The 144,179-nt window shown below is 42.8% G+C and overlaps 3 protein-coding genes across 8 annotated transcripts; 1 reads left to right on the forward strand and 2 right to left on the reverse strand.

Annotated features, from left to right (window-relative positions):
• Window positions 1-5,988: 5,988 nt before the first annotated feature.
• Window positions 5,989-13,357, reverse strand: rsph4a (radial spoke head component 4A). The gene is made up of 7 exons (XM_079158479.1): window positions 12,889-13,357; window positions 11,359-11,581; window positions 10,005-10,280; window positions 8,493-8,942; window positions 8,269-8,410; window positions 6,730-6,847; window positions 5,989-6,622 (listed from the first exon to the last, which is right to left on the reverse strand). Exons 1-7 carry the CDS (start codon window positions 12,984-12,986, stop codon window positions 6,379-6,381), a joined length of 1,551 nt encoding a protein of 516 aa, XP_079014605.1. The 5' UTR covers window positions 12,987-13,357; the 3' UTR covers window positions 5,989-6,378.
• Window positions 13,358-13,611: 254 nt separating this feature from the next.
• Window positions 13,612-16,737, forward strand: med8 (mediator complex subunit 8). 3 transcript variants are annotated; one of them, XM_079158087.1, is made up of 7 exons: window positions 13,612-13,675; window positions 14,163-14,284; window positions 14,608-14,752; window positions 14,854-14,994; window positions 15,142-15,229; window positions 15,332-15,592; window positions 16,316-16,737. In XM_079158087.1, exons 1-7 carry the CDS (start codon window positions 13,670-13,672, stop codon window positions 16,384-16,386), a joined length of 834 nt encoding a protein of 277 aa, XP_079014213.1. In that variant the 5' UTR covers window positions 13,612-13,669; the 3' UTR covers window positions 16,387-16,737. The 3 variants fall into 3 exon arrangements, with proteins under 3 accessions (XP_079014213.1, XP_079014214.1, XP_079014215.1); XM_079158088.1 differs by having other exon boundaries at window positions 15,332-15,571; XM_079158089.1 differs by having other exon boundaries at window positions 15,332-15,529.
• An 11,273-nt stretch (window positions 16,738-28,010) lies between these two features.
• Window positions 28,011-83,912, reverse strand: LOC306694597 (pre-B-cell leukemia transcription factor 1-like; the record flags this gene model as incomplete). 4 transcript variants are annotated; one of them, XM_079157510.1, is made up of 9 exons in its annotated part: window positions 83,626-83,912; window positions 82,681-82,754; window positions 39,487-39,746; window positions 37,512-37,702; window positions 35,086-35,221; window positions 33,440-33,599; window positions 31,198-31,310; window positions 30,420-30,509; window positions 28,011-28,103 (listed from the first exon to the last, which is right to left on the reverse strand). In XM_079157510.1, the coding sequence occupies exons 1-9, from the start codon at window positions 83,811-83,813 to the stop codon at window positions 28,011-28,013; spliced, it is 1,305 nt and encodes a 434-aa protein (XP_079013636.1). In that variant the 5' UTR covers window positions 83,814-83,912. The 4 variants fall into 4 exon arrangements, with proteins under 4 accessions (XP_079013636.1, XP_079013635.1, XP_079013634.1 ...); XM_079157509.1 differs by having other exon boundaries at window positions 31,171-31,310; XM_079157508.1 differs by having other exon boundaries at window positions 35,071-35,221.
• Between the last annotated feature and the right edge of the window lie 60,267 nt (window positions 83,913-144,179).

Genomic DNA, 144,179 nt, shown 5'->3' on the forward strand with positions numbered 1-144,179 from the left:
TATGCTACTGGTTTACACGACAGGAGTTTGGTGCAAGTATCTTACCACAGCATCCTACATCAGACCCACGGGAAGCTTGAAGTGAGCTCTGAGGCAGACTGGCGCAAAGACTTCCTGCCCCCAGGTAGCACTGAAAACTGGCCGACCATCTTTACACTCTGCTGACGGCAGCCTGCGGCTTGCCCCACCCAGCGAAGTAAGCCACACAGTGACCTATCATTGGCAGGACTCAAGAGCGCGACTGAGTCTTCCCCCCAGTTCAAACACTCACCGTCAGCATTGGCTCCGAGAAGCCAGCTACTAGCTGGGGGCAGTTCTGAAAATATGCTGCGGCCTACCTCAGAGCTATCCAGCTGTCCTCTGTGGAGTTGTTTTTTTCCATACTATACAACATTTCTACAACTGTGTGATTATAAATACCGTGGCTCATTGGGTAGAGGGGGTCGTCCGGTAACCGCGAGGGCGGCGGTTTCATCCTTGGCTGCTACATGTCCTGTGCCGAAGTATACCTGAGCAAGACACTAAACCCAGCCCACTGCTCTCAATATGCTAGGGATTGGTTAAATGCAGAGCTTGAATTTCATATGTATATAATGACGACTATAATACATTTAATTTCACTATATTTTTTAAATAAAGATGTCTACATTTCCCTTTCTCTCCTGTAAGCTAAGCTCTTTTTTATTCTACTAAGTTAATAATCAATGTGAACAATTTGATATTCAAGGAGGGATTTGGTAATCCTAAAATCAGTCTGGTGGCACCAAACATCCTGAGCCAAATAACAAAAAGTGGTAGCAGTCAAAGTCTATTCTGAATCCAAAGTTACAGGTCAGATATGCTACTGGTTTACACGACAGGAGTTTGGTGCAAGTATCTTACCACAGCATCCTACATCAGACCCACGGGAAGCTTGAAGTGAGCTCTGAGGCAGACTGGCACAAAGACTTCCTGCCCCCAGGTAGCACTGAAAACTGGCCGACCATCTTTACACTCTGCTGACGGCAGCCTGCGGCTTGCCCCACCCAGCGAAGTAAGCCACACAGTGACCTATCATTGGCAGGACTCAAGAGCGCGACTGAGTCTTCCCCCCAGTTCAAACACTCACCGTCAGCATTGGCTCCGAGAAGCCAGCTACTACCTGGGGGCAGTTCTGAAAATATGCTGCGGCCTACCTCAGAGCTATCCAGCTGTCCTCTGTGGAGTTGTTTTTTTCCATACTATACAACATTTCTACAATTGTGTGATTATAAATACCGTGGCTCATTGGGTAGAGGGGGTCGTCCGGTAACCGCGAGGGCGGCGGTTTCATCCTTGGCTGCTACATGTCCTGTGCCGAAGTATACCTGAGCAAGACACTAAACCCAGCCCACTGCTCCCAATATGCTAGGGATTGGTTAAATGCAGAGCTTGAATTTCATATGTATATAATGACGACTATAATACATTTAATATCACTATATTTTTTAAATAAAGATGTCTACATTTCCCTTTCTCTCCTGTAAGCTAAGCTCTTTTTTATTCTACTAAGTTAATAATCAATGTGAACAATTTGATATTCAAGGAGGGATTTGGTAATCCTAAAATCAGTCTGGTGGCACCAAACATCCTGAGCCAAATAACAAAAAGTGGTAGCAGTCAAAGTCTATTCTGAATCCAAAGTTACAGGTCAGATATGCTACTGGTTTACACGACAGGAGTTTGGTGCAAGTATCTTACCACAGCATCCTACATCAGACCCACGGGAAGCTTGAAGTGAGCTCTGAGGCAGACTGGCACAAAGACTTCCTGCCCCCAGGTAGCACTGAAAACTGGCCGACCATCTTTACACTCTGCTGACGGCAGCCTGCGGCTTGCCCCACCCAGTGAAGTAAGCCACACAGTGACCTATCATTGGCAGGACTCAAGAGCGCGACTGAGTCTTCCCCCCAGTTCAAACACTCACCGTCAGCATTGGCTCCGAGAAGCCAGCTACTACCTGGGGGTAGTTCTGAAAATATGCTGCGGCCTACCTCAGAGCTATCCAGCTGTCCTCTGTGGAGTTGTTTTTTTTCCATACTATACAACATTTCTACAACTGCAGGTGGCAGAGCGCTACCGAGTCTTCCCCACAGTTCGAACGCTCACCGTCACCTTTGGTTCCGAGAAGCCATGGGCTACTATCCAGAATGTAGTTGTTAACATATACTGCAGGACACTCTCCAAACAGCTCAACACAGTGAGCATGAATCTGCTTACATGAAAGGGCAACACCCAACTGTAATAGGTTGAAAAGCCTCAGCCAACTAGCCGGATGATAGACCTTCACGTCAACAGGGAGCCCCCCCAGGAAGTCTGACCACAGTCAAATAAAATAAAACTGTACTATAAATTATGAGCAGTTGTTTTCCCACGGCCTACCTCAGAGCCTCAGAGCCTCAGAGCTGTCCGGCTGTCCTCTGTAAAGTTTTGGAAGATACTGAGTTTAATTTGCATATTAACCTGGCTTCATACATAAGATGACACGTCAACATTCTAATTTATTCGAGTCAGAGAACAGTGCGTGTTCCATCCAGCATTCTATTCTATTCTCAAGGGCAGATAATGTCTTCTTTTATGAATTCACTATTTGCTAGTCCAGCGTTCACTATGTTTTCCATGGCACAGTTTTCACAAAACTCCACACATTATGACCAGTTAGCAGTAATGAAATAACACTGTATATTACAAATAAAATGTGTCTATTGCTTTGCAGAGTCACAAGTCAGAACAAAAGTTTAAGCTGTTGCAAGTAACTCAACAAATTCTCCTTTTAACATTGTTAAGCTGTCTATGTTTGCAAATTCATATTCAAATGCTAATATATTGCATCCCGTGTACTTGATGGTAACTATAGCAACATCCAATCTCACCTGCTCCTGAGTTTGGGAATTAGTCAGTTGATGGATTTAAGACCTTAAAACTGTTTTGAACTGAAGTATTTGGTGGTTAATAGTTATTAAGACAAATAATAATAATACGTCTTTCTATTACCCAATTTACATTTTACTACTATGACTTTTTTTGACATAATATAGGCCTACTATGACTTTATTCAATATGCTATACTGTGACTTATTTATTACTTTATTCGACATGCTAAAGCTAAACTATGACTTTTTTAGCTTGTGAAGTAATTCATATTTTTCTAGCTACAACGTTAGCGATATATATATATATATATTAATATAAAATGCATATATAGATATAAGCTATGATGAGTTTTCACTGTTAATTTACCATCTCAATTAAATATTGATGCCTCCATGACCAAGTTAAGCAGATGAGACTGAGGACAACTATGTAGAAGAAAAGATGTTCACTTTGCCTAATATGTAGCTTGACAGAGTTCTCATGTGTGCCCTGGTGTTCTCATGTTTCCTTACCTCCTCATCCCTCACTCCCAAACCTGGTTTTTTCATGTTTCCTTACCTCCTCATCCCGCACTCCCGTAACTGTCCGTGCTGGATCTGTTCCCGTTGTTTTAAGTTATTAGCATGACTGCATCCAGCTAGCCAAACCTGTCTGGTACAGCTAGTAGAGAAGCTTCATGTACTGCTTCCTTTTCCCGCTAGTCTGCTGTCTGATTGTGAGGTCAGGCTTATCTGGGGTCAGCTCTTTGGCCTGTAGTTTCTCCTAAAACTTCTCCTCTCAAACGGGTCTTGGGGGAGTAGCGCTCGGGCTCGCCTGTGGAGACTTCTCCTGACGAGAACGCGCAGCTTGGGGCCAAATCATTTTGGCCCCACTCTGAATCTATTTGAGGACGCTGATTGGGTAAATTGTATGTCACTCATTTCTATCTTTAATCAGCAATTGGCTAAACTGCTTCATAGACCCGCCTCGGTGGGGCCAGCCCCACTAGCTGCGCGTTTTGAGCCGTGCACACAAGCGGAGATGATGAGCAGACAGGCTGCATACAAAATCCCCTTCAAAATAAAAGCACAGGATTTTCTTTTCTTCTTTTTTTTGGGGGCTCAAGGTGGGGTCAGGCCCCATGGCCCCCTATTGACCAGCCGCCACTGGAACCAATGTTCACAGGGTAGGCATTGCACGTAGAAATGTGTTCTCAATTATATGTTATCTATTTGTATTGTCATATGCAGGCTTTATAGAGTTAATTCAGATACTGTGTGATGGACAAAGAGAACAGCCAATAAGAGGTGCTGAAGGTGACATGAGTCAATAAAGTTTTACTTTGAAAAAAGAGTTCCACTGAACAGAAGTGATGCCCCACGTTGTTTTATTCCTCCGTAATTACATTCGGGTTAGCACTGGGTATACACGCCAGCATCGCTGTACAATCTACATCTGCTAACAGGTTATGGGCCCAGAGTTTTCCACAGCTACCCAGGGTCACCCAGAGAAAATTATCCAGCGAAGTACCACCGAGAGAAAAGTCGCAACGTACCGCGTGTCCAGTGAGAGTTCGCATACTATGCTAGCACCATGAGTAGGCGAAATTATGAACTGTGGGAGACGAAATTTTTGGGCCATCTTCGGTTGCAAGGGCTAAAGGATACTATTTTAAATGAGCCCACCGAGGATGAAGAACCGGCAGCCTACGAGACGAAAAATGCCAAAGCATACGCAGAGCTAATCCAGTTTCTGGATGATAAAAGTTTGTCGCTAGTAATGAGAGAAGCGGCAGACGATGGGCGGAAAGTACTGACGATTCTGAGAGACTATTATGCTGGCAAAGGGAAGCCACACGTAATTAGTGTGTATACAGAACTGACTTTGCTTCAAAAGTCGAGCAGTGAGAGTGTGACGGAGTATGTTATACGCGCAGAGACCGCCACCACAGCATTGAGAAACGCAGGTGAGACATTGAGTGACGGGCTGTTAGTAGCAATGATTTTGAAGGGACTGCCAGAATCATTTAAGAAGAGGGAGATTGGGAGCTTGTATGTCATATGTGATGAATATTTTCTTGTTGATACAACGCCAAAGTTTATGGGCTGTTAAGTCCCATTAATACAAATATATATATATATACATAATCAATCAAGTTGTTGTCTTGTAATAGCTTTGCTTAGTTACACTGACATTCCGTGACTGTTCTTCCTTTTTGTGCGGTTCACCAGAGCTTTGTGTACATTATAGCCCAAACCTGAATGCTCTGCTATACCAAATTGTGAGAAAACAGAAAATCCAGAAAAAAGTATTTCCTATATTTTAAATACAAAATACATGTATTTGTTACATTTTCTGGCACCAGTATTTTGTATTTTGTATTTTGTTGTAATACATTTATTTGGGGGTATTTTGTATTTTGTATCAAAATACATTTTGATGTATTTTTGCCCATCTCTGTGTAGGACACCTTCTATTCTCTCTACCACCCCCTCTCAGTTCTTATGGACTATATTTGTGTTACCAACGTACACGGCAAGACAATTAAAAACCTCATTTAAGGTCCACCCTCCTGGTAGACTGGGCGGACCCCCCCTCCAGCCCTTCAATTTTTTGCAAAATGAATCTTCGCAGCTGATATGGTGCCAACATCTTGAACAAATAGTCCCCAGTTGACTAATCTCCCTCTGGTTTTTAATAAAAAAGAACATTGATGTCAGCAGTAGCTGATAAAATGTGACCTTTAAAACCCGACCTTTGATGTTTGCTCTTATTTTGTTCAACGTGGGTTCAATAATCAACACAAACAGCATCCCTGAGGGAGAGCAGTCCTGTCTCCCCTCTCTCTGGACTCTGAAGGGAGCCCTATGACCTTCATTCATTTTGAGTACACTCTCAATGTGTTGGTACAGAACCTTGATCGTAGCTATGAGACCTGGGCTGAGGCCGAAACGTGCCACAGTCTAACAGACTAAAGGTGCTTTTATACCAGGAAATAAAAACGATTGCACCCGTTAGAGACTCTCTGCTTCATTATTAAGTGTGTGTTTGTAACTAGATGTGAAACGACAGAAGAAACTGAATTATTTGGTGAAGGGTTTTTATTCTTTTGCAGGGTATATTATGACCATAACATACATTAGGCTACATGTTTTTGTTTACTACTTTGCTCACATGTGCTGACTGCAGGTTAGCGGTGCGCACTGCAGCTAGTGCAGAACCAGCTGGATCAAAAATAAAAGCCTCCCCTCCCTCTCTAACATCAGAGGGAAATAACCAACATCTGTAAAACATTGTTCCATAGTGGTCAAAACTTCCACAGGAAACCTTTAACAAACATTTGGTACATTGCCACCGCAAGCATTGCCTCATCTTTACACAAGTGACCTGTTCAGATGTTGAACTTATTAACCTGAATTTACAACAGCAAGCCATGTTGCTGAATAAACTGATTTATAATAAACTGATTTATAATAAACTGATTTATTTAAATATGTAACTGTTTTCTCAATCGTCATCTTCCTCCTCGTCCTCCTCGTCCTCATCGTCTATGTCCTCCAGCTCTTCCTCGGCATCTTGCTCCTCATCCAGAGTTTGTTTCAGTGCCTGCTCCTCCTCCAGTGATGGGTCCAGGGCCTCTGTGATTTCTGGTCCGTTTGGATATTCGTTCTGTGGTGACGGGGGTACAGCTGGGCTGTAGCCTTCACCTACATACTTCAGACCCCATCCAATATATATGTTCTCAAACGTCCTAAATCAAGAGACAGCACATAGTTGGTTGTAAATTACAACGTTGTCTTTAGGATACTGTGAGAAATCAAACACAGGAAGTGAGAGTATTCTGATCTTTTCACGTACTTTCCACAACTGTATGCGTATGCCCCTGGCCAAAGGTTAGAACGTATCACAGCCAATGCATGCTGGAAGGTGAGAGTGGAGGACAACCTCAAGGTCCAGGGAGGAATGTTGAACTTTTCTGAGAGACACAAATATTAAAAAGATTTAGCTGCCTTTAAGGACAAAGGTTTGGTTTACTTATCCATTGTCAGTGTATTATCTACTGTTGATAACGGTCAACACGTCACCCAGTTTGGAGAAACTGACGGCCCCTTCCAACGGGAACTGAACGGAAAGTAAAACTTATGCTCTCTACAAAGCAACAAGACTTCATTGACAAAAAACGTATAGATTAGTTTCACTTAAATTAGTGTACGCTTAAATTAATATTACTGATATTTGACTTTGCTCCCGTGCTGGTACTGGTATTTCTTATAATGGCAGTGATATTTAGACAATTTAAACTTCCATCTTTGACAGGATTACATTTTAGCTTCCAGCTTATCCAGCAATGTCTTTCAGGTCTTAGATTCTTTAGGTGATGCACCAACCAGGTAAGAGGAGCTCACATAGGCGACTGGATTTCCAAAATGAAAGCCCTGAGATGGTAACAGTAGTTTACCAGGGGGGCCCAGATATAGCTGAGTTTCAAAAACAAAAGCCCCTAGTTGGTAACAGGAGTTTAACAAGGGGCCTTTGAGTGGCCTGTTATTTATTTTTTTCAAACTAAAAGCCTTTTCCCTTTTCTGCAGGGACCCTCTACAAGGGTGGATTGATGGAAAATAAAGGCCAAATGGTATAATAGTAGCAATATCAGCTACTTCTGCAAACTTTTAATGTACAGACTTCATGTAAGCTTTAAACAGGTCACAACGTATTTATACTTCTTCTGTTTTTTTGTTCGATTGACTACTCCTTCTTCATACTTTCAGCTAAAGAAACCAGGACATTTATGCTCGTTTAAAAAAAGAAAAATTCAAACATTTATGCCTTTTAAAGTCCAAAGCATTTCTTCTTTCAGCCTTTTTAGTTAATTTATTTCATTTTCCACCTTTTGACAGTATCCCAGTTTAGCTTCCAGCTTTTCTACCAGTGTACTCGGCTCTTAGCTTCTTCCGGTATTGCAGTCAGTAACCAATTCTTCCAGTTTCCAGTTCTTTTTCAGCAGTGCAGTGCATTTGCATTTAAATACTTTCACATGTTCTGCAATGCTTTGCAATTTATTTAAGCTCAGAATTCAAATGCATTTTCTGCAGGAAATGCATTTTCTAGTTTAATTCTAAAGCCTCGATGAGCATATCAACATCTTTATTGCCTTCTGATATCATCTGGACTTTGGCAGCTGGGCAGCACTGTAAGGACAGTGACACTGTTTGGGAGATTTTAGTGAGTAAATCTGACTGAAACTGTAAAGATGTGGGATTCATTTGGGGAGATGTAAAAGGCATTTTAAAAAGTGAAGGCAACAAGTCACCCGATCCCATGTGGAAATGAAATCGTAAGTTACCTTTTGAACACATAACTGGTTTGGCATGAAAATGTCCAAAGTGAAAGACTGACCTGCATCTTGGGAGAGGCTGGTAAGCAAAAGGGGTCCAACTTCTTGCACAGGTTCATCATCATCTTCCTTCTCTTCAGCCTCTCCTTCCTCATTGGCGTCATCTCCCGTTTTCTTTGTCAGGTCCACCGAAGTACAGCGGCCCTAAAATAGACCATATTCACACATTAAATACGCTTATCACTTGAGAAAATGGTCCATGCACCTGTTGGGATCAGACTTGTACCTGCTGCAGAATGTGCTGAACATGATGCACCCAGCTGGACAAAGACTCAGCCAACTCAGCAACAGAGACGCCCTCAAAGTCAGGATTCACTTCAACGCTGTTCAAGGCTTCCTCCTCTTCCTCATCCTCTTCATCATACGCAGGCTTGTAGAAGCCTTCGGGGCTGACCTGTGTGCCGGCAGAGATCCGAGCAATCTGTGCTCTCAGGTAGTTGGCTTCGTTCCCGGGGAAAGGCGGGTAGCTGAGAACTGGGTTGTCCAGCCTCCCAGTGAAGAATTTACGGATCTGGCGAGCAACAGTGATCTGCGCTGGACTGACTGTAGGGAGCTTTACCCAAGGAAGACCCGGCTCTTTGCACACATAATAAACACACTTGTTAGCACCTGTTCCCAGGGTCTCCTCCGGCAGTGCTGGAAGGCGTTCATAGGTGGACCGAGGAAGTGGATCCTCCTGAAAGCAAAGCCACCACCAGAATTACTCAAACAATTCATTTCTATTCTTTCCCTTGAAAAGAGTAAGGGACACGCTGGAAGAAGCATCATGCATGCTGCTCAGACTAGTTGCAGTGACCTGTCTCTCCCTAGCACAGTCCTGCTGATAAAGGCTCCTTTCGGTTACATGATGGTGCGTTCATGCTACAAACATTAAAAGTTTGTATTGGAGGAAGGTAAATTACAACGTTTTCATTATGTGTTCAAGTGTAATAAAATGTGGTTTTAGCAAGAAACTTTATTGGTTGAAGGAGATGTTAAATGTTAAAATAAATATTAGAGTTATGACCTATTTAATTTCCTAACACTAGCATTAAGCTGCTTATAATTAGTAATACCCCCCAACAAATTGTTTCCTCATTTGAATTGTGTGTTTTTATGCAAATAACCACTATAAATTACTATTAACAAAGAAAAAGGATAAGAAAAGAATTGTAAAATTCTCCAAATCTTAATCGATTGGATTCATTTATTAATAAGCCTGTATTTTAAAGTTTGACTATCAGGCAAGTAAAACATCTCAGCTCCTTTCCCGGAGGACAAATGGCTAAAAAAGCTTAATGTCAAGCTCTGTAGACAGCCAATCAGGAGAGGGGCAGGTTTTATTGCTTTTTCTGTCATTATTTCCTTTTAGCCTATGGTAGGCTTTCAATAGCCCTGCAGGAGGTCGTGGGTTTCAACGACAAAAGCCAAGCGTGATAGAAAAAACGGAAAAGTACATGTGATTGAAAATAATCAGTAAATGACAACTTGGGGATTTGTGTTTTTCAAGAGGTAAACACGTGAACATGGAGCAAACATGGAGGAAGTGTTGAGATTGCATTAACAGCCGATTAAAAAGTGCAAATCAGGAAAGGGGAGGAGTCCTACTAAAGTATGATCAACTATACTTTTAACATAAGAAAAATAGATTAAAATAAAGGCCTGGTTCTGAAGCTGAGGTAAATAAAGACCCCTGCCACAGTTTGAGAATAAATAAAGAGTATCTGGTTCATAGATTGAGTACTTTTCTCTTCCTCACCTCATCCTCCTCAATCTCTGCTTCTCTCTCCTCTTCCTCAGCTGATTCCTCAGAGCTCCTCTCTGCCTCCCCCTCTCCGTGTTCGGCTTCAGCAACAATATAGCTGCTCTCCGTTCCCAGAATTTTGCCCCACAGTCGGCAGTGAAACAGTTTCTGCGACTCAACAAGCTGCTTCAGTGCGAGGAAAACCCTATGCATCTCCTCTCTGCCCAGACCTACTCCAGCCTGCTCCCAGTAGAAGCCAATCACACTCACATTAGGGAGCGGTGTTTCCATCTGATGAAGACCAATTAACATGTTCAATTGTACAAATTCAGCTCCGTTTACTGTATGAGTAATACCCACAAAATATATTTTCAGATAAGCCTGGCAGGCAACATTATAATGGTTACTCATCCATTTACATGTGACAGTTGTGTGAATCAGTGAAACAGCAAGGACCCTGGACAAACATCAGCCTTCTGGGAACACCACAACAAAACCACTCAAAGCAACGACTGGAGGTCTGATTGTATTATGTATATTGCAGAGATGGACAGGTGTCAGAGTTTGCTATGGCACAAAGATTTAAATGGCAGGTAGATGTGCTCTTTTAATCATTAGTGACAACTAAATACTTAGTTTCATTAGGTGCATTTGTCATCCAAAGGCAGACAGGTATATTTATCTGGTAAAATATTGCTCAAAAAGAAACAAAACAACCAGAATTTGGGGGTCTGTTGCTATGAGTGGGGCCTTGTGTGTGTCTGTACAGAAGGGCTCTTTGTGTCATGAGGTTTTCTTATAAGCACACACAACGTATCCTCATACAACAGTTTGTATATGTTATGAAAAGTCACTTCTAATTTTTCGTGCGTTTTTCCTACCAAAGCCAGCAACACGTGTCAATTTACGCTCGTTACATTCATACAGTCCTTTCAAAATAAACATCTGTCTTCACAGGAAACTTAGTTAGCAACAAACCTACTTAGTTAGGTTTAGGCAACAAACCTACTTAGTTAGGTTTAGGCAACAAACCTACTTAGTTAGGTTTAGGAAAAGAACGTTGTTTGGGTTCAAATTACTAAATCCGGACCTATGACCAGATGTCAAAGAAAAAAAATTAGGATTATGAATCCAACCAGACATATTATAACAGCTGTCAGTACTTTTTCATTACAGTTCTGGACAATTGCCACATATAACAGTCAATAAAATGCTGTTAAAAGAACAGTGATTTGTAACCTGGCTTCATTACATGTCTAAAAATACTTTCACTTTACAATCCAATGTTTCACAGGTAAGCCCTATTGCTTGTATGTCATTTCCCCTTCAAATCACCAAGACAAATTCATAGTGTGTATGTTTCCGATACCACTTTATCCTCCTGGTCATCCTCTTCTGGCCCAGCAAACAGCAGGCACTGCTTCTCAGCCAGCAGCTCAGCAGCCGTAGTCTCTGGCAGGTCTCGCAGGGTGCTTTGCTTCGCTTCAAAAAAAGTCCGCTTCACATCGTGGCTTATATCCTCAATCACATCCACCACATCCTGTGGATGCTCATCCATCACCTTCATCAGCATCTGGGTGAGGTGGTCATAACTGGAACGTTAAAAGAAAGACATCAGTGAAGGCTCCCTGAGCGTTTGACCATCTGGTGATCATTTTAGAAAACACATATAAGCATACTTATACTAAATGTTCTGTGCTTGTATAGCGCTTTTCCGACCATGTACCACTGTACAGAGCATGGGTTTGTTCCGTTTTGTATTATACGTATTATGACTGCAAAGTGATATTGACAACCAGTCTTTCTGTGTTTTCCATATAAACTTGAGAACCACTGAGTGCTTTTCTTTTAACTACATAAACTTCACATGTATGTAATTGAAAATGTCCCGTTAAGTTTTCCTTTGCTGATGACTAGGCCGTTGTTCCAGTGGGGCTCTCCATTCACCGCCAGGACCGGACAATACAATCGGTGAAGAGCAAGAAGAGAGATGATCAACAACCAGTGGTGCTCAGATGAAGAGATAATTTATACTGGCTTTGTTACCAGATCTAGAGCACCTTATGATCGGATGCTGTCCATATAGGCTCTTAAGGGACTTTACAACGGTCATTCTCACAGCGGCTTACATTTCTAAAGGACAGAGACACAATATAGCTGATATACAGTATAGTTAAGTTTCCTAATGCTTGCTTGGTTGTTCTGAAGTTCACAGTTCAGTAAAAAAAAATGTTGCAGAAAGTGGAAATATCTAAGAGACACCAGGAGAGAGAAAAAAATTAGGAGATATAGGATGAACTCAGGCAGTCAGAGATTGAAGAACATCCTCAACCTCCTGGAGCCAAACATGGAGGACAGCAACACCTTTACCAAATTCAGGCAGAATAAGTATTGTGATGAGTTAGTAATGTAAAGGCTATATATGTCTGTTTAAAGTCTGTGTGAAGAATTGTAAGGATTACAACGTTATTTCTGTCATATAAAGGGATTATGATTATTAACAGTAATACTAGTAGAATTAGTTATCTTTTTTTTTAAAGTATTTTTCCTGATTTGTCACCAACAGACGAAAGTCCCTCAAGAAGAGTCCCTCAACCCCCACCTGTGAGTGCTGTGTCCTCAAAGCTGTTAATAACCTGCCAGACAAGGAGCAGGGTCCAGCATGTTAAATTACTCGGTGAATTAAGGGCTGATTGTTGGAAAATGTTGACAGTTTGATGAATTTGATTTTGTTTCTGCATACAGTAACATCTGACTCTCAATCAACCGTCGTAATTCCTACTTGTTTACATCACGTGATGCATTGTAACCAACCGACGGAGCTCACTTGTTCACAGCAGCCATGAGCTAACTGTGAGCTAACTGTGAGCTAACTGCTCATCATTCATTCATCACTCACAGGTTCATGTTGCTCTGCGTGCTGCTCGTCATCATGAGCGCCTTAAACGAGGCCGCTGACTGCAGACTCTGCTCGCTGTCGTCTCGCTCTGCGTCCATCGTGCTTCTGTTTTAATAGCGCTCACAACGATGAATTAACGGTGTAGCTCCGGTGTGGCTCCAAACTTCACCGGCTGCTATGGTTACTGCAACAACAGTGGTTGCTAGGTTCGCGAGAGCACCGCGAACCCCCCTCGAGATACACATTAAGATAACGGTTAAAAGAAACAGGAAATGGAAGTTGGTGTCTTGAGACAGCACTTTGCTGCAACATATCACGTTTCCATGAAAACGACAAAAAAATTATATTTTTGAGTATAATTGTGTGTATTTACTTTATACTTTGTACTCCCTGATTTGAACATCTCCCTGGCTCTTTCCTCACAAGATGAAGTAACTTCATATACAATAAATACACACAATTATACATCTTATTTGTTGTCGTTTTCGTGATATGTTGCAGCAAAGTGCTGTCCCAGTCCTATTAACACCATCTCAAGTCCTCAAAGTTTCTCACACTCACCCACTTACCAGGTGACGTCAGCAAGAACCCCTTGAGGGTTCAGGGTTTGAGGGTTTAGGGGGGGGACATTAGGATTTGGCCTACGTTTTTGTGTTTGGGGTATTTCCGTGTAGTGAAAATGCAGTGTTCAAAACACGGGCTTTTATTTTGACACGGTTACCCGGAAGTGTTTCTGCATTGACTGATTTAGAGCATTTCACTGTTAGCTTGTAGTTCAACAATGCAGGTAATGCTATTTTAATGCCCGTATATTGTCATTTAGGGTATGGTACTTTGTTATACTATTCACTGTATATGTGTGTATATGGTGCTTTTAGTTTACTTATTTTTTAGAGCTAGCAATAGCTAGCCTGCTAATAGGTAATAGCTAACGTAGGTTAATTCGCGTTTAAGCTAGGTTAACATCACAATGAAGTCGACCTGAATGTGAAGTTAAACTGACATTCATTTGACGAACGCAGACTGTCGTTTGGATTGTTTTGTGTGTTCAGTGTGAAGTATCAGTACCACCAGACCTCATAGCAGCTTCTTTCCTCTGGAAAGACTCCTCAACTCATCCTCCTCCCTCCGTATATAACGTATTTTATGTGTTTCTTGTGTAGCAAAATGGGACCACAATCCGCATTTCGTTGTGCAACCCTGTTGTACAATGATGATAACATAAAATAACGTTTTTGTTCACCAGTGAAGCATTTCTCCTTTCTTTCCCTCAGCAACGAGAGGAGAAGCAGTTGGAGGCGGCGGTGGAGTCTCTCGTTTCTCGTGTCGCGCACGTGAAAAACGCTCTTCACAGTTTCATTTATAAGTTGGAAAATGAATACGAGCGATTAACATGGTGAGTAAAGCATCCCCCCCCCAAAGACCTTTAGTTTGTGTCTGCGGTCAAGTTCTCAAGTTAAGACTTAATTGTGTATATGAAAGAAACAATATTTTAATTTAGTTGTATTGTGGATTGTCCATATGATATTGAAGTGTTTAAAGTTTGTTAAACTATTGTTTTATCCCTCTGTTTGATGGAGGGTACGTAAACGCAGTAATCCACACCATTTAACAGGTTTACAAACTATCCAATTTTATCCTTGAATAGATATGTTAGCTCTAACATTACCTGGTCAGTTGATGAGATTTTCTACTGTGATTTGTGTTTGTGTCATTCAGGCCTTCTGTTTTGGACAACTTCGCGCTGATATCCGGTCAGCTGAACACCATCAATAAACTGCTGAAGAACGAGAAGACGCCGTCCTTTCGCAACCAGGTTATAATACCGCTGCTTCTGTCCCCGGACCGAGATGAGGACTTAGCAGTGAGTACCAAAGCCGTTTCTACTTCTCTGATGTGTGTTTTTTTTAGCAATCTCTCTGACCTTTTTATTCACGGCACCACGCTTGTCCCCCTTCCCAACAGAAACTCACAGAGCAGCGCGTCCCGGTGTTCAGCCATGAGATTGTACCGGACTACTTGCGGACCAAGCCTGATCCAGAGGTGGAGGAGCAGGAGAAACAGCTGAGTGTAGAGGCGGCGCGAATTGGCCCAGAGGTGGCACAGGTCAGTTGGTTACCGGTACGAGTGGATCGATGCCGACTTACTCATAAGCTGCTAAAGTTTTAGAACAGTCATTTGCCTTGCGTTGCTTACAGCTGTAGAGTATTTTTGCATGGTTCAAACGCCCCCTGGTTATTTTCTCATCAACAGAAACAGATCCAGACGTTGAATAAACTTTGTTCCAATCTGCTGGAGAAGCTGAACAATCCTCGTGATGACAGAGAGGCAGAGAGTGCAGGTATGTTGCACTTTCACTGTCGAGGAAACTCATCTAAAATGTATTGATACATTTCAATATATATATATATATATATATATATATTTTTTTTTCCCCCCACAGCAATACGACAGAACAAACCATCGTTCAACCCTGCTGACACTAGCGCGTTGGTGGGAGCAGTTGCATTTGGAAAGGGGCTTTCCAAATGTAGGCCTCCTGGTCCAGTGGTCCCTGGACATCCGGGACAAGGGCCCATGATGGGTGGAGGTCCAACCTTACAGCAGGTCACCATTGGTGGTGTTTCAAGCCAGCAAGCAGGTATGGGAGGACCTGTGGCTCCACAGCAGCAAGGGCAGCCAGGTAGGAGACCTGGAGAGCTGGGTTAGTATTGCACAACGACTACTTTTGGTTGTTTGCTGTTAGTGTTCTTACAATGAATTTGATGTTAAAGGGATAGTTCGGTTGTAATTATCCATAGTCCGTGTATTGCCGACGGTCGGCACGCCCCCCAGTTTGGAGAAGCCACAGCAGTGACATAACCTTGCTCCCGTGCCGGCCGCCATATACTGTCGGTAAAACACCGACTATGGATTAGGATCTCATACACTTCAAAACATCGAACTATCCCTTTAAGCCCTTGCTGCTCTTCATATCCCCTTGCATGTGTCTAATTGTGAGAATATTTGTACTGTTAATTGATGTCTTATTTTTAGGATGTGGATGAGTTGTAGGTGGTTTGGGTCTTTACTTTGAATTTGATTAAAGTCATTTAATAAATACAGTGTTTATATATTCTTTAATGATTACACCATATGTTGATACCCTTCCACATACAAGATCATCTAAACGGCATTTATTGGATAGTAAAAGGTGAACAGATAGAAGAAATATTTTATTCAGTCAGATGATGCTGCTGGAAACTTTATGACTTCTTCGTGAATCTCATCCTCCTCCAAGACGAGACAGAAATCATCTCGAATGAGCCTAATATTTCAAAGGGACTATTTATTTTTTCCCTTGACGTTTGCTGAACTCTTAAGATTTCCATTGCAAAAAACATTGCAGCAAAAGCATTCATTTTCTCCCTATTGTTTTCTTTCTCAGGAAAAATGCCAAGCAGCATCAAGACAAACATCAAATCTGCATCCGGTTCAATGCATCCTTATACCCGATGAGCTCCTTCTTCTTTTGGTTATGTTTATCAGCATTTGTTACATTTCACAGTCTCGCCTACAGCAATGACAACAATTTGTAATACTCTCATTTGTAACTTTATACAAACAAACCCATTATTTTCATAGAATGGACCAACATCTAGGAAGGTATTGCTACTCTGATCTCACATTCTTAGTGTAAAATGATCTCAAACATAAAATGTTAATATTTGCAACCATCAGGGCTCCTTCTTTATTTTCATTTTTGATACATCATCTGAACCTCTGTGTTTGAGCCACTAGATGGCAGTATGTCATCATTGTTTCGGGATTAGAAAGTATTTAGTACTGTACTATTTACTCAATAAAAGATCTGCTTAAAGAACTACTTTGTGTCACGAATACATTTAAATCACTTAATCTTTTATTATATTTATGCACTTAAGGAAAGTCATAAATCAACTTTTCAACATTTTTAATCTTAGACTAGTGTGCTTTGCCAGTAGCTTATTTTTTTTAATTTTATTTAAATGTTACAATCAAGTGGCGTTTACACAGCTCTTCATTGTCCAAACTGTAACATCGCTGTATTTGATCATCGCTAGTGTTGCGTGTCTTGACATGGACGGAACATCTGCCCATCAAATGACCATCCAGACATTTCAGACATGCGACCATGATGTCATGATGTCCCTTACCCTTATTTCTGCCGGTGTCCTCTTCCTCCTGCTCCTCTTTGCACATTTCGCTGCGGTACCAAAGGTGAGAATAATGAGTGCGGACGTTGCTCTGCGTGGCCTGATAATGTCAAAGTGTTTAAGAGGCCAAATGAGGAAGTATCGGTGCTGACGTGTGAGGGGGGCCCCGGCTCTCTCTCTCTCTCTTTCTCTCCCTCTGTCCACTCCGATCCCCGTCCTGCTGCACAGCGCAGCGGCCGTGCTGCTGTCACAGCATGCGGGCCCACCGCTGACCTACATACACCCTCTGTCCCCAAACAGGCAGACGTCTCGCTGTGTCAGCCGCCGTGCTCGGACGCTCTGCTGAGACAGCTCAAAGCTGCACAAGGTCAGACTCGCGTCCACGGATGAGGTCTAGATTATAAACAAAGACCTAACGGGCAGCAATCATGCAAAGCTCGGAAAACAAGATGTTCCAACTTCTCCCCCGGAGTTAAAGGAGTTATGCAGCTTTTGCACGTTTTTACCATTTGCACCCAAAGCACAACACAACTGGTTTTCCTGCCATACAAGTAGCCAATGGTTTTCATTCATTTCAACCCCCCCCCCACACACACACACACAAATAAATAAACTGAGACTTGACTGAGTAAGGTAAACGATCAGAGTAAATCAAGCCTGTATTTATCATGCTGCATTGCTTTTGGTGATAGAATATAAATTAAATTAAGCACATGTGCTCATTTCCAGCCGGGTTCAAGTCTCTGCAAGATTATTTTCACAACGCATTAAAATGAATGAGCGCTAGTGGCCAAATCAATATAAAGGAATAATTCCACTTTCATTGCACCTCTTTCGCGAGATGGGTCCACTGACACTTCATTTGCACGTCTCAATTTACAATGGTCTGCGATGGATTGATGATATTTCACGAGAACGTATCCTCTCAAAATAATTATGGTCCACTTTTGCTGCTGCCTTTTTTGCTTTTAAAGAGCAGAGCAGAATTGAGTTGTGGCTGTATAACTTATATAGATGTGAACATCCAAAATGCATTTTGGGAAAGGAATATGTAAATGATGAAATGACTGATGTCCGCATGAATTACACTTAACTGCCTCAGTGCCGGGGTCCTGGTATTGTGCATACTAGCTCACTGGCTCACTGTCACACTGTCATGGTTTACAGGGACACTGGAATGGTAACACATGTGCCTTTCCTGCTATGACAAGTCAAAAATGTCTGCTGTGGAACATTTGGCCCATCAGAGTCGAGATACGTCATCATCTTACACTTCTTAAGAGTTCCTATCTTCCCGACAATTTATGATTGAGAATTAGGAAGTAGAGGTGAAACCTATAAAGGTTTGATGGACATGTCCTCCGTGTCCTATGATAAATAGGAATGATGTGCAAAAAAGAAAAACATAGATTTTCTGGTGATCCTTTCAGAGCGGTAAGAGCATAGAGATGCAGGCAGTGATTTAAATTGCACTCTCCGGAGAGGCGCGTACAGTGGGCTAATGTTACACTATCACTGCCCTGACACTGCTGTCACAGCCACATGTGACAGTTGTGCCTCTTCTCTACTAAGCAATTAGAATATCAATTCACTCCTTGTCATAAAACTAGCATTTCAGACCAGGATCTAAATCCCATCCATTCTTGTTGCCGTTCAAAGCCAAAATGCAGTAGGCTACATTCATCAAAATTGAGTTAAGAACTGGAATCTGAGCTTATCATAAAAAATATTTTACAATAGAATATGTAATTTGGGTTAGAACATTTTTTTTTTTTTTTAAATTAAGAACTAGAAAAACGGTAAAACCATCCCACAGTGACCACACTCCTGTTAGCTAAGGCCAGCTGCTGGTGAGATAGCATTAGCTCAAGCTAATTTACACACTATTTCCTGTTTTCCCTGAATTGAAAACTATATTTGGATGCTTCAACATCTTAGTGATTGAGTTTGTCATACCACATGAATAAGACCCGAGGCTAAAGCATAAGTCTTAACGGAGTAACACCACGTAAACTAGGCCTGCTAATAGCTAATGAGCCTAGCTTAAAGTCCCAGTGAAATGGTAGTCAGAGTGTCTTTAGTTAGCTTTGGTACTGTGACATATTCCCCTGTGAAAATGGGTGAATCATAATATTTGGGATATTTATAGTTACAGTTTAAATCATATCCTTTGCATTTGATTGGACCACCAAAAAAAGCGGCGGGCTAAGAATGTAGAACGCTGCTCACACCTCCATGTTGTTAAAAGTTGCAGATTGATGGATGGATGGATTGATGATATTATTGGACGGTACTAGTTTACGTAAGCACACATCATATTTTGTTTTACAGAAAGAACAGATGATTACATTTTGATACAAAGATTACATTTTCTTTTGTATATAATGTAAAATAGCTTCATGATATGACTGGTGATGTGATCTTCCGTCTTCCGACAGGCTCTATAGTGTAATTCCCACTTTTCCATGGTTAAGCCTGCCTTTAAAAATAAATATTCATATATTTTTGATTTATTTATGTAATTATTTCATTGTTCATTTAGTAATTTGTTTAGTAGAAGGTGTTTTCTGCAACCTTTACATTCATTTTAGTGAGCGCAGTAAGGGCTTTTTTAGGTTTATGTAAGATCTGTGACAATGATTAATAATCTGCTGAACCATTGTGCCTCACTTTAAAAAAGCTTTGCTCTCGTGTCCTTAGAGGACAAAACATGTAAAAAGAAACTGTCATAAAATGCTGTATATTGCTGTTATTGTCCACTTTCACTAAGTTAACTCATTTAACCAACATCTATCCTGATTTACCATATATTTAATATATGTAATAAATGTCAATAAATGTTTTGTTTACATATTGCCACTGTTTTTTTTTAATGAATTACATTTTTTTAATAGTCTGGGATATGTCAATGATTAGCAAAAAAAAGTTATTTTGATGTATTTATGTTTTCTGTGCAGGAAAATAGTATTTATTTTCCCCAAAGTGAAAATGTCTCAATCTGGTGGAAAATAACAAAACCTACAATTTTGAAGCTGGGGCTCTGGACTGAAAGTTGAATATAATAGGAATGGCAAAATGATCAACAACAAAAAAATTCCCCAAATGTCCTTAATGAGGCTCGAAATGAAGGTTTCACTAACTCCTATATCTGTTACACATTTTGGACTAAGAGCCTTAACAACCCTTCCCTGTCCCTGTCCTCAGTGCTCTGCCTTTAAGAGACACGTCTGTCACACAGACCATGAGGGGTCAGCAGTGTTTCACTGTTGGGAGGCACCAACCTGCCACTGGCTCAGTCTGTGAAAACACATTCCTTAAAGCGCCTTCTGTTTTGACTAGTAATTTAAATATTAATTTGGATCCATAAATCAAGATTGTGTTTTTGTGTCGGAGCGGCGGAGATGGCACAGTCCCGACCGGAGCGTTCATTCTGAGTCTAGAGCCATGCTGTAGATACTGGATAATGGGAAAACTCAATATGACAGCTGCCTCCTAAATTACAATATACAGTATGTAGCAGGGCAGCAGGAGGAACTGGGCAGTTTTTTGTTGTTGTTGTTTTTTTTTTACCAGACGTAAATGCATCCTGACACCATAATCAGCATTGCTATCTTATGAACAGACAGGAGTTCCCTCTAAAGCGACACACTGCAGTGGCCAAATGTGTCAAATGACTTCATTGTCCAGAAACGCAGGGAAAAACATTTAAGAAGATGAAAACACAGACGCAAACTCAACACAGATTAGCTCACGGCTGCATGAGCGTCCACGTGAGCGGCCCCACTTTTTGTTGTGGGATGTGAGCGCCATAATTATTGCAACAGCAGTGTATCTGAATGTCCTTGATCATCAACATTTCTTTTTTGTCTGTGTTTCATTTTCGATTCATGTTTCGGAGAGATAACTTTCTTCGTTTCTTTAATAAGAGCATGTCCTGGCACTGTTTTAAAGGGTACCCCCCCCCCCATCATATAATTGAATAACACGATAAGGTCCACATCTCGCTCATTATGGAAGCTTTAGGCAAATATAAAGAACCAGTTTACAGCCTTATAAACTCCCACGCCCCGGATGCTCCAATTTCCTGCGGAGTCTAATTCAAATGTTCCACGGTTGAAATAACTTGAAAGGCCACGATGACACACGCTGATCTGTGAAATCTTCTCCGAATGTCTTCTTTATGAAAGTTGGGATGAGAGGAATCCATTAAACATCTGTGGGTGGCATAAAGACAACACGAGACTGAGGCTCTGCGGTGGCAACAAAATAAAGTCTTTGCCAAACTAAACTGTTTTCCAAATCGGAAATCTAGCAACACGCCCACGGCCACTAATTACTTGACCCTGTTCTTGCAGAACCTCCTCTACTGGAGTTATTTTAAGATTCATACAAGGTCTATCGGAGGAAACTTGTTTCATCACATTAATGCAGACCAGGGTTTCCTTGAGACAAAGCCTCTCCATTATGTCGTGCCCACGGACCTTTTGCGTCGTCTGCTTGAGTAGCCCGTTCCCTCGGGCACGTGTGTGTCGCCCCACTGTGTGTGTATCATGCTGGCAGGCGTTGACATAACTGATGCGCATTATGCGTTGCGCATAGGGCCATATGAGCCTTGTTATTGTCATTGATATAATGTGAGCCCTGAGCCCCCACTGCACGTGCCACATGCACTGCGGCCTGGTTGAGGGTGATTGATATGAAACTCTGGCGATGAGAGGGCTCAGATCAGGTGGACGGAACCAGCGGGGACGAGGTTTAAAGAAGACAGAGGGGGCTTTCTTCTCACACTGAATAGCAATGAAGCATTTTTTGCAGATCTAAAATACGGACAAATCTGTGTGCATGGCCCATTTGAGGTGTGTGTTTTTCTCATTTTTTTAAAAGTTTTGAAATGGAATTGATGAGGATGCTCTCTATCATTATGTAACAAGTCAGAGAGAGTACATTTTTTCAGCTCATGTGGTTCCATCAGAAATTATTTAATATACACAGCCTCGTTGTTGTGCGCCCTCTGAGTGGCAACCAGGGCCGGATTAACCCACTAGAGGGGCCCCTGTGAGCTGTGGGCCCCCCCAGATCTATTGCCAGAGATGCTATAAGCGAGTGCATATCCTTTGCGGAAGTCTTGTTTCGGCACCCGTGTACGTATACGCAAGAGGCGCGACACACAGCTGGAATAATCTCAAACCACAGCGGGGCTCTACAAATGTAGCTGTTGCGTTTGTATTCTGAAGTTATTTGAGACGATCAAATGCCGACATCAAACATTCTGCACCTTCACCGTTTGTGCGGCGCCTCGTAAATACTCAAAGACATTTCACCTTGATGTCATTCATTGTGCTCGTCCAATTCAACCGCTGTGATCGCAACGAGATGTTTACAAGTGCGTCATAGTCAGGACTGTGTTTTTGTGTATAGAATCTATATCACCCAGATCTATGTTAACAGAATTGAATGAATCGTGCGGGCGTGGTCCTCCTGGCTCCCCCCTTTGCTCCCAGCGCTGCTCGTCGTACACACCTGTCTGCAATAAAGCTAATCATCCCTCACAGTCTGCACACCTGCTTCTCATCAGCCTGCAGTACGTCTACCTTGGATCCCTGGGTCACGTCCCTCGTCCAGCCTGGTCTCTCAGTACGCCTTCTTAAAACTTCACCAGCCTCAGTGTCCTGCGTTCGGGTCCACCCTTGAGACACCGCAACAGTGAGTCCAGCACCCACTCTCTGTTTAGCTCAGTTAGCCTCCACTAGCTTCTGTGAACTCAGTGCAATCTCTCATTCAGCATCTTGTGAGCACAGAAAAAACTGCAGCTTCTGTTGAGCCGTGATGATTAGCCCACAAACGTCGAGGGCTTATGGGAAATAGTGTAAGATAAAGGCAGCTCAAAACATAGGCCAGGCATATACGAAGCAAGCCACACAACATACTGTGGAGAAAGGGGCTCTTCCCAGGATCTATCTTTAGATATTAGTGTAGATCTAGGAGTTCGTATGGACTTTGAATGAGGTTTTCTTACTTATGGAACAGAACCTGGACGTACAGGTTTCACCTCAGCTCTCCATTAAAGCTGGATTCATCTCCAAGGATTGGGTCAGAATGTAAGAAGCATCCTTAAGGCGTCTTTCATTTGAAATTATAGTGTTTTTGTGGTGCTATCACCAAATAAATTGTAGAATATATACTCATCTGTATGTCATGACCAGAAACATTAGAGCGGACAAGACTTTGGTAACAGCAGTGAGCCAGCATGCGCAAGACGGAGGCAGCTAAATGGAATACAGCCGTCATTCATTTTATGATTTACACCTGTGCTTTTCCTACTGTCACGTGTCAACATATAAAGGTCCAAAAAGACCAAGCATTTTTATTTTTTAGTTCATTTCTATTTTTTAGTCTCAAAAGTGAAAAGAACAAACTGTATATTTCCTTCAGCGATCAAAGGAGCAGCATTTATTTTTTCATTTAGACAAAGCTGCTTAAAATCTATTTGATTTGGCTTTTTAGACGTTTAAGCTACTGTCGTTTCAACTGAATTAAAATATCAACATTTCAACGTGAACCAGTTTCTACATACATATAGAAACTGTCTCAGAATGCTGTAGCGATGCCAGTTCATGTCACGAAATCCCCCCCCCCCCCAAACCTTCAGCCAAATTCACTCAAACCAAGACATCAAGGCATCTTTTGAATTGCAAATCTGTGATTTGTGGGAATGACTTGCTCCTCTTGCAGTAGATCAAAATAATAACACCTGCCATCTGATTCGTATTCCTTTTAAAAATGTACATAAGCCAGTTCAATTTTAGAGTGAGTGAACCTTTCACAAAAATATATTTTTTTTGTAGGCTACCTGTCATTTATTACTCTTCGCCTATTTCAGCCATTTGGTATTTGTTAATGGTTAAAACACCTCATGAGTCCTGATTCTGTTCCTGACTGGATTTGCTGTAACATGGATAATGATCAGAGTAGTCTTCTTAAAAACCTACTTAGCATTTGTCCCGGTGTGGGACTGTATCCAGCCTGTTTGTTCGAGGAGTCAGAAATTCAAAAGAACGCACAGCGATTGTGCTCCGAATGAGATTTACACCTTTTCACCACGTAATGACTGAATCAGCCTCACAATGTCTTTTTGGATTCCTCAGGAGCACATGAATAAATTAAACGCGTCCAACACCTCTTGCCTTTCATGCCTCAAACAGTGGCCCTTTGATAGAAACAAGGAGGCTCCTCCATGTAATTACACTTGATCATGTTTGCATATGTCACTCCCACTGTCTCTGTCACACGCTCTGATTTCGGATGCTCATGGGAACCTCTTCCTAATCCACAAGTTAATGTTTCAACCGCTTCCTCTCTTTTATTTTATTTAATTTAATTTCCCAAGGATGGATGAATTGGAGAAGCGGAATCAGACAATCCTGTCTGGTTTATCTGGAGGAGAGAGATAAGTGTGGATTCTGCCTCTTTCAGGGAACGCACATTAACCATGCCTCGGAGGGAGAGCAGGGTGTTTGGAGGAGGAGGGGGAGGGGGTGTGTCTGTCTGCCGGGAGCGCACAGCTTTCACTCACTTGGAAAACTGTGAAAATGTCCCCTTCACACCCTCGGCAGCTCGGGCCGAGCTCCGGCGCCATGTTAGTGGCGATGAAAATGCCTGCGTGCAGTGGCATACTTGCAAGTGGGGTGTGCGATGTTATCCAGAGGTGTTGGACTGACAAGTCTACAACGTGCAAACTTGTATCCTACAGTGACTCCTGACCCTGACCCCGTTACAAACATCTGGAGGAGAAACCACGCGCAAGTTTGAGGTGAGATTGGGCTCTGTAAGGGGGAAACTTGACCAAAGCAGACAAAACCACACATGAAAAATGACTGAAACTGCAATTTATTTATGCAACAGAAGAAAGTATTTATTTGGGATACGCATCGGCAGTACAAATTAAGAGACCGTAAAACCTACACCTTTCAGCTATTTTTTCTCCACAGAAAAAAACAGGTTTTGAATTGGAATTAAAAAGACAATAGTTTTCCATTTGATACCTTTTTTTTTTACATACGCAGAGATCTTAAAAGTTAAAACCTGTCAAGAAAAAAGGCTCCACGGTTTCACTCTGAAATCCTTATAAAAAAGAAGTTAACATTCAAAACACTGCAGTACGTTATTTTATTGAAGAACAAAAAGGACATGCAACAAATAAAACATTTCATGTTTTACAAATTGTTCGTTTTTCTTTTCATGTCTCTTTTCCTTTTTATATTCAAAAAACTAAAAAGCATCATCACATGAAGCTTCGATAATATTTGACAGGCAATGTGAAAAGTAGAGTTAAGTTATTATTTTTTTCTTCTTCTTCTTTGAGGGGTGCAAAAACAATCCTTATGTTTGCCTTGCATGGCCGGTGCTGTCAATTCACTCCAATGACTTCAGGAGACACGACTGAGGCAGGTTTCTGTGTATCACGGTGCGCCCCCCCCCCCGCCCCCTCGACTGTTATTCAGAGAGGGAGAGTCGAGGGGGGGGGGGTCCGCCCCGAATGATCCAAGTGAGTTTTGTTTGGTGCGATCATGCCGTGGTTGATTTCCACGCAGTAGCTCTGGAACATCCATGATTTCATCCATGTGTAATAAATACAAACACACTGACGACTGTTAAAAAAAAAAAAAACCTGTGGTTTCAGGCTGTACGACTGGTTGGGATTGAGTTTTGTTTTCCACGAGGGTCTGGTTCGGCTAAAAAAACAATACCAAGGGGCGATGTTAACGCAAACTTTTCACGTCGCCTTCGTTCGGACAGTAGCCATCTTGGAGGCAGGCTTGTGTCGGTGGTCTTGGTACAAAACAATGAGGACTTTGCCTTAAATCCAACAGGAACTCCGTCGGGCTGCGTTAAAATGGCTGCTGTCCAAAATCAGAAGATTCCAAATAAAAACGAGTAAAGGTGCATATCTACATACTGTATATAGAGCATTCCTCGGCTAATTCACATATAATGGTAGCATTTAAAAAAAAAGAAACAATCCTGTAGCAAAGCCAACATATCAAATGAAAAGAAAAAAATGTTTTTCACAAAATGGAGACATAAAAATATATCCAAACTTTATCTGGATTTGTGTGCCATCAGTGTATTTGTTTCCGTCTGAATTGATATAAACATTTCTGTATTCCAACTGCATTCTTTTGGCTTTGAATACAGAGTACTAGAGCACGATGAGACGCTCGCTCGTACCGTAGATAATAAAATTCTACGAAAAGAGGAAAAAAGAAAACATCGATAAAGCTGAACCCAATGTAGAGGATACAAATTCTGCCTTCTTTTTGGTATTAAAGTATGCAAATGATATCTCGTATACATGTTCGACCACATACTATACTGTACATACAACAGAGGTCACAAATTTTAATTTCACATTTTGGATCGGTTTGTGTTGAAGGGTGTAACGTTTTTAACATCATTTGTAAATCCCCAAAAAAAAAGTGAATGGACTCTCACCAGAAATACAAACGCTGCAGTTCTCTTTCAACTATTCTACTTTATCATAGAACAGGGGTTACGGGATAAGTAACCTCACGTTTTTCCCCGCACTGACTGCATATGGATTTCTATTTGTGCCACAAACCTGAGCGCAGAAAATTACATTTTTGCTCGAAGTATACCCAAAGTCTTAAGAATGATTCAATTTGAGCAAACGCAAAAACTGCTCAGAATGCAGCATCGCGCTCTCAGGATTATCCCACAAATATAATTCCACAAATGAAAAGTGAATTCAGAGAAAGGACATGCGACAACATGGCACCGTAACATCTGAAATGCAATTCTTTTTTGTTTGTTTTGGATTTGGTTACCAGCAGTATTTGGCTACATTGGTCTTACTGATACACACTGATGATGTCTGATCATATACTGTATGTGCACTCTCTTCCATAGGCCACTCACACATATGTTAAAAATGTCCTCTGTGTTGTTTACTCTTCGTCATTTACAAATGCTACCCTTTCAATCAGTAGGTGTTATTGTGCTTTAATGCACGTCGACGTGCCGTAATTGCCGCTCCTGTTTCAGGTCCATTTTTCTCTGAATATGGTGGCTGCAGCCAACAAGCATGACAGGACGTCAGATATCTTCATGAGTCGCGCTCCATTTGTTAAGTGCTTGTGTGAAAATTGTGAATTCTTTGCATTGTTGTACTGCAGATGAGCAGAAATCCTGCTTCTCTGGTGATAAAATATAAAATGCCTTGTATGTCACTGTCCGCTGTAGAAGTTCTGAATACAAACCATATAAATCGAGTTATTACCTGACTAATATGACTGGACTAACATAATAATAATAATAATAATAATACTTTACAAAGTGGGGTGGAAAATGGAAGGACATAAAAACGTAACGGTATCAAAATTCCGCTCCAGGGTTGAACTCTGGCACTGTGGACAAACGGAACGTGTGGATAAAGACGGCGGTGTGACGACAGGGCGTGCTGAGGTGTACAGCAAAATTCCAATCATTATAAAAATTTGTAAAACCGAAGAAATATTCTCGTGTTGTTATTTTCGAATCGAGGTAGTGTGGAAGCATTTCAATTTACAAGACGTGGGGCGTTACGCTGCTAACTGTGTGAACACATAATAATAATAATAATAATAATAATAATAAGAGAGATACAAAGAGGCAACATGGACATCGAGTGGAAACTGTACAAACTGTGAAGTGTGGATGTGAGTCCCCTACACAGGCTGCTTACGATGCTGCGGTAGTCCGGATAGGAAAAGTCAAACATTTGTCCGTAAATGTCATCCCAGACCCCAGCTGTGTCCCGCTGCGTGACTACATACAGTACATCACGTCTAGTCCTGATGGGGAGTGATCTTAAGTTTTAGGGTATGTTGCTGGGGGGGAGGGGGAGGGGATTGCAGTGATGGAGGAAGCTGGAGGGGTGAGGGTGGAGGATCAGTTGGATGTGTCAGAGTGTACACTTCCGGGTCCTTCTGTGGGTGAAGTCACTGACGAGGGGGTCGGAGCATCCTGCCAGACGCCGTTTGCCTGAGAGGAGAAAAAGAGAAGAGAGAGAAGCATTACTTTCATATTCATTACTCAATGCAGCCAGGTCAAAACCCAGTGAGATACAACCAATGAAGGTCCTGAGGGCAAGGTAGTGTACGAGCGCAGCGTGGAATGCTGGGATATACGCAGCCCGAAGCCAAATGGCCTCCCGGATCGGAGGAGAAGCTCACCTCGCTGGAATTACAGCTAATATTTCAGAACACGACTGACATAAAGAAATATAAAATCATGTTTTCAACCAAGCAGAAAGGGAGTGAATTACAGTCTCCGTCCCGTCATACACCGCACACTCAGATTCATATAATGAAAAAAAATAAAAATCTGTGAAAGGAGAAGCTGTGCGAGGTTTTGTCTTGACATAAATTCCTGTCACTTTCGTTTTAAATAATATGAATAATATATGTGAATTTTGTGAAAAGACCCCCGAAACAAAACAAGTACAATCAATGTCATGTGAACTAATTGTGATGCTGACAGCAGGAATTAACATATAATAAGAGCAATGGAGGGCATTTCCCCTACCAGAGACAGGCCTGTTAGAGAGCATTTAGGATATTAATAGTACGTTTTAAAGCCATCAGAATAACTGGAAATGGTCCTCGACAGCCTTTCATTTCACAAAAAAAAAGAAGAAAAAAAGCCTGTGATTTAAGATGGCAGACGGTCGTGTGTAATCATAAAGTGGAGGGGTCATATCGAAGAATGTCTGACTTTGCCTGTTTCAAAATTGTAATCGGGGCTGTAATCATCCACAGCATGCATTATGTATCCGCTCAGTCATTTTGTTATATTTCAGATAAGATAGTTTCTTTAACTCTCTCGTCATTTGCTCAACTCTTCACTCATAAAATCTGTCTTCAGATGTCTGGAAAACTATTTACCCGGATGCAGCATGTATATTATTAACAGAAACACAGAGTGAGATCTCTAAGGCTGTCGCGGCGGCATTTTTCTGATTTATTTCTTTAATTTTAAAAATAAAATAGTAGCATCATTTGGAGCTCCTCTGTGCTCCTCTGAATTAAAGAGCTAAACAAGCCAGACAAGGTTGAGATGACATTTAGCCATCGCCTACAAGATTGACAACTTTGACAGAAATTACCGCCACTTGGAAAAATATCATTATCAAACAAAACTGCGGAGCGCATATTGCAGTGCGGCCAAAACTCATAACTTACTAGCCTTAGCTACATAAATCACAGGCGAAACAGCCGAGAGACAGATATCCCGCTCTTACATTATGCATTGCGGGGCTTCTTTACAGGGTATGAAAGTGAATAACACAGCACACTGTGGCAGTGTAAGATGTGGTAGAGCAAGCAGGCGTCCAAGGAGAACCGTATCTGCGAGGTCAAAGGACTGAGAGAGAACAGGGCCTGCATACGTTAGCGGCCTCTCAGGGCTAGCACAGCTGGCTGCGGGGTGCGCTCCGAGGCAGCCACGAAGCCCATTTGAATACACATACATGTTTTTGTACGGGGGAGGGGGGGGGAGACATTTCATCTGATTATCATATGGCCACTGAGGCACGACGGCGACAGCGGAGGAGCCCAGCCGCGGCTGTGACCGTCCTCGTCCTCTCAGCGCGGCTCGCTGTCAGGGCCATTAGTGTGGCAGGAACATGATCTGAGCAATGCGCTTGGATTGCTGTCCCAAGTCCACACTCTGCTCTCCTTGTGTCTGTCTTATCGATTTTCCCCTTTACGACACGGCTTGTCGCTGTGAATTTCCCCACTGTTTGCAGCCGCCAGCGCCCCGACCAACCCCCTCCCTCAACCAACCCCCACTCCTAACCCCCCCCCCCCCCCCCTCCGAACTCTGCCACAAAATAAGACAAACACGAGGGGGAACGCAGCCCTATGGCACACGAGGAGTAGTTTCCTCTGGCGTGAGGTTTTATTTTTAGTGGGACGATGGCATCGTCTATAGCGGGAGCTTCTGGCCCCAGGGCTGCTAATCACGGGTCAGATGGTCAGAGGGGATTTGAAGTCCAGTGCAGGAGGTGTCACCTGTTTGTGCAGTTTGCTCGCGGCTGACTGTACGCGGCTGCAGGTGCTGCGGAGGACCTGATCCGACGTGACAGGTTCAGACGGCGGCTCCGCGTGTGTGTGGCCGGCCACATGCCTGCGTTCGCCGGGCAGCGGGCTGCCCGTGGCGCGGGCTATACAGAGGCAATCAACTAGGTGACCATGGAGCAGAGACAAGTCCCGCTAAGTGGCATTCTGAGCCCCATGGCTTTGAAATAATTGGTGGGGAGAGAAAGAAAGAAGAAGAAGAAGAAAACAGAATCCTTACATTGATGCCCTGCGGACTGTACATCTGGTTGGCTGTGAGTCCTTCACTGTATCCGCCTGTCTGACTGATAACATGGCGAAGGGTATCCACCTGAAACATTCAGAGACAACAAACAAAGCAAGGTCAGAGTCAACACAAGGGAAGCTCAAGAGCAAAGAGAGAGGGATGACAAGACGACGAGAGGGACAACAAGGGCACACTGCTGCAAGTATATCCTTGGAGACGACAAGGCCCGATCAAAAGAGGAACTCGAGGAAAAAACTAAAGCCTTCTGCTTGTTAGAATAAAAACTATTCACATGGTGAACACAATGTGAGAAGTAGCCTGCCCCTGAGACTGTGAAGACGCTGTATGGTGGAGCCAGTACTAGCCTGTATAGCCCTTTTTTTTCACAATGGACATTTTAACTTGCCATAGCAGGAAAGCCAACGGGTATGATGGCTCTGTTCCATTTAGGTCCAAACCCGCTAGTATTCCAACTTGAGAGCGTTCACACACTGTTGCAAGATGGCTACCACCAACCATTGCTAGCCTCAAATTAGCTTAAAAATGTTACATCTGTAGCGCTTTGTTAACAAGCGGACCCAAATGCTAACAAATGGCATGTAGCGCCTTTAGAACTAGCTTAGTTGACTGAATTTGGGTTATGATATTACTCGAATACGACTAATTCTAATGAATGATAATCAGTACACCTGTGCGTGACAAGTCAAAATGTCTACTGGGATGTGCGGTGGGTCTGCTCCTGTATTATCTGCTGTGCAGCTCGCGGCCCTACCTGTGACTGCACGTTGGCTCCCACCTGAGCCCCCTGGTACGAGTCCCCATTGAGAGACTGCACGCTCATGAACAAGTCGCCAGAGTTTGACATGTTAAAAGAGCCGCCAGAACCTGAAAGGAGAGAGGGAGCAGTCGCATCACAGAGAGACAGAGGGCAAGCAGCGTAAGCAAGGTCCAGGCAGCAGCCTGGAGGGGCGCCATGCAGAGGTTAGCTAGCAGCCAGACAGGCTCTGTTAGATGAGAGCAACGCAGCCATTTTAGAGGAAACCGACGGACACACGAAGAAAGAAGTGCAAAGGGCGTTTGTGTCAAGTATATGTTTTTTACCGCTAAACAGTAAAAACAATTAGTGATCTTAATCATGGCGAAGTCCAAAAGCAGTCCAAATGAACTGTCTTGCTGTCTAACCCAAGTTTAGAGTATTAATATGATTCATTTCAGTTAAATGTGCTTAATTCAAAAGTCTGTTTCAACTAAAGATGTGGTGGAGTAATGCTGTTCTGAATGTGTGCAGGCTCACGCTGTTTGACAGCTTACCCACCCTATGAAATTCATGAATAAATACAAATTATAATTGTTTTGTGTTGAGCCATTTTGGAATGTAATATATGAAGCAACTAAAAATATGAATATTCAACACCAGTCAGAAACAATCCTAAGCAGCCACAACTGGAAACTAATTCTACAAATATGTACAATGCTAATAAAATAAGTATGGCCAAAGCTTTATTTGCAACTGTGCACACATACTGGGTTCAAACACAATGAATAGAAATGCAATGAATAGACAAATGCACATATGACATTTGAATGTTGATTTTAGAATTGGGATGTCGACGTTATGAAAGAAGCTTTGAACTATCCAGTACACTTTTATTTATGTAGATAGTCTTTCATCTGACTGGCTCATTAATATAAAGAAATATAGACCTTTAAATATTTATTCAATTAATCCCAAAAGGAAATTCTTGAACCAGAAATTGCAAAATAAGAATAAAAAATGCAACAGAGTAATACTCTGTGTTGTAATGCGAGCTTCTCTGCGCTTTGTTTACGTAGCTGGTCTGTTGTTTTGCACTGTTAGCATCGTTAGCTGCTTGCCGCTGGCTCAGCTGTCGCCATGTTGAGGACTGTGTGGAGGCAACCCCTCAATCGTAGATATGCTCTGAATTTGTAATTTAGCACCTTTAGTATTCAGTGGTCGGCTCAGGATGTGATTAGCCGAGCTAGGAACCTTTCAACAGGATACAACAATGTAAACTAATCCGTTTTGTGGTGGTCTAAGAGCACATTTGTTCATGTTCATTGTTTTACGGATCTAAGCTAGTTGTTTGCATACTCGTTCCATGCTAGGCTAAACATGTTTCCTGTTCTGACTCCTGGTAAATACACACCCTTCTCAAAATACTGTGGCTTTAAAAGATGAGGCTAGCAATATTTTGTTACTGTCAACAAGTCTCATAAAAAGACCAAAATCAATGAATTAAATTAAGGACTTTACGACTTAGAAAAGAATCTTGGGTCATATTTATATAGTGAATTTCCTAAATGGTGCTGCAGTTTTTTGCAATGTTACCCCAACAGAAGCAAAAAATAATGAATATTTCGGGTACTCTTAACACGGATTTGGTGTCAATGACTATTTACATGAAATGTATGTGAGATTGTGTGTTATGTGATATGTCATATGGTTTAACAGTATGGCTCATTGACGACGGAGAAAAGAAGATGTAGGAGGCAGTAATTGTTAGTAGAGTCAGTTATTGTTGATTTTGTCTTTTTATGTGATTTGTTGACAACAAGAAAAGATGGACAGAAAATCACCAGACCCATCCTTTGAATGTCAGTACAGCAGAACATGATGAATACAGAGTTAAATAGTCAAACATGAAGAATAGGCTTAATTGAGATGAAGACAAAAGGACAGTAAGCATAGAGGAGACTTGTCATGGGGCTCAGGTTGGCTTATCTCTGACACAGCTTTGCTCTAGAAGTGTACTTGTAGTTGTTAAGGTGACCTGTTCAGTATAATAACGGTGCATTACCAGGTGATAGGCATACTCCCTTGTAGGAGAACGGCCTTTTTGTTAGTCCTAATTCGTTCATTCCTTACAAATCACCAGCACCAGCATTGAAATAGCCTCACACTGATATACTGCAATAGTTGTTTAGTTGTAGTGATGCACAGAGAGGAGGTACATGTCTAATAGCTGATCAGAGCCAGGGACTTCCTGTCTCACCTGCAGAGTTTGGAGTTGAGGGTGAATTTGCTTGGCTTCCATGTGAGGATGCATTAGCCGCATTCACGGCAGTTCTCGCAGCGTACATGTTGGCTTCTTCTTGGAACTTACCAATGTTTTTCTTGTATCTGATTCTTTTATTCCCAAACCAGTTGGAAACCTGAGCAGACAAACAAGAGAGGGTAGTTTAATGCTCACGAAATCTCAACACACAGCCTCTCCACATTTTTTTTTGGGGGGGGGGGGGGGGGGGGGGGGGGGGGGGGCAAGCATTCAGAGATGTCAGGGTAGTCTTTTTAGCTTAGCCTTAATGGCATGTAACGCTGCAGAGAGAGGTAGGGGCTACATAGACTGGTGCTGCGAATCCACATTAGTGCCAGAATGGAATGATTGCCAATAACAGTCTCATTATGTCACCATGACTGCAGCTATCATCAGAACTCACGCACGCACCAATCAGTCAACATCCGCTAACACCCATTACTGCTAATGGACTCCCAGATGACGCCAGGGGGGTAATCCCGGGCGCTAATGATAAACAACATTAAAATGAAAACCAAATCAATCCTGCAAAGTTTCCAATACACAGAGTAGGTAAACATCTCCTTTATTATGGCCGAGAAACGGAAAGTCTACAAATCATTCGGCCGCCGAGCAGCTTCCACAATCAGGCCCAGATGCATCCTCAAATCATTTGGTATAAATTAATGAAACCAATTGAGAAAACAATCCATTCCCCAATGATGGATTCAAAACACAAACTGCTGTTTACCTTGGCGTTGCTTCCCTTATTATCAATTCTCACGGGATTGAAACAACTTGAGCGCTAGAATGCAAAGATGAAAAAAAAAAACAGAAAAAAAAAAAAAAACAAGGTGCCTAAATATTTGACTCTTTTTGCTTGTCGGCAGCAACGGCACAAACATCTCAAGTGCCTCTAGATGTTTGGTAAGTTACTGCCAGATTTATAGTAAACGGTCATTGGCTCATGCCTCAAATGGCTGCAGTGCTACTTTTCAGAGGCTAATGGTCTTGCTAATTATTTTCACGACTGATTAACCTATTGGTCTTTTTATTATTAATCAATTAATAGTTGTGTCAAATGTTTTGATGAGTAGCCAAAATAACATTCGTTTTAGAATCCTGTGATAGAAATGTATTGTTTAAAAAAAAAAAATCAATTCTGAAAAGAAGTGATTATATCTACGTATATCCGTTGTGTCAAAGCTCACAGAAGTACTTTTACTAACTCTGGATGTTGTATATTTAGTGTATTATAAGAAAACTCGTTCCACTATATGATTAGATAAGAGCTTTGACAGCAGTGTTGTCTCCAGCCTGCATTACTTCAATAGAAACAAAGAGTCATTGGTCAGAAATAGCTTTGTCTGGTTTGAATTACAAGACGACAAACTCATGACATGGCATATATTAATACTTTGAGTCCTTTGTTGTCTCACTGAAAGGTACCGCTGAAAGATTAGAGGAGCTGTCTGTACCCATGACAGTCAGAAAACGTATTATTAGGTTACTTGCCAAGGCGCTCGCAGACTCTTCGGAATGGAAAATCGTGTTTGTCTCACTCTTCTGTAACAGTGGCTTTCCTACAGGTGATGTGGTGTGGCGTGCACTGATCTGTGGTGTACCTGGGCAACTGTGATGGCGCACTTCTTCGCCAGCTCCTCTTTAGCCTCCTCGCTGGGGTAAGGGTTACTGAGGTGTGAGTAGAAATACTCGTTCAGGATCTCTGTTGCCTGCTTGTTGAAGTTTCGTCTTTTCCGTCTGCAAAAAAAACAGCATCAGCAAGTTAAAAAACAGGAGCAGAGGCCAGTTTACATGAATCACAACGGCATAGGGCGGGCAGCGGCGTGCGTTGCTGTTAAGCTGTTGTTAAGTTATTCCTAACTGAGTGAAATGAAGTGTCCTTTAAGTGGCAGCCGTGATAAGAGCCGGTCGAATCCTCTAAATGCTAAGGAAAGGTGCTTCAGTGCTTCCTTTCTTATATCCTTCAGCTATAGGCCACACTAGACCATTCTCCACGAGAGGAAAGGAGATCACACCGTCCCACAGTTCCTCGCGGCAATTACGTAGCCTATAGTGTACGAGCAGTCGTGTTCTCATAGCAGTTGTCTTTTCCTACGTCCTTATTCATTCTTTCCTTGACCTCACGACAAGACTTTTTAAAATAATAAACTAAACGAGTGATAAAACTGCCTTTGCAGGATAGAGTGTCATCTACATTTTGTATTTTCTTTTTACTAACTACAATGTTAACTTAATAGTAGACTGGTCTTCAAGTAATGGGGTCTCTTTAGGTCTCCCCGGTCTTGCTTTGGATGGTCGTTGTTAGCTTATTGAAAACTACTGCCACACTAGAAACTTATTAATTTAGCAGCAGTTAACTCTCAGACACCTTGTCAGGACTCGAGAGAACAATTTGCCGCCAAACTGCTTCACTACAGCTGTTCATGAACAACTGAAAAGAAGTGGCAGTAGCAATAACATTGTACTCAAAATCTACTATTACTGGAAGTAACATTTGAAAAGATTGTGCCAATTAGATAATCATACATATATAAAACTAAGTAATGATGAACACAGCTATTGGTGGGGCTGCGTATCAAACCCCAATACTTAAAGGTATTCAGATCACAATATACTGAAAGGTAAAGTACATTAGGTCAGATGGTTCTAAATTTAAAAGAAATGAACAATTTAGATTTAGAGAGTTCTTGTACTTTGTGTGGTTTGTTAAAAAGAAAAGAATATTCCTTTATATTCTTTAAACCTGCATCCTTTTTTTTGGCCACTTGGTGGCGGCGCAACAAAGCTGTGCGCACAACGTTGACATGAAGTTGTTCGTTGAACCAGGTTTGCACACAGTTGTATATTTACACATCCGGCAGACACGTCATTTGAAAAGGGGAAGGGAAATATATATATAAACCAAAACAATGCTGTAATGTTCTCCATGCTGAATGCAAACATATGAATTAAAGCAGCTTCAAAGCGAGTATCACAACAGCATTGTTTTTGACTTCAAAGGTACAGACTAACTGTGGCTAATAGTAAACACACAGATAATAAGTCAAACCTTTATATCCCAGCATGCTCAAAATACATGGCAGCACAGCAACACGGCTGCATTGATCACACATGAAATACTAACACACATTTTCAAAGCTTTCACATGAACCCTGTGAACCCCCCCCCCCCCCCCCCCCCCCCCCCCCCCCCCCCACACACACACACACACTAACACCTTTTTAAAGCAGACAGATATCACATGCCGATGCCCACGAGTTGACTGACCCTCCATCTCCTGCACCTATCAGGTCATGTCTGCATGTGCCACATCTGAAGAGGGCTTTGCATAAGCTGCAAGGGAACCCTGTAAAATCTCTGTGCATGTATCCACCGGTGAGGAGATTTGTGCTAAAATCTCTGTCCCGCACTCCAAAGCCTGCTTGAGAATATGCAAATGTGCACAGCGTGAGCTCCGGCAGCCAGTAGATTAATCAGCGGCGCCGAGCATGGCGGTGCCTCTCAACCAGTGAAAGCTCTCCTCTCCCTCTCCCTTCCCCTCCGCACCGCCACAATCATTTGCAAGAGAATAGATAGGGAGCTTTGTAAGGGAGCGCATGCCTCATTTAAATGTTATGCCTCCGACTCAGACTTTGGAGTGACATTTATCCTCGGAGAAATGTATGCAAATCCAAAGCGTGCATCAAAAGGAACAAGCGATTACATTAAAAAAGGGAAATAGTTAGCGCTGTGGAGCACGCGGTGAACTCTCATTGGCCAGCGTTGCAGGGTATGCTGGTCCAAATGGCATCCATAGATGCAAACCAGCACAATGCGCGTGTGAGTGTAAGTGGCAAAACGGCATGTGTTACAGCATGTTTATAGCATGATAGGCCTCCTACAGCGGCCATTCATATGGATATCAGGCCGAGCAGGAGAAGCACGTGATGTTTGTTAAAACCCGGGAGGTTGTTTTTTGCAGATATGAGCGAGGCCCGCGCACGGATACGCGCACGCACTGTACACGGTGACAAAAGGGAACACACACCTGGCGTCGAGGAAGCGGGAGCGCAGGATCATGACGGCCTCGCAGGTGCTCTGCTTGAGCTGCATCTGGATGGAGCTGAACTTGCGGTGGATGATGTTCACCATGCGCTCGATCTCTTTGGGCGAAATCGGCCGCGTGCGCGACTGCTCCCGCAAAAGGTTCATCACGTGGGTGGTGAACTCGTTACACGCCTGTGAGGAGGACGCACGTGCACACACATAAACACACAAACACACAGGAATAAATATTAAAAAACGGTAAGACGGTAAGACTTTAATTTAGCCAATGTGGCCATATCACATCTACCACTGCAGAAACCCACATCTGTACACGCACGCACAGACAGAGACACACACACACACACGCACACACACACGCACACAATGCCATACAGTATTTAAAAGTCACAGATGAAATGCAAAAAGAAAAGAAAATGTAGTTCTGGGGCAAGCTCTCTCAGAGCCAAGGGGGAATATGAGCGCTGATATGTTTCATATTTAACAGAAGTGGTGATGGCAGGGTGTTGAGAGGAACCAATGACAGCTGTTCTTCTTCTCAGGCGCACTTTCACAGCACAGCCACCCTGAGAGAGGAACACGCCACAACGGTTTTTTTCATTCATCCAGCCCGTGTGACACCAGGCGTGAATCTGCCACGATATTACACTCCGACTCCACGTCTTCTTACTGTCTCCTCTTCTTTATTTCCTCTCCTCCCCGTCGATCTCTCTCTGGATTTAGCCGTGTCAGGCTTTGTCTGTGCCTGTCTATCTGCGTGTTCATCTGTCTTACTCGCATGCATCTGAAAGGGACGCCGTTGTCGTGAATGCATCGGTTATGAAGGCGATGAGAGGAAATCAACTCCGGCAGACGTTCCAGACTATACTTGGAAACCGCACAGAGACACACAGCGTACTGCATGTGCTGGACTATTCTGGGCTGAGAACACAATCTGAAGGGAATTGTTACCGAGAGGAAACATTTGAATCTACAAGGGTTGCCGCCTGATTTAAGGCTGATCCTGCCTCAGCGAAGATATAAACAGTCTGTGAAATGTATGTCAAAACAGCCATTAACTGACTATGTATGTGAAGTGTTCTGACTGCATCTTCCGGTTGTTAAAGAGAGGGTGCGTGGAGAACAAAAGCATTGGCTAAACATATGCCAAGATGGAAGTGAAAGAAAATGACCATCACAATTCCCCAAAAAAGCCAAAGTGACAACAAAGAGTGTCTTGTTTTGCCCAACAACTTTGAAATACTCACGATACTATCAAATAAGACAAAGAATAGCAGCGAATCCTCGCAAAAGACTGACTAGCTGGAACGTTTTGACTTGAAATATTAATTAAACGGTCATTAAAAGAGACTCCGATTTATTTTCCTGTTGATTGACGTTTAGAAAAATAGTTTCCGCTGTAAATGCTTGGCTTTCATTACACAGAGCCCTAATGGTTAAGCATGTAGCCAAGAACCATGAAGTGATGCAGGAAAGTCCACCGATGTATTAAAGGGGAAGTCCACAGATTTAAATCATTTGTTTTTATTTATATTTATTCTTTCTCACACTCATATCAACTGACTCTTATAGGCGAAGAGCATCCCATCGTCACTTATATGTTGTTTTACATGTTTTTCTGTCTTCCTGTTGTATTCTGTAAGACAAACGTCTGCTATGACTGAGGTTGTTGTCTGTATTGTAATCAGGAATTAAACGGTCGTAGTTCATCTTTGGTGGGTCTGGAGGAGCTCTGTTAAGAATTAGAAGGTAACCCTGGAAATATGGTCGATCAATCAAGAAAATAATCGAAGCAGAACGGGTCAAACATTTGCTTTTCTTCTCTTCTTTATAGCATCGTACATGAAAGATCTTTCGGGTTCTGGATTTACTTGGCAAAGACGGTCTAACACGATGGAATAAGATTATTAATTCAGTATTATTAGTGCGTCTCGTTCGGTCAGGTCTGCTGTCCTCACCTGTTCGTACTTCTCCAGCTCTGTGTGGTAGATCTGTCTGATCTGGGTCAGCTTCGCCCTGTAGTCCGAGTGCTCCGTGGAGTTGTCCGCCGCCGCCGCTCCCGCTCCCGAGGCCGCCGCCGCAGCCGCCGCCGCCGCCGCCGAGCCTCCGCCTCCGCCTTTCTCCGGGCCGGACACGCCCTCGGCCAGCAGCATGTTGTCCAGGCGCATGAGCTGGGGATCCGGGGGCTCCTCCTCCTGGGCGCCGCGGATACTCAGCACTGTGGTGAGAGCAGAAGGTCAGAGGTCAGTCGTGAAAAGGTCACGCCTACGCCGTAACAAGCTGTCAGCCGGAGAGCTGCAACCACCGCATCCACCAGCTCAGTGTGAGCGATGCAGTTTGTTGTAGCAAAGAAAGACACACAAGCAGAGACCGTTAGTGTGAAGTGTGTGTATTAAAAGGGAAAGAGGTAAAGATCTTCCTGCTGTAGACACAGCTCGGAGGCTGATGATGAAGTTTTGTTCCTCAGTTTTGGCCAAACTTAGTTTTCTCTCTGTGTGTGTGTGTGTGTACATCTTTAATTCTCCATCCATAGCATTAGGCTCAGTAATTAACCCCAGAACACAAAGCTCTCCGGTCTCCATGGGGATGCTCTGGCGTCAGTCACCGTGCAATATTAACCGGATGGCTGATTTAGTGAGAGCTGGAACGATTAATCAATGATTTGATCCCAAAAAAGAATGAATTTAAAATCATTTTTTAAGCAAAAAATGCCTACCAAAAAGGATTTGATGCTTTTCTCTGGTTGATATCATTGTAAATTCAATATCTTAGTTGTTTGGACAAAGCAAGATGTTGAAAGATGTCAGTTTGTACTTGAGGACATTTTATACAAGCGATTAATTGATTAATCGGGAAATGTAGAAGGAAAATAATCTGCCAAAAAGTGGCAGCCCTAGATGCAACGAGGTACCGTATTTAGTTATGAGGGTTAGCGTTAGGGATTACATTTTGTATTTATTTATTCGGGAACGTCTTTCCCTCTCTCCTCCATTCTCAGTGCTGCCGGATCCATCCCATAATCCATTTATTTTCTTTGTCTCTCCTGTTTTACTTACTTCCATCTTCTTTATAACGGTTATTATTATCATCACAGTTATTATTCTTAGCATCTATATTTCATGGTCCGCCTCTATAGCTGCCTGAGTCGTTGCCGTTTGTGCATCTTTTGTATTCAATTTGACAAGAAAATGTAAAGTTCTCTAATACCTTTTTAATTTAATCAGTTGAAAAGCGGACACATCGTACAGTGCACTTAATTTGTGTATATAAAATATATATATATATATATATATATATATATATTTTATGAACAAAAGGTTCCTCATCCTTATAACAGAATGAGAAAAAACGGTAATCTTGAGATTCATCAACAATAGCCTGGGTGGATACCGCTGCCTTCCACTAGAGGTCTCCCCTGCCATTCTTTAAAAGTCCCACCTTCCATTTTCTGAGGTGAAAACACTCCCAGCCTCTGACTCTTCCTCCTCCATGTGAGAACCATCAGTTTCAATATAAAACACTTTCCCCTGCGTGGAGCGTCGTGCTGCTACCATTCCAGATAGATCCCGGTGTGGGCATCGAAAGCGCCTCGACGGCGGCTGGCCACAGGGCCAACGCGAGCCCCCCCCCCCCCACCCCCCCCGCGTGTTGATAGCTGTTTAAAACGCTACCATTCGTCACTTGCCTTGTTGTCATTGAATGAGAAGGGACAGGCAGGGAGCACTTCATTAATTCAGAGACAATGGGAGCGCTTGGTGCATTAACCCCAGACTGCTGTCCGGGTTGGTAGGCCTGGGCAGGGGGTCACTGGGATGAGAATGAGGCCTGCTGTACTCACCCCCCCCCCCCCCCCCCCCCCACCCTCCTTGCCTTTAAGTGGGCTAGAAATGCAAATATGGCAACTGTTGGCGAGTGGAAGAGGTCAGGGGTTCAGGCCACCGGCTCAGCAGGAGGTAGATGGAGTGTGGGAGTGTTGGGTGGACAGGGTGAGGGTGGGGGTGGGGGGGGTCCCTTGAGGATGGCGGGACTGTACAAACATCCCGTCTCATTACCCAGACTCCTTCATCACTCCCGTAATGTATCGACGAGCTCGGAGGGGAAAATCTCGGATGGCTTCACACCCGCCTCACCTCCGCGGCTGCAAGCTGCGCCATGACCCGATCAAACCCGCTCCATCAGAAACTTTAAACCCGCCTGTCCGCTCTAGTTAACGTACATCAGCAGAGGCCCCCGCCTGACCCCGGCACCCAAGCACTCACCAGTATGGAGAGGCAGTTTTCCTCTATAGTTACCACCTCATAAATATCGGACTAAAGTGGGTGTTAACATGAGAGCACACCACAATATCCCATGGAGCAAGAAAAAGGAGCTGCACTTTCTGGAAGTTATTTTCCGTAAGGAAAGCAACTGCACTAGTACATACTTAAAGAAGAAGAAAGAAAACCACAATAAGATGCTACATTTAGTATTTCAGGGTGGACTAAACACCAGTTCCGAGATTCAGAAGACTCAAATCTTGATCTCTAAATTCGGCTCACCTGACCCGGCAACTCGCATAGGTCGATAAAAAACACAAATGTCAGGGTGGAAGCTCGTTTTAGATGTTCCTCCCGAAATAAACGAGGCCAGATTTCTCCCCAAACTCATAAAAACCTCTAGACTGTCAAATGAAAATGGAACACCAAAAAATCCCTGTGTCCAATAAAAACAAAAAATAAATTGATTCACGTCTGCCAAGTTCCAACTTAACATTCATGAAGTGTTTATTTCACTTGGCTGGAAGCACCTCTCCAACATCAGTCTTATAAGAGCGCCCGCTGCAGAAGAAGGTCATTTCTGAGGAGAAACCTCTTTGGAAAGGCAAAGAGAAAAACACTGCTGGGCCAACTTTGAGTTTTTGTAGAAAGATGGGACTAAAAAAAGGTTGTGGAAAGCAAACGACCTCATTCTACAGGGCTGGGTATTCAAAGCCGAGCGTTATGCCTCAAAATAAATAGGTAAACGCGTCTTAAACTGACAATTAACACAAACTGCCGACACGATCCCCAGGCCTCGCTTGTTGACACGTGTACACCCTCGCTAATCAACATCCTCTCCTCGTTCGCAGCCCGGATCCCAGCTCCATTCTTGCTGCTGATCCAGCTGTCTTGGAGAGCATCTGTCAGGAGGGACCCAGGAAGGAACAATGCATTACGCCATGTTGGCTGTGTACTGTCATCCCTCATTGACAGCACATTGTCACACTTACACAGTGTCCTCTGAGCTGGCGAACAAGCTAAGTAGCTGCTGCCTATAATATCAGCCCTTCCCGCCGCCGCCTCTTATCGTAGTATCTGATGGGCATCCGCTCCGAGTGGGGTTAATGCGGAACCCCGCGGGAAAGGATGCGACGGCGCTTCGTTTTTTTAATTTAAGCGACTAATCAGTTTGATCCTCGCAACGACGACAGACATAATGGCAACAATCTCTCGCCTTGCGACGGGACGTTTTCCCCACATGGTAGAAAACCTGCAGACCTGCTGACGGAAGCAAACAAAGATTTATTCATTCCACCCCTGAACCCAGAGCACATAATTAAAACCATGGAGGGATTATCTCAAACAAATAAAATTACTAAAGAAAAGAAAGGGATAATGTGCCTCCATAAAATTGGCTCTGCTGTGGGTCATAATTACACGACTCAGTGAGGGCCACTTTATTGGCTAATGGCGGCCTAATTGATTCATCCTAATGTTTTTTCCCTGAGCCTTGGGTCTGCTGGGCTCTCCCTGTCCAATAGTGCTGGTGAACTTACTTAGCCACCCGCAGACAAACATTGAAGGTTCTCCCAGGGATAAACAATTGTCTGCGTGTATGCTCGCCTCCCCCCCCTCCCCCTCAGTGAACACACATTTTCTGTATGTCTCTAATGGATGCCATTTCCCTCTTGGAGGCGTTTCAAAGATGGCTTGTTGTCAGACGAAGCCGTATTCCTCCCTCCTGTTGTTGACAAGCAATTCTCGCAAGGAGGCAAGCGCCGGGCTTTATTGCTTCACTTTATTCTCTGCGAATAAAAACGTGGGATTCTTGCATTTGGGTTTTTGGTTGCAGATGGATTCACTAATAACGTACAGAGCGCAGGATGTGCGGCATAGTTTTAAAACATGTGTTTTACGGTATAAATGCATCTGGGTGTGCACTGGTCGGTGGGTTTACTGTTCTGTGTACACACACACAGAGAGAAATTGTCACCGACATGGAAAAGTAAAGCGGAGTGGCAGGACATGATATTTATTTAACCCCACAACATCTGGCCTTTTACAAATCAAATCGATCAAAAAAGAAAAGGAAAAAAACGGGGCAGTTGGCTTTTGGAGAGGTGGATGTCTGGTTGTTTATCTGGGAATATGTATTTCATTTCCACACTGAGGGGGGAAAGCTTTTGGTCTTTGAGGATAAGCTCGGAATATCATGCTCGGAGATGATTTACATCCCCATTTGGGGGGGGTTGGGGGGGGGGGGGGGGGCAGCCTGCCTAAACCCCCCTTCTTCCCTCCCATTGCTTGTTTTTAGCAAGCACATGTGTAACACTCTCCCCATATATTAGTCATCCGAGAAGATTGGCTCGCGGCCTCATATGAAGACGGGCGTGTGTATTAAAATATTAATTGAACTACGAGCAGCGGAGATGGATCATCTCAGAGTACAGGGCGAGTCTTAATTGAACAAAGACCAAAGAATAAACTCTCTCTGAGGGGGATGAACCGTGGCAAAATAAAAGTGGGTTGGCAGCCCCGGGCTAGCATCATAACTAGCCTCTGTGGAAAAACACCGTCACTGGGGGACGGACACAGGTCCGTTACAGAGTGTCACATCATCTCGCCATACGCGACAGAAGTTAGTGTGAGAATTATTAAAATTGACAGCAAGTACAAGCAAGATCCAGGTCTAAAAATACGCTTTTTGAGTCAGTGACAATATTTGGGATGATATCAAAAGCTTGTCAGGGGATTAAGATTTCTTCCAGGACACTGCTTGCATCTTCAAAATGATTCCGTTTTTTTTTTTCTTTTTCGTGGCATAACAATATCCGACTCAAAAGAGTTACAGCACACCATGCTCTGCAGTCCAGATATCTTATCCTATCAGATTAACGGAGGCAAATGGCAGGCTGTCAAAAACCATTACCATATGTAATCCCCTTCTAGATTTCGAAGGCATGTCGACGGGGACTGTTGGCATGGCAGCCTGTCGTGGCGATTGGGTTATTGGGGGTGGGCGGGTGGGGGAGCCTGATGTTTAATTAATGATGTTGGGCTGCTCTGTCACAGTTAGCGAGATGGACGGCAAAACATAAAGCCCTCTGACAGAGATTGGGCACCTCAGTTTCGAACTGGCTGACACCTTTTGTGAGGCCCTCCGTTCTGCACCCAGACGCTGAAATGTGATCCGCAGTGTTACATCACAGGTAGCAGGACGGGCAGAGTTGGGCCAAAAGTGACACGCGATGCCGGTCAGGTGACAGCGTGTCCAGGCAGATCAACAACGCCTGGCTTGACATTTTCTAAGAGCACTTTGAGTAGAAAGGCAAAGGGCACGACACTTTGAAGTGACAGCCTTTGATGCTTTCTTATCAGTCTGTTCTGTTATGTTGCTGAGCAATCAACCAATTGTAGCTTATTAAAACTTTCGCTGTGTCAGGTTGCTCTTTCCTGTAAAAAAAGACTTAAAAACCTCTGGCGCAAAGGAAGTGATGCTTCCTGTGTTTGCAGCAGGAGCAAAAGTGTTTTGTTCGGGGGGGGGGGGGGGGGTTTGTCAAGTTGTTAGCATTAGCAGCAACCACCATGATGGCTATAACACACCATGGTGAACACTAGCAAGACGTGCTGACCAGATAATCTCGACACCGCAAAAAGTAATGTGAGGAAGCATTATGGATGGATAAAAGGTGGCTAATGGTGAGACTGTTTGCTGGCTTTGTTAAGTGCTGCTAATAGTAACGTTAGCTTGTCACTCAGTGAGGCGCCGCAAACGAATGGATTCATTCTACGGCCGTTTTTTTAGGAGGGGGTTCATTACTTTGTTAGCTGGAATAAATATAAAATAAAAAAGAAGAATGTCCTGTATTTTCTTCAAAATGGTGGCACACACACACACACAAACAGTCCAGGAAAAAAAGACGTTAGCATGAATCAGGCAACAGCCATGTTTGCTAATAATGCATAATATTCATCATATCCAAGATATTTCCAAAATTGAAAGAGAATGTTGCATATTCTATGTAAAAAAACTATATAATAATAAATATTATAAATAATAATAAAATATTATTTGATAGTAATAATACTATTACTGAATTCCCCATCAGTTGTGGTACTGATCAATATTGAGTGGATTTACCAGAGACAAGTATCTTTTTTATCAATTGTACAAACATGCAGCTAGCTTTACATTAGTTTGTGAATTTACCAAAATAAAGGTGACATATGCAGTGCTGACACCAAAAAAATCTATCTGTGTCGACACCAGACTTGAATTATTAATGCTTTCATGGCTTCCTGTGTAGTAAACACAATTGCATAAGATATTTATTATCACTGCGGAGTGATGCATTTTGGAGTTATCAAACAAAATCAGCACTCTACTAAAATAAATGGAGTGTTAACAGCGACCTTCGGCATGTGGTCATACCTTTTCCAAACAAGAGTCATGATGTAATCTTGCCTCGAATAATCAGTCCATCCTCAAAGACAGTCCAGCGGGTCTGATGAAAGCCAAAATGCTTTTGCATAATTAACCCTTTCTGGTCAGGCTGCGGTCGGCCTGTCTGCTTGAATTTACAGTGACAGCCCCGGCCCTATTTGTTTGCATTGGTGCTTCAGTGGGCACACTTCATTGTGGCTTCGGCAGTTAATAAATCACAGTAGAAGCCCCCTCTCTCGACGGCAGCCTGTGCTACGGTGGTCCTGTCACAAGGCAGGCACCAGCGCCGAAGCGACAGCTACATGCTAATTCGACATCGGCATAATTCATTATACAGTCGCAAGTGTACTGGAATGGAAAGAGAACCAACATACACCAGGAGGAAGACGACAGGCATCAAACTGTTAAATCTTGCTCCCCTTAAGTCCCCTCTGTTTGCCTTTGTAAAGGCTCAAGTCTTTAAACTCCTGCCAGCACTATAAAATGATATACAACTTATTAGATATGCACAAAAAGAGCTTTGGGATGTGCAAAGAATACAATCATTTTACCGCATTTTCTTTCAAAGTGTAGACACAAAGTCGTGTAATTCATTTAAGGGGAAAAAGGTTAACCGACAATAACAAAGAGGTTAATGGACAATGAAGACAATTAAGAAGCAACTGAGCTCTGTTCTTCAAAAGAAATCTGCCTTTTTTTTTAATGAAATATGATCATCTATACAGCCACTTCCTGTAAGTCATGCAAAAGCCAATGTAAAACGACATATCAAAAGGTAGAACGGGAGCTATTGCACTAAAGGGGAAATTAACAAAAAGATAAAGAGTCAATTAAAGCGATAAGGCCTTGTGCTCTTCAGAGGGTGAAAACCAAGGGGAGTGGAGCTGACAGCCTTCACATTAAAGCGCCGCGCTGCCATCTCATCCGCTGTGTGGCCCCTCCGCTTTGTAACCACCAGTTCAGAGGAGAAAGACGCAGCATAGTCTTTTGTTAAGAAATACGACCCCCACACACACACACACACACACACACACACACACACACACACACACACACACACACACACACACACACACACACACACACACACACACACACACACACGCTGTCATCTGCAGATACCACTAATGAAGGTAATTAGAATTAGGTCCACCAAGGCCTGAGGGCCACTAGTAATGCACGCTTAGTCTTTGCTACACTGGACACACATGAAAAAAGGCTTCTTTTTTTTAATTTCTAATTATTCACTTCTGTCTGACACTTGTTTCAATGCAACTTTATTTTCTGTAGACGAATGCTAGGCGTTACGTCATATCACTGCATTAAGGATGAAGTGACACCATCAGCCTCAGGCTCTTGTTTATGCCTTGTTCCGTCAATGTCTTCAAAGCCATTTGAAGTGACCCTTTAAAATCAATACGTTGCCTTCTTGATATTCCCTCAACACGGGTTGCATACGTCTATGAGTTTGAATTTGACCAAAGGGGATTTCTCAAATTTCTAGAGGAAAATGATCTCACAAGAAAAACTAAGACTGTAAAAAAAAAATTCCCAATATGTCATTTTGTGTTGCAGAAATATTTTTTTCTTGAGCATGGAAGTTCCTCGTTGATCTTGGTAATAGTACTTTGATAAAATAATCTTAGCTCAAGGTCTACTTACTAGCTTTTCCCGAGGCTCTCGAACACATCTCTGGGTCTTCCCCAGCCTCCATCCACTGCAACCCTGCCTCCAATAATGCTCCCATACAACTCAACTGCAGTCTCAACTATGTTTCCAGGGACATGTATTTTCTCCCTCATTCCTGTTTTAAACACATGGTTGACGTTGTGAAGTAAAACAAAACTACTTGGTTAGGTTTGGCTTAAAATAAGTGTGTTTGTTATGTCATTTAAGGGTTAGGGGGTTAGGGCTAGGGCTGACTGCTCTTACCTCTTTGTGGTACTCTGCTCTGGCATAGGGCAATGCTTGTTGTTTTCTGCATAGCTGGTGTCCATGTTATTGCCATCGTACAGTCTGTATTACAGTATTCTATATATTCTACCAAGAACACGTTTAATCACAAATACAGTATAGTCTGTATTTGTGCAATCTTAAAGATTTTGGTGCAGTTTATTAAAAGACAGAAATAGACTTTTGGTTTCTGATTGTCTCCACTTTTTGATTCTAAATTGTTCGTGCAAACATTGTAGCTGTTGTTGACCGAATTTGCAAATTTTTCCGACAATGCCCCATATCAAAACCCCCCAACACTCAAGTTTATCGACAATCAAGCGAGAGATTTCTGTTATTCTGCTCGTGATATACAGCTCGGTGAAGCCGGGCAGGGTTCACTCTACTGTGCAACTTCTCCGACCACGTAAAGGACGGGTAGCAGTGAGAGAGCATCCAGACGAGTGTCCTGTGTGTTTCACATGAGGACGGCGAGCGTCCGGCATCATGCACCAGACCGAGGTCTATCCGTGGCCTCGGGCGTAGTGTTGACTGGGCCTGCCATGTCATTATCAGTCGCCTTGATCCGCTCCACCTTATTAAAGCCATTCCTTCAGGAGAGCAGACGAGCATGTCACAGTGTGAAACCAGGCCAAGGAGGGAAGGTGACCACACTGCCACCCTCAGCTTGTGCAAGGGGGCAAGGAGGAGGGGTGGCGGGGGGGACGGGGGGGGGGGGGGGGACGAGCACAGTGCAGCGTGCTTTGTTGTCAGCCTCATCCCGGACCCCCTGATGTCCCTGTGATTCCCTTGTCAGTTCGTGTTAATGGAACTCGCAGCGGTTACGCTCCTTCACATTCTTATCTCCCGTAGCAGGACAGTCGTCGCACAGCCCAGCGGTGTCTGTTTAGCCTCGGCTGACCAGGAGACAACTGCTGCGTTGAATATTGACAACGTCTCTCCTGTCAGCAAGAAAATATGTTCGGGACGACTCCTGTTTGGGAATGCCGAGGCTCAACCGATCGCCGCGGTACCGTCGGTACAAGTTGGGCCTGTGCTGTTTGACTGGCATTAACTGATGCAGAGCGTTATTAGAGGTTAACGTCATTGGACTGGTGTGCTCATGAGTAAAAAAGCTACAGCGTAAACCCAGAGAAACGCCCGCGACCGGGAAGCCCGGCGGCCTCCGGCTCCGTCCCTTTCCCCGTCTATCCGACTACACACACACTCGTGTGGCATTTTTCACCGAGCGCAGCTCCCCTACTGCCAACCAGTTTATGTAAAAGTGATTAACAGTAATTAATCCTTAATCACCATGATTAGCCAAGTCGCAGTAAATTAAGCCACATCTGGAGCAGCTGAGGGCTTCGAGAGTGGCAGCAGGCATACTGAGTGTGAATGCCACCGTTGACTGAGGTCTACCTGAAACGTCGGAAGGCACACAGCACAGGGCTCATCTCCGCTGTGCTGCTTGGACTTTGTGCTTTGTTTTTCTGTTTGTGTGGATGGAAACCTCACAACCTCATTAGTCGACCAACTATGTTTCTGTAAGTGACGACAACTCATTTCTCTACATGTTACATGATGTAAACATTCTGTTTTCTTGAATTTCGTTATGTAACCAGCCTGTCAGTGTGAATGACAAGAGGTGTTAGTTAATTGCAAAACCAACATGTTTATTTCACCCCCCCCACCAAATTCTGATTCATTCAAAATTAACACTTCTAAAGTTTCTTTAAATGTTTAACAGTTACTTTTCCAAATATGTATAAGTCTTCACGTTGTGATTGAATTAGATCCGCTGCACAGCACTTATTTAAACAGTAAAATGCGTCACTTTTAAAGCTGGTTGCTGACGAGCATAGTCAGAGTCTGGTGCCGTCCTCACGCCACGTAAAACGCATCGAGGCTACATTGCATCAGTTTCAGCAAAGTTAACGGGGGAACAATGAGGGCAATACAGCATCACCCATCTATGTTATCTGAATATTCTCTGGTCTAGCTCAGCTCAAAGCACAAAAACACAGAACCCGTCGGCACGTTGTGGCCAATCCTCGCTGAAAAGCGCTAGATATGCTTCCATTTTATTAAATGTCGTGTGTCTGAAGAGACCCCCCGCTTTATTTTTACCCTTCATGTCTATTTTTGTCGAATTTAGTGAAGACTGCTGTTCAAATCACACAGATATCTTGCCGTAAACATCCCTTTAGTGTCGTTCTCCAGTTAGCTTGTTGTTGTTTGTAAACGATACCGACAATCAAACACAGGACTTTCACCCAGGGGACTGCTGTTCATGTCCTACGTGAAACCAAAAGTCAACGTTGACTTACTTGACTGTACTTTTGTTACATAACTTGTGTACTTAACGACGTAGGGTTACGTAGCAAGCACACTTATTTGAACCCCAACCACTATGTTATCCTAAACCTAACCAAGTAGGTTGTTACCTTAACCTGAAGTTGTTTAGTTTCAATTTACAACGTTAAATTTCACTTTCATAACGTGGGAGGTGCAGTGCGTGACAACTAGTGGTGCAACGGATCACAAAACTCACGGTTTGGATCGTATCACGGTTCAGAGTCACGGATCAGCACAAAAGAAAGAAAGTTAGTAAATATTATTTTACTATCTATACTTTTAGAGATCCCTGATCACGTTTTTTTTTTGCCGCCAATACTAATTGCATTTGCTCCAGATTGGCTCACCAACACTACATTTTTCGAGATTACATGTGAACACATCATGATCAACATCATGAACACATCGATACTCATTTTCCCTGAACAGAGCCTGAACGCATCTTAATGTAACTGAATGGAACCTTCGGTTAGCCGTTAGCGGTGCTGCCATCGTTGCTAGCTCCCCTCCTGTCAATTAAAACACAAATGTGTTGTTTACAATGTAACATTATCAGAGATCGGCGACTAGAAAAGCATAAATGCCGACGTCCTGATTGCATATTTTCCTGAATATTGGCGGCGAATATACAGCCAGTAAAACTTTATTTCCCACTGTGATGGTTAACGTTGAACTGTGTAATTAATTACGGGGGGATCCGTACGGATCTCGGATCAACAGTGTTTCTTTACACCACTAACCAAAACGGTAGTGATAACCACTGATAACGCCCAGTTATCAGTGGTTATCACATTCAAAATGGGTGAACTGATACCGATACATATTCACTTTTCTTTTGCATAAACACATAACATTAGCAAACATTGATAGGATCCTATAAATCTTTTTCTAAAGATTTGACTAATATGTGTCCTGAGTCAAAAATATTGTCTCTATGAGACAAACATCTGTATGTAATGGAGACACTGCTTCTAAATCTTGGACTATGATACCAATATATCTGCCATAAGTGTTATTAGACATCCAAACGTGAGCCCAAATATGAGCAAATTGAATCTACAAATAAGTGCATAGAAGGAGTGACATCTTTGTATGATGATATGGTGGTTTTACATCCTGTTATCTTTCCTGCGGCAGCCAACAAAACGTCAGCGTGACCTCGTTTAACCTGAGTGGTGTTTTATTTTAAACAAATTATAAAGCCTGCCGTGGATTTCTGAAAATAAAACTAATCTAAACAATATATTTAGTATGAGACATTCAGCATTTCCTTGCTGTTGAGTAAATATGTTCGTCTTAAATTCACAAATAGGGGAATACAAATAAGATAAATCATACATACATATACAGTACATGTATTTCATTTATATAACTTGTGTATATATATGTGTGTGTGTGTGTGTGTGTGTGTGTGTGTGTAATACACTTAGGTTCATGAATAAATGAGTGATTTCTAAACACATGTTCAGATACATTTTAAGGAAATCTGTGGCGACTAAAACAGCTGTCCAACAGACCAAGAAACTGACCTTCAATATCTACAGACACCAGATCAGATTCCCCACACTCACAAGGACACACACACACAATCACACCCACACACACACACACACAGTCCCAGAGCCCTGTGTGTACCCACACTGCATTGTTGATTGGCTGGGTTGCCTGAAGATGTCTCGTGTGTGGCGACGTAGCCTCTCTGTAGCTTTTTTTTTGTTTTGTTTTCCTGCCAGATAAATGATGCAGGAGGACTGGTTGTGCGCCGGGGAACGGGTTCCATCGCAGCGGGTGTGCTGTTCCTCTTAGCCCAATGTTTCTCTTGTGGCCCCCTGGAGAGTTTCCTCCCCGCGCCCCAGTCTCTCCCTGTTACACAGCTCCAGATTAATTACACACTTTAATGAGCTGAATTATTAATGGGGCTCTTACTTGGCAGTTTAAGAAAATGCAGAGGAGAAGACGGCGCTGAGCGTCGGGAACCGGGGGCTCTCATTAAAACATCACACAACGCCTTTGGGATTGGTGTTATTTAGCCGGAGAAACGATGGGATTTGGTGTCTTATACAGTGTATATATATATATATATATATATGTATATTAAAGGGGAAGCTGCTTGAGTTTGAATCCACAGCGAGAGATGGAGAGAAGAGGGCTGCAGAGGCTCGTGCACCACATTATGTCATTATGATTGCAGGCCCGAGGAAAATGAAAGGCCATCTAATGCAGCCGTTGGAAAAGCTTCCCTCTCTGATTGTTCAGCACAGATGGGAGCAATATTATCTGAAATGAGGTGGACTAAAGCGGAAGTGAAACGAATGAAAAGAGAATATGTCTCATTCCCCTTTTCTCCCTCCAAAGGGACGCTTTTCTACAAACTGTTTTATCCCACAACTGTTAACAGTTATGGCGGCGAGGACGTTCATCAAAATCAGGAATGTGGGAAATTGTCGCTATGAAAGCTGCAGGAAAATGAGATTATTCACATAATATCACACTTGCTGATCAGAGAAAATCGCACAGTGAAGAGACAGGAAATGAAACCAGGAAGCAAGTTCCAGAGTTGTTCCTGCGAGTCTAAATTTATATATTTCTGCTGGAGGGAAATTCAATCACCTCACTGTGTCTACGTATGGTGTGTGTGTGTGTGTGTGTGTGTGTGCATGCGTGCAGGAGTGCTACAACGTCGGGATCGTGTCCAACACAGCGAAGCATTGTCAAAGCTCACATATAAGATCTTACAGGGTTGTAAAAGAACAGACAAAGGCGATTTGTTCTCTAAATGCACTTTAATGTGTCAGAGAAACAGAACTCTTCTCTGTTTTCAGTTGGTTTTTTTGACAAAGCATCTTTATCAAGAAGCTGCTCACATTTCCGGTGTGATGATTGTGTTCATCACACAGGTTTTGCTGTGATGGCTGCTGCACTAACACGAGCCAAACGGCTTTCACGCTCGCTTGTGGAATCCACAGTGGGATCCCAGGGGATCTCTCTCTCTCTCTCTCTCTCTCTATTTGTGTACAAGCTGCTGCCAGTGCCGACTGTTCCCGGTGTTTGGGAGGAAACAATAACGGCCTCTTCGCACAGTCAGATTGCATTACAGCTTGACGCTCTGCACGGCGATAGGACTCTGAATGGATTTTGGCTTTATTGCCATATTTGGGGGGGGAGACACTTCAGGAGAACCGATGAAAAAGCGCCTGACAAATAAGATGGGAAATCTGGCTGAAGGTTTTCGCCTCCACCGATTAGTAATCACCGTGAGGAGTAATCAGGTGACCTAGAATGGCCTGGGTGGCAGGCGGGCGGATGGGACGGTGTCTTTGTGCAGCCCCTGCAGCTCCAGACACAAAGCCCCCCCGGGGACACTGCTACCACAGCACAGCTAACCAACCCCCCCACCTCCCCTCCTTGTAGCCAGGATGAGATGCACACAAGTTCCTGCTCGACAAAAAATGGCCCGAGCGGCTCATTACGTGGGTCCTATTTGGGTCAGGGAGCAGATGCAGATGTAGGTCAGAAGGAAACCCCTGTTTGTCAATCAAGAAAGACAAGAGAAAAGAGCGGAGCAGTGGAGGAGAGAGGGAGGGAGCGAGAGAGAGAGAGAGAGAGAGAGAGAGAGAGAGAGAGAGAGAGAGAGAGAGAGAGAGAGAGCGAGTGTCTCTCCCCCGGTGAGAGGGAGCGCGCCTGCTGCTCTCCACAGCCCCATCCCTCAGGACAGAAGGGTATCAAAATGATATGCAGAGGGAGGGGGAGCGGAAACTTAATTAGACTCATGCTAGTGAGCTAACTGACGCGAGCGAAAAATCATAAAAAAAAAAAAAAAAAAGAAACCGTCGGATCCAACATCAAGCTCCGGTTTCAGTCTGGTGCCACTGGACCATACATCACCAGAGCACCGATGGAGCCCTCTCCCATCTAGCCCGTCCTGCATGTCTTGCAGTGGGAGGACGAGGTCGGTCTGACCTACATGCTGCGGACCTCCAGAGAGGCCCGGGATCTAACTCCTCCACCCACCTGAACGAGAGTGAACCGTACACTTTAAGTCACCTTGAAGCAAGACGCGCCGTCACATTACTTCCATGCTTCCTTGAAGATGACATGTGTTTCTTTTTAAGCGGCAGAAATGCTGAAGTACATCATCTCTTCTTCTTACTCTTGCACTTTTGGCCAATTCCAGCTCCGCTCTGAAAATCTCAGCGGCGGCTCCTCCAACAGCTCTGTAGCACTTCATTTCCCCTCACACTGAGCTCAGATGCAGCGCTAACTGCCGAGAGGTTGACACTTGTCTGAATAATGTTATGCTAATGCTGTAGTGTACCTGTATTTACCCCTAAGTGCAGCAAGCAATCTGTTGATTGCGAGAAAGCAATTTTCCCTGAAAGAGGGGGGGGGGGGGGAGAGCGGGCGGGCGAGAGAGACGGAATGAGAGGGTAACAAGAGATCTTCTTTAAGCTGCGGCAAAAGCAATTTGCAGAGGGCGACAATTTTCTCTGGCTGTGAAAGGAGCGCTCTCTCTAATTGTGCCTACGCAGAGCCATCAAGATGGAGATACAGAAAATAGCAGAGCGGGCTCGCACGTATCCCAGAGCAACTCAGAGGTATGAGCAGGGAATCGGCCATAAAAGCTCCCTTTTTTATTTAGTCAAATAAATCGAGATGCCCTTTCATTCTGTAGATTGTGAAAAAAAAAACAGACTAGCTCACGCAGACACAGGAACAGCTCGGGTTACATTGTGCTTCCCAGCTCAGGCTAATTACTCTGAGGGTTCCACATTATATGTAACAAACTACAAGCAACCATAATGACATGTATAGGAGAGAATGGCCTCCATCTCCCTGCTGTTGTTTCCTTTTCTCACGCACAGGCAATAACGCAACTCCAAAACGCTACAATGATGAATGAGGACATTGTCCTTTTTTTAAAATTAGTTTGTTGGTCCTTTTGTTGCCCGAGAAGGCAGATGTAGAAATTAATTGCTCTTTCTGACAAGGAGTAGCTGGTGTTTGTGTGAACGTGTGTGAACGTCTGTGTGTGTGTGTGTGTGTGTGTGATGGGGTGACAAGGCTTCTAAAAATAAAGCAGCAGAACCGTGTGTGTGGTGCCAGATTGGGCTCGGTGCTGCGCTCGTCTCGCTCTGGCTCGACTTCTATCTGCCCGTGTGATAAAGCTGCTAACAGGCCTTTATCGGGGAGCAAGGGGAAATATGCTCCTGCCAGATTAGGCCCCAGACTCTGCCAAGGTTATAAACAGCCTGTTATCTGTGTCCCAAACAGAGTAATCCACGCTCTATCAGCACCCAAACATATGGGCCACACAGAGCCGAGATAGCCTCTGATGGACACTTGGTTTTAATTGCAATGAGATCCAGCGGAGCATCTCTGGGAGAGGGGTGAGAAAAAAGGACATTAAAAAAAAAGAGGACTGTTTTTGTGGACATGTCCCAGCCCCGGTGTAGCTGGCCAACATTCACAAAGAGCAACCTCGACCTTTCTGCAGTGCTGCACCTGCTCCTTCCTGTGCGCTCAGGCGATAGCGCGGGCGAGCGGGGCAGCGATACACTTCCAGGAATCTATTAAAGCCCCGCTGGATATTTGTTTCCCACTCAAATTAATATTTTCCCTATTCATCCAACGTCGTTTGGTGTCTTTGTGCATTCCGCCAGCATGCTTAATTAGATCTTGGCGGCAGTAAGTATGCATTAATTTGATTAGGCGCTGATGGGCTATTTTCAGTTCTCAATGACACAGCGCGGCTATTCTTCAGCGGACGCTTCACAAAACATCGGTTCTCAGACGCACTCTGTCTCCCTAATCAATAGCAAACTTAAACTTCCCCCAGACGTTCCTCCGGGTAAACAAGAGCCACTCAGACGCTCACACACTCAGTGAGAGTCTGAGTGAAGCGAGGACAGCCGGCTGAGATGATGGAGGGTGAACTGGGTCGAGCCGGTGTTGAAAAGACTCCCGTAGATATTAGCGGCGCAACGGATCATAAAACTCCCGGATCGGATTGCATCACGGATCAGAGTCACGGATCAGCACAAAAGAAAAAAGGGAGCAAATATAGCTTTCAGAGATCCCTGGTCACGTTGTTTTTGCCATAATAGTAAAGTTGAGAGTCGTAACAACAAAACAATGAGCTGAAAGATGCTAAAACGCTCTGCTTTACACATTCATGTAGTCATTTGATCCAGTGTTAACATGAGGATATTGATTAGTCTATAAGCACAAAGGCTTTGACAAAGGAAGCGATGGTACCTTTTGTCAAATATATGGACAACGATGTGAAGCACTCTTTAAAAGTTTCAATCCATTTAATTCTACTAAATGATATTCCTGTTTTTTTTACAACATGGATGCTATTTCCATAGAATGTTTTTTAACAAAGGCATACTGTTTTAACTTTGTTTGTTACCATAGTTGAAGCAGTCTTTTTGTTGATATTGTTTACCTTCAAGTCAAGTGGTTTAGATAGTAAACTGGGTAAACTGTTGGGTCTGACTCTGTTGCAATGATGTCGCCGTGAACCCAGATCTCAGCAATTGCTATTTTTTTGTACAGTACGTAAGGAAAGTCGATTAATGAATTAGTCGATCGAACCGAAAATACATCTGTAAGTATTTGTGCAATGAATTGAATCCTTTAGGTCATTTTCCAATTCATCGAGCCACGCAGAGATACACACAGCTCGTATTCAGTAGCTGTGCCTTAAAACGAGCTGTCAGGATTTTTTGGACTACACAGCCGCCGGTAGTAAGTGCCGCTACTCTCTGCGTAGCTGACACACACGGTGAGTCGGCGGCTGCGGTGACGCTGTGAAGTGGGGCGACTGCGCAGGCGCAGAAGACCGCAAATGTGACCAAACGGAGCAGGCAGGGCTTTATTGGGAGGTGGGCTTAAAGAGACAGGCAATCAAACATGGCGTTTCAGACGGAGGGTGAATATAAGTCTATTCAGACGGTCAGTGTGAGAAAAAAAAAGTGTTTTTCTGAAAATTAAAGCATGTTAACATGTTCTTGTAGAAACCCGAAATACAAGTATGAACCTGAACATGAGAACAATATGTCCCCTTTAAATCGTGTTTGTTCTCAACTCACCAAAATACAACTGACAGAAAAAAGACTCCTCGATGCTTATTATAATCACACTGTCTCCTGTATTCCATCACAGTGCGAGACTGTACGTTCACACAACATTCGCCTCATCCTCTGTGAGGAACGAGGCGTAACGAGCAGCAGCTCCTGCATTAATGAGGATTGAGGTAAATCAGGGAGAGATTTAGACCCTCTACTACTCTCTGTCTCCTCATATAAGCAGCAGGCTGCTCTTTCTGTCGACAGAGCTGTGATCTGAATACCTCTGCCTTCATAAAAGATTCAGGCCTTATTGACTTCCTACTTTGGTTTCCCCGCAGAGCCTACCTCCTCGCTCCTTTTAAATTCTGCTCTCGTGGCTGAGGATGCGCACCTGCCTCGGGAAAAAAGAAAAAAGAAACAAAGTCTCCGGCTTTAGCGCGGGGCTTTTATAGCCTTCCCTGAACCGCGGCTAGAACATATCGCTCTCTGTGCAGGAAATGCACCCCTTCATCTCAGCGATCAGACGATGACCCTGGAAATGAAAATAGAACCCTTGGTATCTGGTAAACTGAAATAATAAACGCCAAAGAGCCAGTTTTCAACCATTGTATTGTTATATTTACTAATCATACAGGGTGAGCTGGGGATTATGGCATTATAAAATGCCACGTCACATCCGTTATGCTAAGTGTTGATATATCATGTGCTTTTTACTTCAGCATCTGCTACCTGCTCTTTACTGCACATCATTACCGACTGACTGCAGCATTAAAACCACACAGGCAGAGCTCATCCGTCTCTCTGCGCTATAACATTTCAAACGCAACCTACACAAAAGGCCACAAAGTCTGATAAATTCTTAATTTTATATACTGCCCCCAGATTTCTAAGTCCTGTCCAATAAAGTTTTAAATCTCATGAAGGACCTATAACATAGATAGTATAAACCAGAGCCAAGGACACAACACAGTGCTCTGTCCCTTATCTTTTCTTTTATCCGATAAAGTTTTATATCTTTGAATCAACTATAAAATGGTTGGGAAACTGTCAACAAGGGGATAATTGACCAACTTTATTGTTATGGTGATGTGTCCCAAAAGGCTCATTTCTCTTTGCTGACAGTAAATGAGAAAAGTGTCCAGTATACGATGTAGTCTTTCAGTGAGCCTGTACAGTCGGAATCAATCACATTAATATATATTTAGTTTGGGACTTAAAGGAGCAGTGTGTAGGATTTAGTGACATCTTGTGGTGAGGTTGCAGATTGCAACCAACTGAATACCCCTCGCACTGTCCAAGACTGGTAAGGACCGTTGTCTACTTTAGGAGCAAAGACGTTCAGTTTCACAAGCGTGTCTGAGAACTACGGTGGCCTTCAGGTAACATAAAAATGGGCTCAGTGAAGTGGACCCGCTCCCTAGTTAGATATGAAGGATTCATTCTAAGCTCAGGTGATTATACAAAGATATGTATGAAAGCTGTATTCCATCTCTGCTAGTAGAGCCCCCTAAATCCTACACACTGGACCTTTTTAAGTGAACGTATGTGATTTATGGAGTATAATCAACCAGAGCAGCGTGTCCCTGACCTCTGAGAGCAGCTCTGACCCTCTCTGCCCAGGATTTCCGAGTTGCGTCAAACCGGTCGAACAAACAAAAGCAGACCAGCATCTCCGAGGCGCCGCATTTCACACTTGGGTAGAGGCAGACTGGGTAATGACACACAGTCCCCCCCCCCCCCCCAGTCACCAAGAATGAACACAGCAGCACTGGAAATAGACCGGAAACTCTGCGCGGGCCAGAAACCTGGTGACGCTTGCCTGCCTGCCAAACAAATCCCACCGCCGCAGAGAGACACAAACCCCGACCATGTCTCAATCACGCAAACCAAACGTGATCGAAGCATGTTATTCACCGTGTTATAGTGCTGACGCCGTCATTGAGCGAAGTGGGTGCAGATTCTGCAGCACACTTCGGTCGGCCGATGTGCTGTCCAGCGATGTGTGATGATAACACCGGAGATGGCACGAAGCTCATCCTTTGGATTTCCTCTCCGTGTTGTGTGCAGATACCGACAAAACACTACACTCGCTGTAAAACACAATCCTCATCAAAACTGAATGATATTTCTGTCGTGGGTGGATGTGAGGTTTACAGTTACAGTGGATCATAGGACTGTTGTGCTTTATGGGTATTAGACATTTTGCAGTATTAGTGCCTGTGACATTTTAGCAACCAAAATGACACGGAAATTGTTGTTGCATATAGCAAAGAATAATAGTAAGAATCAGCGTGGCCTGGACTGACACTATGAGACTATTCCAATAACCCCCTACATCCTCTCCTTGGCCATGTCAGCACAAAAAGACTTGTGGAGAATGGAAGAGGGTGATAAAATCTTCCAACAGCGGGTCTACATTGATGCTAACATAACCAGCTGCTTTTACTGAACAGGTGCGACGCCGTTTTGTGTTGTCATGGAACACGCTCGATACAAATGTACGTTTTTGTGCGACTGCTCAAACTAAGACATTTAATATTGTCATTTATTGTTTTATTTTTCACCCCTGACAGCAGCTACAACCCCGTAGTCTATTACATCTTCAACTGTTCAATACTGTGTTAACAGAACTATATTGTTGCGCAGCAATGTGCAGCACTCTGGTTTACTCAACATTAAACACTGCTTTGATATTCGAAAATGTGGCTTTTTCGACTTTTCCGACAGCAACCTACGTTTCTGAAATGTATAACTTCTGAATACAAGCTTTTGCACAATAACCTTTGCCATGAATAAAGTAGCATAGAATTGTGAAACTCGACCAGGACTCCCTGTAGAAGAGCTCTTGCATCTCAATGGAACCCGCCTGGCTAAAGAAAGGACGAATAAAGCTGTTGGTACTCGGCGCTAAGGACACTTTCTGGGACCAAAAAAAGTATTACAGTTCAATACCAAGCCCTCATAAGCCCCTTGCTTTTAGGATTTAGTTTTGTTTGACTTCCGCCTGCGACTTTTCTCCACATCCAACTTGACATATAGGTCACGTACATAGTATTAATACTGAGTGCTTTCCCATTGATTGCGCTTCCTTGCCAGTGGAAGATGGGCCGTTCCACGCATAAAGTAACTCACCTGTGCCTCTGTGCAAATACTCCCAGTATTGAATTCCACCTCCTAGAATGGGACCCCCCCCCCCTTCCGGGCACTAAATTCCCCGGCCTCCACCAGTCTTGCTATGACAAAGGGAGTAAAGGCAAGCAGCACTGGGGTTAAGGCTCCAGTCTCCTAACGAGCTTCTCTGTTCCAGTATGTTGCATAAACCCATTACCTCCCAGCACATTACCTCATTCATTTCTTATATGTGGATAGCTTTCCCCCTCCCGGGAGCATGGCATTTCAGACACGGCTCGCGGTACACCGTATGCACATATCCGCACTCATACGGTCTCACAGTACGAGTCTGTAATGTTTCTATTCCACATAGCCATTGAGTTGACTCTGGAGATATCAGGCAAACACTGAGGAGAGAGAGAGAGAGAGAGAGAGAGAGAGAGAGAGAGAGAGAGAGAGAGAGAGAGAGAGAGAGAGAGAGAGAAGAAACTCTGCTGGCAAGAGATCTATTATTCCCAGAAAAGACAGAGAGAAAAACAGAGAGGGAGAAGGGAAGAAAATGTCTCCCCTCGCAGTAGTATTATCTCAGTATGTGGCAACTATTGCAGCGTGGGATGAAAGACGCAGGTGGTGGAGAGCTCCACTGCGCCTCAAGCTAATCTGCGGATGCAATCCAAGACGATCGTGTCCCCAGATTGTCTCTCAATTTGCCTGATGGTTGAGTACAGCAAGTTCTCAAATAAAAGGGGATTCAAATAATGGCCGAGTCTCAAATAATGACATGAACAAATAAAAGTTGCTAATACAGGAACGGTTCAAAAAAGACCAAAAAAAAAAGGGAACATTGGGATTTTTGGGGAGGCAGGTGAAATCATTTCCACTTTGCGTCCACTTCTTCTTGCAGATGTTTCACACAAAACGATATGAGGAAAGGGGAAGAATTGAGCTGCTGAAAGTCTTTTAAAGTGTTTTATTGACATTAGCTTAACTGTGAGTGAAAAAAACAGCAAAGTAGAAGCGACTGGATTTTCTCTTTTGGACACAAAAGCTCTTCATTTCTAATTGCTTCAACTTTGCCGTTGTCCTCGATCACTTATACACCACTCTCAAAGTCTTTGTTTAATGGGAAGCATCCGAGCAGGAAGGATTAGTAGCTGAACAGCAATAAGAATAATTTACAATAGCTTAAACATTGCCGTATTTATTCAATTAGTACCATCAAACTCATCGTGTCCTGCTTTAACTGCATGCCAGGAAAGGTCGTGACTGTTCTGTGAGATCTGTGAGGCAGCGTACAGTCGAGGCCGAATCTTCATAGATTTGAAAGCAAACTCAATCGCTCGAGTTTCAAAACAAGTAACACATTCCTCGTAAGGACAGAGAAGTAAAGTCAATGGTGAGTGAAAAACAAATTGAATTTGAATATTTAGTAGCTGTGTGGGCCTATCTTATAGTTAATAATAATAATACATGCATTTTGTATAGCGCTGTAAAAGGCACTCAAAGGCACTTTACATGGTAAAAACAATAAAAGCAATAACAATATAAACAAGGCAGATAGATGACATAGTTAGGTAGTTAATTGACTGCGTTTTACTGCGTGTGCTTGTATGCTTTCTCTGCGTATGTAACGTTAGATAGCTTATAAGTTATTTGGCTTATTATTGGGGGGCTCCTTGTAGCCTATTGGCGACTGTTGTGCTGCTTTCGTTATGGGTGTAGGCGACTACAGCAGCAGTGTTTGTCTGATTGTGTTGGATTGTGCACTTTGCCTGTTTTATGTCATTCCGGTGGCGTTGAGCATCACTTTTCCATGTGTTTCATTGTGTGTGTGTGTGTGTGTGTGTGTGTGTGTGTGTGTGTCGGTTTGTCGCTCCATCGTGCAGAGACGCCTGCGTTTCACTACTTTTTCCAAAACTGTACAGCAACATGTCATGTAGGCTTTGGTAGTTTCTGGAGGTTTATCTCGGGGGTTGGTGCATTCAACTGTTTTGAGCACCAACCGGAAGAAACCATAAATCTGCGCCGATGTCCCTGAGCCACTGAAAGGCTTTTAATTTGAAACATCTGAGTCAGTTTTCACTGACGATATATTAACACAGGCTGAAAAACAGCAAAGTAGCATGAAAAAGAAGTGGAATGTACGTTATCCTGAATAAACTTTCTGTGTTTGTATGTGTGCGTATGTGTGTATATATATATATATATATATGTGTATAAATGTGTGTGTGTGTATATATGTATGTGTATATAAATATATATACATAAAAACACGGTTTATCATGTAAATTCAACACACAACATAATCATGCCATACAACACAAGCCTGTTAGTTCTCTCTGCTTGATAATAATTGTAACTAATTCACGGTTTGAGAATTTACGGCATTTGCATTACAGCACACCAACAGAACGCATATTTACAATTGAGCTGACTAAGTCATCTGAAACATAAATGAATGGACACACCCTCCAATACCTCCACTCATGAGCACGTTGGAGCACACTTCGGTCCGCGCTTGTGCAAATCAAAATAATCAAAGACGTCCTGTAACAAACCACTTCAGCGAGTGTTGCGTTGATTGATTGCGGACTGCGAATAAATCTTGTCAATTATCAATTAGGCTGTACTAATCCTCTGCCTTTTTCCCAACCAGACAATATTAAATTACTGCGACAGCCGTCGGCGTTCCCAGCGGCTTCATGCGAGTTGCAAAAAAAAAACAAAAAAAAACGAGGACGCGCTATGTGTTAGCTCGCGCAGGGATTTATTTCAAATTCACGACACCTTGGTTGGATATCAGCAGGGGCCTTAATTTCAGCTCTGGTGTCAGAACACTTTACTTTGTCACCATGAATCAACGGCAAGCGCCGGAAACAATGGGCCCTATTTCTCAAGCCAAGCAGCAGCTCATTGCACGCCGCGGAGGGAGACCCTGACTCTGAATGAAGTGCTCAATATGGCACGAGTGTTTACATGGGTATCAATATTTAATCAGAGTTAAAGGCAGCCGCAATTCACAGAGACAATGGATGGAGTTTATGAGCGGCGCCGTTGCCACCGGTTAAACCGCTTGTGGCGTTCGCACGACTTCCTTGGCGCTTCAAATGAAATAATAAACAATGACATCCAATCGAGGCCAAGTGTGATTCTGTAGTCTGTACGCAATAACTAAATCCTCCTGCATTACAAGCGACCACGAGTACAACGTGAGGTCCCGTCTTCGTGACGAGTTCATTCATCATTTCTGCCTCTTTGGCAAACCGACACACTGACGTCTGCTGTTGATGTTATTGTTTGTCGGGCCCAGTCAATAAGTGACGTTTCAATCCGAGCCACTTGGACTCGGTTAGAGCTCCGACCGCAGCCCTCGCATATCAATCAGAGGAAACATGGTGAGCAAATGTGTCCCCCCCCTGTTATAATTGGATGCAGCCTCCCTTTTTTCTCTCTCTCTCTCTCGCTCTCTCTCTTTTCTATCACACAAGTGACAGCATATGCAGCGCTGGAAAAACTGTAATGTAACCCGCAGTGAATCATTCTGTTTGAAGAGGGAACGTCTCCAATATGAAATCCATATGAACGGTTCAAACCTTCTTCCAAGTCTCTAAAAAAAATCTAAAATCTTGTACTAAATTGCCTTGGAAAATTGTCACCATCTCTGTCTTCCTTTCAGGGGAAGGGTGTGAGGCTTGGCTTGGCTACTGTCCTCTCGCATGTTGTGGCCCCTTTCCCTCCTCCTCCTCCTCCTCCCTTCCAAGGCAAAGTTAAAAAACAGAGCGTCAAAATCCCGGCTTTAATAATTGAGCGAGAGACTGCAGGGTACTCTGCCCAGGCCTTCTTGATGTGAAGAGTCCTTAAAAGATGCATGGATGCCTCCCCAGAGGGAGATGGAAGGGTTTCATGGAGCCGAGGCTCTGTACACTTAAAGATTATGTGTGCATCCGCTAAGGCAAGATGACCAGAAAAATGCTCGGAGGACCATTATTCCTGCACCGAGCGGTTTGAGGGATGGGCACCGAGCTGATAAGATACCATCAATATTCATGCCTCTAAATCAATTATATCCCCATGTACTTCAAATGCAAATCATTTGGCAAGCGAGACGTTCCCAGAGTGACTCTGCAGACTGCAATAATTGAATATACAAAGCTAGGTAAACAAGCACTTAGACGCAGACTTAGCTTTAGAGGAAGAGCGATAAGGATTCCAGTAAAACATAAATGTGTCCGCTGTTTACAGCCAACACATTCAGGGGGGTTTTCTAGTTAACTCCAGGAGCTGTGCCGTTTTATTTCTTTTTTTTTGTTTTTTTATAAATGTAATCTCTGACTCAGATGTATCGCTTTCTCCTCACTCCACCATTAAGGCTAGCGCTTAAATTATTGATCCCCTGCCTTCATCAGCATCGCAGTCACGTCCGAGCGCAGGGGATCTAACTCCGGCTATGTCCCCACGCTCCAGCCACTGAAATAATTAGGAGGAGTTCTCATTAAGGGGGAATGAAAGGTTGGGAAAGAGAGAGAGAGAGGGGAGGGGGAGAGCAGCCTGAGGGGCATTCTGGGTGTTTAATGTCCTCCCTTGGGCCTTCCAGATCATTCTGATCAAATCCTGCGGCCGCGTCTAAAGACGACAGGCCGCGCGGACACGCCAATAATACATCAAGACGTCGAGACAGAGGAGGCGCGCGTAAATGAAACGCCGCGACCAAATTAACAGCAAATTGTTAGGATTGGGATCAATAGCGTCGCTGCAATAAAAAGGCCACCGTAGACTGCAGCGCGTTGAGCAAATGGAGCGGTGTGAATGAAGTGGAGCGATCCCCGCTCGGCTTGTTTTATTTTAGCTGCTGAGGGAATCCACGGGGCATCGGTGCCCCTAAGGTAGCTTCCTTCTTATAGCTTAGTGATTCATACAGCCCAAAACGCCACACTGTGTCAGTATGTGTGTGTGTGCGTGTTTGCTTTGCATGCAATGCAAAGTGTGGTCTCTGAGCAGAAAGGTTGAAAGTGGAAAATGAATGAATTGACAACAGCAGCATGATGAATATTTGATTTCTAACTAATTATAGACGCCGGAGACGTTTCAGAATGTATAGTGCCAGACGAGACGACGCGCCACATGTGCCACACACGCCACACAGGAGCAAGTAAAACAACTTGGGTTGGACTCAATTAGACCACAGAACCAGCAACGTGCACACTTCCTCATTCACTTCTTTCCAAGATAAGAGCGTGCTATACAGAGGAATTGCATTGTCATGTCTCCGGGAAACACTGAGCAGGGCCTGTATAGTTGAGTTTGCAGAGACTCCAGCAGAGGAATTTGCATGCCACAGTCACACTCGTGCCAAAGTGGGCTTTTCTTTTTTTTCTTTCTTTTTTTCGGAACGACTTGCGAAGTCCATGAATCTTTTTTTGTCACATTGTGCTCTCAGCGTCGGCTCGCCTCACGCTGCGACTCCTGAGCCTTCTAAGTAGCTCAGTGTCGAGGCCACACCCCTCGTTAGTGGGGAGGGTTCATTATGCAAATGATCCTGCTGGAGCGGTATCAACGAGGCGCACGCTCCGTTATCATTTTCTGCCGCCGGGGCTCTTCTTCTCCCCGATCGCTCATACGGAATCATGGCCTAATAGCATCCCATTAACATAATTGCCAGCACAACTAGTGTTCCGTGTCTCAGAGCCACTCTGCTGCTCTGCCAGCCGAAAAAGAGAGGAGAGGATGGGTGAGGGTGAAGATGAGAGGAGGTGGGAGGAGAGGGGGGGGTTGGGGGTGGAAAAAATGTAATTAAGCCAACGCGTTGGCCACTCCCTCCCAGAGCAAATGTCTGTTTTCTTTCTCTTCCAAAGAGGAGAGGGCAGAGCTTTTGTTTCCAGGAGACCTTGGGAGCCTCCCTGTGCTCCTGAAGGAGCGGGCCGAGGAGCTCAATATTCCGCTGACGAGCTCGCGGCAGACGCCAGAATCGTGTCCAAAATACCAGTCTGCCAGGCAAAATAAAATCCCCATTATTTTTTAATTAATCCTTAATTAAAATAGATTACGCAGACGATTCTGCAAATCTCCCCTTAATGCGAGGATGCGGCCCACTCGAGCACATTTACATGTCTTTAATTAACGCAGCGGCATTCTTTTGGTCTAACAAGCCGTGGCGAGTTGTCCCAAATACGGCAGGGACTCATACAGAGCCCATGGAGGCGCCAGGAAGAGGAGGCCCTTCAGACACTCCCACAAAAAAAAGGACAGATCGCCGCGGATGCTCCGCGGGAATCTTCTGTTATCTGTGGAACCGACGCGTCGTCAAGTCAAGTCAGTCCATTAAGGGCACTGCAGCGTCAGCTACAGCGGATGAGGGGAATCGGTTGCGGCAGGGAGCCGTAATGGTGTGCCGCGCTCCTCCTGCACGCCGCCGTCACCGCGCACCCCCCCCCCCCCCCAGCTCTCCTCGCTGCACAGCCACCCGTGTTGCTCTGATGAATTGATTGACACCATTTTCCATCTTCCGGGGCTGTCAGAGAGAAAGCGAGAGAGAGAGAGAGAGAAGCCACACAGCGAGGCCTGCTCCTCTGACACTCTGAAGGGTCTCCACCGGCGTATGGACATCATGCATAACACAGCACCGGCCTCGCCTAACCTCGCCCTGTGTAAGCATAAAGTAGACCGCCGCCTTAACAAAAGCATGCTCGCTATACATGCTTTAATGTAAAAATGCTCAAGTTCAGATGCTCCATCAATGGTGGGGTGAACGCTAAGAGACCCCCCCTCCCTCCACACACACAGCTGCAGCCTCACAGCTCAATAAGACGCCTGGCCTCGTTACGCTTATCACGATGACAACTAAATACGCACAATTAGCAGTCACCCAGGCGTCCGCACCACTGTCGATTCCTTTCCCCCAAAAATGATGGCAGAGATCCCAAACGTTGAAAGCGGCAATCCCTCACCGAGTGACGCGCAGACACCACAAGCCTTAAGAGGGAGGTTAAAGCGGCGCGCTGACATCAGAGACGGCTCTGGATCAAACTCATTTCCACGCCTTTTGTCTGCCGTTTGTTGTCGACTCGTTTTTCTAATTGCGAGATGAAGACGTTTATTTTTTTGCTTGTTTGTTTCTGGATGGTCCGGGGCGAACGCAACAACAACAGCTCTCTCGATCCTAACCCACTTAAAACAAATCGCTGCCCCCAAACAAACTAAATAATGCAACAGAGGGACATGCACGCAATGAAAGGCGCGCGCAAACAAGAGCCGGCTCCTCGCCGTCTTTTCCCAGGCTGTTTTAATTTGACACCTTGAGCTGGGGTAACTAGGTGGGGAGCGAGGAGCCGCAGAGGAATTCATTAGGCGCGCCACTGCAGGGTCCTGGCTCCGAGCGTTAATGACATTGGAGGATAGGGAAACGAGACAGCCCAGACGCAAAATGAAATAAACATGAGGACTGTCAGCTCTGACAGCACCAGCAAAGGGGACAGAGTCATCTGGGCCGGAGACCTTCAGCCCATAAGATCAGACCAGACGGCTTATGGACCAAAACAATATTAGTGTGGGAGCACAATCATCCTCGCTAGGCCCATATATTCACTTTGACAGACACTGTGTGTGTGTGTGTGTGTGTGTGTGTGTGTGTGTGTGTGTGTGTGTGTGTGTGTGTGTGTGCAGCTCGCCGGCATTGATCTTTCTGGGCTTCACTCTTCATATCATTAAAAATATCCATCACTTGGCGCTCCTGCAGCATTCAGATACACGGCTGCAATTAAATATTAATGTCACAGCCCACCCCCCGCCCCCCAAACCATTCAAACTGCACTCTTAATGTGGCTGCTGAAAGACATTAAATATACAGCAAACTTTCTGTCTGGCTTCACCGTGGATCAATTTGGATGACTACAAAAATATCAGGCCGAGAGGAAAAACAAGAGACGCTAGCCCCGGAGTATGGGGGGAGAGGAACGGCTGCATTAGTCATTTGGCTTTCACTATTACGTTATTTCTTTGAATAAGAAAATGGCGCTCTTCGACAGGTAGAGCTGCGACAAAAAATTGACAAAATTGCTTCTGAAATAACAGAACTTAAGCCCCCCCCCCCCTTTATACAAGCAAGTTGTATAGAGTGACATGGCTGACATTTTTTGGTGTCACAGCATTAATACGGTGTTACATTGGGTCAACGCACGTGCTAGCAACAAGAGAGAAAGCATCATTTTTAAATGCTTGTAATCGAACCTCTCTGTGTGTGTGTGTGTGTGTGTGCGTGGGTGTGTGTGTGTGTGTGTGAAATTGATCCTGTAATTGATCGTTGTGACCACACTGGCTGTTCAGCAGAAAGTATCAAAGGCTCGTTTTAAAGCTTTCCATGAAACAGCTCGAAGGAAACGCCATCTACTCGTAACTGACATTAGCCGTGCTTTGTTAGCGGTGCCATTGCTCAGTCAAATAGTTCTACACATCAAGATATGGACATATTTGGTGCTTTTTTTTGTTTTACTTATGTTAGACCGGTAGCTTGGCTAAGCACGTGTCCTCTACTATCATTAAACATCTTTTATCTCAAATAAGTTAAGCGAATACGAGTTCCTAATGAAACTCCCGATTCCCTTGGTGCTGCAGCTTTGTCCTCGGAACGCAACATGTCAGATTCCTCCATAGCTGCTTTTGCACAATTAGAAAAAAAAGAGTGTTGTCAGCTAAAAGACGTGGACTCTGCACAAAGGAACAACAATGCATACAAAGGGACGAGCAATTCCTCCCCGAGCACGGCTGAGTATGGTCTGTGTTTGTAAGGCCTCTTTTCGCGAGAGCCTTTCATCCCCCGTTCCTCAAAGGACACAATAAAGCTGTCAGTCAGCGCGTCAGTCAGTCAGTCAGCAGGCAGCCCCAGTCTGTAATGCTGTTGGACTGGGACAGTCTCCTCTGGCGGATGCTCCGTATCTGACACGCGGACGCTCTCACGCGCCGATGGAGCTCGGGTCTCTGGCGATGCGGCGACTGCGACTGGGTGCCGGAAGATGACCCTCCTCCTTTTTCAAGTGTGAGGCTCCGTCACGGCGGGCATCTGCCCACGGACGGTCGCGGGGAGGGGCCCGGGGTTAGCTGACACCTGTCTCTCCCAGGACGAGCCCGCCTTTGTGACGCGGGGGTACCGGGTTGGCCGTCGGGACAGGCCCCGAGACAGATATGACAGGGGCCGCTGACAGGGGCCAGAACGCACGCTGGGAGCGGCGTGGCCGTCAAACACAAGCGAAGACTTCTGCTCTCTTCGCTGGGCCTGTACCGAGACCCTGCAGCTGGCAGCTGAGAAGCCTCAGGCAGCGTGCAGTGAGCCGCCGGCTCCTCAACAATGCTAATCACTGTTGCACAGTTGGACCGCCAAGAAAACAGACCCAAAAATCAAATGAGGGTTTGAAATGTGTGTTAGTGGCGAAAAGGACTCCTATGAGGCTTCCAACTCGGCAGACACGATATGTCGACCTCGAACTCGGCACGCTTAAATTTCCGATCCCCATTCCAAAAAGCGGACGCCGTCTTAATTGTTACCAGGTTTGAGGCAGGCCTGAGCAGAGGGACGCAGATGGAACTGCATGGAACCCGACGCGTTGTGGATGTTGGAGGTACGGCGGAGGAATCGGCCGGTGCGGCCCGCCTTGCTCACTGACCACGGTTAGAACAATATGACTAATTGGCCTAGTTTCCCTTTTAATTAATCACGGCTCGCTGACAGCTACCTGTGCCACACATCATCATTAGTCAAGAGGAGAGCAAGTCCCAGCTACGTATGATAAGAGAGGAGGATACACCTCATCAACTCATTTCCCTCCATTTTTTTTTAACAGCAACAAAGCAGTCACAGAAGAAATATTTTTTAATGGCTGTTCTTTTGGAACTGTCAGAGGATGTTGGGTGATATCACAATATATACTGGGAGACATTATCATGATGTCAATAATAGCAGCTCGGGTATCTTTTGGAGTCTGGTATAATAGTATTTATGACTAAAAGGCTGAATTGCATCTGTGTTTTTCTCAAAACTTGGCTGAGACACACGTCGCTATCGGTTAGCTGTTGGAGGAGATCGATAGGCCGCTCAGTTTGGTTTCTTAGCCTACTTGCTTTTCGCGTGGTTATAGAGAGAGAGAGAGAGAGAGAGAGAGAGAGAGAGAGAGAGAGAGAGAGAGAGAGAGAGAGAGAGAGAGATTCGTTCATATGTTCTAATGTGAGTGCTCTGATTAATACATGTACTCTTTGTACAGCCTTTTGTGTCGCCTTGTGTTGTTGTTATTTAGCTTTTCTGATATCATTGCATGGTTAAATCAATGAATTCTGTTTTATGAAAAAATAAATTGCCTCTTGCAATTTTTAACAGCCCCCTCAGTCTGCTCACAGATGTCATCAGTTACTTAAGTACGCCAGTATAACATCACCATATAACAGCCATAGATGAAGAGCAGACCCATGAAAACAAGAACAATGTTGTAATAAACTCAAATGACTCTTTAAAAAAAAAAAGAAAAAGGATAATTTGATCTGTATTTAATCATTTCTGTTATTTGGACAACCGTCCGTGCGCCTCCCTTTTAGCTTCATTCAGAACGAAGGGCTGAATTTAATTACAGGGTAACACACTGTCCACTGAACGCTCAACAGAAATGCACATGTGTCACAACAAAAGTCATTGTTCCGGTCCCTCAGTGAGGACCTATGCTGCCTCTCAGGACTTGGGAAGCCAGCAGATGATTGACAGCTCCATCTTTTAAAGGGGCCATCCAACAGAGAGAGAGAGAGAGAGAGAGAGAGAGAGAGAGAGAGACCATCCCCACCCACTCAGTTGAATGCGTTAGGAGACCAGCGATTAAAGAAAGCAAAATAAACCGTCTTCAAGACAAATGCGGAAAAAAGAAAATGAAGCCTCTCAGACGCAGATTAGTGTTGAGGAATACTGATCTTAAACAACGTCTAATTGGACTCGGTGTTTATCACAGTCAGCTCAGGTTTTAACTTCCACGCAGGCATTTTTACAACTACCCATATGTTGTTTAACGCAACGTATTTGGTCTTATCTCACTCATGAGAGGATAATTACCACTTTCATAAGGCAATAAACACCTCGCTACATTGAGGTTATTGTATCCCGAGCTCATGTACCCCAGGATGTGGCAGGTAGAAATAAACGCACCGGAATATTGTCTCGCTTCCATTTGGGGTGAGGTAGAATGCATGCTTGTGGAAGGAGGGTTGATGGATATCGTGTGAAAACATGGAAAGAAAAAGCTGGTAGGGTAATAGCCTGCCTGAACTCGCACAAATAAACGCTCCACAGTGCCGTGCTGACATAGTTCAAAAAAATGAGGAGAAATGTAGCGATGTAAAATTCTCTACAAGCTGTTAATATTTCATGAGTAGCCATTCTTGACACAGTCAGTATACCTAATTTGTGTAGCAGCCAAGGAGAGGGGAAGGGACGAGACGGGGGGATAAAAAAAATAAAAAGGGGCGAATAAATGGAAGAAGATATAGGATAAAAGGTGCAAAAGTGTCTCCGGAAAGACATCAGCACGAGCCGAGCCGGCTGACAGTGAAATTTTTTTGGAAGTCAGCATAGTACAAAGAACATTTGAAATGGCCCATTTAACAGCACTGTACTCCACTCCCAGCCGATGCCACCATTTGCATACTTCATATCAGACGAAGATGGATGGTGAGAATCAATGTCACTGAGATGAGCGTTTTATCAAGGTTACGCTATCCTCCAAACTCCTAAAACCTCTTTATCTCATGTCTGTTGTCGGAATATTAACTTATCAACACGATCCTTTTACAGCCGAGGCAGGAGCAATGTGCATTTATCAGCGGGGACGGCGGTGACAGGGCGGCCAGCTGGCTTTTAGAACGGCAACTAATGACTACTTTGACTATCAATTAATCTCCCAATTACTATTTTCTGATTGACTCATAATCGTTTAGTGTTTAAAATGACAGAAAATAGTAAGAGGTGCCCATCACATTGGCGATGCTTTTGAAATTGCTCGTCTTGTCCGTTTAAAAGAACACAAATGTGTTACATTTATAAATATAGAAACGTCAGAAGCTGGAACCAGTATTTGTTCCTGATTTCATCTTTTTTGTCCATCACTTTATCTCCAAATTGTTCCAGCACCACTGGGAGTTAAGGGGGCAACCATCGCAACAGTGAAGCCCTTAAAACATGAACTATTCCATAACTACAACCTCCCTGAGCCCAATGTCCCCCATAATACAATCAATGCTGTCAGCAGACTTAATGTCTTTAGATAATATCAAGAGTTTGTGAGTAACACTTAATGGCATAATGGGAAGAACAGAAAACAAAGAGTGCACATGAATCCAGCGCCACTGCTAACCTTGTAGCTACGCCATATCAACACGCTAGATCAGCCGGTGTTGTTGTGTTGGAGATTTGTATCCTTTAAATTAGCCAAAGCTGTTGTATCCGTGTTAATATTGGATTTCATTTTTATGGAACTACCAGTGGTTTGCCAACAGACAAACTGCAGGGGGTTTTTGTCACCGAGGGGGAGATACTGTCGGTGTCAGAAATATGCGATCTACGTCTCAAAATTGCAATTCGTAATTGTGTTTTGAATAATATGACGCGCACGCAGCATTAGCATTAGCACCTATTAGACCTGCATTGCCTTGATTTGTTGGAGGTAAAGTTTCTCATCAAAGTCCGCAAAGCTCTGAGCAGAGAGGTCTGTGTGAATGGGTGGGTCACACCCAGGACCCGTGAGACCGCTGTTCGTGTCCCATGTTCAAGTAAATGTCACTGTTGACTTATTCCAATTTAAGTCTGCTACTTAAAAAACATACTTATTTCAAGCCAAACCACGATGTTCTACTAAACCTAACCAAGTGGTTTTGTTGCCGAAACGTACACGAGCAATTCTATTGTGGTTTTGTTCTGTTTTAATTTATGTTAATCACGTGTTTAAAACTGCAACCGTAACCTGGAAGAAAATACGTTTCTCTCAAACCCCCCCCCCTAGAAAAACAAGTAATGGCTCCATTTCAACCACCTCCTAGACAAGCCTGCCTCAAACAACCGTTCACATCACGACCTGCAGAGCTCTGCTGCAGCCCATGTTCAGTGAAACATCATTATCCCTCTCTCGCTGTACGGCTACAGAATCCCTCCCTGTCTGCATGATTAGCTTCTGGTTCCTCATTAATGGAGGTGAGGACTGAACTTCCATTTCAAGCCTCTGTGACTCCCACCTTTGCTTCAGTCCACTAGTCATAAAAATGTCACGGCCACGCCCGAGATCTAACAGGAATCCCACGCTCGGGGGCCAAATCCGGCGGGGGCAGATGCGGCCGGTGGTTACAGTCCGGAGGTCGCCGAGGCGTCTCTGCATGTGACTTTCCACATGCCCGGCCCTCTCCGACCTCCTGACACCAGCCGCTGAATGTGACTTCAGCCGAGTGCACATCCAGCGTTAACTCTCCTGGTGTAATGTTGCACCGCGGAGAGAGAAAGTGACAGACCATTTATAAAACAGGAAGAGGAGCTAACTACAGTAAGCACAAGCTATTTCTGGAGGAGGATGTCTGCAAATAGCAAAGACATGTCAATAGCTAACAGGTCCGCCGTGAAGTAAAACCACTTAAAAGGCAAAGAAAAGGCTTCGTGAGTGCGGATGAAACTCCCAAGTTTTGCGCCCGCTGCGACCCCCCCGCTGACGCCGCAGACGATCACACCCCGCGCTTTAAGTCCCCCCCCCCGCCATGTCGCTGGCGTCGGCACTGGGAAGGCGTCCAAAACCACAATGCCTTTCTGCTATGGAACATTTGTTCTCCGACATTTCTCCGTCCTGCCACGCTGCATGACAGTTTATTTTGGGAAGCGCAGGTTGGCACCTGAGACACAGAGCTGACAAAGCACTCGGTGTCACTTCAATGAGGCCAGTTGGTGCCATGACAGTGCCCCTGGCCGCGCGCGGCGCTGCAAGATGGACAACACTGCGCCGAATATCTTGGCAAAGTAGGAGAGGAGGCATCAGCTGTTTGCACAATTTCATCCTCAGAGGGGAAAGAGGCAACATGCAATCTCTAGATCGCAGACTGCTGCGGGAGGGAACCCACCTCAGATTACTGGGCGTTAATAAAATGTGAACTGCTGCGATGGACCGGTCGCCACATCAGGGTGTTTCCCTGGCTTCAGCCCAATGCATGCTGGGAATAGATCCAGCACATCTAGCGGGGTAAGACAATAGCTGCATGAATGAAAATCTGAAGGTGAGGCTAGAATTTTCCTACTATCAGAAAAGAAGGGATGAATATCAAAACTGGCCTTTTCTGAACAAATTCGAACTTCATCTGAATAGTGTAGAATCACAAGATAAGGGGACTGTAAGTCAGCAGCCTCACGTTCAGCCACAATTCGGTCCCTTTTGTTATGTTAAATCCCAAATGCTTGTCAGATGGTTTCTGCTAATTTTCTAAATTTTTTGCGACAGCATTTGACAAACAACTCCCGCTGGAGTACAAGGCACCACCTGTTGCATTCATACACTGTGGATTTTTTAACAACTGATTATGGATTGAATTATTAATTTTTTCGCCCCACATTTGTACAGTCTTTCAAATTTCAAACAAAAAGGGACATCAGATGGGTTGATTATCCAGGAATCTGGATACGATAAGCTACTGATCTTAACGTAATGAGACATGTGAAGATGTGCATTCTTATTTGCATGAATGTTTTGTATGTTAGTGTAACTGAGGAGATATGAGAAACTTTTCTCCTGAGGGAAACCCAACTAGAGTGAGTAACAGCTGATATTTACTCAACATAATCAACAATAGCTACAAGAATAGTGTCAAGTTTACTATGTCTACAGTCGGGATATAGACACTGTTACATTTCAGCCACGTCTCTTCCTAATCGTCCCTCGGCCGATGGAACGAATGACACACTGTAGTTGAATCGCGTCCCGCGTTAGCTCGGCTAATCGTGAGCCTTGGCTCAATGTCGCTCTGAGAGGAGGGCCCCTCTGCTGCTCAGAGACGAGTCAGCAGATCTGTGGAGGCCTCTGCTGCCCCTCAAGGAAGGTTTTAACGAACGCACTGATTTGGACCGGGGAAATCGAACTTTGTATTCTTTTAGGACAAAACATATGGAAAAACACTCATGTGATAACTTCGTCTTACAGCGCGACCTTTGTTGCAGTTTCCCCGTATTTTCAAATGCTACTTTCCAGAAAATGAAGTGTTGCATAAATACTCCACCTGACACACACACACACACACACACACACACACACACACACACACACACACACACACACACACACACACACACACACACACACACACACACACACACACACACACACACACACACACACACACATACTCGGAAGTGAGGAGTGAATGCATATCCTGTTTCTCGTAATGCAGCACGGATAAGATTACTGGCTGAAATGTTTCAAACACACGACCCAAAAAAAAAAAAACTTTGTGCACACACACACACACTCACACACACACACACACACACACACACACACACACACACACACACACACACACACACACACACACACACACACACTCACATACTTTAAAGTGACAGAGCAACTGCTTTGCCGTGTTAAATATCAGATGCAAATGAAAAGAGAAAATCTATCATGACTCTAATGTGGCCTGATAGGAGGGGGCGCACTCTCCTCTGAGGAGCCGAGCTGTGTGAGGAGGGTGATGTATGGAGGAGCTGGATGAGAGGTGAAAAGCGTAGCGAGACGGACGAAAGGGAGGGGTGGATTGCTGGGAGGGAAAGAGGGGGGTGGGGGTGGGGGGGGGGGGGGGGGGGGCACGCAGTCCTGCCAGACTCCTGAGAGCCCAGGGCAAAAGTGGAATAAATGTTGATTAGTGTTGATTTTGTCCAACGAGCACCCGGCAACTGACAGTGGGACTAAGCTGCAGCGAAAGGGAACCATTAATCTTGGTCTGGTTTAAGTAGTGTATATTAATTTGTGTCATTTCCACTACGTGGAGAGAGGCCTCTCTCTCTCTCTCTCTCTCTCTCTCTCCCCCTCCCTCCCTCTCAGCGTCTGAAAGCCGTGGCAGCCTTTCACGGCGAACGTACAGTGGACGCCTGAAGGTGGCGTTTGCAAGTAGCAGCTTCGGGGGGGGGGGGGGGGGGGGGTTAGAAAAGTGGAGGAAATGAGATTCCGAACACTACATTACGGAAAATGAACTCCTGGGGGGTGAAGGGGGGGGAGGGGGAGTCGTGGTGGGGGAGTTGGTATGGCAACCACATCCAAATGTGCCATTGCATGTTCAATTTAACGTGCGTAACGAATTTGCAGGCTTGATTAAATTCGTAACGTATTAAGAAGGCCTGTATTTTAAAAAACAACAACAACAACAACAAAAACAGCGGGCCAAACCCGCAGGGACTGAGATTTCAAAGAGAGCCTCTAACTAGCAGAATAGCAAAACAGTGACGTGAAAGCGGCGCGTTGGGCGCAGGCGTCCACGCTCATGCAGAAGACTTGAGGCGTCTACTTGGATCTCGCCTCCGTTCTGTTATCTTCGCAACTGGCAACGGCCGCTCCGCGCTAAAACCTTTCCTACAAACTGCATTCCAGTGGCCTTCCGCCAGGTGGGGGGGGATACAACAACAACAACAAAAACATTCACCAGTTCAGGAAATATATGAGTTCAAAAGTGTGAGAGGGGGCTATCAGGGTGCAGCAACTTCTCTTGGTGAGAAATCACACCGCTCTGCTCGTCTACGTGTGATGTCAGTGTTAATTAACAAATGGCGGCGCAGTAAGATTCCTATAATTAAGCTCCTTAATATGATTAACACGTATCAATTAGGCGACTGACAATTAGCATAATGTATAATGTAAGCACATTGTTCTATACTGTAATGGTATTAACGCTCCATTTACAACGCTGTCACTCACTGATGATCCTGTGATTAGGATTCTGCGTCGAATGCAGGCAAAAGTGCCCGACGCCGGTTGATCAATACACATTTTTCCCTGTTGTCTACAAACTCGGAGCAGAATTACACTTCAGGTCTTCCTCTCTCTCTCTCTCTCTCTCTCTCTCTCTCTCTCTCTCTCTCTCTCTCTCAGTGGATGATTAAGCAGAGAGATTGGGGAAACAGCTGTGGCGGCGATTTTGTCATTCCCCCCCCCCCCCCCCCCCCCCCCCCCCCTCTGAATACTGTTAGCCATCAGAGCACACATATACATGCCGACAAGCCAACAATCATGTTTACTATCTGCTGGTTTACACTCCCAATACAGATACTACTTAAGATGGATGTCTTGTTCTAAATGAATTGTCATCACATCGCAGAATAATAGACAGATTGATGGGTAATTGAAAAAAGCAGTGAGTTGCTGTCCTTTCAATGTTTTTTTTAATTTTTAGGAAAGTTGTTGATATTTTTTTTCAACTAGTTGATGAGTTGCTCGGTGTATAAAATGTGAACGTCAATCACAAACTTCCAGAGTCGTCAAACGTCTCATCTAGAGCTGCAGCGGTTGGTCAGTTCATTGATTAGTCGATAGGAAGACGCCAAATCGGCACTTCTTTTGAAAATTGACTAAACGTTTTACATCATTTTAAAAGCAAAACCTGCAAAAAAAAAAAGCAAAACTGTTGGTCGGAGAGACAAGACCAAGTTACCTTGGAAACTCGGATAATGTGCTGGTTTAAATTTCAAGGTTTTATAGATAAATCGATAAATCCAGACAATAATAGCCTGATTAAGTGTTAGCAAAAGTAATTTTTAGTTGCAGCCCTGGTTTTGCCCGACTAACAAAGTCCAAACCCTAAAGACGTTCAGTTTAAATGATACAAAGAAAAGAAAAGCTGCGAACAACCGGAACCAGAGAATGTTTGGCGTGTTCATTTAATCGTGACCTAATCGGTTAATTACTTATCAAAATCGTCGGAGATTCATTTTTGCATCAATAGACCGATCAATGAAAAGGACCAATCGTCTGAGCACGACACCACCAGACCGCACTACTTCTGAAATGCTACCTGATCCCCCCATGAAGGCTGCTCTGGAGTGTTTACACAGTGACGCGGTCGGCTGTAATACAAATAGGCAGATGCCAAGCACCTGAATGGACTGACAAGTCGATGTGGTGAGGGCTCCCATGCACCTTCCATAATCAGACCCCTGGCTCATTTCACCCTGTCAAACACGAACTCGGCCGCCCTCTGTAAAACACCCCGTTTTCACCCTTCACAAAATAACATTACATCACTCGGCTAGTCATTTTTATAAATGGAGGATCCCCGAGGCTGGAAACCTTACACTACACAAACACGGGGCCGCGAGAGAAGCCGGCCTTTTGTTGAGGTTGGGGAGGGAGAAGAAGAAAAAAAGTCCAAATGAAACAGCCAGTCAGAGCGGCGCAGTTACTGAGCAGCTCAGTCAAGGAGCGGTTTTGTTTGACACCGCTTGAGATTTATGATGTTGGTGAAGTGTTTACAGGGGTCAAGGCGGCTCATTTTCCAAATCAGTTTGTCGAGCATTTGCTTATCTAAAGAGGCCTTTTCATCAATCATAAAATAAAAAAAAAAGAACTGATGGTGAAGACCAAGAGAAAACAGTCCACCTTCAAAACATCTGTGATATCTGCGCAGACAGATGGACAGATTACAGATAGAGAGTGAAAACTTGGATTAAGTCGTGTCATATTTGATTTTGTGCGTCTCTTTGCTTAACTTGTGGAAGGATAAGGTTTCATGGGCCGATGGCAGCCGAGTCAAATTTATTTATTTGGAAAAGTCTCTGCGAGAACCTCCACATTTTGGACACATGAGCACAATAATTAATATGCTTTGTGTATTTAATGCTTCGTCTCTTCCTAGGAATGTACTACGCAATGCACACACACACACACACACACACACACACACACACACACACACACACACACTCATGCACTCGTGTCTGAAAAACAGTATTCCTTTGAAGTAAAAAAGACAACCTAAATATGCCTGGAATGAAACCGGGTAAAGACGAAGCCGATGTCTGTCCAAAAAGAAGAAGAAGAAGAAAAAATAGCAGTGGATTAACTGAAGTGTGTTTTCCTTGTCCCTTCCTCTCTGGTGCTGCTGCACCATTGTGCTTGTTTATGCTGCACAATATTTCTGTTGGCCGTCCCTCACTTGAGCCCGGTAAAAATACACAGAGCAGGTCAGAAGTTCAGGCCCTAGATCAACACTGGCATTGTGTCCTGCAGGTGCTGTCAGCCGCTCCGGGGACAGAAAATATACACACACACACACACACAAGCAAACAAACAGCGGCTCTGTGGCTACACACACACACACACGTCTGCGCTCGCGTGGTAGTCGGGACAAAGAAGTTCCAACTGCAGCTCCAAGGAGAGGCTGAAGCCGCTGGACTCGGCCGGTCTATACACACTCTGAAGCGGTGTTAGAGGTGGGACTGGGGAAGTGTTAAAGGAGGCGAGAAAGGTTTGTTTCCAATCAGTTTCATCACTAAGACGCGGGAATAATGACAATAACACAAAAACAAGCAGAGTTGCATCATGTATTCTTTCATTTTCAGCCTCCCGTCGAAAGAAAATCTAATTACTTGTTTCACTAGTGCCAACTTCAAAACTACAAATACCATGATGCCACTAACTTCCCAACATGGCAACGGGTCAAACAGCCTCCGACCGTCACAGCTGTTGTTTAATTGCTACAAATTCAGAAAACTTCAACTGAAGTGAAAAGCACAACTCAATAAGAAATGAAATAGGTCACAAACATTATTTTGAACCCTCGTCGGCGACTTTAATAAATGTTTAAATTCAATTAGCAAAGTAGACCAAACCACTAGGGGGAGCAACAAGCTGCGACCTCCTCTAAACGTTTTAGAAAAGTCGGTTCATATTGAACCAGCGAGATTTACTGACACACGAGCAAAACAGTGCTCCACAACACTCTGAGTTCAACCAGGAGAGTTAAATACTATTCATATTAATTAAAAGTGCCCTGAGATAACTTCTGCTATGATTCGGCGCTACATAAATAAATTAAAATGGAATTCATTATCAAGCCTATGTTCTATATTTGATGAGTGGACCTAAGCAAGAGTAAAGCACAACGTTCATATCCAGGCTTTTTCTCTCTCTCTCCCCCCAGTGTGTGAGTGAAATGATGTTTTTCGACAGACTCGGTGTGTGGAAATGGATCTTGTTTTATTTACACTAAAACTGACAGTGACGAAGGTTAAGTTGTGTTTGGAGCATGATGACTCTGAACTCGTGGTGATTTTTTAATACCATAGCACCGTAACAGCAAAGCAACCTCCAGCAGGATTAGCAGAAGGATTATTGAGAATACCAGTACATTTGAAGTGATATAAAAACAATCCTAAAATGATACCAGAATTAGAGAAAACTGTTTGAACCCGTGATTAACCGTGAAGCGCTCCACACTAAAACTTAGAACAAAGCCGACTGGATGAAAAGGAAGACGACACAAACAAGACGAGCACCAGATCTCCTGCGTGGAGCTCCCAGCGAGCTGCACCTCGTATTTATAGGTTGCCAGCTGAAAGGGAAAAGAATGGCTGTGCAGGCAGGAAGAGGTCCAAGCTACTTTGTACTCTCGGCAGAGCCGAACTTTGGATGAACTCACGAGAAGCGCCGGGGAGTAAAACACTATGCATAACTGTGTCACTCCCCCTCCAAAAGAAAACCTACCAAGACAACACAAAAAAAAAAAGAAAAAAGCAGAGGAGCGAGCCAGCAGGCTTCAAAAAGGCCCCCCTGCTCTCTCCCGAGGCAGAGGCCGACTCAAGATAAACTGCCGGGGCTTGCGGGTTAGGCAGCGAGGTGAGCTTCAATGGAAAACAAAAAAGAAACCTCAATGAAAACATCCATGAAAGCACCAGGCGAGGTGTGTGTGATCACACACAAGAAAAACCTCCACCGCCGCCGCCGCCCCGCAGAGGTCAAGTGTGAGCAAGTGCAACTCTTGGAGACAATGAGAAGAATCCCCTCCTCATCCTCCCAGCCATTCCACTTGATTTCATGCACTAATGAGTGTGAAACGCACACAGAACGCGCTGCCTTCCGAAGCAAAGCGGCACGCTGCGGCCACTCAATGTCTCTCAGCGGTGTAACTTTTGGAGGAGTCCTGTAGAGCGTCGGGGAAATAAATAAAAAAGACGAGAGGGCACGCTGTCAGTCTGAGGTGCACCGAATTCCATCTGTGGCAATTTTAGAAGATGTCACGCGGAGGGGTTGGGGGGGGGGGGGGTTGATTTTTTTGGAAACATGACTTACGCCTCTCCTATGTTGCGTTATTTCTCTCCTAGCAATTATTCTGCTGACACGCTCTCTCACAACTGCTTTAATAGAGAGAGGCACAATACAGGATGGAAAGAGACGTTTTCACCAGGCTTGACAGTTAACTCGCGAGGGGAGACATCAACGCGCTTGTGACAATTTTGCTCAATACTCTCTATTATTCCACAATAAAACATTGTTTAAAAACCAACCCCCCCCCCCCCCAAAAAAAACCCTCCTCATTCATATTTTGACACTATAATTGATAAGGACTGCTCGAGGTAATTGTCCACAGATCCTATTGTGAAAGAGTTAAAAACATGCAGACTTTATAGCTACAGGAGGAAACACATGTCTTACATGTCAGTGAAATTTATATGGCCAATTGTGTTGTGACTCGACTATCCAACATCAGGGGTTCTCCTTTTGTGAATCGGAGTCTGAATAGCACATTACACGTCCATGATAAAATAGCCCTCACAAGAGCTGGTGCCTCTCTGGTGTTTCTTTTTTTTTTTTTCTTCATGCGAGCCACATGCTCCATGAGTGAACAAATACTGTATTCTATTGAGGCGGTTGGGGAGACCTGGAGCGGTTCTGGTAGACAGTGTGTGGACAACAGCGGTGCCAGTGTTTAGCTTCCCCTGCTCGTGGTGCAGAATTAACGTGAACGTACCTGTTTTTTCTTTGATTTCACACAAGACATTGAAAAGAGCTGGCTTCATTCTGTGACAGTTGAGAGCGTGTTTCCTGAAACAGAAAAGTGGCTTCAGATTCAAACCACAGACACATATATTACATCTAACACCTATTATTGGACAACAAGGCTGCCTATACTATCATTTCTATTTTATTTTTTTTACCTTTTAGATAAATGCTACAATTACAGGCCCAAATAATACAGCTATTCTTCACACTTCAGATTAACAGCAACTTAAGATGTACACATGTGCAAAGTAACTGGTGCAGCATTTTATTTAGCTTCGTCTGTTGTCCTGTTATTATAAAATTATACAATTCATATTTATTTTTTTCTGACCAGCTTTGACAATAAAACAAAACATTTGAAATGCATAACTTTGGGTCTTCGCTTCATTTAAAGTGAATTACACAAAATGGATGAAATGTGTATCACAAGGTAAGAAAGTTACATTGCATCTGGTCGCCGCGCTGTAAACGAGCTGTGAGCCACTTTAAACTGCTGGTCGGTCATTACATTTCAAAAATAAATTATTAGCCGTAATATGTCGGGTCTCGTGAACGCACCTTGACTGTGTTTGAGAGGTAAAGCGCTTTAGAAAAAAAAAGAAATAAATACTCTCCGTGGGCGACCCGTTGGCATGTCACAGTAATGACACCACATTCATACACTTTAATGTTCTCCTTCGGCAGTGACTTATTGAAATGTGAAGCCAATTTTACAGGCATGCCATCGTTGTTTTATATCGGCTTTTGCACACGGCTGTGCAAAAAAATAAAAGCTCTCACATTTAAAGTCCCATCTTCACCGCCGTGTATTGTAAATTTAGCAATACACATTTTTATTTTAATTTTCCCTTTTCGTAGCGCGTGTCTAGTTTTTCCCGCCGCCGCCTCCAGTAGACAGGAGAAGATTTTTTACCTGGCTTGAGCTTCGTCCAGACTCTGATCCGTGATGGTCATGATTTGCTGTAAAATGTCTCCAATGTCCTGTTTTCTTCCGTCGCCGTCCGTCCCTCCGTTGCCCTCCTGCATATGCGGCGGCAGGCCGGGGTGCCCTGCCATGCCTACCCCCGTGTGAGAGTGCATCAACCTCGTCTGCTCGTCCATCTCTTCTTCTCCTTCTTCTTCTTCTGCTTCTCTATCTAATTCTCTGTGGCGCTCTCGCTGCTGAAATCCTGCAAAAATACATATAAGAAGAAGAAAAAAAAATCCCGGTGGTGTTTTTTAATATTTGCGCCGCGCACCCGGTCGTCTCCTCGCTGGGGCTTTTTTTTTCCTGGCGGGGGTATCGGAGAGAAAAGCGGAGACACGAGTCCTCCTCTGCTCTCTGGCTGTCTCTCTCTCAGCTGGTCGGAGCTCAATGTGAAATCTGATCTGAACTGCCGTTGCCTTCACTGGAGTACGGCGTGCGTAAAAGAAAAGAGAGAGAGCGAGAGCGCGAGAGAGCGCGCGCGCAAGAGAGAGCGAGAGAGAGAGACTGCTGATTTCTACTACTGACACGAACTAGGGCACGTTTTCTTGTAATGTGGCGCACTGATCCAAAACCAACCCCCTCCACTCTTCTTGCCAAATTACCCACACAAAAAAAGTGCCTGTGAGAAATAAGAAGTGTGGATTGATTTCATTCACTCACATCCCCCTCGTCATATACAGTACAGGCTGGGCAGGCAGCAGCGTAAGCAAAGAGCACGAGAGTCGGACTCCGCCCACGCGACATGATTGGGAATATAAGACCGTTTAGCCCCACCTTGAGGTGCCTCTCGCGCAACGTCGATCATTGGACTGTGGAGGTGGGATGCAAGGGGGAGAAGCGGGGAGGAGATGGGGCCGCTGCCTTCCACATGTGAGGGGAGACGGTTCGGAGTGGCAGCGGGGTGATGAATGGAGCCTGAACTCCAAATAAATAACAGCGGCTGACACATAAGGTCTGCTTTAAGTCTCCCTTCGTGACCTCAGCGGGAGCACCCAAGGGCTCCACGGGAGACGATTTTATTCCCAGGCTGTGCCAAGACACAAGGCCCACCAATCAAACCCACCGGCCAGCGCTTTTCATTTGTTATAATTAATAGAGAGGTAATGTGATTGGAGATTTATGGCTGGAAAAATCCATCCACGGATGAGACACCTTATGTTTGAGATATTCATATTTCTTTCTTCTTCTTTTTTTTGATGTGACATCACATTCTTACGGTCAAACACGCTTGTTTTCGTCGCAGCGGAGCCTCGACTTTGTTCCTTCGTTTTCAGGTATGTTGCAGGGCTCCGCTTGGCTGACTTTGGCAGGGTCCTCCTAATGTAAGGCGGTGACCCATGTTGCGCAGCCAAGCAGCAAGGCCCGAGTGTGTCTGGCCAGGCTGAAAAGTGCCCTTCAGGCCCAGTGCTGCCTCACTGCCGCTGCTCCCCTCCGCCACTGAGAGACATTCAGAGGGAAGAGAGGAGGAGGAGGAGGAGGAGGAGGGGCAACAAAAAGAAAACAAAAAAAAACAAAACTACAGTGTGGAATGAACAGTGCTGTGCAAATCATCAGCCTGTGTGTATACATGTGTGACTCACATAATGAGGAAGGTATGTGAACGTGTAATAGTGCCACAGTGTTTTAGTGTGAGCAGCTGAAAAACAGCGTTAAATGTGGCGATGACTGCGACCTGCGACCTCATTTTCCCTGCTATGAGTTCATTTTGACATAAAAAAATAAATAATTCACTCTGCAAACGACACCCATCTGAATCAATGCTTTGGTTAGTACGTTTTCAGTTTTCTTATTATAGGTGCCCAATTGTAAAGCCCTTTTTCTCCCCCATTTTCAAAACCGCGTTGTTTACATCTATGTTTACTTCGTAGTTGCACTGCTACATTTCTTGGCAAGTTACCGCCACCTGTGGATCAGCAACAGACTGTAAAAACGTTGGATCAGGCGGCAACATCCGAGACTGAAAGGTGCATTCTTTCTAATGGCCATTAGGGGGCGACTCCTCTGCTTGAAAAAAGAAGCCTATGAAAAAAATGACCCTACTTCTCACTTGATTTATAATCTCAGTAAACACTGTAGACATGAGTTTATGTTCTAAATTGCTAATTGTGAAGACTACTTTCCTGGGCAGTGCACACACCCAAACAGACACACACACTTACACAGAAATTATAGTTATTGTTTTCACTTACAACTAAGCCAAAGGAAACAAAAGATTCGTCATCAATACAGCATGATGTTCATCTCATAAATTATGGTCACATTTAAAGGAAAATGGAGGACAACTTTAACCCTTTTACAGTGTGTTTTCAGTGTCTCATTCAGCTTTTGGTTGTACTTCGGTTGTGTCTCGTTCTCGTATCACTTCTGACTGCAAAAAAATCCAAGATGGTGACAGCCAAAGTGCAGAACTCAAGGCTTCAAAACAGCAGTCCACAAACCAATCGGTAAGTCACAGCGACTATAGGTCCACATCTTGTATACAGTCTATATAAGTGGTTCTCAATCTGGGGGTCGGGACCCCTAACGGGATCACAAGTCAATTTCAGCGGGTTGCTAGATGGTTGTGGAGAAAGCAAATAAATATATATATTAAAAAAAAAAAACATATTTGAGACTGGGGAATGTTTTTTAAATTGCATTGCCTAAACCAGTGGTATAATTAGCCTCAGAATAGATTCTATTGAGTGTTTGTGAGAGTCAAAATAAACATGAGTTTCTAAAGGGGGATTTCCTGATTTTTCTTGGGGGGGTTGCAACTCAAAAAAGAGAACTACCTGGTCTACAGAGACAGAGTGCAATTAAAACCCGCCCAGTCCAGAGGGGAAAACTATTCAATGCTCTCCATTGACTTTGTGGTGCGTGAAGGTGCCCCCTTGTCTCGTTTGTCTGCTAGCATACAACAGAGTAAAGAACCCAAAACTACGTTTTTAGAAGCTGCCGAACCAAAAACCTGAGAATACAGGCAACAGGACATAGTCTAGGAAAACTGTAAGATCCTGACACTTAGCATGCACCATGTTACGTGTGCAGCAAGCATTTTGTCAAAATGTCAGCTTTAGGCTAACTATATTTTGACAGTACGATACTTGTTACTTTAAGTATGTATAATGTATAATAGAATTTGGATACATCAGAAATATGCAGTATTATGTTTGCAAGTGCGTAAACTAACCAGCAACATGCCAACACATAGCTAACATTAGCTTGCTTAGCAGCTAGATTGTCCATCCCGTCAACATTTTAGCTATCAACTGCACCCCTGATAGACATGGAGGGCTAAAATAACCATTTGTCATGCTGAGATGTAACGTTTTTAGCTAGCTTCAGGCATTTTGTTTGCGTTTCATCCCTCGGTTGTATATTGTGGCGCTTATTGACTTTCCCTCAGGTGGGCGTGGTTTTCACAGTAGCACTCTATAGGGACATAATGTATCTCATCACCTATGTGGTTCTGCTCATGCCTCACAACAAACAAAACATGGACCCACAAGTAAAAGCACGGCTCCATAGTGCTACACAAACTTAGTAAGAAGCTGGTTCAGAAAATAGGTTTTCAGAGTCTGTATATGCTAAAATGATGTTTCCTAATTTGACTTTGAAAGGTTTCTAAAGGTATCAGTTCTGAAACTTGAGGTCCTGATAAGTGACAGTCTATAAAGACTCCAGAATACAATAAAAACGCTAGTTCACCATCTTATAAGGCTGTTTCATAGTAAAAACATGCCCTGATTGATATTTATCTATTTAAAAATCATCGAGCTGCAGTTTGTTCTCCCGCACAATTCAAAATATACAACTGGGATGCACCCATCGGAATTCCTCTGTACAACTATTAGCATATTTGAGTTTGAGGCGTAGTGGCAGTGACATCTCAGACTGTCTTCCTAAGCCTCAGGTGGAGCTGTAGTGCAATCCTGGAGCTAGGTACTTTCCCTGTAGGAGCTCCTGTGAAGCGCCGGCTATGTAAATTGGGAGCAGAATATGTATGATGGATAATGGTAAGTGTGGTAAGTTTCCCTGCCATCTGCTCAGTTGTAGAATAATGAGAATACCTGAGGGGGTCTCTGTTACACCAACATCCATATGACTCCCCAACATCTGCTAAGTTACGTTAGCAGGGCATTTAGAAATCTAAATATATGCTGGTACTTTCAGGCTACATGGCAAGGCAAACAAATCACAGAGCCGGCAGTGATCTCCATCCATTCATTGCCAGGCTGATGTATGATCAGCCACTCACTAGTGATGAAACAGGAAGTGCTGCAAGAGGTCCTGTAAAATGCTTAATAGGCAGCGGAGACGTAAGCGATGTATTATGTAGCGTAGTGCTGAGTGCAGTAATTTCCCATGCCAGGGTACCGTCCACATTAGTAGGATTCTGTGATACAGTCACAGTTATTAAAAGTAACAAAGGCAGACTTGAACAGCAGTGGCAAATATAACGCCCAGGTGTAGGACAGAACAGCAGCTTTGGACTGTAGATCTAGAACACTGACACTGTGCAGTGGACAAAACCTTCCAGGAAACTGACTACAGAAAATCTACAAACATAATAATTCAACAGGATATTATTTATTGCCTCCGTTTTAGGATTTGATCCTGATGGATTTGGGCTAATCTGTGATTAGGCTGAAGAGTGAAGCCAATTGCGTAAGTGCCATAAACTTGCGTTATTTCTAATGGCCAGCTCTGGTGGCGAAAAGAAGTCTGATTGTATGGAAGTCTATGAGAAAATGACTCTACTTCTCTCTTGATTTATTACCTCATTAAACATTGTAAACGTGAGTTTATGGTCTCAATCGCTCGTTTCAAATTCTTCTTCAATACAACATGATGTTCATTATCAAAATGATGGTCCCATTGAGGGTAAAATAGACGATAAAGCAGGGTAAGTGCAGGGCGTGGCTCTGGGAGTTGTCTGAGTTTTCTTTAATCCATTAACAGTTTGTTTTTAGTTCATGAAAGTAAATTGTAACCTTTTTGGTCGCCTAGAAAATGATCTATTCAGCATTTGGTTGTACTTAGCTCCACCCGCTTTTGTCACTTCTGGCAAGATGGCAACGACGTCCATAAAACCAAAATGGCGAACTGCTGAAAGGCTGAACTTGAGGCTTCAAAACAGTAGTCCACAAACCAGTGGCTGCGTTTAAGGGACTGCGTCCACTTATTATACAGTCTATGATTGGGTACTAAACAAAGAAACATTTTCACACGTACGGGTAATTTAATGTTGCCAATTCACCTCACTTGCTTTTCTTCCATTATGTATTTCTTAATTTCTTTCTAACTTTATTTGTTTGATCAGTGTCACGTTTGGCCCTCCACACACGGATTGTGGTTTTACAGAACAACCAAACATTTCCTAACGTAAATTCCCTATTTGAGAGAGAGGCGACTGAGAGAGCCATCACAAAAAATGTGTTGTCATGTAACTGTGCACAGTGGCACAATACGCACAATACGGTGGCAACAATACGCTAACATCCTACTTGAGATTTCAGTACTGTAACACACCAATAGAAGCACCAAGTTCCCACATTTCTGTTATAATGTCTTTGAGAACAAACTCAGACACTCAACAGGGCTAGGAATCCTCCTCAGAGCGTTGGCCAGATATCCTTACAGGAAAAGCACAGAGGGCGACTGGAGGACGACGGGACAAGCAGCCAGTGGTGGGCTGGTTTCCATGGCACCTGAGAGAGAGAGACCTTTCTACTCCAGGCCCCGGGTCACACCATGTGATGAGCTTGGGCAGATAAATCCTCCCTTTCATCCTGCACGGCTTCTGGCCTGTGTGGAGGCAGCGCTAATGGAACGGATTCACACACATAACCCTCGCTTTGATTCTAATGCGTTTGGACTGAGTAACAAATGCACGGGAGCTCCATGTCCACTCTGTTTTCGAACATATACAACACAGGATATATGTGCAGCAGTGACAGCAGAAGCCTATGAAAAGGCAGGAGGGGACTTCTTTTGTATGTCAGGATATACAGTGGAACCTGGTGACTTGGACCTCGCCAAATAATCCCTTAAAAAACGGACAGCAAAAAGTTTGGGGGCTTTATATTGGACAGCTTAAAAAAAATGAAATGTACAGGATTTTAATTGCTCATTAAGTCATTACAGCGGAGTACAAAATAGTCTGGGTTTAGTGAAGTCTTTAGTGAAGTCTCTATTTCTTTCTGCGCGTGAGTGAGCGAGCATTACACGAAAGATCCATGGCGCAAGCTGGTTTGCGCAGAGCGAGCACCAGCGGAGTCCATTCGGGAGGAGGTCTGAATGGATCAATACATCACAGAACAAAGAGGAACTGTGCTTCAGCAGGGGCCCCAGAACAAGACAGGCCCATTGCTCAACCACTGTCACAGCAGTGTATCCCAGGCATCTCGCATGCATCTCAGAGAACGAGGATAAAGACAGATGTGAGGACGCGTGGATAAACTGAGGAAACTTGGGACACAACCAGCAGATAGACAGATAAAGCACCCCTGTGACAAGCAGAGCTACTATGGCTCTCATAGTTACTTTCTTATACTATGTGCTATGATTAGCTTTATTTACTGATGAGTAGTGTAAGGGATTACAACTTCAAATTCGGTGATTACATTACAGTTACTAGTCCTAGTAATGGTTGGGAAATATACCTGTGACGTTGCCAGGCAATCGGTGGCAACACTAAGAAATTGTCCAGCACTTAACCCCCTGTAAAACCACAACGTGTCATGTTTACACGTTATGCATTAAACAAATTAGATGTTAGTTCAGTTTTAGTGGTGCGGGTAATCAGATTTTGTAACCAGTCTTTGTGCTAAGCTAAGCTAACATACATGCGGTTGGTAGGGATCCCCTCATCTAACTCTCAGCACCAAAGTAAATAAGTTAATTTCCCCAAATGTCATTCTATTCCCACAATCTAGTTTTCTATTTCTACCCAGTACCGTTATTCAACGGAAAGTGACATGACCAACAATGTTATCGTAATGAGTAATTTATTACATCTTTAAAGTGGCCTCCCCAACACTGTGATCAAATCAAAAAATAAATAAATAATAAATATAATAATAAATAAGCAAAATCAGGGGATCAAGACTAGTTTATGTGAATTAGTTTTACTTCATTAAAGCTATAACGGTCCTCTACACGAGGGGAAGACGCTTCAAACGAATGATGTGAGACCATTTCTTAAGGCATTTATACATACCTGTGTGGTGGCAACACGATGGGGCTCGTTTTGAAAAATGTGTGGCGATGCCCTCACGAAGTAGTCGTGTGAAGAATGAAAACAGAGAAGCTTTGGAGAAAGTCCAAGCCAGACCTCCACACACCTGGCACGTCGCTGCAATTAGTGAGCGGGATTGTTTGATTGTCCGTTTTGTAAAGTTGAGGAACGGGCTTTCTCTGACGAGCGCTTCCTTTGAAGCATGCTAAGGCCTTGAACTGCCTCAAACGGCATAATTAGAAATACAGTGCATTGACTCAGGCATTTGCCCGACCAGTGCTTTTCCACCTGACCAATCATTAATGTGATAGATTCAGTGTCAACCCATCACATAAAGGTTACTGACGGTCTAGTTACCCTTCACACACCAGTGGCTGCATGCCCTCTCTCTCATTCACTTTTTTTCTTTTTTTTGAGCCACCTGTCATATTTCTTACAATATTGTTTACCCCTCATGTCAGTGCAGGGCTGACGTGTTTTCACCATACCTCATACTCTAACCAGTGAGCTATTATAGAAGGGAAAAGATCTCTTTACTGAACTTTGAAGAGACCCGTCCTCTATCTTTTAAATCCAACCTGTTTAATGTTTGTGCTGGTGGGCTGCTGGGGACTTAAACGAAGCTATAATCAAACCCCAAGATAAATTAAGAGGCAAGCGTTGACTCAGCGTTTTGTTGCCCCAGCGATCCATTGACCCTGAGGGCCGGCAGCGAGAAAATTGAGAAATGCTTGTTTTAATGCCTATCCAATATATACGGCATCTACCTCGAGATGGGGCTGTGCAATCAACCACTAATCCATTAGACAGAGATGTTTTTCAAAGATTGACGCGTTATTGTGCTGCTGTCTGCACTGGCTCACGTTCAAGGTTAACCTTTTAGAGACGCCTGATTGTTGCTAGAAGGTTAAACAACACATTAACATGCATTAAAATATTAAATTATGGCTCCATTTACTATATGAGAGAAAAACAACAACATAAAAAAGGCTTTTAAAATTATGAAGGCAATTGATAAAGTGGGTGGCTTGCACCGGCGTTTGCTCTGGGGGGGAAAACGGGGCCGTGGAAGTGAGATGGTTTTCAAATGGGCAGACCGGGTGCAGTTCTGGCAGAATGAGGGCTTCTTTTATTGCCGGGTTAATGAACTGATGGTGAGGTCAAGTATTGAAGCCAATTGCAATTAAGGTGACTTTTCCCATAAGAGCTGGCCAATGCGCGGGATCAAAACAAATTGGAAAGACCACCTCTTTCGTTGACATTTTACTTCAATTTTTTTTAGCAGCAGCGCACGCCGCAATGTTGCCTCTCAGGAATAGCTTCAGTCTGTGGTGGTTACATATGGGCTACATCTATCGTCCAGCAAGAGTAAACCCACTCTGCAGGGGGCCAGAGAAAAGCCCTTCTCTGATACCGTGTATTGACAGTGGGAGGACTCTGAATAAGTGATGTCTCCGGCCTGCTAGAGTGAAATACAACCTCTAGCTTGTTCCAGAGGATAAGCAATTAACTAAGCTGAGCGTTACAGTGGAGATACAGTGGCAGCACGCGCTGCTTCCCTATACCATGTCCATTTAATTAATTTAAGGATTGGAAAGGAACATTATTGGGGGAGCACTCCCATCTTCACCCTCGCCGTCCAATCTCGTGCTGTCTCCCATCAAATGCCTCCGACTGACAGCGTTTCCTTTCTAAGGGTGCCGCAGCACACCGGCTTTAATTTGACTGTGCAGTGCCAACAGTGGCCAGGGTTAGGGATGCACACATCTGAAGGTTCAGCAAGGAGAAAAAAAAATAAAGACGAGCTTAGAGGGGGGATGGAACAAGAGAGGGAGAGAACAGAGCGAGGGGGAGGAAGGACAGACAGAAAGAGGGAGAAGGAAGAGAGAGAAGAGAGCCTGTCACTTGGCATCACCATCACGGAGCAGGTGAAGAGAGATAAATGTCAAAGGACTCTCGGCGAAATAAAACAACAACTCGCCTGCACTCATCCAGGCAAACGCAAGTCAGCCACAGTTCGTGAGTCTCCTGGCCTCTGGTCTAAATAGACACACAGAGACGCAGAGGGGGGAAAAAGAAAGATAATCCATAAATCCAAATGCAAAGAAAAATTGAAAAAAGAGGGCAGTGGGTCTGACTAATATGGACGTGGTATTCAATAGCTAATTAATGCTTGAGTGCATACTGTGAGAGAATATAAAACTCTAACCCATATGTGAGGATTTTAATCTGCTGGCTCTGGTATTTTCTTTCAAAAGCCAGAGTTTGAATGTAAGAAATACTCATTTCTTTTGTGACGTGGGATATTATACCTGGAGACGAGACCTAAAAGTGCAGGAAAGGCTCCAAAAATGTGGTCTAGGTCCCATGTGTGTGGATAGTGTCACAGCTGCGGTGTGACAGGTCCTCCTGAAGGCCCTATTCTCACAAACACTCCGAGGCTGCTTTTATTAACACAACCCCCCCTCCCCCCCTCCCCCACCCCCTCCAAAAATAACAGAGAATGGAGCCAGGGCTCTGGAGCCAAGTAGCTGTTGCTGGAATTTTTCTGGCCTAATTTGCATTAATAAAGAGGCTGTTCCTTGTCGGAATGTGTTTTATCCAGCTCAAAAAATCCCTGGGCGATCCCTCTCCGTAGAGCACTGGGAGAATCCGACTGTCAGAGCCGACAAGACAAATGAATCCTGGTGTCAGCGCCGAGTGGCTCCGCGTTGACAGATTGAGAAGAACTGTCCCTCTGTCGACAGGCATGCTTCATTTTCAAATTAATAAATCTGAATAAAATATTTTACCCTTCATTATGAGTGCTGCCGCTGTGACAGCTTTGCTGAACAGGGCTGGGATGGGGATGCGGAGGGGGGTGGGGTGGGGTGGGGGGAGGTTGCTGCCAGTGAAAACAGCTTGCACCAAATCCACCTGGGCTTATGCTGTGTATTTATAATGTTTGCATGCGCGCGTGTGCCTGTGATGTGTAGGTGTGTGCGGGTTTTTATTTGTTGTTTGCGGTTTGTCTTCTTTTATGCACACGCACATTTTATGCCTCTTTTCCATTGATCCTCTTCTCGCACATTTTCCGCTCAGCGCGCTCCCTGAGCCCCTCATGTTCCACCAAAGACGATGGGACAAACAAAAATAACTGGCGCCGCTGCGGTACAGTAGTGATAGATTCCTCACATATTCTCCCCTCACACCTGTACAGCCATATGGAGACACGTCAACATGGCAAAAAATAACTCTTCAATGAGACTGTTGAGAACGATGTAAATGCTGAATGTAGCTTTTGGCTAATAGCAACAAAGGAAATGCGTCGCTTTACTCTTTCAGCAGTGTACCACAGGTGATCTGATTTTACTCTTAACAACTTACACTTAAAGCCCCTGGAAATGTTCTCTTGCAATTGTAAAAATGCATATTTAAGTGTCTCAGGAGGCATCCACAAAAATCATAAAATTAGAAAACCGAGTTTAACAAAAACAACTCATTTTGTGTCGGCGTAGCAGGTCCAACTCGATCTCACAGAAATGCGTGCAATGATCACAACCTCTCACCACTGCATTACGAGGAGGTGGAACATAATGTGTTGGAATTATGCGTCTCCACCAGGGCAACAACTTAATTAAGTTTGGGCAACTAAAGTACTTTATTTTTTGGAAAGAACATTGTTTGGGTAAAAAGACTGTTAAAACTTTACATTGCCTACGTAATTTCAAATAACTCAATGGTGAAATTTGGTTTCAAACAGGACAAGAACAATGGTCTCCTGGGTGAAAGTCCACCAATCCACCCTTACCTCCTTCCCATGTGGTCTTTGATTATAACATGTGTTTATCTTGAACACACTGACAAAGGATCCTAATTGACTTGATCGATTGGCATTGTTTTGTCACATAATGGCTGTTAAGAGGTCATGGTCATTTCACATATTTTTGTGAGATCAGGCTTTGATTGGCATCTCCCTCGCTTTGATTCAAATCCAATGAAATTTGCTCAAGATGAGTGTGCCACATGACGGTAACAGTAATGTTAGCCGCAATTCACCACGGCACAATGTTAGCAACAATCAAAAGTTAGATAACTTTAAAATATAGTTATAGTCTAATTATGGGGGAAATAAGTGTTGCATAAGCGTTTCAAAGGAGCTTTGTGGATGTGCACACAAGCATGGATCAAATATAGCCAATATTTCACTAGCTGGCTAACTGCAAAAGGTAGAGTCGAGTTGGGGACAACTGATGTCATTTCTGACAATTGGTTTGTGGAATTAATTAATTTTGCAATAAATTGTACAAGCATTACCTTACCCAATCAGGAACATTTACAAAATCTTAAAATGTAAATATTTTAATTATGGTTTAAAACTAATTTCTAATACTTTTTAGATGCTTACTATTATGAACGTAAGCCCCTAAATTACATAGCTGGAAGGCTATTGTAGATTTGCGTTTCCAGTGGATTCAAACCACAGCTGATCATGTACAGGAAATCAAATAAAGACAGATCAAAAAGTCAAGTCTTTAGCAGTGAATGAACAGACGAGTCTCCCAGCAAAACAATGTGGTGGGTTATAAGTGGATGTTGAGTGACAGATTGATGGGGTGAAATACATAATTGCTTGAGATAAAAAGGAGTAGAAAGAGGGGGATGTATAAATATAACGCACAGGGCTCATAATCCTACGATATTACCCCTTCAGGGCGAGAGAAGAAGGCATAAAGGAGCACGGTGGGTTGTATCCAGTCAGTCATTCTGAATGCTAAATTAATATGCAACAGGAAACACTAATATGCCCTTTGAGGAGGCCCGGCATATTGTGGAAGACTTAAAGCTTGTGAAGTTGCCTGAGGGCAAACTCCTATGAATAACATACAAATACAATATCATGCTCTGTAAATTGTGGAATTTGCTGTCTATTGCTTTTTGCTCTCTTCTGCTGCCTATTTTTGTAACATTTACTACAAATTCCTTTAAGTGATTGTGTGACATAAGTAGTCAATATTTGATGGTGTGAAATATCAAATGCTCATAATTTAACCAAAAACACTGACAACAAGAAGTAAAATAATTCAAATTCTTCCATCTGATGAACATCAGAAGATTGCTAAGCTTTATAGTGAAGCAAATGATGTACACCACATAAAACCAGAGCAATATAATACACTGCACATAAGGACAATAGAGAACTGTTTAATGTCGGTGTGTTTCTTGGAAACCTAAATACAGAAGCTACTCAGAAAAGGTAACCCCTTTCCTTTAATCAGCATAAAAAAAAAACGGGCCATCCATCCAATTAATTTACACCAGCCGACATGTGTATAATAATGACAGGCAGCACAAAGGACTCCATGTTCCTCCTTATGTAGGCCTTCAATATTTAAAGGAGAGTACGTGTTTTTGGCAAGGCTACGGCGATGCGTGTCAGTTAAACTTCTTAGACGTCAGCCTTCCCTGTGAACATCACATCATCAAAGATGACATTTCATCAACTAACTCAATAAATAATAGAACACAGTGCCTGCCATTTGAACCTTGGGTGACAGCATCTGAGGAAATTGTCACCCGGTAATTTGTTTTCTTATGTCTTCTGTCATCTTTTATTAGAGTTATCACCTGTATTTGTAATGTCCCAAGTACAGTCTGTGTTACTGTAAAACTGGGCGTATATACATTTAATCCAGCTACTTTTGCCATTTAAATTGTATCTGTACACTCGGAAGGAAGCAGCCCTTCTTAAGAAATGTTCAATATAGTAAAAACTAAGATAATATATCAAAGACATCCACAGAGACTGACTTGATTTGACATCCTTGCTTTTGACCATAGATAGATAGAAATCAAGTAAACAGAGCGGACAGGGAGTGACAGCACTGTATATGTGATCTCTTTCCAGTGGATGGGGAACGTTAGGGAGGGGAGCCGGAGAAATGTGCCGGCCCTAATGTCTTATGGCAACTCATGCCCAGCTGATAAGACAATATTTCATGTCGGGTCAGGACCAATAAGGAGCCTTTTCAACACCACAGAGATGAAAAGGGCCCTGACTGCCATGATCAAAATGCCAGCTACACGTGGACACTCAGGCACACACACACACACACACACACACACACACACTACTGTCCTGAGAATGTAAAAACGCACACACACGCTGACTAAGAGGATGTAATCAAGTCAGTGTGTGTATCGTGATGCTATAAATTGACTGACAAGACTACCTGTCCGTTGGCACTCTGCCTCGGATACATTTAATAATGCTGTTTTATTGTTTGAGCATGAAACAGCATTATTATTTAAGCCCACTGTTGATTTAGATTTAATTGGTCCATTATTCATTCTCCTTTAGCTCTGTTTTGGTCTCCACCTCCTGAGAGAAATATCTGGCTTTTTATGTGCTACTTAATTCTCCTCTGTACAAATTTTGTGTTTGGAAAACCAAAAGAATGAGCTGGATGACGCTTAAAAGCCGATGCTGAGGGGAACTGCAGTCTGGTGATTCTCTGTGGCTTTGTCACAATCGGCAACATCCAGGTCTGAAAAGTGAAATCGATGCAGAAGTGCCTTATACTTGTATTATTTGTAATAGCCAGCTTCAGGGCATGGCTACCTTGTGATTGACAGGTCGCTACCACAGCGTTGTCCGGTCTGGGAGTTGAAAATGTAACCCTTTCACAGTGTGTTTTCAGTTCATGAAAGTTAATTGTAGCATTTAGGTCGCACGAAAATGTCTTATTCAGTGTTAGTTTGAACTTAGCTCCACCCTCTCGCTGTGGTTGCAAAAAATGAAGATGACGAGAGCCAAAATTAATTTGAGGCTTCAAAATGGAAGTGCACCAACCAATGGGTGATGTCACGGTGACGATGTCTCCTTATTATTTAGTCTATGGTTCGTCACTATAACTGAGCCCTTTCACATTAAAAACCAATCAGTGCAGCTTTAAAATCACTTCATTAAACATGAATGGGTACCTTTTTATATTCACAACTACAAAATGTAAAAATCATATACAGGTACATATATAGATATGACGGTGATGCAACAGCAATGTGTTGCATATAAAATAAGACGGAGAATCATTGGACACCAGTGCTGTATGTAGCTATACAGTCCATTGGAATCGCTATGAATCGATATGCTGAAAAGTTACAGTATTCTATGTTTGATACTTAGTTTGGCCCATTTCAACACAAAGTATATCAAACACACTATTTCAATTTTAAGCTCCCTCCATGCTCCCATAAATAGATCTCAAATTCACATTAACCTCATTTATTACCGATGTCATGAGAACATTAAGGACTAAAAATGCGTTCACAACAAAAAGGTAGATAACCCTTAGAATATTAGATTATTGCTAAATCTTATTTGCAATGTGCCTCGGAGCCTGCTTTGATGAATACAGCAGCCAAGTATGTACTATACATGGCTGCTATATTCATTAGGGATGATAACATATACATAATAATGATTGTGGTCAACATTCTTGGCCCTGTGCTGTTTCTGTGTGCTGATAATTGGATTTCAGGCCGAGGAAGGGTTAATCCTATGAAGAGATATAGGTACCTCAGCTGTGACCTCTTGCTCTCCTAGGTATCTCCCCTGTGCAGGATTCTTATTCAACTTCAAACTGACAGTGTTTTTAATCTTTTCTTTGCTTCTCTCCTGGAGATTGGGGAAACAAAAATCAATACACTGTGGCAGGCGATCTAGAAGCCTGTGAATTACAAGGCCTGGGTCCGGCCACGCCGCCTGCTCGGCAGCCTTGAGCAGGGGACCATGGGAGTATCATCAGAGACCAAGGGCAGGTCACAGGTTCAGGTCAGGAGCACAGCACGGGCGGAAAAGCAAGGTATTTACTGTCTGTGCACGAAAATGAGAAATAAGATCCACGTGTCAATAGGGGAGCCTCAAATCTTCTCCCCTCATTTTTTTACCCTCCTTACCACACTTGTGGCCTCCGTACAGCTCTCCCACCACACTTCTCTCCCGACTCCCTTTGGATGATATACTGGGCCTGAGCCTGTGATAATGCCCACACTACAAATCTGAGCGCAGAACATATCGACACCTGGGTCTGTCATTATCCGTTAATCACGCTGCTGACGTACGTTTCAATCCAGGCTTCTTGGCAGCCCACCAAGCTACATAAATGACATCAGATAAATCCACGGGGCCCCACAGAGCACGTACTTTCTTCTTAAATCCAGACACTAACCAAACTCGGACGCTAAAACGCATCTTCATGCTTATCAGGGCGGATGCACAAAGCCCACAAATTCTGACACTGACCATGAACCTAACGTGTGAAATGTGAGTACATTTAATGTAACCGTCCCCGAAAGAGAAATTTAGATCTGTTTCACAGCTGTTAAAAGGTCGACTCAATCTGCGAGACTTACGTTACCGGAGTGAGCTACAAAATACGGTTAGTATGAATGTTAATGCTCACATTAGCAGAGTCAACGTTGACTAATAACTGAAATGGTTATTTTGATGTAGGGTTGTATCAGGTAGCTTTCCATAGTCAGTGTATTTATAATCGCTATGAACAGATTCTGCATTCGTAAGCAGAATTTGTCGGCAACATAGGGTGATAAAAAAAAAGAGAACAAACACCCATTGTTCTGAAGGCCCATTGTGCAGATAATACACACTTTCTCTGCAACAAACAGAAGCACATGGTTAATAATTAAGCAATATGATATCATTGGACACTCCCGATTGCGATATATTTTTATATTATATATTTTTAATACCTTTTTCAGACTATCGAGAATTCGGAATAACGGGCCGTCAGAATAGCGGTCAGGCCCCGGTCCAGTGCGGCCTTGCTTTTATCTTTGTGTTACAGCAGTTACAACCGTGTATTCTCATCATGAATTCTACACACGATGAGGAGAAGTAACATGGTAGTATATTAGAAAACAAGTTGCCAGTTTATCAGGTACGCCTAGCTAAACCCAGTGTATAACACTGGGTGTATCTACAGCCCTGCAATACATCCCATGTCTATGAAGTTGATAATGTGCAGTTCAGTTCCATTTAGTCCTTCCAGAACAAAAGCCTCACCCCTTATTTGGGGCCTGAGGAGATGTAATCAGGTTTAAAGGGTTGTCACAATATGACCCCTCTGCCAACTGGGTGGCCTTTTTTTCTTTGCTTTTTACCCAGAATGCATCTGACTGGCAGGATAAAGGAAGACCCTCAGCATCCAATTTTCTATGATTTCTTACAAGATGTGAATTATTATTGATTTATTTCCAATTACACCAACAAACAGTGCTTGTGGCTCCATGGCGGTAACAGTTTGTGGTGTTTTACTGAGAGGCGTTGCTGTGACAGTGATTGGATATTTTGGACCCAGTTATTAGAGATATCCAGAAATTGGTGACTTTTTGACTCCCTGACTCACCCTGCGTGCCTCTGCGTCTCAGTGATTCATATTCCCCGATGTCATCTTGTGTTCGGGGCCTTAGTCCAATAAGAACATATTGCTCTGTAAACATCCACATCGCACCAAACATGGAGCAGTTTGAGATTTCATATTTTTTTTCTCAGCAAAGAGTAATGCCTGATTAATTTCTGCTTGAGAGCCCAGCCTTAAGCACTTTGATCAATATGTGTGCAACTACCTGCCAATGCTGGACTGACTGAGCAATTAGCCAATGTGCTTGGCGGGCCTGACGGGGGTAATGAAGTCACACAGGCTAAGAGCTGCCAGAAAGAAAATCAGTCCGTTATTCCAATCCAGATGAAGACGGTTTCCCTTCAAAGCCATGTGTGTAGATGGATAAATTGAGAGAACGCTATAAGATGCTCAGATACATCACAACAACACAAATCATCTGTGTCCCCACATACGCTGACAGAAGTAGAGAGCCCGTTCATTTGCACGAATATTAATTCCATCCAAGATTGAGGAAGAGCGCTATAAATATCTGTGACCGCCTGATTGCTCTGGGATGATCAAACGGAGACAAACAATGCACGTTCCAAACAGTTTGTTCTGAGAGAATTATGACAGAAATAACTGACAGCTCTTGATGAACAGGAACATCCAAAGATCAGACAAGTTTTTATTGCATCAGAAATTAATTCTAAAAATGATACATCACTCAATAGCATATTAAAAGCATTCAGCTTCCGCTTGAAGAATTTTTGATTTCCCTGACAACGAAGTCTAATTAGACCAAACACGTCTCTGTTTGTCTGACTGAAATAACTCAATTACAGAAACTCCAAACATCTGGCTGCACACTCGCAGAATTGATTAGAGCACATTTTTTCCTGGAATGATTAAATAAGACAGTAATCACTTTAAAAGCCAGTTCCATCTCCATTAGAAGTATGTGGAAGTCAAAAGACGTGGAACCTCGACTAATCCAATCACTGCTGAACCCACATTCCTCATGATCTGCCGTTAGGTGTGAGGGTGACCAATAATCAAATGTGCACAAATAGGTTTGGAATCGGAGTCACGGCATATCTTAACTGGTTCTTTTTTTAACTTTTCATAAGCAACGCCATGACTTCCTATTGCTTTTATTTTTAGGCCATTTTGTTCGTGACAGATTGCACAGAGCCGGTCTCTAATTGTATGATTATGTGCACATTACTGTTGGCTACAAGCTTCACTGATGAACGCCATGATTGTTGTGAACATTTCTGAACACCAGAGCTATTCTGGCAGGCTTTTTTCAAAAGGCTTTGGCCCATGGGCTTGTTACATCTTCTCCTTCCTGTGTAGCCTCTGCCCATCAGCCTATTACCCCTGACAGGACGGAACAGGGGAGGACAGAGCAGAATCCGCTGTAGCCTTTAATTTCAGGAGAAAGAAGAAAAGGAAGGAAGAAAAGAAAAGAAGAAAAAAAAAAACAATTGAAACTTTCTCTCAATGATTTGCTACTTGATTTGACGCTGGACTTTCCCATTGTCACAAAATCGATAGAGGCAAGACAGGCAGGGCCTAACTGGAGAGGGCTTTTGGCTTTTCATGCCGAGCAAAAGCGAGCGAGAGCGTCAGGGTTAAGTGATGTGTTTCTGACGCTGAGTGGGTCTGGGACACCCCATTCGCTCAGCCGCCCTCTGGAACTCGCGGGCCTAATGGCAGGGCAAATCACAGGGGGGGAAGGGGACTGACTTGCTGTGATGTGTGTGTGTGTAAGTGTGCATGAATGTGTGTGTGCTTATCTATTATCAATGTGTGGCTGTTTGTTTGTGTGTGTGTGTGTGTGTGTGTGTGTGTGTGTGTGTGTGTGTGTGTGTGTGTGTGTGTGTGTGTGTGTGTAGAGGAGAGAGTCTCTAGGGCATTGGATTGTTCATAAAACCAAGCAAGGGCTGCAACATAATGACTTCACTCACCTCCCGAAATCAAAATTAAAAAGTGGGACATCACAATGGACACGGCTATTATCATTGTAATGGGGTAGCCACAATCTGCCAGCTGCTGTGCGTGCGAGTGCATGTTGTGTGTGCGTCTGTGTGTGTGTTAGGCCAGGGTCATCTTTGTCTCTTCCCTGGTGTCACTTTTTATCTAATGAATAAATACAAATACTAGACAAATATCACTGCTGTCAGGCCAGAATCTCCAATATGTCAACTTGACAGGAGTAATAATCCTTAAGATTTTCATTACATCAGATCCAATTTCGGATGCTATTCATGTCTGGCATTTTTTCAGCAATAGCCATTTAATATGTTTGTAGTTACCTCTGCGACTATACCGCCAAAAAAAGAGAAAAGAAAACGGCAACAGGCCGTCTGTATGGAGTGGCTGAACGGGTCGACGAGTGACGGCTTTGACATGAAAGGCCGCTGCTCTATCACATTTGTGACCGTGAGTCTATGTTTGTGTCTTTTGGCTGTGACCAAAAGCCACACCAGGAACCCTAACCATATATTGTTGTGCCTTTACCTAACTCAGTGGGTCTCAAACCTTTTCTGTCACGCCCCACTTTGGAGGAAGAAAAATGTTCATGCCCCACCGCCCCAACAAAATTGTAACAAAATGGTCCATGTTGAATTTGTATTGAAATAACGACATTTTGTGACTCCTCCATCTGTGCATTTTCAAATACTAGAATAAAGAAAATTGCTCCAACCAGATTGCTCCATCAGACGAAAACAAATAAAATGTGCAATCACTTTGTTAGACAATGCAAATAAACAATGCAAATAAAGTTCTATCTTCGCAAAAATTAACTAATATTTGGCAAAAAATTGCTTATTGTGGCTGCAATGAACCTGTTTTGCACTGAATATCTTTTCAAGATAATAACAGTAAAGTGCAACCTGTGAAAAACAAAACAAGTTCAAATATTTGGCAATAAAGAGTTTAACTGAGTTTTAAACATATCTTTTCAAAACAACAATAACGTGCAACCTGTGCAAAACAAAACAAAATGAGTGCAGATATGTGTGAGCCATCAGGTTTTAACAGTATTAGTGGCTGCAATGAGCCTGCTTTCCACTACAAATCTTTTTAAAATGGGGTTGCAGACTTGATACGGCCACTCACAAATCAATGCTGAGCTTAGATCTGTATTTTGTTTTGAGAGGCAACAGCAGCAAAGCCGGTCTCACAGAGGTAGGATGTGGCGAAGGGAAGCAGAATGAGTGGATGCTCCCTCTCCACACAGAGCCAGAACTCACTCAGTGTTTGAGCTGTAAACCTCAGTCTCCGGGTAGAGTCGCGGACGTCATCTCGATAATGTCTCTTCACTTTCCACAGTTTGAGAAATACTGACCTAACCAAACCTTAACTACAGCAGTTCAGATCAGAAAACTCTCATACGAATCATTATTTAAAAAGGCACCAACAAGCGACGTTGACAATATTACAGTCGTCGAATCCGAAAACACTTATATGAGTAACTGGAGGTTGTTTACTCTCGATATAGCAGTTTTACTCTGAGTCCACCTTTCCTTTCCAAAGCGGTTACCAACACACAAGGAATCCAAAGGAAATGATGCATTACATTACAGTCATTTAGCTGACGCTTTTATCCAAAGCGACTTACATTTTAGATGCTATCATACCGTAGGCACAGCTACGGGAGCAATTTTGCATGAATGCAGGACGCAATGCGGACGACTAAAGCTGGTGCATTCATGCATTTTACACAATGCGGGTGAACATATTTGACCATGGGATTAGTATTAGAATGCTGGATGTTGATTGTCTTCTTCAGTCGTCGTAATTAAAACAAGACGCAAATGAATCTTTTCATCCCGTACTTTGTTTGGTTTGTTTTTTTATGCTATTTGAGTGTAACCACTCAAGATGTATTTGCTACCCCCAGTGGTTGATACACTTCACTTCAGATGGAACTCTGCGACCTGTGATATTAAAACGCACTTGTCATCACCACCAGTAACCACAGGTGTCGCAAAATCTACCAGGACTGAAATCGTAAAGGAAAACAACAGTGCAGCTTGGATTTTATTGTTGTAGGTCTCACCATCGATTCTGTCGGTTATTGTAACATCGCACTCACCAAAATATGTGCTGAAATCTTAGAATGTTTAGACATTGATTCAAATAGGTCAAACAGAGCAATAAGCATGAGCGGTCAGGTTGAAAACAAATCTCCAGGTTTGTCAAATGTATTGGGAAGAATAAACAACGGAGAATTTACAAACCAAACTTTCAATTTTAAACCTCCACTATAGTTTACAGCCCAATAGTAGTTTAGCTTTGACCAACGTAGTTCCTGTCGGCAGCCTTCATTTTTCCCCCTGAGTGTTTCGCCGTGTCCCGCCCTACCGTGCTGTGATTGGCTGGTTGGCCTATTCATTGCCTCGACTGTTCGGCTCATTTTGCACAAGTTGATGGTTTGTTCTTAACTTAACCAAGCAGGTTTGGTGCATTTACTTATGGACATTTTTGTTCGAGGCAAAATCCAGATAAGTGTCCAATCCAAGCACAGTAGTAGTAGCCGGTACTAGCCAATCACAGAACAGTAGGGCGGGACAAGGCATAATACTCTTGGGGAAAAAATGTAAACGTTTGCTGTATCTGTGCGTAACTCATGGTTATGCTGTGCAATAAGACGTTATTAGTGACATTATGGCCCATTCTTGTTGCCATGCTGAACCTATTTTTGGTTCCAGTTCAGTGTTTAAGCTGATAGAATTATAATTTTGATGGTTTTTTTAAAGATTTCATGAATCTAGTAGTGTAGAAATATCTTCACCCAGAGAGGTCCTTGTAATCCTTCAAGGTAAAACATGAACATTTCAAGGTTTTCCCTCATATAATGCAAAACAACACATTTAGGTTGACATTACAATGAATGATAGTAATGAAGCAACTGACACCGAGTTCGGCATAAAGGACTAGTCAAAGAGCATTGAACCAGGAGCATGAATTCCTGAGAAGCCTGAGTAAATGCTCTTAGGCAGATAGAGAAGGCCATAGCCATTTGGGTAAGTAGGGAGCAATTACACATGAGGATGATTTAGGGGGATGCTGTCACTGTGGTGAGGAGCCAGGACCTCTGCAGATGAAATGAAAATGGCCCGTATAATGGCAGAAGCGACAACGCAACCACTTTAGATGGACTGACTATTACCGCACGTCAACACGGGCAAGAAAAAGAGCAAAACTATGAGGAGGGCAATTAGTGAACATGAAAGAAAATGGATCACGGTGGCATCGGCGCCGAGGAGAATGTTACAGCAGAGGACTTCTGAGCAGGAGTTAATGCCGTGATTTATAGAATTTGTCATCACAGACATGTATGTTATAAATTTCCTGACTGCAGTAATAGCGATAATGAGGTCACCAACTGTACAGTGTCATCTCAGCACTTTGGGGGTTCGGACACAGTGTAGAGAGAGGTTACGCGACCCGCCATTCTGAATCATTAGAAGACGGCATCAGTCACCAAACATTACCTTAATGCGAATGTCAGTCTGACTTTGTGCTTGCCTCTCTGTCTTGTGATAGCCCGGCGCTCTGAGACACTCAGATTAGAAGAAGAACAGCCAGTGATCAGTTTGGGAAGGTCATCATTCAAAATCTACCGTAAATACAGCCCAGATATGAACGCTCATCTGCATCATCATCATTATCCACACGACCATCATCATCATAATCATTATGTAAATACGCTCTCAACGTTTTGCAGTTTGGAATCCTGGACGGCACAGCAGGCCCCGGCTTGCATTTTGCATGTGCATATTTCAGTGTTTTCTGAGAACGCGCCACGGCAATTAACACAGGATTAATTGGCATCTTTATCTCATTAGGGCCAATCTGATCAGAGTATGATGAGGTTTCGGCGCGCTCCCATTCGTTTAAGCGGATTGTGGTAATTGCTGTCATTATTATGGGCTCTTTAGCGTCATCCGTGGGCCTCCTCTCCCTGCCTGGACCCCATAAAGCCCAGCCATGTGTCACGGCTCAGTTTAGTTAACCCCTGGAACGAGCCCAGTGGTGCCGGCGTGTGGTTAACGGCCGAGCAGTGATTAGCTCTCCACACATCAACCCATTAACACGTTGCCCCCCCCCCCCCTTCTCTCAAACTGCCTTTGTGTTCACTCCTAATTACAGCCATACCTTCCCAAATAAAAAAACTTTACAAGCCCCGCATGTGGGGGGGAAACATGTACACACCGTGTGGAATCGGCCATTCCCAGGTTGAGTACGTGGTGGTGTGTTTTACAAAACCCCAGGGCTTCATTCATCAATCCTGCAATGATGTACTTCATGACTGTGGCACGTGCGTGCCATAAAATACAATAGATATCACTTTATAGACAATGAGAGGGAATTATTTCACACTCTGATATTAAGGTTTCTGGTAGGGCTGATATTAGAAACAAGGAAGAGGTCTTCCCTACTCCCACAGTATATGTTTTACAGCATCCTCACCATAATAAATACGCTGTGAATCTAAAGCATGAAGCATCAAAAGACAGTATTTCTGAGAGAGGGAGCTATTACTTCAACATGAACTCAGATCTACAACCCACCAGAGAGAAGTAGCAGACGGATATTGAGATATAGTGTACAATAGAAAAAGGGAGCCATTGATCCCACAGAGTGCAAACTTTACACTTGCTGCTAAGTTCTCTAAAGGGGGCAATCAAATTTTATACGCTCGTAACTATTTCACCCCCTCTAAATGTTAACAACTGTGCACTCGTGCTATACGGCCCGTCCCCTTTGTTGATCCACCGCGGTGATGAGCCCCATCGTCATGGATTTGCAATATTATAACAATCTTGGCCTGTACGATGTAATGAGGCACAAGTGTTTCACCTTGACAACCAGTGGCTCAAAGTAAATTCATAGGGCCAATATACTGCCCTTGCAAACCAATCGAAGTCCTTTGGGTGCTCTAAAAATATATGGGAGAGGATCTATCTGTCAAACTCTTTGAACAAGGGAGGTATTGAGATGCCCAAGAGGCCCTCTGATCTACCGTCTACGCCGCTCTTCAGCAACTTTGCATCTTGGGAAGTCTGACGATTTGCTGAAAGAAGGAGTAGTGGGAAGCGTGACTATTGCTTCACAACCCGACTTTTGATGCAACCGTTAAAATATCCAAAAGAACATTGTTCAGCCAACGCTCCAGCCATGAAATGATTTGAAAGTAGCTGCTTATACCATCAAATCAAACCACGCTGCTCTTTAGAATTCTCCCCCAAAATCACCAAGTGTGCCAAATACAAAATACTTTGAATGCCCATACATATGAGTTCGACATTGTGGAAAGTGAATTGGTTGTGACACCCTTTCAAGTCCCACTTACGTCGTGACTTTCCTGGTTTGCGGACCCCTTTCGTCTCTCGAGTAGAGTCAGAGACAAAAAAATTATTCCACCAAGCTTTGAGTCAGGGAGACACAAATACTTCTTGAGTGTGTCGCTAAGGAGAACCAGTCAAAATTAGACAACCATGAGCTCCATCAGAGCCCTGACAGCATATCCTTATATGACAGCAGCAGGCACTAGTTGTACCCACTCACCTATGCCTGTAAGCACAAACAAAGCTTTGATTTCCTCAAATTCCCCCCAAAAGTGCCCCCCCTTCTCTTTCTATGCACACCACAACGACACACACTCCACCACGTCGCCCCTCATCTCCCCTAACACAATCTAAGAAGGCGCGTAGCCATCTGTACCTCCGGGGAAGCTGCTTCTTCTTCAAAGCGCAACATGATCAGCATTATGGCATCGGAAAGACTCCCTCCATGACTGAGGAAAGTGAATCAGTCACGTAGTTGAAGACTGACACATTCTGAAAGAGGCACGTCAACACCCATAGCAAGGCTGTAAGCGCCGAGAAAGTTTAAACGCAGCCTGTCCTGTTATTTAGACTGGGATGTCACCTGTTCAAGACTTATTTTTTGGGTCATATCCTAATGTATGAACATAAAGATGCGATACTCTTAAGACTTCCAATGAGCATTTGTTAGGTTCAAATTAGGTTATGTCAAATGTGTGAGCCGGGATTGGCTGAGAGGGGGTCAAATGCAAATTTTGTTTTGTTTTGTTTCAGTTCACAACGTTTAGGTGTAAAAAACTGCAACCGTAATCCGGTAATCACATGATGTATTCATTCATAATAGTCTAATTGCTTAATTTGTGTTTCTAATAATACATTTTTCATTCATGTGCAAGTCTGTTTAATACATTTATTTTTGCCACGACAACCTTCCTCAGGATTTTCCCTGCAAAAATCACAGTCACAGAAACACAATACATCCAATGAAAAAAAGAAAGCACTTTTAGCTCAGAGGCTCCCCTTTCACTAGCTACACCAGACATCAGCATTGCAGTCTATAATGCAGCCAATATTGCAGTCAATAAACTTTGTGGGATCATGCGCTCAATTACCGCTGAAGCACTGTGAGGCAACGGCAGCAAATGTCTCTGATGCAGCAGAAATATTCATGTCAGTGGTGCCCTACAGAACCCAATAGGCCTGGCTGCCTTTGAGGAGAGACAGATGAATAACCAGAGAGGGAGGGGGGGGGGGGGGGGGGGATATCCAACACGAGAGAAGCTTTGGTTAAAAAAAAAAAAAAAAAAAAAGGAAAAAAATGTGAAAAGGCGAAGCAGCCTTTGCTCTGCTGGGTCTTTGAAGTCCTTCCTCCAGCAGACACTGGGTACAGACACATACAAAGGCACACAGGCTCTCCCTCACTCTCCTCCTCTGTTTTTCTCGCAGCCTCTCTCTCTCCTCCGTCTTTCATCTCCTCCATATCCCTTCATCTTCACCCTCGCTTTACTCCAGGGATCCCCCCTGTCCCCCAGTACTTACCACTCGTTTGCTGTCCAGGCTTTGATATCTGCTCGCAGAAAGATCAACAGCATACTTTGGATCCATTTCTCCTGCTACCACTGCTTTAATAACGGCAACAAAGCCAAGGCTTTTCAACCGCACTGACTCACATCTATTTGTTATTCATAGCCACTATCATTTCCCCAAAGCACTGAAACGTATGCATGCGGAGCTGACTTCATGATTTCTCTAAAACATGAAAAGAGAGCATACGCCATGTGGGTTTCTCAAAAGTATTGCGTACCGCTCTGAATACAAGTTCTGGAAAGAAAAAAGTTCCCTATGCAACTGCAACAGTGACACCATGCCAGACAAAAAGCTATAAATTAAAGTAAATAATATGGTTTACACAATGGTGCAAAACAGATCCTACAAAATTGTTCCTTAAACATTAATAAGCCCCAAAAGCCAAAATATTAACCACAGTCGGGGTCATATGCGCACACACACACACACACACACACACACACACACACACACACACACACACACACACACACACACACACACACACACACACACACACACACAGTATGCTGTGGTTTGATGAAGCTCTCTGGCCATGCAGACAAATGCAGCCTGGTTCTGTCTCAGTAAAGGTTCTGTGAGCCTCCAGGCCAGCCATCACACCAGGCATGAATCATGGAAATGTCAAGTACAAAGTCTGCCACAGAGCACAGTGAAGAGCCTGCATACTGGGAGGCACCAACCACAACACACTAAAGCACAATATACCAGAACAGTGCCAGCGTTTCGTATACAGCTACAGCAATAATGAGCTCTTCTCTTTTTTTTCTCCGTTTGATGACAAATACAATCAGTGTGATGTTTTTGTTGGTGAAGCAGTATTGCTGTGCTGTCAATTGCAACCCCGGAAAAGGCCAAGCAAATGATCCCGGTGATACGATGACTCACGGAAGAGCAGAGGAGGGCAGGACAACTGCAAGACGAAAGGGAGTGTTTTGACAACAATGGTCACTGGCTAGATTTAAGTTGGGGACATTGTAGTCATTGTATGCACCTTAGAATAAGATGGAAGCGATAGTCCTGAGCCCCATGTGTGGATACACAGATTGTTTTTATGTCCGCAATTCCGTATAGCATACAGAGTGCGCCCCTAGTGGTCAACGCAAGGAAATGAAGTGCATGCATTGTGGTTTATACTTTCAACTAAATATTTCACTAAATATATCGTCTAATATACCGTCAGAAAGTTCACTTATAAAAAGAGCTGTATTACATTCATTACTTACTTAATGAATTAGTTTATTCCTGGTATAAAGTGCTATACAGTAAATATGATCTGTCAGATATCTGCCGCAACATTTTTTATTTTCTTTGAACATAATCAAGGCAAAGGACCGAAAACCACCTCCCAAAAAACAGAGGAGGTTTCGCTCACCGATCTGAGATCACGGAGCATCCCTTACGAATGAATGGACTTCTAGTTGACTCACATATGTTCACAGAGCTATGTGGAAACAAGGCATTAGACTTAGCCAACTAGATTACTAAAAAATTACAACGTACTGGGTAAGGTTAGGGAAAGATCCGTTAACATTTACAACAGAGAACGCGTCCTTTCTCGTGCTTCAACTTACTATTCGCTAATGACATTTTGCAGATACGTTCAGTATTCCACGTCCTTATTTCTACTGTTCCATTACAAGAAGACATTGAGTTGCGATTATCTTGTCACCTTTACTGATCCCAAGATCAAGAAAGGCCTTCAGCGTGTCTAGGAAATGTGTTTTTGAGGACAAATAGTGATCCAAAAAGGGAACTCTGCCATTGAAAGGTGCAGAAAGTGTTCATACTGTAAATCATGCTGCTCTATTCTAACGTTTTACTTCACAGAAATTCCTCAAGTCCGTGTTTGGCAGTTCTATCAGAAACCTTTCCAGGTCGAAGACAGAAAACATGACTGATAACGTCCTCAGAGAGCAAGTTATTCTTTTCAATGTAATTTACAGCATACGATTTTACAAGACCAAGAGGAGTTCTTTTGCATCACAGTTCTGTTAACTTAACTGGCTCGATTATTTCAATTCTTTCACTATATCATCTGAAAAAGCATTTAACAGAAATAACATACCGTACTTACTCATGAAGAATATTGCATCATTTTAAAATGTTTTTTTACAGCGTTTCCAGCCATCAGAGCTAGCACTAGCTGATCTACTGTACACTAAATAGGCCCACCATGCTTTACCTTTATCTTCACAATAGATGACATTAAGACGACTGAGATGTACCCCACAGCTATTGTCCTACAAAGGCTGCTTACTTAATAAAAACCTGTTGAATAAAGCTGCAACGATTAAACCTGAGGTGATACAATGTTCCCCTGTGAGGATATACAGCAGCAACCTTTACACCCATATCACCTTGAGGAAACGGGCCAGATGATTGAGAAGGTGTTGGTGGGCTGCTATTTTTAACACCTGAGCCTCTCGCTCTGTCTCTGTCTTATTATCTCTTTCTCCTTGTTTCAGGAAACAACATTTTAATAAGCGCTGGCGGAGGTGGCATGATGGTCTTTCGGTCTACTTCATTTTAAAAATGTTCAGCGTTAAAGAGGATTGTACCTATAGTGCCATCACGGTACACTGAAAATGGGAGCGAAGCTAGCTGGTAGTCAAATACCACGAGCCAAACTTCCTAATGGTGACAACAAATGCAGGAAGCATCAAATTTTGATCCGCGACAGATTGCCGGCAAATGCAGCAGGTACACTTTGCCATATATGAATGGCTGCTCCTCCAACAGATGGATGAAAGATGTGCAGTGCACAGCAAATCTGGAACTCTTAATAATTCAGCAACTTCTTGTGTGACATTGACTGCAGTTTAGCTCACTCCCAAACTGGGCACAGATGGAAAGGCAGACGCGTCTCTTACAGCAAACACTACACTAACAGGAGAAGTCCCCAAAGAGAGTGGAGAAGAAGTGAAATAGGTAAGGACAGACAGGCTGCTGCACGAGCCCCCTGAGACCCTGGGAGACTGCTCCTCAGCTGCGCCTGTTCAGCTGCTAACAGCTTGAGCTGCTGTGCCACATGCTGCCGGAGACACATCCTCCTGTTCACAAGTTTAATTTGTGCTGAAATTAGAGCGCATCCAAAAATCTACCAGGTTCACAATGAGTGACTGGACCCCAAAACACACACAAGTAAACCCAACCCGGTTCAGAAAACCGCTTTTGACATTGTTTGCGCATGCCTCATACGATGCATCTAGAATCTGATAGAGGAAAGCGTAACAGTATGTTGGAATTAGCTTCTCAGAAGCAAATACATTTAGTGGAATTCAGCTGCGTTTTCTGCAGCCTGGTCTCCTCTTAGTGAAATCGTAACCTTCCGCTTACTGACCAGATAGTACAGCTACAACCTCTTATTTTGATCTGTATGATATAAGCTGTTATATGGCAGGAGTCTGCACCCATCTCCGCAAGTTACTTTAACTGTGGATGAAAAACGGATTTTGACAGATTTTGTGCAACGGTTGATTTGTGCTGGTAAAACCCAGCTTCAATCAGATTGGTGCGTCAAGCTTTGTTTTCAAGGTAACATCGTGGTTTTATTCCACTTGAGCACTGAGCCCCACTGGTGTCAACAATAATGGTTGATTTGGACTTAATTGACCGATTACACATTGACTGGTCATATTCTATATATAGAATTTTCTGTCGTACAGTACGTTTGCGCAAACTTTAACATATATCAACAAAACTTTGGGCCACAAACACAGTTTGCCAACAGAGTTCTCATAGTCCTGAATTAGTTTGACTTATCCACCATAAGTAGTACTTTCTCACCGTTGATACTACGTCACTTGCTCTGCGCGTAGCATAGTCACGCCTTCAATTGTATCTCAATTGATGATTCATTAGCAAAACGTCTGTCAATCAGATATCAGCAACTCAACGGTCGAGCTAGCACTTCTAAAAATCACCAGAATAAGTGCTCTGGTGCATGCGTTCTGTTAGCGCTAGGCTAATGTCATTAGGCCCTACATTTTGAACTTGGTTAACAAAACCTAGTACACTGATAAAAATATAAAACATTTATATGTTACACATAAATCAATAAGGCATGTTTTACAAGTAAAAGTCCAGTTTGGATCAAGTTTGGATTCATTGATTGTGTTCCATTTAGGTTTACCAATGCAGGGCCCTGCGTTGGTGCATGGCTTTGCAACATTGTTTACTGGGACAACTAAACAGAGCTATTGTAAATGTGGTCACCAACACATGTGCTTTACTTAGTGAGACAAATTGAAATCTCTGCCTGGAAAAAGGTCTGTTATATGTGTTCAGCTGCTTCCCAATATGCTTGAGCTCTAATTGTATGGTCTTCTCAAGCAAAGTGTACTAAGAGTCACCATAATCCATACCAAACAGACACAAAACCACAACTACAATATTTTTTACATTTTTTTTGAGAGACTACTATAAGAGAGAGAGAACTAACTAACAGCGAATTTACATATGTGGCTGTGTAGCAGGAGACAAGTTGCAAACGTGTTATTGTATTGTAGTGCTACAAACAAGTGGAGTGAGGCAGTCCTCTTCCTGGTTTGGTTAAGGCTCCAGTTTTGTTCAGTCTTTCCTGCATATCTCGCACCAAATGATCCATGACGACAATTACATGCTATCAAAATTAATTTCAAAATAATATATTCTAGTTAGGTCTAATATTGCACTGAAGAAGTCAAGAATCTATTTGCCTATATGCCTGATTAAAAGCTATCATATAGTAGATAACACCAAGCTGACGTGCAGGTTAGAGGTGCATCTATCTCAGTTGCAATCAGTATCTAATCTTTAATCTGCTCATATTATTATGGATATGACGTGAAATATAACTTGCTCTGTGATTTCATGATAGCCATAACCTAGCATGACATCACACCCACCATCCTGGTGCATGCAGGGAATCATTTGACCGTAGTGAATACACTGTGATGCTCCAGTCTAAATGCTGTATAACTGCAACTGCATGAGACTGTATGTCAAATGACTTGTCAGATGAGCAGAGGCGTACCCAAGGAAAACACATCACATACCATGTGTGGGAAGGTTTTTCAAATGATGGCTTTTCTCAGCCTCTCAGATACTTGCCGACTAATTATGATAAAACTAAAGCACCAGTTGTACAGTACATACCAAGACTTACTCACATTGTCTTTTTCTCACAGTAAGTAACAATAAGCAAGAAGACAAAAATATTGAATCAAACTTCATGACCTTCACTAACAGAAGTTAACTTTCAGTAATGGCTTGATTAAGTAGTAAGTAACTCTGACATGGAGGTCTTTGCATTATCCAAATTAACTGAGACTGTTTCTGGCAACAAAAGTAAGAAAAAAACAACCTTCAGAGTAGGATACCTCAAAACTAAGCGAAAATGGCCAAAAATACAGTGAGAAAATGTTTGTTTTTTTCTTAACTTGGGTCAACCAACGTTTTTAATTATGTGAATGCCAGCGCTGCATTCACTTCATGGGCGATGGCAGCTAGACGTAGAGAAGATAGTTATTATCAGACTCACGTTATTGTGCAAAACAAGTATATTCTTAAGTTTCTATTCAAATGTTAACTATAATTCAATTGGAAAATTGTACTCATGGTGATTTCCATATAAATAGGCACAGCACAGACAGATTCTGTTGTCCTCAGTTCTTCTGACTTGCTGCTCCAGAAACCTTAAAACCTGTTTTGTTACAAGTCTTCCTTCTGCATGAATAAATAAATAGAAAGCATAATGTCTTTAAAACATGTATTGGCACTAGTTCACCAACTGACGTAACCCCCCCCCCCCAAAAAAAAAAACCAAACATGGAATATTCATATTTATACAAAAAATGTGTAACAGGAGTAATGCAATATGTGTTCTCCTTCTTGTCTTAGTAGGCAAACAAGCTGCTGAATTTTGGCTGAGCTGCAAGCTATCCAAGGCATTCTTGAGTAGACCAGACAGAAGAGCCCTCAAGTAATCACGCCTGCTACTGGCACAGACAGGCTTGGGTCTTAATGTTCGTTGAGATTTGTGTGTCTTTCTGAGTCTGAACTCCAATAATCAAAACTTCTTTTCCTTGTCCAATTGACCCTTCGCTAAGCCCTGCTACTCCGTCAAGCTGCCAGAGCTACCATGGAGCACTGTCACTAACTGCACTTCCTGACTATGTGTAATCTATTTTTTTGAAAAACATTGAAGCTAAAGCCTACAGATCACAGTGTACAAGTGAACCACCACATCACCTGGTGATCCAGACAGAAGGCAATGAAATCATGGAACAACCAGCCCCTGTAGGTCTTTATTCACTCTAAAAATCATTTTTTTTTAAATCGTTTTTATGTAGAAACCTACCGCAACGTTTAAAAAAATGGGTATCACTACTACACAACGTTTAACCATGACTATCTCCAAATCCACAAAAAGCCTGAAAATGAAGAAAATCTAAAACAATTACATGAGAGTCTATGGAGCAGAACCGGATCGATTTCAGACCCTTGTCAGAGCTGGCTGACGCCACGCTATGATTGGCCAGTCTGCGTTCGTGGGCGGAACTTAGTGAGCCGTCCATTGCAGACATTTTGTTACATCAATCAACTGAGATTTTCAGTGCTCTCAACCAGTTTATCAAGAGAGATGACATATCATTCTGTGCAATATTTACCATCGTTCAAAGCAAGAATAATCTATAATCGTATGCACATAAATTAATAACAAAAGATTCATGAATGCTTTGTGTGTGGCTGCAGGGAGGAGGCTTGACTGCTCAACGCCTGTTGGCAACAAGAGAAACTTCCACACAGCTTGGCACAGCTCCTTCAAGACCTCTGAAAACCCCTGGCAGTGCATGAGTCACATACGCACACACACTTCATAAGGATAACTTCCACTTCAGCTGGTTAGGTGGACTGCCTGGTCTCTCTCTTCATTCCTCACACTCTTTTCCCCCCCATTTCACTCTTTCTTTTTCTCACTGCCTATCTCACGGACATCCCCGGGGCACCAGTAGTTGTTAGAGTCTCGCAGTAGAGGTGGCGGTGGGGGCCGAGGAGCACCATGGTCTCATTACCTCCACACACTCACCCTGCAGCCCGCAGTGGGGGCCTGAGATGAGGGGTGGCGGACGGAGCCTGATTCGTTTTGATGTTGCGCACATAACGAGGCTCCCCAGTGTTACTCCTCGTCCTCGAGCGCAGCCTCGAGGAGCCTGACACGCGTACGACGCCGTAGCTGCATGAACGCATTGCCGCTGCGTCCCCGGCAAACCTCACAAAGGTCAGGGAGTAATGTCTGCTGAATTTCGGTGTCCTCGGGGCTTTTCTCATTAGCAACCCGAAGAGGGTGGATCTCCAGCATCAATCAAGAAACACTCTAAGGATCTCCCAGTAGGATGAAGAGAAGAGAAAAAAAACATGCTGCACTGTCTCTGTAACAAAGCAGACATAATACAGTTGGGACCTTTTTGCAAACAAACCTCAGGAAGTTGCAAATAACCCCTCTATCCTCTCACTCACATTCCCAATACACTTCCTCCCGACCCCAGTTCCCGACCACATGCATCGCACCGTCACACATATCCCACACTTAATCTCCACGGCTCGGCCTCAAGCCTGTCAGTTGAGCTTGATAAGGTATCTGGTTTTCCATTATTGTGTCTGGGATGATGGCTGAGAGTATGTACACATGTACGACTAACACCGAGCTGTGTCTGCCTCACTGATGCTTCTAACTGGTAGAGCCTAATACCACCTGATTGCCAGCGCTCAGAGAGGCTTTGCTCCCAGTCTGCCACCCTCTCCGCTGCCTCCTCTCCCAGCTCTGTTGTTTGGTCTCTGGAATAATCTAATAGGCACATCACGCCTGAGATGTTTCAGCCTAATATTTCCCCTCAGAGGCAGCACGGATGCGGGCTGAGAGTGAGCGCCGGCCGACTCTATGTTGAAGTATTCGGTCACGACAGTGTGCTAGAAATTCAGATGTATTTTACATATTTATTTAACTATATAAAAAAAAAAAATGACAGCACCGCCAACATAGTTGTGCCATTATACCATTAGTAATAACACTTGGATATCTAAATATCACTTGCCTGTACTGCAGGGGTCTTCAACCTTTCTTCCTCTGAGAGCTAATTTGACAAAATGAAAGTGGCGGGAGCTATACATAGCACCCAGTTGTACATCCCCAACAGCAGACATCATTTCTTCGGCTTTTTGTGTTTCGTTAGGACGTGCGCCTCTAAACGAAGACTCTGCTGCTGCGTTGGCATTCTTAATCGGTTCGGTGAACAGAGACTGTTGTCTTGTAAGCGTTGTTTTCAGCTCCTTTACCTTCGCTGTTTGTAGACTGTATACCAGCCGGAAAGTCCCAAGAAAAATTGCTGTGGACTTTGATGAAGTGGCGTTCGACGTAACATCTTGTGCCGACTAATATGCTTGCACAACAAATGAGACGCACACATTTGTCATGAAAAAAAAAATCCTAATAATATTTCCATACATGAGCTTCAATCTGAGTGCCACAGACAGCGTGATTTGTTGATAGAAGGAATAACACCAGCCTTGTCCTTTAATGAGTCAGATAAGCAGAAATTATACAGAAAAGCATTCACTAAATAAAAACACTGATTTACATCAAAATAATAGTGCCCTTAACACAACCCTGTCCCCTAAAAATAACGTTCCCCTGCGACAAAACTGCATTCTCAATTGCGTTAAGAGGGACTGTGGTCGCAGTGTTAAACATGTGGTTAACGTTTTGATTTGAACTACTAAGTTAGGGTTTAGGTTAAAATAAGTATGTTTTTTACGTAACTTATGTTATGAACGTAAGTTAAGTGCGTTACAGACCCACGGTGTCACGCGTGACACAAACAGCGGTCTCCTGGGACCCTTGTTTGTTTGACCCTTCCATTCAACCCAACCTATTTCCTACGTGAATTTATGCAGACAATGATTAGAAACGTATTTGTGATCCGTCGAAAACAAATGTAACCTGGGAGAAAATACGCTTCCTTTGAATCGTAATTGACAATGCGATTTGTTATATGGGAATGTTATTTTTAAGGAGACAGGGTTGCTTAGAAATGTCAAGCCGAAACTACAATATACATATATATATGTACTGAATACCAAATTCCATTTAATAATGGAAGTTAATATAGATATTGAGGAGAGGTATATTTAAATGAATATTGTCTAATATAGCAGTTGGTCCACCTGGCCACATACTCCCACAGTATTCTCCAGGAGCCACGAGAGGCAAACGTCTGTAACATGGAAGAGACGAGGTCAGACATTAACTAACAGTATTGCAAAAAGAAACTGAGAGACCGTGAATGAAGATGTCAGTACTTTTTCGTCAGGGCAAAGATACTCCAAGTTGTTTTTCGTTGTCAATGCCTCATCAAGAGCAGAAGCAGCGAAGAAGAAAATAATCAAATTTTAACTGGCTATCGGTTTGAGTTTACAAGAACTGCAGGAGCGAAATCACCAGAAAGGGTCGCAAAGTAGCCTGTCTAATTCCTCTGTTTCTCACCTTTACTTTCTTTCACCCGGTAACCCTTTAATGTACGTGTCTCCAATATACTGACTTCAGCAGAACCGGGATTGGCTCCTTTGTGCCTGTCCTATCAGATGGGAGTTTAAAAAGAGAGGTCTCCCTCAGCCTTCAAGGCATCTATTCAGTCCCGCTCCTCTCTTCTCCGCTCTGCCAGGCCAACAGAATGAGAAGCTGGAGACAGATAGACGGACAGCAGCGGGCAGGTGGAGACGGGATGAAGCACACTAAAGAGTTTCTTGCTGACCACTATCTGACACACAGGCAGGGGAAAGCAATCAGCACAGCACCGATTCTTACTTTTCTCCTGCAGCAGCATTTTATCACTGCAAATTTTTTATCTGCAACTGATACAGAGATATCCAAGGAGCCGAGGACATGGGAAGAGATTACGAAAAATATACACCCGGTATCAAATCAGATTCTACCTGCACATTATGCTGCGTATGAATAACAACTGTATGCTACATGCTGTTTTTCTCCAATTCCAACACTGCAGCTCATTTAAAGTCAAACTGAAATCAGTTTTACACATTTCCTCCGCTGTAAAGCTCCCCCTGTAGTGTTCTCTGATTTTACCAATCCGTGTGTTGCTCCCGTGTCCTGATCCTTGTCATCGGGTAATGTATGGAGTGCTGGGATTAGACCTTTTCATCGGAATTGCATTGCCAGTCAACAGCTTGGGTCCATGTGTACTTACTGTCAGTGGAATTCATTCACATACACTGTAACAGGAAATAAACTGGGACATATTTGGAGTGTTTACCTTTATAACTGTGAAATTGGTCTATAGGACTATAGGACTAGAATGTTTTTGTGCGTCCGGTCAGATGCCATCACCACAACTGGACCTGTGAAAGAGAGACAGCTAATGCTAGCTAAACCCATGAATACAAGGGGTGACCCTGCAGGTGTTGATATAGTATGACCGGAAAGTACCTTTGGTGCTAACTAAGCTAAGCTATCTATCGACCACGTTTCAAGTGGATTCTAGTTAGCCCAGCTTGCTAACTTCCATTTTCCACATGGAATACAAACTTAACCGTGCAGTGGTTCATTCACCAATGTCTAGAGAGACAGTCGACCTCAATCTACAACGATTACCTTGAACAAGTTTAAAATGTGAGGGCAATTACCTTCTGTGAGCTGTACATGACTATGATGTTTTCCACTCAGAGGCACACCAAGGTCGTTGTCCTTTAGCACCGCCAAGGAGCTTATTTAAAGGGGTAGTTAACCCCCAACATGTTTCCTCCGTCCTGTTGTGCTTTTAATGTGCTTTTGATTGTTTGGATCGGTCCGACATGGAATTGCTCACATCAAGCTCTGTGGTTTATGTTGAGGAACCGGGTCGTGATTTCTGAAAAGAGACATTCTTGTTGAGTTTTTCAAATGTATTTGTTGGTGCTTTGAGCACCACAAGCTGAGTGCCATGTACTTCCATTATATTCTAGAGAAGGCACACATCTCTACAGCCGATACCTCCAAAAACCAGGCAACTCACACCAAAACAATCTAGATTCATAAATAGCACTGCAGGGAAGAGGGACAAAATGTAACTGTTGATTTTGGGGTTAGCTGTACCTTTAACCCGACCAGGTTGAGCCTGTGTTTCAAGGCATAACTGCAGCATTCTTAAACTGGCTTGCAATGTGCTCGGGGAGTGCTGGTCTGTTTTCTCTTACTCCAAAGCAGGAGATGGGGATCAGAGGGTGAAAAGTCAGAGGGAGGACAACTTGACAGATAGAGCCGGGGTGGTGGAAGGGTCAGCGGCGGGAGGGCCATTTCCTCGCTGATTTTTATCCGTCTATTAACACAATACACCACCTGGCAGCTATAAACACGCATGAATAAGAACATAGCACATGCACGCATGTTGTGCAAGATGTACTAGCAAAAAATAGAAGACTAGTTGAATATAAAAAAGTTACTAACAGCCAAGCCTGAAAAATGTTCCAGTATGTCCCTCTCATAGCTCCATTCGAGGAAGCGAGTCACACATTAATCAAAATAACTTTGATGACAAACTTTGAAGGTAATTCTTTGTCCCAAGCAACCGTCCCTTTGATTGCGTTTTCCTTTTATTCTTCATTTTAATCAGAGGAGCCTTTTCAATAGAGAATGCAATTACTCCGCGCACCTGAACACACAATGCTTTGGACCTCTTTCAGCGCGGGTCATTGTTGGTTTAAGCATCAGCGTCTCTAATAGGAAATATTGATTCAAACTTCCTTCCTCGCTCCCTCTTTCTGTCCAGGCACCGGCATGTTTTCTGTTCTGCTGAACAGATTCAAATCAAAAGTGAACGGGTGTTTATTTCATTTGGGCACATTTCCCCGTAGACATGCAACGCCTCTTTGCAGTTTATTGCTTGGATTATCATCCTGAAAAAGCAATTAGTATGAAATGATCCCTTCAATTCATTAGTATTGGGAGAGCGATGAGGAATCGGGGCCGAACACTAACCTTTCGATGTGGTCTGAATACCATTTGTAATAAGAGCTGAAGCACTGAGTGCTGCATAATGTTACACAGTTAATATTCTTGACAAAGGTAACCATGTTGTACCAGCAGACTGTAGAAGAATCATAATGGCAAAAAATACTTAAAGCAATGTATGCCCTTTGCAAGAGTGGTGGCATATTTTGTTAAAGGTCAACACGTTAAGAGTCATAGAATAAACAGGAGTGCTCCATCCAGCTCTGGAAGCTAGCAGCATTCTCTGGACAGCACCAATTTCAGATTCAGCAGTCCAGCCAGAGCCAAGTGGAGTATATTCATCATGTCCAGGTCTAAAGCGAACAGCGTCTACAAACGACTTCTGCACAGATCACTTCATAAATCTACTAAAGCGCACTTAATGAAGGTCTACGATCCCGGCCACAGAGATTTACATACAAGTTATGACACCGCAGAAGGCTCCGAGTCGATGCCGTTATCTAATTTCATTTGGTTTTAGCTAGTGCAGAGGGCACTTTTTTATCCAAGTCTCTACATGCCAAGTATATCAATTTCATATTACAGGCGAGAGACACTCGCTGCAAGGCCACACGTTGCAACAGCTACTTAGCTTTGTTGGATCAACTTCTATTTTATTTGTACTGGAATCACTGGTGTAATATTCACAGAATAATATGTGCTTTTATATATTATATTATATTACATATTATGTTCACTGCTTTAGGTTCCTATTTGTGTCAGAGCTTTCTAAAAACTATTAAGCTATTATCTGTCTATTTTTATGTCATTTAGGATTGTCAATCAGCTGCTAATGAAGATTATTTTATATGGTCAAAAGCACCAGATCAGTTATTCTATGGACGTTCAGTTTATTGAGTGAAGTTTCGAAGGCGATGAATGAATTTTAAGGCTCAATAGTAATTTCTTAATAAGGACGGTCCAATGATATTTGCTGGTATGTTCATTTGAGGTCTAGAGGGATAGAGATCAGTTCAAGATAGTGACCCAAACTTGCAGCCATAAAAACAATTGAAGGGGTCCAATAAGGTAGCTGAAGTAAAATCCTGCACATCGACCAACCCAGTCGGCAGACATTGTTTTGCATCGTACGATTCTGTAAACCACGGGATAGGTTGAATATCAACGTTTCTGAAAGAAAAGTAGATTTCATAAATAGGTTTAATATCAGCTTTGAATCACACTTGCAGAAACGCACAGTAACACGTGGTTAATGTTGTGAAATGTTTGGCTAGGTTTCGGCAACAAATCTACTTGGTTAAGGTTAGAAAAAAGATCATGGTTTATGTTAAAATAAGAAAGTAACGACGTGACGCAACGACCTGACGCAACGACGTGACGTAACAATATAAAAATGTAACTTAACAACGAAACTTAACAACATAACATAACAACATAAGGTAAATAAACAACAACCGTTACTTTACGTAACAAGCGCTAAATCAACATTTACTTTGGGTTTCTCATGGGACAGTAACAGCGGTTTTCTGGGTGAAAGTCCAGTGTTTGTGTGACCCATCCACCCTTATTGGACTTTCTTGCATTTCATACTCATTATTAAAACACATAACCTACAATAACGCTCAATATACTACGTCACTTGCTCTGCGTGCCGCTCGTTGTACTACATTATTTGCTCTCACCGAATGCAAAAATGTCCACGTTCAACCTATCCCGTGGTTTACAGAATCTTACAATGCCAACATTACTGGGGCTGCATCGACAGCAGCCAACTAAATGAGTTATATTTTTAGCATACAAGCTCCAATAAAGGCTAAAGCACTTAATACATTTTGGATATTTTAATAAGAGCAGATATTGAAAGTCCGGTGTCAAAAAAAAAAATGTAAATACTGTTTGTTATCTGCAAGGCTTTTCCTCTTAGCAGCACAGAGAGAATTCCAGTGTCATGTCGACAATGAAGCCTCCCTCCTCTGTGTTTTCCATCCCAGAATGGAGGTGCTCTGCAGAGCATGTAGGCTGTGTGTGTGTGTGTGTGTGTGTGTGTGTGTGTGTGTGTGTGTGTGTGTGTGTGTGTGTGTGTGTGTGTGCTATCTACCTGCCTCCACCACTGAACCCATTGCAATGGGAGGGAGGAATCCGTGATCTCCCATCAAGCGCTCAGGAGAGCGCAGCCACGCAAGATTGATGACACCCTCCGGAAGAAACAAAAGATCTGCCGCCAGCGAGAACTGGCTTATGAGACCTGATAGACTCGTCTCTTAATAAACATCACTGATATGTCAGCCACGGCATGTTTCACCCGCAGCTGCATCGTGGAGGGTGCAGCGAGCAACTGCACCCCTACTGTCACTGCACTCTCACAGTAAAACGCCATAGTGGTTACAACCAGACCAGACAGGGGGGGAAATACTGAACCGTGAATATCAGGGTGAAGCTCTTTCCTGGTGATTTCATGGGGATTCTGTCATGACCTGCCACATCATTAGCAAATTATTTCTATATTTTTTGCCTGTGTGTTTTAGCAGGGTCAACCATTTTAATGGCATTAACAATTTAAAATACAAATAGTGTTAATAATGCATGCACACCTATTCTCAATATCTTTGTGGTCGGGGTGGATGGACGGCATTTTGGCAGGAAAACAATACCACAAGTAACAGAGTATTTGCTGATGAAATTGCCTTTATTTGCCTGTGTTAGATAGTTTATCTTTTTCCAATAACGCCTTGTTATCAAACGACACAATCAATACTCAGTAATCAATGTCTCTGAATCATAATGTTTGCATTTTAATAAATGAGGCCTGGACAATCGGTGCTGGCGTTGCTTATAATCCCGAAAAGATTGGAGTATTGACAGTGGACATCATTTCCAGGGGAGGGAGGAGAGTGAATGACATCTATACATACATGAGCAGCTTTTCCTCTGCGAACTCTGCCACGTTTATACACTCTGCTGTTTACAATATTCCGGGTTTTTTTTCGCCATAAAAAATGTTGTATCTGTCACAATTCTATCTCCCAGACCTTCCCTCAGTGCTGTATAATGCCTTGTTAAAGTCAGCCGTGTGTGAAATGGCGTTTTAAAATAAATGAAACCGAGCAGGAAAGTGAGGAGAGGGGGAATATTGCGATGTCAAGCTGACAGACAGGCAGTGAAAATGTAACAAGAGCTATCATCTTAAAGAAAAAACGGATTAAATAAGAAGCTAAGACCGCCGGTGCATCTCCAGCCCTGATATTGACATGTCGCCGGCTAGGGCCATTTTTCATTGTCTCATCAAGACAAAGCATTATGGGAGATCAATCTCCTCCCCCCCCCTCCCTCGCATCAGATAGGCCCATCCAGTTTAAAGTGCTGGGTGTTGGTTTTATTATTCCTGGTAATCCACTGAATGTTTTGGACACTGTAGCGAGAGCATCACTGTCACACTCTGGCATGCCAAAAGGAGGGGGCTTAATTTGAACCTGGAAGGATGTATAGCAACTGCTGTCACCACGCAGCACCGAGGCCCAGTGTGATCTTAATCAATAAAACACTGCTGGAATCTCTTCACCGTCACACCGGCCCCTTATTTCTAAAACATTTCGTCAATTTAGATAACAACGTGGTAATCAAAGGCAAAACAAGCAAACTGACGCATATCTATCTTCACTTTTAACCAGCAACTCAGCACAATTATTGAGCTCCCCGTGTTACACAAACCCTGCAAAAGGAAAAAAAAAGGAAAAGAATCTAATTGTTCTCTTTGGCTGTGAGATTAGATTGGAGATTGTGGGCAACAGTAATGATGACATGAAATTATACATCACGCCTTTAACCTCGGGAGCTCGTATATCTTTAGGGGTCGTTAATTTTAAAGTCAACCATTAACCTGCGGTGTAATGTGGAATGAGAGAGGTAAGGCAGGTCTCTATAAAAACAAACAGGGGACGGGGACGCTCTGCATACTACACAATGCACAAGAGTGGTGGAAGATGTGCTCAGATCTCATAATACAATAGTTTACTCAATTAAAAGTCCTTTAGTACATGTACTTATTATGCAGACATTATTATTTTACTATAGTGCCTTTAAATATGCTGAGCAATGTAATGTAGCCGGTCCGACTGGAGCTAAATTGAACTACTTAGTGTACTGTTGTGTAGTTTAATCTCTAACAACTGCTCTTCAGATTTTGTAACATTGAATGAATCGAATGAAATGCACTTAAGTATACATTTAAGGTATTAGTACTTTATTTAAGTATTTCCGATGCTTTATGCATTTATTTGTTTTGTTAGCTCATTTCTTTTTGAGGCTTATAAGATATGATGCACTATGATAGATCAAACTACACAACAGTAGCCTAAATCAAATGTTCTAAATGAGCTCCACCTCAACGAGCTCCAACACTAACATGCTGCTTCTACATTAATGCATCAGTAACATTAATCAAATAATCAAATATAAAGCATTTTATTCTACATTATGAGTACTTTGACTTTTGATACTTAAAGTACGTTTTGCCAACAATACTTTCATGATTTTAGTGACCTTTAAGTGACATTTTCAATAGAGTATTTCTATATTCCAGTATTGCTACGTATACTGAAGTAAAGGATCTGAATACTTCCTCTGCCGCTGAATATGCTATCAAGGGCCATTGAGTAAAAAGCACAATATTTCTCTCTTAAAGGTAAAAGTGTTGAAATATAAAGTATATTATAATGTGAAATTGTATAATGAATTAAAAATAACCAAGTAAAGTAAAAGTAACTCATTGTTGTTAAGTGCATTTGAGTAAATGTGCTTAATAGCCATAATTCTAATATACATATATAAATGATGTATGTGTATACATTTAAAATATTTCTTTGCTACGACACGGATTGCCATCCGGAATAATCATCAGCAAATGTAATCATAATGATAATTAAACTTAACAAATTGCCATTTATTACTATCCGTTCTAGTATTACAGTGTACTACAGTTCTGCATGTGGTTTGTCCCAAGTGGTGTAGCCGTACCCCAGCAGAAGCCTCATCCTGGACTCTGCAGAGTGGACCATAGGGCAGGTAGATTTCTTCTTGAAACATTCTGCCTTCATTCTCATTCTGACTTCTCAGAGAACACAGCTATGTGGGATATGTCCACTATCTCAGTCCAGGGGTTTATAAATCACCTCAAATGAATTCATGTGTCATTGATGTAAACAGGTGCCACATGCACAGCTACAGATGTTACTTTCCCAAACAAAAGAAGAGGGAAGAGTAAATCACACCTACATGTAGTTGATGTACAGGAGAATACACATTTGTACAGAATGCCTGATACTGCATTATATTCAGTTATATCTGTATAGTTTTGAATCATCACTTGGCGCCTAAACATTGTGTTTTCCTTGACATAAATAAAGACATTTCCACCATAAATCAATGCACGAAATGAAGTGCTCAATATCACCTGGGGGATAAACCCCAGACCCCGCACTTAATATCTGTGTGTGTCCCCCCCCCCCCCCCCCCCCATGTTGAAACCAAACCTAGACGCCCGAGCACCACTGACACAGAACGGCCCCTCGTGCATCCTGTATCTGTAAAGTGGGAGTGGGTGATTGTTTGTACTGTGTGAGATTTACAATCGTTTCTGATAACATAAAGACCAACGAGCTGTGCTGTGACTGTAAAGCCCGTGTTGTCATTGTCGGAGATAACAATGAAATCATTTTGCATTGTGAGCCACATGCAACCAACTGATTAATCCCCATCTCTTTTTACACAAACACAGTAATAATTGTAAAGGCTCCCCCCCTCCAACCTGAACACGACTTGACTCAAACAAAAACAAACGGGCGGGCGGGCTCGTCTCCCATCAGTCAGTGAGTTCAGACTTGGTGGGTTTACCTCTATAGCCCCGCTGGGAGTTCGGTATATGAAGCTCTGGCTTCGCCTGTTGATTGCACTTTGACCGATCATTTCCTTTAAGTGCTCCAGAATGTCACATACAAAAAGCATTCTTCATTCAGTGCCGAGAACCCAACGTCCATCGTGATCAAAGAGACGTGAGTGTATTTGGCACTCTCCCACAGAAACACAAGTACTGTGTGTTTAGACTCCACTGTCTGCTCCTATATTTGGCTGCACTAGAGAAAAAAAAACAAAAGGTTTCTAAAAACAGATCTTGTTTTTTGTGAAGAAAATATTTCCTTCCCCCAAAATATATATATATATATATATATATATATATATATATAAAGAGAATATAGTATATTATAGATATTTCACATTTCATAACAACAACAACAGAATCTACAATCAGCAGAGATTTAGCTCAGTGGGCCTCAGTCAACAGCCAAAAGAGAAGTTGATGTGTCCTTTTTAAAGGGGAAAATCTGACCCAGAGCTGTGTTTGTGAGGATTAAGATGTTTGACGACCAGGGCCCCCTGACCGAGGCGGTTTCTGACCACAAATAAACATCAGCCTCGGCGGGTCTCTGTGCTCTGGCCTCTGCACGGTCAGCAACAGGAGCGCATCAATCACAGCTGGAGTGGGGGCTCCCCAAGGCGGGTGCACTGGAAAAAAAACTCAGCCAGCTGCCGCCCCGACCCTTCACTCACAAACACACACACACACACACACACACACACACACACACACACACACACACACACACACACGCATAGGAGTACATAAACACATGGTGCACACGCTCACACACACACACACACACACATAGAGGCTTAATCTCTCTCCACAACTTAACTCTGATGGACACCCCGTGGCGCGGCTGAGACATAGATGCTTCAGAGGCCGAACAAAGAAGCCGAAGGAACAATAAAATACACACTCACAGTAAATAATGTGAATTTGATGACGGATGTTATAAGATTTCTTTATGTCATTAATAATGTTTTGTGTTATCCAATTAATATTTTTTCTCTTAATTGAGTTTAGATCTTTTATTTTTGGGGGGGGGGGGGGGGGCACAGAAATAACAAAAAGCTCAGCACAACGTTGGTCTACACACAAACAGCAGAAATAATAGTGACAGTTAAAAAATAAAGCCAAGATATAATGATTAAAGGTCTGATGACAAAGGGGCATTACAGCTGCAATGTTATAAGAAAGGTACATCAGGGTGGGAGGGGTCCATCCTTAATCAATGATAACGCATTGATGAAGTATGGATTGCAATGCTGTAGAATTGGAAAGAATGGAGATATGGAGTCCACATACTTGCATGCAAGTCAAGTATTCCAGAGTAAATCCCTGCAAGGACGACTTACGCCAGTTTGCTTTAGTAGGTTTGTCATTTCTCCGTGACATAAGAGGTTCTTTCTTGCGGCACATGCAGCGATATCGTCCAGTCTGCCAGAACTGGCACCAACAATTGCATCTTGACTCGGATGAACCAAAGAGAGAGGTAATGCGAAACATCCATCCATTACGCGTTGGTTTGAAGAGAAGACCAGACGCAGTGAGGTTCCTACTTCAACTTCATGTTTTAGGCACAGAGGTGAAAGCTGGTTCATTTTTTGCTTAAACTGCAACAGTCAGTTACACTGACGTCTTCTTTGGATGGTCCCATAACAGATCCTATAAGTAAATACCACAATTTAGAAATACCACTTAATGTGTTCCACAACAGCAGATACAAATGGAACAAATAAGTCCTGTTTTTTAAATTCCTTTTATTCATGTTGTTATTATTTACTTATTGTTATTAACAAGTATTATTATGCATGAACATGGAAGTAAGATTTTTAACTAGTTAATGTTGAGCTAATTTTCCTCCATAACAATGCATCGCATTTCATAGACGACGGTATATTTTGTGAAACCTTTTCTCCTTCAAGTAACTGAAGCTCTTGTTAAAGAAATGAATGACATTATAAATGTAGTGGAGTATATATTTTCCTCTGATACAAAGTAGCCCAAAATTGCACTTGAGCGCATTACTTGAGTAAATGTGATGTTTTCCAAAACTGTCCAGAAAGAGATTTACATTACATCAGAGGCAAAACGTTAAGACCATAATAACAATAATAAATATGTAAAAGACTGACCAGCCTGTACCATCTCCTCCATCTTCCTCACAGCTGATGTTTTGCTTCTGCTCTGGGGTGTTTTTTGGTAATAATTCTGAATAATTGCATGACACTTACACTTCACCTACGAAGGTGAAAATACATTATGCAGTGATAATAATCCACTGCTCGTGTGGTAGTCTCACTCCTGTTTGCCTCAGCAAGCGCTCTGAAATTATTCAGCTTGTATTACACTGTGTTCGTGTGTGTGTGTGCGTGTGTGTATGCGTGTATGTGTGTGTATGTGTGTGTGTGTGTGTGTGTGTGTGTGTGTGTGTGTGTGTGTGTGTTGAACGCCTTTTTTTTTTCAAACAACACACATTTTCTCACTGGGGATTTGAGACTAAACATGTAATAAAGCCGGTTTGTGTGCAGCATCAATCAGTTTAGCTCGCATCAAAGTTGCCTGTGAATCAGACGTTTGTTTACTTTGTGCATTTCACAAAGACGATGTGATCATTTGCTGCGCTCTCTACACTCTGCTGCAGCAGTCGCACTTTTGAGGTGGATCCTCAACACTGAGCGACAGTTTATTGCATCCTGTATATGGTTTCAGCGTGTTGTAATCGAGGCTAGTGACGCTTGTAGACTTGTCAACTTACCCCATCCCAGTTCATCTCTTTTCTTTTTGCTGGACTAGTTTAATTGATATGGAGCGTATCATTTGGTTTTGTTTGGGTCTGTTTTGGTTTGTAGTAACAAATCTTCCCTTTAAGTGCTTGATTGTCCTCCCTCCCTGGTTAATATTGCCCCCTGCTGGAAAACACCTGATGTTGCCATCTTTTGGTCGCTGGACTTACAATACTGGAGTTTCATTTCAAGCAATCAGGGTGAACGTGGGGCTGCAGCAAACAATTATTTCCATTATCAGTTAATCTGCTGATTGCTTTCTCGATTGTTTAGTCAAAATAAATGACACAGAATCGTGAGAATTGCTCATCAGCATTTCCCAGACTCCAGGTGATATCTTCAAGGTGCTTCTTTTTGTCCAAACCCCTCAATTTATAATCATATATAACAGAGAAAAGCAATAAATCTTCACACCTGTAGCAGGAGAATTTCTGACATTTTAATTTAAAAAAGGACTGCAGAGTACATTATTGTTTTTTAACTTGTCAGCTTTAAATAACTGTCTGGTTTGGATGAAGATTGAAGCGAAAAGACACAAAGATGAATCAGAAAGCCAGCTTCTTCCGGTCATCAGTGTTATAGTTGATATGCTCTCGTCACATTTACCAACTCAGACACAAAGGACGTCTTTAACAAGACTGTTAGCTCATTGTGGAAAAGTGGTGGCAGAAGATCATTCATTGAAAGAATAAATCCCACACTGTAAAAAGTCAAAGTATGTAAATATCTAAAGCAAAATGCACTGATGCAGAAAAAGGTGCCACAGAACACTGAGGTCATGATGTCCTCTGTATTTTCTGTGGAAATGGAGGTGTTTGCTTTTAGGTTTATAATTTGCTATATTAATCTTGCACAGGATGATTGTTTTACAGAATGATTCCAGTATTTTAGGAGTAAATACTTTTAGATCAATAAATGAATAATAAATAACAAAATCAGTATTTCTCCACCAGAATTATATTATATGATTTGAAAGAGCATTTGGATAATAAAAAAAATTACAATAAGTACAAAAAAAAGACATTTAGAGAATTGATTAATGTTACGACCTCAACTATTATCTATTTGTGTTTTTGGATTATTATCACCGATGCATTGTTGGTTAAGGTTGAAGTATGAGCTCAGCTTGTACTTGTTCTGGCTCTTATGAGTTTATGTTGTGAGTGCATGCGGGCTGGGGATAATTGAATGCATGAAACAATAATGGAACAATTGTATTCATTTAATCTTAAAGGTAACCAGTAACTTTAGCTGTTAAGTAAATGTAATTGATTATATGAAATGTAAATGTAGAACGTTGTGCAGCTGAAATGTGAAGCAGCACTTGCTTGAGTGGGATTACAGAGTATTTGATGCACATCTTTTCAGCAACAGTTTATCTGTTAGGAATCTTTTTTATGGTCTTGCTTCTCTTTTTGCACCAGACTATTGAAAAAGCCCAGACCACCCCGGGTCAACAAGGAAAAAGAAATGCAAGGCATCACTAAACATTCCTATTTTCTCAGTACAACTTTGCCTGTTACGGCTTGTACAGTATGTTTCAGTACATGTGCTGAGGGGGAAAAAAGCAATGGTGCCAGCAAATGAATGTCTTCAATATGCATAAACAGCAAAGCTTTATTATCAAAGTGCTGAATATTCATTTCCCAGCACGCAGCGTGAGCAAATTAAAACAGCTGACCTCATCTGTTGGATTGATTGATATCTGTCAAAAGTGTAAAAGCAGCCAGACGGAGCAAAGATTCACCTGACAATGTTTAAAGCACCGCTCCAACGTCTGAAAACTAACTCCACACAACACAAGTACACATGCAGTGTTATAACTTTTAATCACCTATTTTGTTATTTCGACATGAATCTCAGCTTGAGTTTGAAAAAAAACGCAAGTTTCCCATTAAAGTCACATTAGAACTCTGTGTTGAACAAAGGCTGAGAATCCTGACCTAGATGTGTGTTAGTGCATGATTTGTGTTATAATTGAAAGCTGGTTAGGGATGCATTAATTAGTCAAGGGTTCTTTCCTCCTCTGCCATTTGCAGCCATTATGAACATTGCCTACACAAAGCTCTCCATGTAATTGATATTGTGAACAAAGATCATAAAATCTACCTAAATCAAATAAAAAATAGTTAATTGGCCGACTTATTACATTCCAGAGTCCATTATGAAGAATTATATTATATTCCTTTTCTCTGGGAGGTAATTGAATTTCTAATAGAACATTTAGTTTTTGAAATGACCTTTTTCAATTAAAGCTCTTTAATTGAAACTATATCTTTTTCAATCACTGGATGCCATTTAATTAAACTATATGAGATATATTTATATATATATATATATATATAGGACACTCTGCTTCTCAAATTGTATTCCTATTTTGACACTTCACACTTTTAGAATATTTGTACCTCTGGCAAACTGACATCTGACAAAGTAATATTAACATCAAACTTAACACTATTATTATTATTATTAATTGCAGTGCAATAGGGATGCTCCAATTACATTATAATATATTTATACGCTGATACTAGGTTCGTCAAAAATGTAGACTTTCTGAAAAGATTAAAGGCGGGAAGGAGCGATCAGAGATGTGCTTGGAGATATGAAGATGGAAAAACCATCCCTTATAGAACTGAAGCTAACAGAAAAAACGGAGAAGATCTGAAGGCTATTACAATAATAATAATAATAATAATAAACAGTTAGAATAGAAATAATCATTATAATAATAACATAAACCATAAATAAAATGATCAAATAATGAGTCTGCCAGATACATTTGAAGTAGAGCACTAGTAAAACACAGAGGAGCATCCAAAAAGTTTAAGAATAAAACAGGTTGCCAACATAGTTCAAAGGAAAAGGCTTTCCAATGAAATTTGAATGTAAAGAAGTGATTTTAAAGATGTTATTTTGTAATAAGTATAAGGTGAGAGAAAACAAATCAAAAACGTCATTAGCAGCCTGACCATGGAAAAAGCTTTAAAAGTTATTAAGCAAAATCTAAAAATGACAGGGAGCCAGTGCAAGAATGCAAGAAGTCATGCTGTGAGAGGATTACAGTAGTCCAAGGAAAGGGAAATAAAGGCATGCATTCTCAGGTTATGCACCTGTTCATAAATGTCAAATACAACAGCCTTATTGTGTGTGAGGTGTGATTTGTTTATGTTTATAAATGGCCCAGTGGCAGCATATGAATGGAAAATAAAAGAGGAACTAAAACTGATCCTTGAGGGACACCACGGGTGAGGGGTCCAGGCCTGGAAAGCAGGAAATGATTCGTCTTGGCTTAGCTCAGTGCTGTTTTAGGGTTATGAAAGGAAGAAAAACAAGATCAGAAATCTCCATTAATACTATTGTTATTGATAAATAGAATAAATCCAATAGACGTTGTTTATTTACTCAAATCGTTTGTCTTTATAGTCACATTTCATTAGCAAGCCGGTGTTTGGTTTTCAATGCAACACAATAAGCAGAGATCTTTATTATTATATTATTGTATTCATCACACATTATTATATTTGTATATTTGGCTGCTCTATATGTGAGGATGAAATGTGGTTTTAAGAGAGATGAACAAGTAGGTGCAGTGAGAAATCCATCAATCACATCAACGTCTGACAAAGTGCACACTTCGCCCAATGCTGCTGTTGCCCTGAAATGCTTTTGTCTCTCCTTTTTGGGATTTCACTGTAAGGCTCCATCCCTGTCTGCTCTCTTTCTTGCAGCAGCTGCCGTTGACCCCCCCCCCCCACACACACACACACACACACACACACCCCCACCCATCTTCCCTCATCCTCCCTTTTTTCCCAACCCCCTCGAAATCACCTTTTCTTTTCGAATCAAGTTCAACATCTGGAGGAGGAGCAAGTCCCCGAAACTGCTTTTGTTCTCTGCGTCAGAACAGATTTCAGACTGGCCGAGGCACAACCAAGGGCAGCTGCAATGATTCGTCCTAAATAGGGCGCATTTCAGTTGCAGTGACCAACTAAGGAGGACTTCCACATCTTCTCTCTCCATTTACAGAACTAGGATGTCTACATCCACATCGCATTTCAATCCTTTTGATGTATTATGTTTTGGAATACGTCACACAATCCCACACAAAGCATCTTTGTCATCTCATTAAAACATTTTTTGTCCACACTCCCCTGACAAATACAGTATATAAAAAAAGTAAAAGGAGAGATTTTGACAGCATGGAATTCTTAATGATATCAACATAGGTGCTGTAATCCAGAGGCGCATTCAGACTCGTAATAAAAAGACCCAACAGTATGGGCCCACATTGGATTATGTCAACTCGAGACCTAAAGTCAGTGCAGATCTGTGACAGTATCTGACCAAAAGGCACTAATAACTAAGGGGAAAACATCAGGGTTGCACAGCCGAGCGGCGATTGTTTGTTTCCAGTGTGTATCACCCCTCAGAACACAGGATGCCTTTACATGCAATGTGACAAGACTTCCTCTATTCTTAACTTCTGCGTCTTTGGCTGCTGGGGTTGGAGGACAGCAGGGTTGAGGCACGGAGGGGCGGGGGGGGGGGGGGGGGGGGGGGGGGGGGGGCGTCAGCCTCTCCGCTCCATGACTATGTGCCTGCAAGACAGCACACAGCCATCTGCTGGATCCCCCCCACCATCACCGCCTCACCCCAGACCCTCCACCCCACAACCCCATCCGGATGCTGCTATAACCACTGACAATGCAACAAGCTAATTAGGAGATTTACTGTGCTAATTACACGTGCATAGAAGTGTTGCTGGACATTTCTATTTGGGGCTCGGCTCTGCGCACCATTTCCCCTCGATTAAAGGCAAATGTAGCATGTAAAACTGTGTGATTGTCTTTTACACCCCTGCGTGACGCTGATTCACAATGACACCCGACAGACAGCTGGAATGGCTGAGGGCCACCTGACTTCTGAGGGTCTGTAAGAAAGCGACACGCTCCAAGCCCCTGCAACCAAAGTGAGAAATGAGTTGAGCGGGGCGCTGAGGGGATGCTAGACTGTAGATAACACCCACAATCCATAACATGTTGGTCTACTTTCTCTGTCAATTAAGAGACAAGCTGCAACATGACTACAAAGGCAACAACAAGCCTTTAGTATGGAACGCCCGCCCAACACAACCAAGATTTTTCTTTGATATCAAAGTCAGATGCACAGCAGTGCTTTTCAAAAGTTGCATTGAGCCCCAAAGGAGGAATAAAACGGGTATCAAATGTGTTCTCCTGAAAACTGAAATGGCAGTGTTATTTTGAGAAACCTTCCCCTGAATCTTGCACTATTATGTACGTAAAAAAACTCAAGGGGAACACAAAAATGTCTGTTTTATATTGCTAAACTATATGAAATATCTAATTTTGAACTGAACCTCCCAAAATAGCTTCCAAAAGCAATCAAATGCAACATATACTATACCCGCCAACTTATCTCAAAACTGCACTTTTTGTACCCTAAATTGTGTAACCTGTAAACACAACAACGACCATCTTGGTCATTGAACGCGCTTGTTAGCAAACAGTTGCCCACTAACACACCCAGCAGACACGGAGCAACATTAGCATTCATTTGGATTCATGTCTCCACCTGAACAAATTAACACACATTTCACTCTCTTTTAGCTCTGCTTTGGGCTCCTCCTGAGAAAAAGATATATGTCTCTTTAACTAAAGGATGATATATAATCACAGGATTTGAGGTTATTTCCTAATATTTAAAAAATCTCTTAATGACCTGCATTGGACCCCATACAGTTGCAGGACTAATGCGTCAGAGCAAAGCTAGAGAGCTAAAACCCTGTTTTAACTGTTAATGAAACTTTTTTTAAGATTAGAAGATGGAAAGAACAATACTCTTGTATTTGATTTTTGTACATGAAGCTGGAGCAAGGAAACAGTTAGCGTAGCATAGCAAAAACACTTGAAGCAGGGGTAAGCAGCCTGGCTCTGTCCAAAGGTAAACAAATGAAAGTCATGGTTTGACAGGGGTTATTGCATCGGTAAATTTTTTCCAGTCGTTTTCACATAAAAGCTGATAACCGTACTTCCCCAAATGTCAAACTGTTCTCCTCACAACAGAAACTAGTTGTACCACGTGCAGTCAGGATGATCCCGAGTATCTTTCCCATGTGTACAGTAACTCTACCTCTAACCAGAGATTACAGGTTATAGCAATTTAAGCGCTGCAGTAGCCTACCAGCATGCTGCCTGTATGTTGTCAGCTTATAAATGGCAGAGGCCGAGCAGAGTGGCAGAAAATATCTGGAAGCCCACAGGGTCTCTTAATATTAATGAGCTTCTCCTCATACGGGAATAGCAGGAGCATCTTCTCTCCCCTTTTCTCTCCTTTATTATGCTTGTTTGTTTAATTAAAAAGGGTGTTTTAGGGAAATGAGCTTCCCATCAGGAAGTGGGCTGGTGGTGTTTTTAAGGAGAAGCCGGCTGAGATTGTTCAGCCCTGAGACCCGGTATGAAAAAAAAAACCCCATTGTATTGTTTTAAGCCATGATTTGATCTGATCAGGGGTGGAATTTTGATTTTAAAGTGGGGAAGGAAGACAGTTTTTAGTACAGGCACAAATCCTCAAAAGGGATTTTGTTTTTCAGATAGCTCGGCCGGAAGTAGAGCAAAACACTATGTTATATGTATAAGGAATTTCACCTCAATCAACTTATTGTGAGTCTTTTCTTTGTTAAATCTCCGTCCACAAGACAATTCTATATCATCCCATCCCTGGTATAGAGCAGGGGTATTCAAATAAAATGAAACAAGGTCCAGTTAGAGAGAATGTCCTCATGCAAAGGTCCTGAACATCACAATAATAACTTGTGCAATGATTTAGTTCCATATGTATTGAAGTAGCTTGTTATTAATGTCTCTCTGTAGCCAACAGCTGACAAATCAAATAATGAACACTCAACTGAATAATATTTCAACAATATTTATTGTCAGTTTTCAAATTGAACTGGCTGAATTAGAAATAATACCTACTCTAATCATAAATAAACCTTTCAAATAAAATAAGAAGTGCATTTAGGAATAAGTTACATAACTGAAAGCTTTTGAAAAACGTTCATCTTAAAATAAAGTACTTCATTTTAGAAAAATGTATTTAACTGAATTGCCCTGCAGCTTTAAATTGAGTAAAATCAGATGTGAAAAACACAATATCTATATCGTCTCTTCTTCTAAAAAGAGAAGATCGTGTGCTGGGACTTTATCTGTGGTTGTGTTAACAGCGACTTCATGCGTTAGGATTATCATTCTGATCATATTGGACTCTCAGATTGTCTTTGTTATGTACCTTCATTTTGGATTTGCCATTGTTTAAAAGAGTTGTTATTTGTCTCGTGGTGCTTCACATTTCCACGGTCTCGGTACCTGTGTGTGCAGAATGAACACATGAGAGTCTGTGTGTTCTTGGTTGATGATCTGGTCTCGCTGTCCACATTTCTCTTTTTGGATCATGACTTTTTTTGACATACTATATTATGACTTTTTTAAATCTTTTGACTGTACTATGACTTTTTTATGGAGATTTTTCATGACTTTTTTTCACATATTATACAACAACATTCGACATAATAAGACACTTTTTTACTTATTCTGACATAATACACTTTGACTTTTTTTTCCGACACGCTATACCATGACTTTTATTGACATACATACTATCACTTTTTTAAAACTTTTTTCAACATAATATACAATGACATTTGTTTTTGACATACTAAACTATGATTTTTTATGATTTTTTTATGATGTTACTTTTTAATTAGTTTTTTGACATATTATACCATGACTTGTATCTATATACATACTATACTTGTTATGGTTTTGTTCGACATTGAATAGTATGATTAGTAGTGGGTAACAGAAGGCCTATACTCATAAAATGCACCAACTTCACCGATGGGCAACTGACTCTAACTCAAACTACATTGAAAACTTGGCAGCTCTGTATTTACAAATTGGTCTGCTCAGCGATAATAGGTCAAACCTGCCCTGTTTGGTATCATCTTGAGATGAGCTATGCAGCTGCTGGACAGAGCCGTGATCTGTTTGGAGACCAATAACAAGCAAAACAAACAAGCACATTTCAATCCAAAAATATCAGTCAACATCATGTGTTTTTTTATACTATTGTGGGTTTGAAAATTGAACTTTATAGCTTTACTTTTACTTCATGTGTGAGCTGTTTGCCATTTTTAATTCTTCCAGGACAAATGATACAGTTTGAATTTAGTTTATTTCTTTTTCATATTCTGACAACTAAAATAAAGGAAAGACGGCTCTTTTTTTCATTTTTGGTTCAAATTAAAAAAAAATGGAAAACCCATTGCATTTCTGGTTTTTATTTTTCTTTAAATTTCAAATGAATTAAAAAAGAACTGGACGATACCCGGACACTCCCAAGACGCTGACGTGTACCTTATGTAGTGCCTGGTATCAGACACTGAGGGGTGTGACAAAGCAGCAATATTTGACGCCCTGGGAATATGAATGGACTGAAAGTTTTTTTGCAATAATAACATCTTCAACATGAAAACATGGTGCTTTAAAATAGTCATGAAGCAACTGGAGGATGTGTGGAGGAGAAAACGTCCGGCTGCATAAGAACATGGCCTGAGGCAGCTTTTAAATTCAGGCCTCACAGTCCTTCATTAATCAGGGCGAGGTATCAGATAAGCTCAGCTCTCCCGTAACAATAACAGGAGTAAACAGGACTTCCTTTGGCAAGAATCATCCCCGGATTTCAGCGATAGCTTCCAATTCCTCCATACTTTATCCTTCCAGAATCCAATTCACTTCAAGGCTCAACATAAATGAGCAGACAGTAGACGTAGAGCTTTTTTTTAAAATTTCTAGTATATACCAGTGACAGGTTTGTGGAGAACACGACCGCGCTCGAATCCCTGTTTTAATTGCTTTTCAACAGCGGTAACAAAGGAGTAATTTAGACCACATACAATAGCATTCTCTGCTGGCCTGCCCTAGTTATTCCAGAAAGAAACTTTTAATTCAAAGTGCTGTGTAGATTAATTTTCTGATATGTTAAACATTGTTCTGCATACTAATTGACACCATTTTTGTATTGTGCAAAGCAAGTCTTTTCATGGAGGCATAATTAAAAGGGTTGGCGGGGCTTTTATGGCACATGTTAGAACAGAAATTAGCCAATTACCATTTCTGTTTGAGGGAAATGACCATCACTGTTGCTTGGCTCTCTTTTATGTGGCCCACTTAATGGTTTATATATTTAGTATTCCAAGCCAAAAGAGAGAATCAAAGAGCAAATTACCAATCCAATATATCTGTCCTCATATGTGAATTAATGTTCAACACAACTTCACAAAAGATTTATTTTGTTCAGAGTGCACCATTTGTTTCTCTGTATGTTGTAAAGGAAATAAAATCCATGATCTTATTCATTGTATTTTATCATCACTTGTGTCATTGAATGGACTATGGACTGTAGGTGGGGGGATTGCGCCACCCTGTGGTGGAAATGTATACAACATGTAAATTAGGAAACCTTATCCAGCCTCGTGCCAAGACTGAATTTGTACGGAGAACTGCTAAAATCATCAATAAATACACACGTTTAAAGCCTATGTAGCTATATGTCATTAAGTTTTATCTGACTGTTTTTAATGATTAGCCTGTAATTACACTGCATTTCATTGCTCTGACAGCAACAACACATACGATCCATTACTTTCATTTTGCTAAATTTGAATTCAAATCTGCTGTGAAATTAGATTTTAATGAACTTTTGATGTAGGCCTATATGTAAAGACGGAATAGCTGAACTAAACACTAAAGAGAAGAGGCAGAGACAGGATGGTAAGTAGTGCACAGGCATTGGAATCTAATATCATTGACTACATTGACTATGCATTGAATGTGTTGTAACTCTGTTGTGCTGTTCATTCTGTACACATGACATCTATTACACTTCTGTCCATCTTGCGAGAGGGATCCCTCCTCTGTTGCTCTCCCACAGGTCTCTCCCTCTTTTCTCCCCGTTGAAGGGTTTTTTGGGGGAGTTCTTCCTGTTCCGATGTGAGGGTTCCCGGACAGAAGATGTCGTATTTGTACAAATTGTAGAGCCCTCTGAGGCAAATTTGTCATTTGTGATTTTGGGCTGTACAAAAATAAATTGAATTGAATTGAATTGAATGAGAACAAGTGAAGAATTCATGAACTGTTTGACATCCAACAGACTCAATGGAAGCAGAACACAGTCTCTTCAGTTGAAAGCCCTTAAGTCTACATCTTCATCAGTGTCTTCAAGGTATCTATCATCCAGGCCTTTATATAATGTACAAGATTAAGGCAGTCACGTGTAGAACGTCCTCTTTACATAGATGTTATTTCGGTTTGTTTTGTACATGGAGAACAAAACGCTGTGCAATTGTTCAAACAGACTGACAACTGAAAGGACAAGAGACAGAGATCCCTCTGAGCAAAAATCACAAATCTTTAGTAAAAGAAAATGGAAGCTTATCATCCAAATGTGTGCAGATTTAAAGAGGAATAAGTTTCTGTTTCAGTGTCAAGAGCACAATAATGCAGCCTATGACAAGCTTGTATATCAACAGGCGTGTTGTTTCATCAAAGCTATTCTTAAAACTTTACAATAGAAATAGAAGGGTAGTGTAGGGTTAGCACTATTGGAAGTCACAGAACATACTGAGGGACAAATCACAGTTTAAACCTCTTCGAAATAACCGCTGGGTTGACTGCAATATTGATTCAATATTTAGAGCTCAGTTGCATCGTCATGGTTCAATGATGAGAGCGGGTCACTTATGTTTTTTCTGGCCTGGAAGACGAATTCAAAAAGGAAGATCATTTAAGGGGGGAAACTGTTCTAACTGTATTCTCCCCTGTCATGCAACACTGTAACATCGACTAAACGTAAGGTTTAATCATTTAATACTTCTTCTTTTGGGGCCAAAGCTTTTTCAAATGTGAATAATACATTTGGTGTGAATTATACCCTTTTGTTTCTCTGTAAAAATAGTTAATGAAGGAAAGAAGAAAAACATCAATATAGCAAGTGACTCAATCCTTTTAAACGTCAGTGTCTAGCAGAGTTCTGACTTCAGAACTGTTTCTGTTCTGTTGTATGGCTGCATGACTAACTGTCTACATCAGATCTGACCATGTATCTTTTTTTAAACCATTAAAAATCCGACCAATGAAGATGTCTATGTCCGATAGCACTGAGATGCTCCATAATGGGAGTTTTAATGGACCTTGCATGTCTTTGTTCTACTCGTCTCTCACAGATGAAGACCCAGTAACTGAGGAGAACAAACCAGAACAATACGAATTCACAACAGCACACACGGCAAAGGAGCAATTTTCCTGCTCAACTGCCATTTAGCCACTAGATGTCCCCGTCTGACCACAGAGCTCTTGTTTTACAGCACTCATCTGTTGTAAACAGGTGTTCATAGTTTTAGTTAATTATGTGACTGGGCCTACAACTTTGATTTGAAGCATTTTGTGAACAGCATGTGACACAAAGCTGTAGTTATGAAACAACGCTGGCCATAGTTCAGTGCTGATCCGAGCCTGCAGGAAGACTTGCCTCTCTGTGACCTTAGGAGAACGCTGTCGGTCTGCTTGTGTTAGATGGAACACACAGACATGGACCACTTCGAGTGATAGTCTGTGAAACGCTCCGGGAGACAACTCCTGCCAAAGGGGTCAGCAGCTGCAGTGAGGCCTCCCATCAACAACAACAACTAAGAAGCAAAGGACACAACACGACAAGCTGTCAGCCTGCATGTCCCCATAAGTGTTCTTGCTGTGGGGCCGACTGAAGGGAACAGACAAGAAGAGTGTGTTTCATCCAGGTGTGTGGAGTCTCAGCCCCTGAAATCACTTGTTTCTGGAGGTCACATCATTCCTATTTAACTTGAATGAAGAGAGGACACTTGCGTTGCATTGTTGTGGGCCTTTGTTTCCACGTACAGTAAATGTCTTGGTGTCTTTGGAGCTCCACAATGAAAATGTCCTCTTTCTATGTGAACTTGTCCAATTCAGCAAAGCGCCATGGCACACCGACTCCCCGGAAGCCAACCATAGAGAGGCCCTGCACAGATTTGTTGCACATGCTTTAAATTGAAAACATTCACGTGCAAGCATTACTGCTCTGTGTAATGCTAAACATGCATTCACATATATATATATATATATATATCTGTATATATACGAAGAGTCTAGCTATTCTCATTGACAAACTTACAGGTGTAAAACGCTGCAGAACTTTCCACAACCAAAGTAGAAACAGACTTTTTCTTTGACTACTCTGATTCCTTTGTGACTAGTTTTCTGTACTTTTACACAACCTCATAAGAAAAGGTTCATCTTTGGTCTCACAGCAGCGCTCTAGAGTGCTGCTAGTCTGAGGGAGGAGAGTTGTTGTTGCTTTTATGCAGAGGTTTCTTTCCTTCACTGCATGCGTTTGAGTTTGTGCATGTTTTCTCCCACTGCAAAGTGTAAATGCGTAAATGTGTTGGTTGGTTTATTCTGGAGCCATTTGATGGTAAAATAATGAGAGAAATTGACGGATGGCCTTGTGTGGAAGTGAAGAGAGGCTGTAATAATTAGAATTTTACAAGCAACTGATAACCCAATTTGAAAATGGATATTTTAGTTGTTTTAGCACCACTGGTGTACTTTAGAAGGCATTTAAATTGATATGCTTTTTACTCCCCTCTTTGAAAATGTAAATTTTTTTCAAAGTACAATATGTTGTGAATTCAGTGGCGTTTACAATTCAACATAAAGTATTTAGTAGTGGTAAACTTGTACAGTCAGGATTCAGTTGCTTAAGCCCACAGCCTCGTTGTGGCATACCTGAAACATCATGTGCCATCTTAATCATCATTTCTCCCTGCAGCCATGACAATGAATCTTCCTCTCAGCTTGCTGTTGTTCAGCCAGCACTAAATGGACAAACTTGTTTTAGGGGAGCGAGTAACCGGCTTGTTGTCAGAAAAGCCTCGAGCTCAGCCGAGTCTCCCCGAGTTCATGTCACAATGACCTGTCTGGTAGACTTGCAGCAAATATCTGATGTCAAACTTCACATTTTGGATGATAACATACAGGATGTATAACAGAACGCACCACATAGTAGCTTTCCCTGGATGTACTATAGTAGTATACTGTGTACTTTACATATAGTATTGTTTAGTACAAAAGTGGAAATCAACTGTACATTTACTCTACTTCTTGAGGTACATGTACTTTGCTTGAGTATTTTCCTTTCATGATACTTCATACTTCTAATCCATCGCAATTCAAAGTGGTGTTTTGTAGTTTTTTCTTCTCTGCCTTTGTTTGACAGGTATAGTTATATTACTTACATATATATGATACAAAATACATGCTCAGCTTGTAAAGTATGACGCTTTATTACGTGTTAAACAGCTTATATAAAGAAGAATGAACTCAACATCAAACTACAACGTTAAAATACTGCTTACAAGTTAACACATCAGTAACAATTATCCAATCATAGTAGTATAGTATATAGTAGCAGTATTACATATAACAATCATATAACATAATCATACGGCAGGGGCCATTATGCTGCATCATGAGAACTTTTACTTTTTATTCTTTAAGTACATTTTGCTGACACTGATGGAAATGTGCTCAATGGTGGACACTTACTAATGCACTGTACTTAAGCACAGCTTTGAAGCACTTGTACTTGAGTATTTCCATTTTCTGCTACTTCATACTCTTGCCCTATTTTTCAGAGACAAATATTCTACTTTTTACTCCACTACATTTATTTGACGGTTATAGTCTCCTAACAGATCCTGATGTTACATACAAAATGTATGATGGGCTTACAAAACACGACGTACAGCTGTAAATTAAACTACTCAACAGTGAATGAAGTTCACAGCTCGAAAGGCTACCAAATCAAAATGTTGCCCACATTAATCCTTAATAATCATCCAATAAAACAATATCTTTGCTGCTTTTTGCTGAGTGAGATATAATATACTGACTTATACTTCTAATAGTGTGTTTTTAAACTGTGTTATTGCTACAATTCTCAGGGATATTAATCAATGTCCAGGATATTAATCATTTTCCTGCATTTCTGCATTTTACTACTGTATTTTATTTCTTACACTGCTTTTTTTCATCCACTGGTATCAAAACATATATACAGTATAATACAATTTAATTGCATAGTAAAACAAGGCGGAGGTTTTGGTTTTAATA

Source organism: Pholis gunnellus (assembly GCF_910591455.1).
Source record: "Pholis gunnellus genome assembly, chromosome: 4".
Classification (NCBI taxonomy): domain Eukaryota; kingdom Metazoa; phylum Chordata; class Actinopteri; order Perciformes; family Pholidae; genus Pholis; species Pholis gunnellus.

What these genes read in the sequence shown, in the direction of transcription:
- rsph4a (XM_079158479.1), bottom strand. Translation starts at nt 12,986, where the DNA reads ATGGACGCAGAGCGAGACGACAGCGAGCAGAGTCTGCAGTCAGCGGCC. An exon ending in ATGACCAGGAGGATAAAGTG is followed by an intron (nt 10,281 to 11,358) that starts GTATCGGAAACA and finishes GGTCTTCATCAG; the next exon opens with ATGGAAACACCGCTCCCTAA. An exon ending in CAGCCTCTCCCAAGATGCAG is followed by an intron (nt 6,848 to 8,268) that starts GTCAGTCTTTCA and finishes TGTGTCTCTCAG; the next exon opens with AAAAGTTCAACATTCCTCCC.
- med8 (XM_079158087.1), top strand. An exon ending in TTGGCCCAGAGGTGGCACAG is followed by an intron (nt 14,995 to 15,141) that starts GTCAGTTGGTTA and finishes TCTCATCAACAG; the next exon opens with AAACAGATCCAGACGTTGAA. An exon ending in TAGGAGACCTGGAGAGCTGG is followed by an intron (nt 15,593 to 16,315) that starts GTTAGTATTGCA and finishes TTTCTTTCTCAG; the next exon opens with GAAAAATGCCAAGCAGCATC.